This window comes from Saccopteryx leptura, chromosome 3 (genome assembly GCF_036850995.1).
Source record: "Saccopteryx leptura isolate mSacLep1 chromosome 3, mSacLep1_pri_phased_curated, whole genome shotgun sequence".
NCBI classification, from domain to species: domain Eukaryota; kingdom Metazoa; phylum Chordata; class Mammalia; order Chiroptera; family Emballonuridae; genus Saccopteryx; species Saccopteryx leptura.
The window spans coordinates 72,968,816-73,112,994 of NC_089505.1; the positions used below are offsets into that span (position 1 = coordinate 72,968,816).

At 43.5% G+C, this 144,179-nt stretch overlaps 2 protein-coding genes and 1 pseudogene across 2 annotated transcripts; all 3 read left to right on the forward strand.

The window, feature by feature from the left end:
• The first annotated feature begins 2,077 nt into the window (after positions 1-2,077).
• Positions 2,078-50,696, forward strand: LOC136399296 (zinc finger protein 91-like; annotated as a pseudogene).
• LOC136399291 (KRAB domain-containing protein 5-like) lies at positions 36,642-44,592 on the forward strand. Its single transcript, XM_066374342.1, has 4 exons — positions 36,642-36,828; positions 39,546-39,672; positions 40,658-40,753; positions 44,446-44,592. The coding sequence occupies exons 1-4, from the start codon at positions 36,727-36,729 to the stop codon at positions 44,460-44,462; spliced, it is 342 nt and encodes a 113-aa protein (XP_066230439.1). The 5' UTR covers positions 36,642-36,726; the 3' UTR covers positions 44,463-44,592.
• Positions 50,697-62,545: 11,849 nt separating the features above from the next.
• On the forward strand, positions 62,546-94,990 carry LOC136399243 (zinc finger protein 595-like). The gene is made up of 6 exons (XM_066374245.1): positions 62,546-62,704; positions 67,204-67,365; positions 81,692-81,818; positions 82,778-82,873; positions 89,681-89,754; positions 91,734-94,990. The coding sequence occupies exons 2-6, from the start codon at positions 67,351-67,353 to the stop codon at positions 93,333-93,335; spliced, it is 1,914 nt and encodes a 637-aa protein (XP_066230342.1). The 5' UTR covers positions 62,546-62,704; positions 67,204-67,350; the 3' UTR covers positions 93,336-94,990.
• The last annotated feature ends 49,189 nt before the right edge of the window (positions 94,991-144,179 follow it).

Consider the following 144,179-nt stretch of genomic DNA (forward strand, 5'->3'; position numbering starts at 1 on the left):
AGGGTGCATGCAGGACTCTGTCTCACTGTCTCCCCTCCTCTCACCTAAAAAAAGAAAGAGAAAAAGAAAGAAAGAGAGAAAGAAAGAAAGAAAGAAAGAAAGAAAGAAAGAAAGAAAGAAAGAAGAAAGAAAGAAAGGAAGGAAGGAAGGAAGGAAAGAAAGAAAGATAATCAGTCCCAGATGGGGTTGCCAGGTGTATCCCAGTCAGGGTGCATGCAGGACTCTGTCTCACTGTCTCCCCTCCTCTCACCTAAAAAAAGAAAGAGAAAAAGAAAGAAAGAGAGAAAGAAAGAAAGAAAGAAAGAAAGAAAGAAAGAAAGAAAGAAAGAAAGAAAGAAAGAAAGAAAGAAAGAAAGAAAGAAAGAAAGAAAGAAAGAAAGAAAGAAAGAAAGAAAGAAAGAAAGAAAGAAAGAAAGAAAGAAAGAAAGAAAGAAAGAAAGAAAGAAAGAAAGAAAGAAAGAAAGAAAGAAAGAAAGAAAGAAAGAAAGAAAGAAAGAAAGAAAAGAAAGAAAGAAAGAAAGAAAGAAAGAAAGAAAGAAAGAAAGAAAGAAAGAAAGAAAGAAATATAATCCTACAGTGTATGTTCATGAATGGTGGGCAGGGAATGGTGGGCAGGTTCTGGAGTCCAGAGTCTGAAACTGCACTGCTACAATATTGTTATTATACTCTCCCAAATGTCATGAATCAGAGTTAAAAGACAATAATGCAAGTCCAAATTATGAGACTATAGCCCCTAAATTCTATCTTCTTTGATCTCATCATGGAAGAAAAGTGTTAAAGCTTCCTTCCAACTTCAGAGCCTAAGGGTATTCAGCCTGACCAGGCGCTGGCACAGTGGATAGAGCATCGGACTGGGATGTGGAGGACCCTGGTTCGAGACCCTGAGGTCACCAGCTTAAGCGCAGGCTCATCTGGTTTGAGCAAGGCTCACCAACTTGAACCCAAGGTCGCTGGCTCGATTGAGCAAGGGGTCACTCAGTCTGCTGTAGCCCCCAGTAAAGGCACATATGAGAAATCAATCAATGAACAACGAAGAATTGATGTTTCTCATCTCCCTCCCTTCCTGTCTCTCTCTCTCTCTCTCTCTCTCACACACACACACACACACACACACAATTGTATTCAAAGGACAAATTTCTAAAGGATAAAAAAATATGAATTTCATATTACATAGGAAGCAGTATGTTTATAGTGATACATTTTGAACTGCATTAAATTTTTTCCCCTTTTTTAGTGAGAGAGACAGGCAAGGACAGACAGGAAGGGAGGAAGATGAGAAGCATAAACTCATAGTTACCGCAACTTAGTTGTTCATTGATTGTTTCTTAAACGTGCCTGGCGGTGTGGGGTCAATCAAGGATGGGTGATGTGCTCCTACAGCTGAGCCAGTGATACCTTGCTTAAGCCAGCAACCTTGGCCTTCAAGTCAGCTACCTTTGGGGTCCAGTCTGTGATCCCACCCTCAAGCGGGAAAGCTCAGGTTTCCTCCTGGGTCCTGAGCTTCCCAGGCAGAGATGCGCTATCCACTGAGCCCACCGCCTAGTCAGCCTCAGAGAACTCTTAAAAATATAATGTGTGGCCTGACCTGTGGTGGCGCAGTGGGATAAAGCAAAGATTTGGAACACTGAGGTTGCCGGTTAGAAACCACAGGCTTGCCTGGTCAAGGCACATATAGGAGTCGATGCTTCCTACTCCTGCCCCTTTGCTCGCTCTCTCCCTCTCTCCCTCTCTCTCCTCTCTGAAAATTGAATAAAGTCTTTAAAAAAAAATTTTTTTTAAATATGTAATGTGTGGCAAAGATCTTATCCAAAATACAACCCAGGGAGGGTCATCATAATATGAAGTGCTGAAAGAAATCTTTCAATTTTAGCAATAATGATATGGGTGAGTCAAACCAATAAACAAGGAAAGGCCATAACCAATGAGAGCAGGTGGAGGGGAGCCCATGCCACGCCCATGCACGCTCCCCTCTCTCTTCTGCTGTCAGTCGCAAATCGCCCTGTGTCCCGCCCATTGAGAAAGCGCTCAGGCGGCCAATCTCCAGCCGGCTGTTGAGACGATGCGCACGCGCAGCTTCTAATAGCGCCTGTGTCTGTGGAGTCGCGACGGTTAAGCAGCCATCCTGACGGTTTTCCCGGTTTAAACTCGAACCTCCCCGTTCCGGTTCCTGCACGCGGGCAACCTGAGGGTCGCTGCGGACGCCGAGAGCCCCGCTCCCGAGCCCCCAGCGGTGAGTGCGGAGTCCCGGTGAGAGGCCTCGAGCCTGCCCGCTGCGCTGCCGGGTGGGGGCTCCGCGTCGGTTTCCGGGGAAACGCTGAGACCGCCAAGCCCGTGTCCTGCCGCGGGGTTTCCTGCCTCGGTCCCGAGGGGGCAGCACCCCCCCCCCCCGCGGAGTTTAAAGTCCGGGGAGCCGGACAGTGTGCGCCCTCCTTCGGCCCGTAGAACCCGAACTGCCCCCCCCTCGTGCCTAGGGACCTGCGGACCCCCTCCTGAGACCCCACCCCATTTAATAAGAGGCCCGGGTGCAAGAACAGCACACTCTCCACGGGGCGGGGATTCGGGGCGAGAACGCGGGGTCCCCAGAAGGGCCCCCGGCCCCTCGTGGGGAGGCTGTGTGGGAGCGGCGACAGCGAAGGGGCCCCGGGGACGCGCAGAGCGGGGCTGGGAGGGGTCAGGGGACGGAGAGAGACACGGGAGGGGAGGAGAGGGCAGTGAGGGGCCATGAAGAGACCGCCACGTGGGGGTGCGGGGGGACGGGACCGCGACGGGGAGAGTGACAGTAACCGGGGAGAGGAGCGCGAGGGGAAGAAAGGGGAGAAACCCCGAGGAGGGGGAGGGGCCCGGAGAGAAGGGCGCAGGGAGGGGGCTGGTGAGCAGAAGTGGGGGCGCAGGACGGGGCACTTCAGAAGGAGGGAGTGGCTTAGAGGAGGAGAGCTGGGGGTGGCGAACAGGAACAGAAAGGGGGTTTAGGGGTGTGGGAACCCAGGGAGAAGCAGCTCTGAGTTAGCGAGCTGCAGGGAGAGGGTGGGGACAGAAAGAACTAACTGGGCAAATAGAGGGCACACAAGTATGGAGGGTGGAAAAAGACTGACATGTACGAAAATGAGACACTTCGAAAGATCATGAAGAAAGCACGTTAAAATGAAATAGAGTTTTATTTATTTATTTATTTATTTATTTATTTAATTTTTTGACAGGGTCAGAGAGAGGGACAAACAGAAAGGAAGGGAAAGAGATGAGAAGAATCAATTCTAAGTAGCAGCACCTTAATTGTTCATTCATTGCTTTCTCATATGTGCCTTGAGGAGAGGGGGTGGTGGCTACAGCAGAGGTAGTGACCCCTTCCTCAAGCCACAGACCCTGCACTCAAGCCTTTGACCTTGGGGTTTCGAACTTGGTGGGTCCCAGTCCAACGCGCTATCCACTGCGCAACCGCCTGGTCAGGCAAAGTGAAATAGGTTTAAGAGTTCCAGGAAACAGGCACAGGACAGGAATAGAGAAAAGGACAACAGTGCAGAAAACCAGAAAGAGACAGAAACAGATCCACAGACAGAAATACATTGAAGCAGGAAGCAGGAGAACCCAGACCTGGTGAATGGTGAGCTTACAGGATGTGCATGATTAATTTGAGATATTGTCTTGTGGCTTTATAATTTATTTAACAGTTGCTGAAATGTTTTACTTAAAAAGATTTTAATGAGCCTGACCAGGGGGTGGCACAGTGGATAGAGCGTTGGACTGGGACACAGAGGACCCATGTTCAAAACCCAGAGGTCACTGGCTTGACCGCAGGCTCACCAGCTTGAACATGGGGTCGCTGCCTTGAGCATGGCATCATAGACATGACCCCACCCTGTGGTCGCTAGCTTGAGCCCAAGGTCACTGGCTTGAGTAAGGGGTCACTTTCTCAGCTGGACTCCCCACCCCCACCAGGCACACATGAGAAAGCAATCAATGAACAACTAAGGTGCAGGAACTATGAGTTGATGCTTTTCATCTTTCTCCTTTCCTATCTGTTTCTCTGTCTTTTCCTCTCCCTCTCTCTCTCCCTCTTCCTCTTTCCCCTTCCCTCTTCCCCAGTCCCCCTCCCCTCTGTCCTTCTGTCTGTCTCTCTCTCTCTATTTTTTCAAGTAATAGAGATAGAAGTGGACTCGGAACAAGTTTCAGAGGCAAAAGAGGGGCCCTTGGAGCTTAGGAGAGAGACAGGCAAAAGTGAGAGCAGGGCACAGACATGCCCCAGAGAGGAGAGCTTCCTGGATGCATGAGTACGAGTGGGGAGCAGGGATGGTCAGGGGAGGTGACAGGGTGTTGTGTTGGGTTTGGGCGTTCAGGAGAGCAGCGCCCGTTCTCATTGCTGTGGGAATGTGTGGACGTCTGAAGGAGGACACACAGGTGAAGACAGGAAAATAATACAGTGTGGTCTCCCTGCAGGAGCTTATTTTTTCTGACTCTCCTCTGAGGAAGGACAAGAGGGTGGTCCTTTTATCAATGGAGAAGGCCCAAGTCTAGAGCTTCTCCCTCCTTGTCTTTTGTCTACTTGGTGAGAAAGAATTCAGGCGAGGGCAAGGTCACAGCTTTCAAGCAAAGAAAGCAGTTTGTTAAGCAAAGCTATATACTTGGAAAAAGGCACAAGAGGGCAAATTCTGGTAGCCTGAGTGTCCCTACTTTTTTTTTTTCTTTAAGTGAGAAGAGGGGAGGCCAAGAGACAGACTCCCTCGTGTTCCTAGAACTTGATCCACCAGGCAAGCCCCCTAATGGGGCGATGCTCTACCTACCTGGAATATTCTTCATTACTCGGCAACTGAGCTATATTTAGCACCTGAGACAGGCCACAGAGCCATCCTCAACACCCAGGACCAACATGGTTGAACCAGTGGAGCCATGGCTGTGGGAAGAGAAGAGAAAGAGAGAGAGAGAAGGGGGGGAGATGGTTGCTTCTCCTGTGTGCCCAGACCAGGAATCAAACCCTGCGATGCTCTACCATTGGGCCAACAGGCCAGGGCCAAGTGCCTCTACTTTTCGGGGTGTTAGACATTATACACTATTCAACTGTAAATTTTAATACTTCCCTTTCCTGATACTGGGAATAACATAGGGGTCTCAAGGCCTTTTGAACATCTGGTGATTTTCTTTGGCAGACCTTAAACTGTTGACTCTCTCCTTTAATGGGTGAGATAAACCCCCATTTATTCACCCTCCCCTTTTCCTGCCCTAATCGCTGTCTATTCTACCTAATATTTTCAGTGTTTCCAGGTCCTTCTGTCTGTGAGTAGGGTGGAAGCAGATTAACGGCTGTGTGGATGGACACGTGTGAAGGCACTGTCTCAAAATGCAGACTTGACTCCTCAACATACTGTCACCTGAGAGAACAAGCAGGACCAGGACAGAATGGCTGCTTCTCAGGTAAGCAGTGTGTCCTGGGCAGAGGCTGTGTTTGCTTTTCCTCCTAACTTCAGTGGGTTTAGTATCTGCAACCTTTCATTCCCTACTTCTGACGTTATTGCCAATGGAGGATGTTTCCATTTCCTTACTTTTTTCTTTATCTTTTGATTATTAAAATCAGCAGGTTGTATACTTCTCTCTGTCCAGAGCCTTCTGTGCATTCTCTCCTTTGTCCAGGCTCCCTGAGGACATGAACAATTCCAACCATGAATTAATGCCCTTCAACTACTGGAAACACCCCTCTGTGACAGATCAACCTGGGAGGGCACCGTGTCCACCATCCCTGTGGGGATGGTCAGAGGCTCGGGCATCAGTGACGAAGGCTTTAGGTTCATCTGGCTGCAGCGTCAGCTCTGTGGGTCAGGATTAAGGAAATGCACCTTCTCTGGGTCAGAATAGCTGAGGAAGTTCTGACAGGGAGGAGCAGAGAAAAGATAAAAAACTTGCTCACTAGATTGCTGAGAAAGACTTGCTATTTAGAAGAACTATTGGAAAATACAAAATGGGATGTGCATGTGGATTGACATTTAAAAGAAACATGTTTTTTTTATAATGTTCAAATAATTTTCTCATTTATATAGGAGGTTTTTTGGTAATGTCACACCAGTGATGACGTGTTTATACGTGTGCCTCAGTTACCTGATATTCACATGGCTGAGGATCCCAGTTCACTGCAGAGTTAATAGTTCCCCTTTGTGATTAACAAGGGTCTAGTAGGGATTTGTGAGGGATGTGGAAAACTATCCCGTATTATCTAGAAACTCCCCTCTTCTACTTAGTTTTTGTTGCTTTGAAAATGGAGACTGTACTTTTATTTCCTGGAGATTATTGACTTTTGACACAGAAGCTTTAGCCAATCAGGCCTTGTTCGTATAAATTTTCATGATACCCCAGACTCATGTTGCAGGCACACTCTCCATTATCACTGTTGGCGTGTATTTTGTTTTGTTTTGTTTTAGAGAGAGAGTTAAAGACAGGCAAGAAGGGAGAGAAATGAAAAGTATAAACTCGTTGTGTGGCACTTTACTTGTTCATTGATTGCTTTCTCATATGTGCCTTGACCAGGGGATGGAGCTCTGTGACCCCTTGCTCAAGCCAGGAATCTTGGGCTTCAAACCAGCAACCTTTGGCTCCAGGCAGCAACCATGCGGTCATGTTTATGATCCCATGCTCAATCTGGTGAGCCCGCACTCAAGCCAGCAACCTCAGGTTGTCAAACCTGGGCCTCAGCATTTAAGGTCGATACTCGATCCGCTGTGCCATCGCCTGGTTAGACACCTTCTTGCTTTTCCTTATACTTAAATCATCATAAAATTGTTTTTTGAGTTTTGATTTATTGACTTTAGAGAGATAAGAAGGGAGAGAGACAGAAATATTGATCTCTTCCTGTTATGCCCTGACTGGGAATTCAACCCAAAGCATTTGTCAATCAGGAGGATGCTCTAACCAACTATGCTAAACGACCAGGGTGAATCATTCTTCTTTGTTTTCTGTGGGGTTTTTTTTGGTAACAGAGACAAAGAGAGAAACAGAGGGACAGATAGGGACAAACAGACAGGAAGGGAGAGAGATGAGAAGCATCAATTCTTTGTTGCAGCACCTTAGTTGTTCATGGACTGCTTTCTCATATGTGCCTTGACCGGGGGACTACAGCAGAGTGAGTGACCCCTTGCTCAAGCCAGCGACCTTGGGCTCAAGCTGGTGAGGTTTGCTCAAACCAGATGAGCCCGCGCTCAAGCTGGCGACCTCAAGGTTTCAAACCTGGGTCTTCTGCGTTCCAGTTCAACCTTTATCCACTGTGCCACTGCCTGGTCAGGCTGAATCATGTTTTTAATGTATTTTAATTCGGTTAAATTTGTAAGCTATAGCTCTAATGATACACCAGAATTTTCAGAAAAAGAGAGAGAAGGAAACAATAACTGTAAGTTTTTAAATTCTTATGAGTGTTTCTTTTTCTTCTGTGTTCCTAAAACACAAAAGGTATCTTGCACAAAGAAATTCAATAGATTTACTAAATTGCAAAATAGTCTTGATTTCCTTGACACAAAGATTGTATTTTTTACCACTTTTCAATTATAACTGGTTCCTATATGTTAATATGTATGTGCATAAAACTTTAACAGTATCTGAGCTATTTATTTTTTTTTTAAGATCTTTTTGTTATTCTTCTCAGTTAAGAAACTGTTGTGAAGCCCTGGCTGGTTGGCTCAGAAGTAGAGCATTGGCCCAGAGTGTGGAGGTCCTGGGTTCAGGGCACATAGGAGAAGCGCCTAACTGCTTCTCTACCCTTCCTCCTCTTCTTTCTCTCTATTTCTCTCTTCCCCTCCCACATCAAAGGCTCCATTGGAGTAAAGTTGGCCTGGGCTCTGAGGACGACACTATGGACTCTGCCTCAGGCGCTAAAATGGCTCTGGATACTCCATTGCAATGGCACAGATGAGCAGAGCATCGCCCCCTCGAGGTTTTGCTGTGTGAATTGCGGTCAGGCACATGCAGGCGTCTTTCTGCCTACTCTCTTCTCACTTCAGAAAAATACGGAAAAAAAAAAAGAAACTTGTGAACATTCAAGAAGTTTCTTTATGGCTGTTGGTCACTATTCTTTGAAAAATTGTTCAAGTTTGGAGTAAAACTTTAGGTGTTCTCTTGACTGTATATTTCATAAAATATTCACATAACAGAGGAAGAATCTTGTTCTAAGATTACTTTTAGTAAATTTTCAAGTAAAATTGTGGTTCCTATTTTGTGAGAATGTAAATTCCATGAGGACATAGCTGGCTGTTCAGGTGGTGAGAGCGTCTCAGGACACACCAAGGTTGCAGGCTGATCCCCAGTCAGGGGACATATGAAACTCAGACGCTGAGGGGGCCGGGGCCAGTAGAACAGGATAAATGGGGATAAATGGGGAGGGGGGAAGACTTGACTGGGGATGGGGAGCACAATGCAATGTACAGATTACGTATTACACAATTGTGCACCTGAAACCTATAATTTCAGTCATCAGTGTCACTGAATAAATTTTTTTTAAAAAGAAGCAAATAAAGGAAAATCCATGCTGATAAACAAAAGTTAAAGTAAAATAAAAGATACATTTTATGATTCAAAAAGAATTGAAAATATTCATTCTTTAGAAAAATCAACTGAGCAGGCAGTGGCGCAGTGAATAAAGTGTTGAACTGGGACGCAGAGGACTCACATTCAAAATCCCGAAGTGGCCAGCTTGAGCCCAAGATTGCTGGCTTGAGCAAGGGGTCACTTACTCTGCTGTAGACCCCTGGTCAAGGCACATGAGAAAGCAATCAGCAAACAAATAAGATGCTGCAATGAAGAATTGATATTTTTCATCTCTCTCCCTTCTGTCTGTCCCTATCTGTTCCTCTCTCTGTCTCTGTAACAAAAAAGAAAAAGAAAAAAATGGTAACGGTTATTTTCCTGAAATGTAAAGTCTGTGTAATGTATCTATGGACATGTGTCATCCTAATTTCTCAGTTGTAGAATATATGTTAGAGAATATTATTGAGTCAAAATGATCTTACTGGATAATTCAGGATACTCTCCTAGGTCAAAACCGCTTCTTTTTTATTTTATATCAGAGGAGGCTAGGTTGTGAGATAGACTCCCGCATGCGTCCCACCAGCATCTAACAGGCAATCCCTTTCTGGGGCCAATGCTCAAATTAGCTGAGTTTTTCTTAGCCCCTGAGTCTGATGTGGTTTAATCCAGCCATCCTCAGCACCCAGGTCGATGCTTGAACCAAATCGAACAAGTGGTTGCAGGAGGGGAAGAAGGAGAGAAGGGGCCGATGGAGGGGAAGAGAAGCAGATGGTTGCTTCTTGTGTGCTCTGACTGGGAATCCAGCCCAGGATGTTCGTACACTGAGCCAATGTTCTATCCACTGAGCCTCTGGCCAGGGCTGAAAACCACTTTACACTTTTCATATTGGGTGACTTTTTGAAGTCTTCTTGTGGCTTCTGGTGAATGTGCTTTGTTGTGGTTGTTTTTTCCAGGGACGATTGACCTTCAGGGATGTGGCCGTGGATTTATCTCAGGAGGAGTGGGAATGCCTGGACCCAGCTCAGCGGAAACTGTACGTGGATGTGATGTTGGAGAACTACAGGAACCTGGTCTCCCTGGGTGAGGATGACTTCCTTCCTGACTTTATTCTATATCTGCAGGTTTCATTTTATTTCCTTTAACATTTTGGGGGCTTCTGATTTGGATGGCAGACTTAGAGATTCTCGTTCTCAGGGATCAAACTGGGGGTCTACTGGAGTATAAGAAAGTTTCTTATTTACATGGAATAGGAAGTCAGTGTCTCAAAGTTCACAAGTTGTGTAGAATAATAAAGGTGGTATCAAAAAATTGTATTTTGGAAAAAATTTCTTGTATTAGTGAAAGAGAGAGGCAGGGACGGACAGACAGGGAGGGAGATAGAGATGAGAAGCATCAACTGTTTGTTGCAGCAGCTTAGTTTTTCATTGATTGCTTTCTCATGTGCCTTGACTGGGGAGCGCCAGCCCAGCCAGTGACCCCTCACACAAGCCAGTGACCTTGGGGTCATGTCTATGATTCCATGCTGTTTTCAGCAACCCCGCTCTCAACTGGAAGAGCCCGCACTCAAGCTGGTTACCTTGCGATTTTGAACCTTGGTCCTCAGCTTCCCAGGCCAACGCTCTATCCACTGTTCCACATGCCTAGTCAGGCAAAAATAATAAATTTTTTTAGAGATTTCATTTATTGCTCTTTAGTGAGGACAGAGAGTGCGAGTAATGAAGGCAAGGAGGGAGAGAAGAAAGGAGGAAAAGAAAAGAAAAAGAAATGAAGGAAGAAAGGATAGAAAAGAAAGAAAGGTAGGTAGGTGGTGGGCTGAGGGGGAGAGCGAGAAGCATGGACTCGTAGTCGCTTCTCATATGTGCCGTGACCAGGCCGCCCAGGGTTTCAACCTGGAGATCTCAGCCTTCCATGTCAACATTTTATCCATTGTGCCACCACTGGTCAGGCCGAGGAATCATTTCTAAAATATTATCATATCCTACAATGTCTCCTTAACCTGGCACTGACTGGATTAGAAGTTGGGCAATCTCTGTCAAAACTCATGTTCTTTTTTCTAATAAACAGGTCTTTCTGTCTCTAAGCCAGTCCTGGTCATGTTTTTGGAGCAAATGAAGGAGCGCTGGGATGTGACGGGAAGAAAGACACTACCCTTCCAGCCAGGTAGGTGTGATGAGGAGACAGATGACACAGGCGAGAGATCTAAAGGTCAGGGAGGAGGCCAGACCTTACAGTGTGGTTGGGAAGCTGCTGCAGTGGAAAGGGCTGTGAGAGGCCCAGATGTATCCCTGTTGTCATAGAGGGACACTGGTCTCCAACACGTCCCGTGCTCCTGTGACCTCTCGGGACTCTGCTTTTGGTCCAGTGACCTCTGTCATCACATTAGCAGTGGGGGCAGGGTCCTCCCCTTGGACTGTGAGGGCCGCCTTGGTCTGACTCCTCTTCCATTGCTTTGGAGACCTGGGAATATTTGTACATGTCGTTGAGGAATGGTATTTTAAACTTTTTTTTTTTTTTTTTTTTTTTTTTGCATTTTTCTGAAGCTGGAAACAGGGAGAGATAGTCAGACAGACTCCCGCATGCGCCAGACCGGGATCCACCCGGCACGCCCACCATGGGGTGACGCTCTGCCCACCAGGGGGCGATGCTCTGCCCATCCTGGGCATTGCCATGTTGCGACCAGAGCCACTCTAGTGCCTGGGGCAGAGGCCACAGAGCCATCCCCAGCGCCCGGGCCATCTTTGCTCCAATGGAGCCTTGGCTGCGGGAGGGGAAGAGAGAGACAGAGAGGAAGGCGCGGCGGAGGGGTGGAGAAGCAAATGGGCGCTTCTCCTGTGTGCCCTGGCCGGGAATCGAACCCGGGTCCTCCGCACGCTAGGCCGACGTAAACTTTTTTTTTTAAGTGTTGGTTTTATCTCATGTAATCAGTTATGAAAGAAATTAGTTTAGATTCTAGAATTTGTTGCAGAAATCCTCAGAAAAGTAGAGACAGGTGTCATGTTTTTTTGGTTTATAATTTCTAATCCTGTGAATATTTGCAACATGACCCTACCATGTCTAGACTAATTTTTTCACATCACAAAGCACTTCCCCAAAGTGAGAAACTCTTAATTTTCTGTTTTATTTCAAAATGTACTTTTAGCCCTGGTTGGTTGGCTCAGCGGTAGAGCGTAGGCCCTACGTGTGGAATTCCCGTATTCAACTCCAGCCAGCGTACACAGGAGAAGTGCCCATCTGCTTCTCCACCCCTCCCCCTCTCCTTTCTCTCTGTCTCTCTCTTCCCTTCCCGCAGCCAAGTCTCCATTGGAGCAGAGTTGGCCCAGGCACTGAAGATGGCTCCATGGCCTCGCCTCAGGTGCTAGAATCACTCTGGTAGCAACGGAGCTATGCCCTAGATGGGCAGAGAATCGCCCCCTAGTTGGCTTGCTGGGTGGTTCTCTGTCAGGTGCATGTGGTCTTCTGTCTCTCTGCCCTCCCGCTTCTCACTTCAGAAAAATACTTAAAAAAAAAAATGTTCGCCTGACCAGGTGGTGGCACAGTGGATAGAGAGTTGGACTGGGACACAGAGGACCCAGGTTTGAGACCCCGAGGTCACCAGCTTGAGTGCAGACTCATCTGGTTTGAGCAAGGCTCACCAGCTTGAGCCCAAATTCACTGGCTTGAGCAAGGGGTCACTCAGTCTGCTGTAGCCCCCCAGTCAAGGTACATATGAGTAAGCAATGAATGAACAACTAAGGTGCCACAATGAAAAACTGATGCTTCTCATCTCTCCCTTTCTGTCTGTCTGTCCCTATCTGTCCCTCTCTTTGATTCTCTGTCTCTGTCAGAAAAATAAAAAAATAAAATGTTTTTTGCTTTGTATGAAATAAATTTCTATTTTGAATTCCACAATTCGTCTATGTTAGAATAGTTTAATATTTCCAACTATCTCATAGGATCCTTCAATAAGTTACTGCCATCAGCGAACTTAGAATATTCTGCAACTGATACAAAAGTGTTCGCTGTTACCTACTTTTATCATCACTGTCATTCTGTAATTCTCTCTTGTTCAGTCCAGAGCTGTCTGGGCCTTGGGCCTGTCCTATGTTTTCACTTTCTTTTTGGATTTTTGTCATTTGTGCTTTTAGATTCACAAGTGCTGATATCACATGGAATGTTCTCCTTTGGTAAGAAGTAGGTTGCAGAATTATTAGGCACTTCTCATGTAGGAAAATGTTTTGTTTGTTTTTGTCTTAAGTAAGAAGTATGGAGGTAGAGAGACTGACTACCACGTGTGTTATGGGACAGTGCTATCCCATCTGGCTGTTGCTCCATTCCTTGGCAACCAAGCTATTTTTGTGCCTGAAGTGAGGCCATGGAGCCATCTTCATCACCTGGAGCCAACATGCTCCAGCTGAGCCATGGCTGTGGGGGGAAGTGAGAGATAGAGAAGAACCATTGATCTGGTTGGATGTCTCTTAGTTTCCTGGACTTTTTTATATCTTTCCTTCACCAAGTTAGAAAAGTTTTCTTTTTATTTCCTCCCCCTTTTTTTTCCTTTTTCACAGAGTCAGAGAGAGGGACAGATAGGGACTGACAGAGAGGAAGGGGGAGATATGAGAAGCATCAATTCTTTGTTGTGGCACCTTAGTTGTTCAGTGATTGCTTTCTCATATGTGCTTTGACCAGGGGGTCTACAGCAGAGTGAGTGACCCCTTCCTCAAGCCAGCGACCTTGGGCTCAAGCCAGCAACCATGTGTCATGTCCATGATCCCACGCTCAAGCCAGTGACCCCATGCTCAAGCTGGTTAGCCGGCGCTCAAGTCAAATGAGTCCACGATCAAGTCGATGATCTCAGGGCTTCAAAACTAGGTCCTTCATATCCTAGTCTGATACTATCTATGGTGCCACCGCCTGGTCAGGCTCCATCATTATTTTCTTAAACCTCTTTTCAAGTTTCCGGTTTTCTCTTCTTATTTTAATGCCCCAGGATGTTAATGATTTTTCACTTGAATGTATCCTAAAATCACCTTACACTATTCTCATGTTTTTGGATTCTTTTTTCTGTTTTGATTTTGTGTTTGTTTTATATATATATATTTCAAATCACTGATTTGAGTCTTTGCTTCATCTAATCTATAGATTTCTTGTACATTCTTCACTTTGGTACTATATCCTTCATTTCTGACCGGTCCTTTTTTATACTGCAGAGGTTTTCACAAAGTTCATTGAGCATCATCATCACTGGTGTTTTAAGTCAACATCTAGTAGATTTCTTGTCTGTTTTGTTGAGTTCTTTGCCTGGAGTTTAGTTCTGTTCTTTCATCTGGGACTTGTTTCTTTATCTCCTAGTTCGGGCAGCCTCCCAGTGCTTGTTTGTGTGTATTAGGAGGAGTGGCTCTGTGTCCCAGGCTTGACAGAGTGGCCTAATGTAGTAGGTGTTCTGTCGGGCCCAGTTGCACACTCTCCCAATCACACAGGATGGGCTCTTGTGCTTTGCCCCTGGTGTGATCTCTGTGCACCTTCCACTTGTATTTGAGCCCTGCTTGCTGATAGCACATCAATGGGGAGGATGTACCTTGAGGCTGTTGATCTGAAAGGACTGGCTACGAACACCAACCACTGTGGAAAGTTGCCTGTGCAAGAGCCCACCCCACAGAACAGGAGTGATTTCAGCAGGACTGTAGTGCCACTGAGTCAGCCTTATGGAGGTGGTTTATGGTGGGGCTCTGATGTGGCTTGAAGCAATTCCACTGGGTGTGCTGGCTCTGGGGCTCCCGGGAGGTGCAGGCCAAGATCAATCGCCACCTGTGTTTTGCTGGGGGCACCCCGTTGTGTGAGCCATGATCTGCATACTGTGTCCCACTGATAATCTTGGAAGAGTTGTCTTTTCCATGACAAGGTTTTTCTTTTTTTTATGCTCTTACGGTAGTTGTTGTATGGTACTAATGATATTTTCATTATAATATGTCCTCCTGTTGACCTTTTTACATATGTCTTACTTAAAAGTCAGTGATCTGCTTGAATTTGTATTTCTTTCTTTGTCCAAATGTTGAATTTTAAACTATTAATATTTAGTTATTTATTTGTTTGATTGTTTTTCATTGAGAGCAGAGGGGAGATAGTGAGACAGACTCCCGCATACACCCAGATTGGGATCCGCCTGGCCAGCTCCATCTGGGGCTGATGCTCAGACCAGTCAACCTACTGGCTGCGAGAGGGGAAGAGAAAAAGGAGGGGGAAGGGGAGAAGTAGATGGTTGTTTCTCCTGTGTGCCCTGACTGGGAATTGAACCCAGGATGTCTATTCACTGGGCTGCTGCTCTATCTACTGAGCCACTGGCTAGAGTCAGGAAAAATAATTTGAACAAGATTATCTTATTTCAGTTTGGTTTGCTTAATAGACTATTTTCGTCTGTTGTATATAATTAGTGAATAGTCTTGTTCAGTCTCTCTACTGAGCCTCTGTATTTAGATTCTTTGCTGCTTATTGTTATATTTGGGATATTGAGGTTCTTAATTTTTATGTAGCCATCTTTTTTTTTTTTAATTTCTTCATGTAGTCTTTCTATATTTGGTAGCCGTGAGGTTCCCCATCCCTATTTATAATTGTTATCACTTTCTTTTTAATTCACGTTTTAATCTTATATGGTTCCCCTCTTTTTTGTGACTTTTTGACCCTTCCTTTGTATTTGGTATTATTATAACCACTTGTGCCCTTTCTGGTTACCTTTTATATGGAATACCTTTTCCCATACTTTTAGTTACATCCTATGGCAGGGGTCCCCAAACTACGGCCCGCTGGCCACATGCGGCCCCCTGAGGCCATTTATCCGGCCCTCGCTGCACTTCCGGAAGGGGCACCTCTTTCATTGGTAGTCAGTGAGAGGAGCATAGTTCCCATTGAAATACTGGTCAATTTGTTGATTTAAATTTACTTGTTCTTTATTTTAAATATTGTATTTGTTCCCGTTTTGTTTTTTACTTTAAAATAAGATATGTGCAGTGTGCATAGGGATTTTTTTATAGTCTGGCCCTCCAACGGTCTGAGGGACAGTGAACTGGCCCCCGTGTAAAAAGTTTGGGGACCCCTGTCCTATGGTGTCCTCACTTATAAACTAAAACTTGTAGACAGAAGGTAACTAAAGTTTTCTATAATCTGTTTAGCCATGACTTGTTCTACTTGAGAAGTATCATCTGTTTACATTTAAAGTAATTGCTAGAAGGGATGAGCTATGATAACTATTTAAGAAGGACTTTCTGCATGACCAGGTGGTAGAGCAGCAGCTAAAGCATTGACCTGGGAAGCTGAGGACCTAGGTTTGAAGCCCTGAAGTTGCCAGCTTGAGTGCAGGCTCACCATTGAGTGTGGGGTCACTGGTTTTAGAGTAGGAGTATGGAGATGAGCCCACAGGTCGCTGGCTTGAGCAACGGGTCACTGGCTTGTCTGTAGCCCTCCAGTCAAGGCACATATGAGAAAGCAATCAGTGAACAACTAAGGAGTTGCCACAAAGAATTGATGCTTCTCACCTCTCTCCCTTCCTGTCTGTCGCTATTTGTTCATCTTTCTGTCTCTTTCTCTCTGTCTGTGTCTCTCTTGCTAAAATAAATAAATAAATAAATAAATAATAATAATAATATTGAATTTAGTGAGAGAGTAAAGGAAATAGAGAGACGGGAACATCAATCTGTTTCTTTATGTTCCCTGACTGGGAATCGAACCCGCATCCTCTGCACTTCAGGAAGACACTAACCAAGTGAGCTATGCAGCTCGGGGAAAATATGTTCTCTCTTTTTAGCAGCTATGGAAATATCTTTTACTTCATGTCTGTCTTTAATACTCCAATCTCCTTGGTGTTTGAACAGTCACTTTTTTTTTTATTGAGACAGAAAAAGAGACAAAGATAGGAACAGATAGGGACAGACAGACAGGAAGGGAGACAGATGAGAAACATCAATTCTTCATTGTAGCTATTTAGTTGTTTTTGATTGCTTTCTCATATGTTCCTTGACCAAGGGGCTACAGCAGAGCAAGTGACCCCTTACTCAAGCCAGCAACCTTGGGCTCAAGCCAGTGACCTTGGGCTTCAAGCCAACAACATTTGGGCTCAAGAACAGCGACTATAGGGTCATGTGCCCAAGCTCAAGCTGGCGACCTTGGGCTTTCTAACTTGGGTTCTCTGCGTCCCAGTCCAATGCTCTATCCACTGTGCCACCGCCTGGTCAGGCTGAACAGTCACCTTTTTTAAAAATCCGCCACCACAGTGCATTCATGGTGTACTGTCATTGTTTTCATGCTCTGTGTCCCACAGAAGAGAAACCAGTCCCTCAGGCAGTGGCAATAACATCAGATCATCACTGCACTTATTTATGTCTCTCCAGAATAGATGTGGGAATTGGGACTTTTCTCACAGTATTGCCATGCTGTGTCAGGGAGAGGGAGCAGCTATTGGGAGCAAATATTATATAAGCCTCTTCAATTTTTTTTGTTTTGATGTGACTCTTTTACTGAGGCTGCTATGTTCTAATTGGCTTCTAGAAACATCAATAAAAGCAGTTGTGTTAGCAATTGTTTGTAAATTCACTTCTCCATTAGGGGTGAAGTTTTGATGATTCCTATTGTACCATGTTGCTGAAGTCCTGTACTCAGTACTAATTTTATAAATTAGAATTTAAGACACATTTACCTGAGTGTAGTGAGTGATAATTTATTTGGTATCTTTCAGCTGTGTCTTCTAAAGGGACCCAAGATTTGTTGCCAAATCCAGCCATAGAGGATTCATTGCACAAGATGCTACTGGTAAGATATGGAAGATGTGGCCCAAAAATGAATACTTAATAAAAGATTGGGAGTGTTAGTTGGAGTGTGAGGGCAGATGTTATGAACATAACTGAAGTGGGGCAGTTACTTATAATAATTTGTTTCCAAAAGAAATCAAAGATATAAATTATTGACCTTGGCTGGTGGCACAGTAGATGGAGGATTGGCCTGTTGTATGGATGTCCAGGTTGATTCCTGGTCAAGGTACACAAAAGAAGTGACCATCTGCTTCTCTCCTCTTTCTCCCTCCTCCCTCCCTCTCCCCCTTACCTCCCTCTTCCCTCGTGCAGCCAATTCCTCAATTTGGTCTGAGCATTGCCCAATTGCTGAGGATAGCTCGGTTGGTCTGAGCATTAGAGTCAAACCTAAAAACAAATCAGTTGTTTGAGCAGTGGCCCCAGATAGGGCTTGCCAGTTGGACCCCCATTGGGGCGCATGCAGGAGTCTGTCACTATCTCCCCTCCTCTCACTTAAAAAGAAAGCTATAAAATATCTTGGAAGAACTACCTCTTAAATACATTATGTTTGGAAAATAGTGTCTTTCTAAACACAGACTCAAAGTAATTTATTTAACCATGCCTATTCTCTGAAAGAAAATTGGCAAAATCGGAAAAGTTATCTAGTTGGTGCTATAAATACTCATTTGAACCACTTAAAATATAGTACAGTATTGGGTGAAACAATGAGTCAAACATTTCAGAAACGAAGAGATTAAAAATGCAAACGGAAATTCTAAAGTGTATCATTTGGAGAATCTTCTAACCAAGGATTCATTATGCTTTACCTAGAAATAATTTCTCCTTGGTTCAAAGTCTACAACTTAATAAACTTGAGGTGGTTTTTATATAAATATCATGGTTCATTAGGTTTCATAGAATTGTTCATTGGGGGAAATTTTACATGTTTAATGCAGTGAGAGCCTTCACTAACAGCCTTTTTATTTTCAATGATTGCCAGAATACGTGTAATGGAGACAGAAGTAATCAATTTAATGAATCTTGGAACAAATTTTACGAATGGTCAAATCCTAATAAATATTCAATAACTGAGTTGTCAGAGAACCATCATAAAAGTGAGAAAGTTTTTGATCAAACCTCAAATCTCAACACACATCAGAATTGTTATATTGTACAGAAGACAAACCAATATAGTGAATGTAACAAATCTTTGTGCCAATATTTCAATATTAGTCAACATAATATTAATACTGGAGAAGAGGTTTACAAATGCAATCATTGTGGGAAATTCTTTAGTCATTCCTTATGTTTAAATAAACATAAGAAAATACATACTGTAGACAAGTGTTACAAATGTAAAGAATGTGACAAAACTTTTAATTTTCAATCACAACTTACTGTCCATGAGAGAATTCATACTGGAGAAAAGACATTCAAATCTGAAAAACGTGAGAAAGCCTTTATTCTGTGTTCAAAACTTGTTCAACATGAGAGAATTTATACTGAAGAGAAGCCTTACACCTGTGATGTATGTGGAAAAGCCTTTAGTCGGAGGATGAGACTTACTGAACATAAGAGAATTCATACTGGAGAGAAGCCATACACATGTCAAATATGTGGCAGAGCCTTTAGTCGACGGATGAGACTTACTGAACATGAGAGAATTCATACTGGAGAGAAGCCTTACACATGTGAAATATGTGGCAAAGCCTTTCATCGACGGATAAGTCTTACTGACCATGAGAGAATTCATACTGGAGAGAAGCCTTACAAATGTGAAACATGTAGCAAAGCTTTTAATAAGCGGTCAATACTTACTCAACATATGAGAATTCATACCTCAGAAAAGCCTTACAAATGTGAAATATGTGGCAAGGCCTTTACTCATCATTCAGGTCTTATTCAACATGTAAAAATTCATACAGGCGAGAAGCCGTACAAATGTGAAATATGTAGCAAAGCCTTTACTCAACGTTCACTTATTACTCAACATTTGAGAATTCATACCAGAGAAAAGCCTTACAAATGTGAAATATGTGGCAAAGCTTTTAAACGGCGTTCATATGTTACTAACCATGAGAGAGTTCATGCCATGGACAAGCCTTACAAATGTAAAATATGTGGCAAATCCTTTAATTGGCGTTCATATCTTACTAACCATGAGAACATTCATACTGGCGAGAAGCCTTACAAATGTGAAATATGTAGCAAAGCCTTTCACCGGCAGGGAAGACTTACTGAACATGTCAGAATTCATACTGGCGAGAAGCCTTACAAATGTGGAATGTGTGTCAAAGCCTTTAATAAGCGGTCAATACTTACTCAACATATGAGAATTCATAATACAGAAAAACCTTACAAATGTGAAATATGTGGCAAAGCCTTTAAACGGCCTTCACATGTTACTAAACATGAGAGAATTCATACTGGCGAGAAGCCTTACAAGTGTGAAATATGTGGCAAAGCCTTCACTCATCGTTCAGGTTTTACTCAACATATGAGAATTCATACTGGAGAGAAGCCTTACAAATGTGAAATATGTGGCAAAGCCTTTAATCGGCGTTCATATGTTACTAAACATGAAAGAACTCATACCAGGAAGAAAAAGCCTTACAAATGTGAAATATGTGGCAAAATTTTTAATCGGCGTTCACGTGTTATTAAACATGAGAGAATTCATACCAAAGAGAAACCTTACAAATTTAAATGATGGAAAACTTTTATTCAGCAGTCACAATTTCATCAACACATGAAAATTCTTACCAGACAGAAACTTTAAAAATGAAGAGTATAGGGCCTGTGGTGGCGCAGTGGGTAAAGTGTCGACCTGGAAATGCTGAGGTCGCTGGTTTGAAACCCTGGGCTTGCCTGGTCAAGGCACATAAGGGAGTTGATGCTTCCAGCTCTTCCCCCCTTCTCTCTCTCTATCTCTCCTCTCTCTCTCTCTCTCTCCCTCTCCTCTCTAAAATGAATAAAAAAAAAAAATGAGGAGTATAGGAAGCAATTTAGCTGGAACTACAGCCTAACTCTATATCAGAAAATACAACCGGAGAGAAAGTCCACGCTTATAATATACAGTGGTACCTTGACACAGGGACACTTGAAATCACGAGCATTTTGAGAGACGAGCACTTGGATTTTTTGCTTTAAGTCACAGGCAGATACTTGAATCATGAGCTCCTGCCACCTTCCATTAGATGGCCTGCCAAACATTTTGAAAGGGAGAAAGAAACAAACTTCCATGGAAAGGTTTTTGTTGAAACGGCCTCTGAGTGAAAGTGAGGAAAGTGTGGCAAAAAAGCCAAAAGTGAAGAAAATGATGATGATTAAGCAAAGTAAAAAATAGCAATTAAGTTTAGCAATAAAGTTACACATTATACGTAGTATGTAAGTTAAATTTTGCAATTAAGTGTAGCACTAAGTATGTAAAGAGTAAGTTATGTTAAGCAATAGTGCACGAAGTGAAAACCACCTCTGCCAGTCTCCTTCCCCTCCGCCAGCATCTTTGCCTGAACTTGAAGGTAAATACACCTCATAAACCAGTTTATTTCTTTACATTCTCTCTTATTGTGTGTGTGTGTGTGTGTGTGTGTATATGTATATGTATATATTTGTTATTTATAAAATCATTTTCTTATTTAAAAGCATATAAAAATTCATGTGGTTTTGGGGGTTTGGAATGGATTAATTGCATTTCCATTCATTTAAATGGGGAAATTCTTTTTTTTTTTTTTTTTTCCATTTTTCCGAAGCTGGAAACGGGGAGGCAGTCAGACAGACTCCTGCATACGCCCAACCGGGATCCACCCGGCACGCCCACCATGGGGCTATGCTTTGCCCATCCGGGGCGTCGCTCTGTTGCATCCAGAGCCATTCTAGCGCCTGAGGCAGAGGCCACAGAGCCATCCTCAGCGCCCGGGCCATCTTTGCTTCCATGGAGCCTCGGCTGCGGGAGGGGAAGAGAGAGACAGAGAGGAAGGAGGGGGGAGGGGTGGAGAAGCAAATGGGTGCCTCTCCTGTGTGCCCTGACCAGGAATCGAACCCGGGACTCCTGCACGCCAGGCCGACACTCTACCGCTGAGCCAACTGGCCAGGGCGGGAAATTCAATTTGACACACAAGCAAATGGAGTCATGAGCTTGGCCATGAAACAAATTAAACTCGTGTGTCAAGGTACCACTGTATGTTGAAAGACCTTACTTCAAAGTACACACTTCAGAAGCTAACTCAGAGTTCATACTGTCCGGAGACCATAAAGATGTAAAAAAGAAAACAATAAAAAACAAGGACCAGGCCTGTGGTGCCTTAGTGGATAGAGCATCAACCTGGAACATACGTTGCTAGTTAGAAACCTCTGTCTTGCCCGGTCAAGGCACATATGACAAGCAATCAGTGAACAACTAAAGGGCAGCAACTAAGAGCTAATACTTCTCATTTCCCCATTACCACCATTTCCTCTCACTGTAAAATCAGTAAATCTTTAAAAATAAAATATGAGGGAATGTATTGAATTAAAATCAAATCTTATATATCACGGAATATCAGTCAGTGCCTGTTTTCATATGTTACTCTAAATCAGAATATTTATTATCGGGAGTAACCAAAAAGTTTCAAAACTTAGTTAACGTTCAAGTATGCTTCAGTATATCAAGGGTTAGATCTTGGATATGTAAAATTACTTATCAATTTTGTTATGTCGACAGTATTTGATACATTGTGACAAAATATATAAATGTGATTCTACTCTCAGATCACTTGAAGCTATTTTTTCCCTTTTGTGTATGCAGAATTACAGGTTTTTGTCTCAGAGGTCTGTGAATTCTTTCTATTTGGTGGGTTTCACTCATATCTCTTTGTCATGAAGATCAAGGTCATGGTAATGTTCCATGTCTGAAAAAAACCTAAATGAGATGTTCCTCATTCACTAGAAACGATTTACATCATCACCATGGAAGAAGTTTTCACAGCACCAATATTGCATTAGTGTCAGATGGAAGAACATAAAAAAAGAAGCACATTGTCTGACCTGCAGTTGTGCACTGGATAAAGCACTGACCTGGAACGTTGAGGTTACTGGTTCAACACCCTGGCTTGTCTGGGCAAGGCACAATGGAAACACAACTACTAAAAGTTGATGCTTCCCACTACTTTTTCATTCTCTCACTCTCTCCTCTCTCTAAACTCAATAAATAATATTCAAAAAGTGACACGCCTGACCAGGCAGTGGCGCAGTGGATAGAGCATTGGACTGGGATGCAGAAGGACCCAGGTTTGAGACCCCGAGGTCACCAGCTTGAGTGCGGGCTCATCTGGTTTAAGCAAGGCTCACCAGCTTGATCCCAAGGTCACTGGCTCCAGCAAGGGGTTGCTCGGTCTGCTGAAGGCCCGTGGTCAAGGCACGTGAGAAAGCAATCAATGAACAACTAAGGTGTTGCAATGCGCAATGAAAAACTAATGATTGATGCTTCTCATCTCTCTCCGTTCCTGTCTGTCCCTGTCTATCCCTCTCTCTGACTCACTCTCTGCCTCTGTAAAAAATAAATAAATAAAAATTTTAAAAAAGTGACACATGAGCAGTGAATTTTAAATCTTACCAGTTGCTCTTGAATGAAAATAAGATGGCAGTTGGTTTAATTATTGAAATGAGGAGGCAGGAAGACAAACTCCTGCCTCAGGCGGTGGCACAGTGGATAGAGCATCGGACTGGGATGCGGAAAGACCCAGGTTCGAGACCCCGAGGTGGCCAGTTTGAGCGCAGGCTTATCTGGTTTGAGCAAAATGCTCACCAGCATGGACCCAGGGTCGCTGGTTCAAGCAAGGGGTCACTCGGTATGCTGAAGGCCCACGGTCAAGGCACGTGTGGGAAAGCAGTCAATGAACAGCTAAGGTGTTAGCGAAAAACTGATGATTGATGCTTCTCATCTCTCTCTGTTCCTGTCTGTCCCTATCTATCCCTCTCTCTGACTCTGTCTCTTTAAAAAAAAAGAGACAAATTCCTGCATGCATCCAACTGGAATCCACTTGGCATGCCCTTTAGGGGGTGATACTCTCCCCATCTGGGGCATTGCTTCGTTTCAACCATAGCCATTTTAGCACCTGAGGCAGAAGCCATGGAGCCATCCTCAGTGCCTGGGCCAACTTTGCTCCAGTAGAGCCTTGGCTGCAGGAGGGGAAGAGAGATGGAGAGAAAGGAGGGGGAAGGGTGGAGAAGCAGATGGGTGCTTCTCCTTTGTGTGCTGGCTGGGAATTGAACCTGGGACTTCCACACACTGGGCTGATGCTCTACTGCTGAGCAAACTGGTCAGGGCCAGTAGTTTTTTGTTTTTTTCCTTTTTTTCTTTGTATTTTTCCGAAGTTAGAAGCGGGAGGCAGTCAGACAGACTCCCGCATTCACTCAACCAGGATCCACCCAACATGCCCACCAGGGGGGTGATGCTCTCCTCTTCTGGGGCGTTGCTTCGTTGCAACCAGAGCCATTCTACTGCCTGAGAGGGTATGGAGCCATCCTCAGCACCCAGGCCAACTTTGCTCCAATGGAGCCCTGGCTGTGGAAGGGGAAGAGAGAGAAAGGAGAGGAGGAAGGATGGAGAAGCAGATGGGTGCTTCTCCTGTGTGCCCTGGCTGGGAATCGAACCCAGGACTTCCACACTCCAGGCCGACACTCTACCGCTGAGACAACCAGCCAGGCCTGTTTTGTTTTTGTTTTTTTTCAATTCTCATGTATCTTCATAGGAGCCATGGAGAGTGTGATGAATATTAGTAGATGTGGCTTAAATAAAAATATCTTTAGAGATACACCAGAAAATGTATAAACAACTCATCCCTAAGTTCATGATATTGTACATGTATGTTTAGTAAATGATTTCCCTCTGTTCTGAAAACCAAGAAAGCACAGCTCTCAGATCATTACATGAGAAAATCAGGAATGCATGTCAAATTTTTGTCTTGTGTATTTTGACACATGGTCACATACTGTTTTTGTCATTCTTTATATAGGCTGTGTTTGATGTTTGAAGTTAGTGTTGTTTTTGTTAATAAAGCTAAACGAGTTTGAATGTCTTCACTATCCCACCTTATTCAAGGTCGTTGTTAACAGTACACTGCTTGCTAACGCGTAGGAATCACTTCATTGGCAGTCCATTGTCCAGTGGCCATTAACCTTAAATTAAATAGAAATATTTCCCCATACATTTTATATTTTTATTGTACCTACTTAAGCATTATGATGGTTACAACAGGAGTATTTTTTTTTAGAATCCAGCTAAATTACTTCATAATATTGCTGACTTGGCATTTATTTTTGACACTTTCTTCTTTCACAACTGTTCGCACAAGACAAAGCTCAAAGAGGTACAAGGAAATGTAAGTTGCAGACATGACTGCAGCAGCCCTGTGAGCAGTCTTTCTTGAACCTCAGGACTTTTACTGTGTGTAGCCCACAGAAGAGGTCTCTACATGGTTTATTGAAACCTTGCTCATTTTGATTTGCTTTGAACATTCCACAGTTAGCTCAAGAACTTCATAAAGGCACATGTTCTGGGTCCTCCTGTTGTCTATGTGTACTGGCTTGGTCTCCCCTGGTATCCCGGCCTGGAGTGAGCTGTATTTTGTCAAGGGTTTGTGAGGAATACACTTTTCTATTTCATTTCCCCTTGTAATCTTTAGTGTAACTGCTGTTCACCATCCAATAATATCATAGGCTCTGCTTAACCGTTGAGTAAATATAACTAGGAAGCCACAGTTTTGGAATTCTAAATCACTAATTGACTCTATATATTATTTTTCACCTCTATTTTTGAGACTATAACCAAAGATTAATAACATGGATTGCTACACAGTAACTGCAGTGTGCACATGAAGTAACGTAAAGATGTAGTGTAGGAATAAGAGGACTAATGAGGAAGAAGTGTGTGTATTGTGTGTACGTGTATCCTGAGAAGGAAAAGCAAATGGTGGGTCCATATATGTAATTTACAGGTATGCGATGATTGACTAATAAACTGAAGGATCTTACAGTTCATAATATGAATCATTTTCTCTCTCCATTACAATTTATTTTTTCCAGATCTCTTGACTTGGATGTAGAATCAAACATTTCAGTTTCTTGTTTACTTCCTTGTGTCTCATGTAAAACCTATCGTAGGTTTTCCCTTATGTGTAGGTTATGAAATAGTTTTTATAAGTCCTATGCAGGAAAATGAAGAGTGGTTCATTGAATAAATCCATTGAAATTAGCAGTACTCAAACATCAACTTGAAGCCTGACCTGTGGTGGTGCAGTGTTTGAAGCTTTGAACTGGAATGCTGAGGTTGCTGGTTCGAATCCCTGTGCTTGCCCAGTCAGGGCACATATGGGAAACAAGTACTACAAGTTGATGCTTCCACTTGCCCCCTCTCCTTTCTCTCTCCTCTAAAATGAATAAATAAAATCTTTAAAAAATCAACTTGAAAATGGAAATAATTGCACAGAGATCACAATACATTGCAGTTTATTTGGTATGTTTCATTTCATGTCTCTAGTAAAGAGAAACACTATTAGATGAACATTTCTTTTGGTATTGTCACTCTTTAGAAGTTATTTTCTTCTCTGCCAATTTGTTCAGCTAAAAACTTGATGGTGTCCTAAGTCTTTGTGTTTTGACTTCTACACAAAGTAAAACCACAGAGTTGTCTGTGTGATAGACCCTCCATGATTCAGAAGCAAATTCCCATCACAGTAATGTGGTAACAGGTAGGAGGTGGAGTACATCCAGGGTGGGTCAGTCAGAGAAAGGTAAATCCATGTGATTTCAGGTACATGTGCAATCTGAAGAAAAAAATAAAATTGAAACATACAGAGAGGGGACAGGTGGTTGCTTGAGGGGAGGGTGCTGGGGGAACGGAAGAAAAGTGAAGGTACTAAGAAGTACAACTAGTATTAACAGAACAGTTGGAAGGAATGGAAGAGTGTATAGGCCCAGTAATATTGTACAAGAACTGCACGGTGGGCACTGCAGGTAATCTAAGGCATCACTTTGTAAAATATATGATTGTCTAACTACTGTGCAGAACACCTAAAATCATAAGAAAATAATATTAAAAGTAAACCAATTTAGCCCTGGCCGGTTGGCTCAGAGGTAGAGCATCGGCCTGGCGTGCGGGGGACCCAGGTTCGATTCCCGGCCAGGGCACATGGGAGAAGCGCCCATTTGCTTCTCCACCCCCCACCCCTCCCTCCTTCCTCTCTGTCTCTCTCTTCCCCTCCCACAACCGAGGCTCCATTGGAGCAAGGATGGCCCAGGCGCTGGGGATGGCTCCTTGGCCTCTGCCCCAGGTGCTAGAGTGGCTCTGGTCGCGGCAGAGCGTTGCCCCTGGTGGGCATGCCGGGTGGATCCCGGTCAGGCGCATGTGGGAGTCTGTCTGACTGTCTCTCCCCATTTCCAGCTTCAGAAAAATACAAAAAAAAAAAAAAAAAAAAAAAAAAAAAAGGTAAACCAATTTAAAGTGAAATAAAGCCCGACCAGTGGTCATACAGTGGGTAAAGTATCAACCTGGAACACTGAGGTCACTGCTTGGAAACCCAGGGCTTGCATGGTCAAGGCACACACAGGAAGCAACTACTGTGAGTTGATGCTTTTTTCTTCTCACCCCTTCTCTCTTTCTCTATCTCCCCTTCTCTAAGAAAAATCAATATATAAAATCTTTTTTTAAAAAAAGTAAAAAACTTTTTGAGAAAAAATATTTACAATAAAAAATTTGCATGAACTCTGCATATGGAGAGAGGGCACCTGTTCCCAGTTTACACTACTTACTGAACTCAGGCAAGTTAAACTTGTTTATTTCATTTCCTCTGTACCATTTTTCTATTTGTATTCTCAGCTTCACAGATGTCACAGCCATTCTTTGAAGTGCTGTGGCCACAGCCAGTCACTGCTGTCCCCCTCCTCCATCAGCCCCACAAGCCCTTGTATCTTCTGATCAGTAGTTAGGAATTTTTCTAATATCATACAATGACAAATCAATTTGGTGGTTATTTCACATATTTTTTCAAACTATGCAGCACTCAGTATGTTTTACTGCTAAAATGTCTACTTTTGAATGCGAATACTTAACAAATAACAATGACATCTCTGAGTTTGTAAATTGCAATGATCTTCCTGGCTCTGATATTGATTAGAGTTCTAAAAAATTTCTCAGTGTTATCTCATTACCTTCTTTACTGAAGTAGAACCAGGACAAGTTTTACAGGTTTCATTCTCAGTCATATTACTGTTGGTCACCTCTACAGAGGACTGACATTGTGACAGCTTTGGTCAAAAAATTATTTTGGATGCAAACATTTCCTATATTCACAGCATGGCCAGAGGTATGTCCACTGGCAATATTTGTCCTTCAGTGTTTTCTCAGCTGTCACCATAAGTCCCAGGAGCACCAGGTGAGCAGAGATGAAAATGAAAGCCCCACAGTTTGTTACTTCTCCAGTGTCCTGTGTTGGGTCTGTATAGGACGGTAAGTATTGGGTCGTGTGCATGCGCCTGCCCAAAGGAACACAACAACCATCACATGAACTCCAGGTATTGAATGCTTTTCTACTCTTAATTCTTCACACAGCTATAGGCCACTATATGAAGCATTGATTTCTACATACATTTACTGATGTTTTGTGTCCAGGACTCATTATGTGTATTTGTGTCTCAATGATTTTATTTTGTTTTTTGTTGTTTATTTTAATGTTTATTTTATTAATTTTTAGAGAGAGGAAAGGAGAGTGCAGGAGAGAATCAAGAACATCTGTTTCTGTATGTGCCCTGACTGGGTATTGAACCACTGACCTCTGTGCTTCAGGACCGTCCTGTAACCAACCGAGCTGTCTGGCCAGGTCTGGTTTTGTTTTGTTACAGGTCAAAGTACAGGTGTTAGAACATTCATAGGAATAAAATCTTAGTGAGATGGGAGTTTCATTTCCTAGAGTACCCTGATGAGGAACAATGAGGAGGTGTAGCAATGCAAATAATACATAAAACTACAATTTTGTTTCATGAGGTCATAAGAAAGCAGATGAAACATACATTGTCCCTAGGTTAAGAGATATTCCCATCTTACCCAGTTTTTGTTCGTTTGTTGTAAGAGATCTAATGTGATTTTTTGAAAGGCCATCAACAAACTGAAGTGATTATTAGTAAGAGTGGTAGTTTTTACATTTGTATTTTCTTGACCTACATAAAAATAAAGCATGGCCCCCATGATAATTGGCTGGAGCCCCAAGATTGCTGGCTAGAAGCCCAAGGTGGCTAGCATGAGCAAGGGATCACTCGCTCTGCTGTAGCCCACCAGTCAAGGCACATATGAGAAATCAATGAGCAACAAAGGTGCCACAACGAATAATTGATGCTCCTCATCTCTCTCCTTTCCTGTCTGTCTCTATCTGTCCCTCTCTGACTCTGTCTCTCGCTTGAAAAAAAAAAAGAAAAGAAAAAGAAAAACTACATGTTCAGGAAACAAATGCATGGAGTGATTTGTTAAAAGAATTGGATTAAACTTCTGTTACATCAGGGTCAACCATGGAGATTAAAAATCAGAATTAATACTCCAAGGGTAATAAAGTTAAGAAATTATTCCTTAATTTTCACACCTAAAAATTAGTGATAGTGGCAAAAGCTAATTTTGCATTAAAAATGTGAAAGTTTGGATTCATTGTTTACTGATAAACATTTAAATTATACTCATTGGAGAAAACCTACAAATATAATGAATTTGGAAAATTTTTCTGCAGGTGTTAGGTATAAGCTAAAAGCTGTTTCTAGCATCTGCCAGTTTCAGTTAAGATTGTGAAAATAACTGACCCTAACAAAATCAAAAGCTTAGCCCCAAGCTCATTTCAGCCAAATTGTAAAAATCACTAGACATGAATTGTGATAGTTTCTGTAAATTCTAATCGCAGGAAGGAACCTTCCATCCCCGAGGGCACAAAGAAACAGTGAAACCAAGAGCATCGGTGAGAACGTGGGCCAGAAAGAAGGATGGACAAGCCTAATGGGATGCCAGCAACCTGCCCCTTCCAAACCATTCCCCTGTATATCCTCTCCCCTACCTTTTCTCAGGGGGTTTGTGGTCCTTAAGACACAACCTCCTGCCTGACCAGGCGGTGGCGCAGAGAATAGAGCGTCGGACCAGGATGCCGAGGACCCAGGTTTGAGACCCCGAGGTCGCCAGCTTAAGCGCGGGCTCATCTGGTTTGAGCAAAAGCACACTAGCTTGGACCCAAGGTCGCTGGCTCGAGCAAGGGGTTACTCAGTCTGCTGAAGGCCCGCGGTCAAGGCACATATGAGAGGGCAATCAATGAACAACTAAGGTGTTGCAATGAAAAACTGATGATTGATGCTTCTCGTCTCTCTTCATTCCTGTCTGTCTGTCCCTGTCTATCCCTCTCTCTGACTCTCTCTCTGTCTCTGTAAAAATAAAAAATAAAAAAATAATTAAAAAAGACAACCTCCCACAGCTCAGACAACCTCAAATAAAATATTTTTCTTGATTAATTTCAACCCCCTACAACTTCTTTCCAGCCCTAGCAACAGGATGAATCTTCACTGAACACCAGAAATTTGCACTGGTGCAAATATTAAAACATAATTAGTTGTACAATGTATTTGCTGAGAAACATAAAATGTCAGTAAAGACATGTTTTAGGCCCTGGCCGGTTGGCTCAGCGGTAGAGCGTCGGCCTAGCGTGCGGAGGACCTGGGTTCGATTCCCGGCCAGGGCACACAGGAGAAGCGCCCATTTGCTTCTCCACCCCTCCGCCGCGCTTTCCTCTCTGTCTCTCTCTTCCCCTCCCGCAGCCAAGGCTCCATTGGAGCAAAGATGGCCCGGGTGCTGGGGATGGCTCTGTGGCCTCTGCCTCAGGCGCTAGAGTGGCTCTGGTCGCAACATGGCGACGCCCAGGATGGGCAGAGCATCGCCCCCTGGTGGGCAGAGCTTCGCCCCATGGTGGGCGTGCCGGGTGGATCCTGGTCGGGCGCATGCGGGAGTCTGTCTGACTGTCTCTCCCTGTTTCCAGCTTCAGGAAAAAAAAAAAAAAAAAAAAAAGGACATGTTTTAGAGAAATATTAAAAGTAGAATTGTATGTGGCAAAGATCTAGTTGAATACGTGGCAGGTTATCATAAATTTAACATAGGACAAAAATCGTTTAACTTTTAGGAATAATGACATGGTTAAGTCAAACCAATGAGTAAAGGAAAGTGGCCCTGGCCCTTTGGCTCAGTGATAGATTATCCTCCAGCATGTGGATGTTCCTGGTTGATTCCGGTTCAAGGTACACAGTAGAGAGGCCCATCTGCTTCTCCAACCCTCCCCCCACCTCGTCTCCTTCCACAGTCCTGGCTCCACTGATTTTAGCGAGTTGGCCAGCAGGCACTGAAGATGGCTCCAAGGATCCCCAGGCTCAGGCTTTCAATATGGCTCAGTTGCCGAGCAACAGCTATAGATGACAAAAGTATAGCTTTATAGGGGCTTTGCCGGATATCGAGTCAGGCCCAAGCAGGAGATCCTATGTCTGTCTAACCTCCTCTCACATGGAGAAGAAGAGGAAAAAGAGGAAGAGATAAGATACAATCAATAACAGCAAGTTGAGCCTGACCTGTGGTGGCGCAGTGGATACAGCGGCGACCTGGAAATGCTGAGGTCGCCGGTTCGAAACCCTGGGCTTGCCTGGTCAAGGCACATATGGGAGTTGATGCTTCCAGCTCCTCCCCTCTTCTCTCTCTGTCTCTCCTCTCTCTCTCTCTTTCTCTGTCTCTCCCTCTCCTCTCTTAAAAAAAAAATAATAATAATAACAGCGAGTTGTAGGTGGATCAGGTTCCGCTCCTGCACCCGCCCCTCTCCATTTGGCTGGCTGGGCACAAACCGCCTTTAGTCACGCCCCGCCCATTGCAGAAACGCTTGCGAGCCCGCCCAGTTTTTTGAGGCAGTGCGCACGCGCGCTTTCTTCCACACGAAGCGGCTGTGGAGTCGTGAGGGTCTTGTTGGGTCCGGTAACGTTCTTCCCGGTTTAAATCCGCTCCTCCCCGTCCCCATTCCTGCACGTGGGGAGCCTGAGGGTCGCTGCGGACGCCGAGAGCCCCGCTCCCGAGCCCCCAGCGGTGAGTGCGGAGTCCCGGTGAGAGGCCCCGAGCCTGCCCGCTTCGCTGCCGGGTGGGGGCTCCGCGTCGGTTTCCGGGAAAACTCTGAGGCCGCCCCGCCCCGTGTCCCCCCTCCGTTGGGTGTGGAACCCCCCCCTGCCTCGCCCCTGAGGGGGCACCCCCCCGCGCGCTTTTTAAAGTCCGGGGAGACGGACAGTGTGCACCCCTCCCCACGCCCGGCCTCTCCGCCCGTAGAGCCCGGACTGCCCGCCCCTCCCCCCGGCCTGGGGACCTGCGGACCCCCTCCTGAGACCCCACCCCATTTAATACGAGGCCCGGGCCCAGGAAGAGCACACTCACCATGGGGCGGGGATTCAGAGCGAGAACGCGGGGTCCCAGAAGAGCCCCCGGCCCCGCGCGGGGAGGCTGTGTGGGAGCGGCGACAGCGAAGGGGCCCCGGGGACGCGCAGAGCGGGGCTGGGAGGGGTCAGGGGACGGAGAGAGACAGGGGAGGGGAGGAGAGGGCAGTGAGGGGCCATGAAGAGACGGCAACGTGGGGGTGCGGGGGGGACCGCGACGGGGAGAGTGACAGTAACCGGGGAGAGGAGCGCGAGGGGAAGAAAGGGGAGAAACCCGAGGAGAGGGAGGGGCCCGGAGAGAAGGGCGCAGGGAGGGGGCTGGGGAGCAGAAGTGGGGGCGCAGGACGGGGCACTTCAGAAGGAGGGAGTGGCTCAGAGGAGGAGAGCTGGGGGGCGAGTAGGGACATAAAGGGGGTTTAGGGATGAGGGAGCGGAGGGAGAAACAGCTCTTAGTCAGCCTGTGGGGGGGTTAGGGGGGGAACAAGAAGGACAAACGGGCAGCAGGGGACGCATGACGGGTGGAGAAAGTCGCGGACATGCGTGGAGATGGGAGCGCTCAAAAAGATCAGGGACAACGAGCACGTTCAGGTGAAATAGGTTTCAGGAGTTTCAGGGAACAGGTGTAGGGCAGAAATAGAGAAAAAGGGAGAAAGAGCAGGGGAGGGAAGGGAAACACAGGAAAGGACGACGGTGCAGAGAAGCAGGGAAGAGTCAGAAACAAATCCACAGACACAAATAGGTAGAAGCAGGAAGAAGGGGAACTCGGACCTGCTGAATGGTGAGCCCATGGGGTGTGCATGATTAAGTTGAGATATTGGCTTGTGGCTTTATAATCTATTTAACAGTTGCTGAAATGTTTTACTTAAAAAGATTTGAATGAGAATTACAAATTTTCAGTTTATACAGCTTGTAAATTTTATGATCACTTGCTTCCAGTTGAAGCCCTTGTTCACTCAGAGGGATGAGACTTCTCATGGGTCTCTTCTCGGTTCCTGAGATGGCAGAAGGGAGGGGGCCAAGGCCAAAAAATGACTGAGTCTATCAGCACATGAATTTTTTATTTCTTTTTTATTTAAGTTGAATGTATTGGGGTTACATTCGTTGGGGAAATTATGTAAGTTTTAGCTTTTTCAACGAATATTAAAAGCATTGAGTGTTCTTTGTTTCTGTCCATTGGGTTTACATTTTTATTCTATAGCTCACATTTAATTCATTTTAAGAAAACTTTATGAGATGAATCTTCATCTGCTGAAGATCTGATTTTCTGTAAATAGTCATTAATTTCTGAAATAAGCATTGGTGATATTTCATATCAAATTTTTAACATACTTTCCTAAATATGAGTCTCAACTTTTTAAACTTTGACTGTAGAAGTTATTACATTAAAAATGATTCGAAATTGTTTTTCTATTAAATATATACCTAGCGATCTGAGGGTGCTGTGCCTGATCCCCGTCAGCCAGTGCTGCTGAAAACAGCTCTGGGGAAGCAGTGCAGGCAGCACATGGACCTAGATAAAGATGCCGTATCCTGGGCCCCACTGCAGACCTGCAGAGCCACAGCTTAGAGTGGAGCCCTCGTCCCCAAGGGATCTGCATGCTTATTAAAGCTGAACTGTCCCCACCTGTTTCCAGTTAGGTCACTTCAGGAGTTTTAAGAAAGGATATGACCTGAGCCCACCCCGACAGAGTTGGAAAGCTGTTCTGGGTGGAGCGCCATGGTTGTTTTATTTATTGAGATGCTCCAGGTGATTCCATGGTGAGCCCAGAGATTAGCAGGATGGTTCCTGGATACATTTGTTTGCTTTTCGCTAGTTTTTAAAAATGAGGGCAGGGGAGAGGAGAAGTACTGTAGTTCCATTTAGTTGTGTACCTATAGTTTGACCTATGGTGCACTGAGTTGGTCTTTGATCCACTGGGCCATCAGCATCAAAATATTTGTTTTAGCCTGACCAGATAGTGGCGCAGTGGATAGAGCATCAACCTGGGAGGCTGAGGACCCAGATTCAAAACCTCGAAGTCGCAGGCTAGGGTGTGGGTTCATCCAGCTTGAGTGCAGGGTTGCTTGTTTGAGCCTGGGATCACAGACATGACCCTATAATCTCTAGCTTGAGCCCAAAGGTTACTGGCTTGAAGCTTAACGTCCCTGGCTTGAGCCCAAGTTTGCTGGCTTGAGCAAGGGATCACTTTCTCAGCTGTAGCCTCATGGTCAAGCCAGATATGAAAAAGCAATCAGTGAACAACGAAGATGTGACAACTATGAGCTAATGCTTCTCATCTCTCACCTTTCCTGTGTCTGTCTGTTTCTCCTCTCCGTTCCTCTCCCTCTCTCCCCCTCTCTCCCCCTCTCTCCCCCTCTCTCCCCCTCTCCCCCTCTCCCCCTCTCCCCCCCTCTCCCCCCCTCTCCCCCGCTCCCGCTCTCCTCCTCTCCCACTTTCCCGCTATCCCTCTTCCCTCTGTCTCTCTGTCTCTTGCTCAAACAAGAAAAATTTTTTTAAAAGTCACATATGTAGAAGAAATGGACTTGAAACAAGTTTCAGAGGCAAAAGAGGGGCCTTGGAGCTTAGGAGAGAGACAGGCAAAGGTGAGTGGAGGGGGGGAGCACAGACATGCTCCAGAGAGGAGAGCGCCAGGGATGCATTAGTGAGAGTGGGGAGCAGGGATGGTCAGGGGAGGTGACAGAGTGTTGTGTTGGGTTTGAGCGTTCAGGAGAGCAGCGCCCTTCTCATTGCTGTGGGAATGTGTGGATGTTTGTGGGAGGAGAGCACATGAAGACAGGAAAGAAAATACAGTGTGGTCTCCCTGCAGGAGCTTATTTTTTTCTGACTCTCCTCTGAGGAAGGACAGGAGGGTGGTCCTTTTATCAATGGAGAAGGCTCAAGTCTAAAGGAGCTTCTCCCTCCTTGTCTTTTGTCTACTTGGTGAGAAAGAATTCAGGCGAGGGCAAGGACACAGCTTTCAAGCAAAGAAAGCAGTTTGTTAAGCAAAGCTATATACTTGGAAAAAGGCACAAGAGGGCAAATTCAGGTAGCCTGAGTGTCCCTACTGTTTTGGTTTTTTTTTTTGAATTGAGAAGAGGGGAGGTCAGACTCCCTCATGTGCGTAGAACTTGATCCACCAGGCAAGCCCCCTAATGGGGCGATGCTCTACCTACCTGGAATATTCTTCATTACTCGGCAACTGAGCTATATTTAGCACCTGAGACAGGTCACAGAGCCATCCTGGACCAACGTGGTTGAACCAGTGGAGCCATGGCTGTGGGAAGAGAAGAGAAAGAGAGAGAGAGAAGGGGGGGGAGATGGTTGCTTCTCCTGTGTGCCCAGACCAGGAATCAAACCCTGCGATGCTCTACCATTGGGTCAACAGGCCAGGGCCAAGTGCCTCTACTTTTCGGGGTGTTAGACATTATACACTATTCAACTGTAAATTTTAATACTTCCCTTTCCTGATACTGGGAATAACATAGGGGGTCTCAAGGCCTTTTGAACATCTGGTGATTTTCTTTGGCAGACCTTAAACTGTTGACTCTCTCCTTTAATGGGTGAGATAAACCCCCATTTATTCACCCTCCCCTTTTCCTGCCCTAATCACTGTCTATTCTATCTAACATTTTCAGTGTTTCCAGGTCCTTCTGTCTGTGAGTAGGGTGGAAGCAGATTAACGGCTGTGTGGATGGACACCTGTGTAGGCACTGTCTCAAAATGCAGACTTGACTCCTCAACATACTGTCACCTGAGAGAACAAGCAGGACCAGGACAGAATGGCTGCTTCTCAGGTAAGCGATGTGTCCTGGGCTGAGGCTGTGTTTGCTTTTCCTCCTAACTTCAGTGAATTTAGTATCTGCAACCTTTCATTCCCTACTTCTGACGTTATTGCCAATGGAGGATGTTTCCATTTCCTTACTTTTTTCTTTATCTTTTGATTATTAAAATCAGCAGGTTGTATACTTCTCTCTGTCCAGAGCCTTCTGTGCATTCTCTCCTTTGTCCAGGCTCCCTGAGGACATGAACAATTCCAACCATGAATTAATGCCCTTCAACTACTGGAAACACCCCTCTGTGACAGATCAACCTGGGAGGGCACCGTGTCCACCATCCCTGTGGGGATGGTCAGAGGCTCGAGCATCAGTGACGAAGGGAGTGTAGGCTCTAGGTTCACGTGGCTGCAGCGTCAGGTCTGTGGGTCAGGATTAAGGAAATGCACCTTCTCTGGGTCAGAATAGCTGAGGAAGTTCTGACAGGGAGGAGCAGAGAAAAGATAAAAAACTTGCTCACTAGATTGCTGAGAAAGACTTGCTATTTAGAAGAACTATTGGAAAATACAAAGTGGGATGTGCATGTGGATTGACATTTAAAAGAAACATGTTTTTTTTATAATGTTCAAATAATTTTCTCATTTACTTATTTATTTATTTATTTTTTAATTTTCTCATTTATATGGGAGGTTTTTTTGGTAATGTCACAGCAGTGATGACGTGTTTATACGTGTGCCTCACTCACCTGACACTCACATGGCTGAGGATCCCAGTTCACTGCAGAGTTAATAGTTCCCCTTTGTGATTAACAAGGGTCTAGTAGGGATTTGTGAGGGATGTGGAAAACTATCCCGTATTATCTGGAAACTCCCCTCTTCTACTTAGTTTTTGTTGCTTTGAAAATGGAGACTGTACTTTTATTTCCTGGAGATTATTGACTTTTGACACAGAAGCTTTAGCCAATCAGGCCTTGTTCGTATAAATTTTCATGATACCCCAGACTCATGTTGCAGGCACACTCTCCATTATCACTGTTGGCGTGTATTTTGTTTTGTTTTGTTTTAGAGAGAGAGTTAAAGACAGGCAGGAAGGGAGAGAAATGAAAAGTATAAACTCGTTGTGTGGCACTTTACTTGTTCATTGATTGCTTTCTCATATGTGCCTTGACCAGGGGATGGAGCTCTGTGACCCCTTGCTCAAGCCAGGAATCTTGGGCTTCAAACCAGCAACCTTTGGCTCCAGGCAGCAACCATGCGGTCATGTTTATGATCCCATGCTCAATCTGGTGAGCCCGCACTCAAGCCAGCAACCGCAGGGTGTCAAACCTGGGCCTCAGCATTTAAGGTCGATACTCGATCCGCTGTGCCATCGCCTGGTTAGACACCTTCTTGCTTTTACTGACACCTCAATAATCATAAAGTTGTTTTTTGAGTTTTGATTTATTGACTTTAGAGAGATAAGAAGGGAGAGAGATAGAAATATTGATTTCTTCCTGTTATGCCCTGACTGGGAATTCAACCCAAAGCATTTGTCAATCAGGAGGATGCTCTAACCAACTATGCTAAACGACCAGGGTGAATCATTCTTCTTTGTTTTCTGTGGGGGTTTTTTTGGTAACAGAGACAAAGAGAGAAACAGAGGGACAGATAGGGACAAACAGACAGGAAGGGAGAGAGATGAGAAGCATCAATTCTTTGTTGCAGCACCTTAGTTGTTCATGGACTGCTTTCTCATATGTGCCTTGACCGGGGGACTACAGCAGAGTGAGTGACCCCTTGCTCAAGCCAGTGACCTTGGGCTCAAGCTGGTGAGCTGTGATCAAACCAGATGAGCCCGCGCTCAAGCTGGCGACCTCAGGGTTTCAAACCTCTATCCACTGTGCCACTGCCTGGTCAGGCTGAATCATATTTTTAATGTATTTTAATTCAGTTAAATTTGTAAGCTATAGCTCTAATGATACACCAAAATTTTCAGAAAAAGAAAAAAAAATTTTTTTTCAGCAAAAGAGAGAGTAGGAAACAATAGCTGGTTTTTTTATTCTTATGAGTGTTTCTGTTTCTTCTCTGTTCCTAAAACACAAAAGGTATCTTCCACAAAGAAATTCAATAGATTTACAAAATTGCAAAATAGTCTTGATTTCATTGACACGAAGATTGTATTTTTTACCACTTTTCAGTTATACCTGGTTCCCATATGTTAATATGTATGTGCATTAACAGTATCTGAGCTATTTATTTTTTCCTTAAGATCTTTTTGTTATTCTTCTCAGTTAAGAAACTGTTGTGGCCCTGGCCGGTTGGCTCAGCGGTAGAGCGTCGGCCTAGCGTGCGGAGGACCCGGGTTCGATTCCCGGCCAGGGCACACAGGAGAAGCGCCCATTTGCTTCTCCACCCCTCCGCCGCGCTTTCCTCTCTGTCTCTCTCTTCCCCTCCCGCAGCCAAGGCTCCATTGGAGCAAAAATGGCCCGGGCGCTGGGGATGGCTCTGTGGCCCCTGCCTCAGGCGCTAGAGTGGCTCTGGTCGCAACATGGCATCGCCCCCTGGTGGGCAGAGCGTGGCCCCTGGTGGGCGTGCCGGGTGGATCCCGGTCGGGCGCATGCGGGAGTCTGTCTGACTGTCTCTCCCTGTTTCCAGCTTCAGAAAAATGCAAAAAAAAAAAAAAAAGAAAAGAAACTGTTGTGAAGCCCTGGCTGGTTGGCTCAGAAGTAGATCATCGGCCCAGGGTGTGGAGGACCTGGGTTCAATTCCTGGTCAGAGCACACATGAGAGTTGCCCATCTGCTTCTCCACCCTTCCCCCTCTCATTTCTCTCTATTTCTCTCTTCCTCACCCACATCCAAAGCTCCGTTGGAGTAAAGTTGACCAGGGCACTGAGGACCACTCCATGGACTCTGCCTCAGGTGCTAGAATACTCCAGAGCCATGGCTCTGGATACTCCATTGCAATGGCCCAGATGAGCAGAGCATCGCCCCCTACAGGTTTTGCCGTGTGAATTCCGATCAGGCACATGCAGGAGTCTTTCTGCCTCCTCACTTCTCACTTTAGAAAAATACAAAAAAAAAAGAAGCTTTTGAACATTCAAGACGTTTCTTTATGGTTATTGGTCACTGTTATTTGTAAAATTGTTCATCAAGTTTGGAGTAAAACTTAAGGTGTTTTCTTGACTGTATGTTTCACAAAATATTCATATAACAGAGGAATAATCTTGTTCTCAGCCTGACCAGGCAGTGGCGCAGTGAATAGAGTGTTGGACTGGGATGCAGAGGACCCATGTTTAAAATCCCGAGGTGGCCAGCTTGAGCCCAAGATTGCTGGGTTGAGCAAGGGGTCACTTAGTCTGCTGTAGACCCTTGATCAAGGCACATGAGAAAGCAATCAGTAAACAAATAAGATGCCGTAATGAAGAATTGATATTTCTCATCTCTCTCCCTTTTTTCTGTCCCTATCTGTTCCTCTCTCTGTCTCTCTCTGTCTCTGTCACAAAAAATAAAAAGAAAAAAATGGTAACGGTTATTTTCCTGAAATGTAAAGTCTGTGTAATGTATCTATGGACACGTGTCATCCTAATTTCTCAATTGTAGAATATATGTTAGAGAATATTACTGAGTCAAAATGATCTTACTGGATAATTCAGGATACTCTCCTAGGTCAAAACCGCTTCTTTTTTTATTTTATATCAGAGGAGGCTAGGTTGTGAGATAGACTCCCGCATGCGTCCCACCAGCATCTAACAGGCAATCCCTTTCTGGGGCCGATGCTCAAATTAGCTGAGTTTTTCTTAGCCCCTGAGTCTGATGTGCTTTAATCCAGCCATCCTCAGCACCCGGGTCGATGCTTGAACCAAATCGAACAAGTGGCTGCAGGAGGGGAAGAAGGAGAGAAGGGGCCGATGGAGGGGAAGAGAAGCAGATGGTTGCTTCTTGTGTGCTCTGACTGGGAATCCAGCCCAGGATGTTCGTACACTGAGCCAATGTTCTATCCACTGAGCCTCTGGCCAGGGCTGAAAACCACTTTACACTTTTCATATTGGGTGACTTTTGGATGTCTTCCTGTGGCTTCTGGTGAGTGTGCTTTGTTGTGGTTGTTTTTTCCAGGGACGATTGACCTTCAGGGATGTGGCCGTAGATTTCTCTCAGGAGGAGTGGGAATGCCTGGACCCAGCTCAGCGGAAACTGTACGTGGATGTGATGTTGGAGAACTACAGGAACCTGGTCTCCCTGGGTGAGGATGACTTCCTTCCTGACTTTATTCTATATCTGCAGGTTTCATTTTATTTTTTTTAACATTTTGGGGGCTCCTGATTTGGATGGCAGACTTAGAGATTCTCGTTCTCAGGGATCAATCTGGGGGTCTGCTGGAGTATAAGAAAGTTTCTTATTTACATGGAATAGGAAGTCAGTGTCTCAAAGTTCACAAGTTGTGTAGAATAATAAAGGTGGTATCAAAAAATTGTATTTTGGAAAAAATTTCTTGTATTAGTGAAAGAGAGAGGCAGGGACAGACAGACAGGGAGGGAGATAGAGATGAGAAGCATCAACTATTTGTTGCAGCAGCTTAGTTTTTCATTGATTGCTTTCTCATGTGCATTGACCGGGGAGCCCCAGCCCAGCCAATGACCCCTCACACAAGCCAGTGACCTTGGGGTCATGTCTATGATTCCATGCTGTTTTCAGCAACCCCGCTCTCAACTGGAAGAGCCCGCACTCAAGCTGGTTACCTTGCGATTTTGAACCTTGGTCCTCAGCTTCCCAGGCCAACGCTCTATCCACTTTTCCACATGCCTAGTCAGGCAAAAATAATAAATTTTTTTAGAGATTTCATTTATTGCTCTTTAGTGAGGACAGAGAGTGAGAGTAATGAAGGCAAGGAGGGAGGCAAGAAAGGAGGAAAAGAAAAGAAAAAAGAAATGAAGGAAGAAAGGATAGAAAAGAAAGAAAGGTAGGTAGGTGGTGGGCTGAGGGGGAGAGCGAGAAGCATGGACTCGTAGTCGCTTCTCATATGTGCCGTGACCAGGCCGCCCAGGGTTTCAACCTGGAGATCTCAGCATTCCATGTCAACATTTTATCCATTGTGCCACCACTGGTCAGGCTGAGGAATCATTTCTAAAATATTATCATATCCTACAATGTCTCCTTAACCTGGCACTGACTGGATTAGAAGTTGGGCAATCTCTGTCAAAACTCATATTCCTTTTTCTAATAAACAGGTCTTTCTGTGTCTAAGCCAGTCCTGGTCATGTTTTTGGAGCAAATGAAGGAGCGCTGGGATGTGATGGGAAGAAAGACACTACCCTTCCAGCCAGGTAGGTGGGATGAGGAGGCAGATGACACAGGTGAGAGATCTAAAGGTCACGGAGGAGGCCAGACCTTACAGTGTGGTTGGGAAGCTGCTGCAGTGGAAAGGGCTGTGAGAGGCCCAGGTGTATCCCTGTTGTCATAGAGGGACAGCTGGTCTCCAACACGTCCCGTGCTCCTGTGTCCTCTCGGGACTCTGCTTTTGCTCCAGTGACCTCCGTCATCACATTAGCAGTGGGGTCTGGGTCCTCCCCATGGACTGTGAGGGCTGCCCTGGTCTGTCTCCTCTCTCATTCCTTTGGAGACCTGGGAATATTTTACACATCACTAAGGAATGGTATTTTGAGGTGTTTTGTTGTTGTTGTTTTTGTACTTTTCTAAAGGGAGAATTAGGGAGGCATTCAGACTCTCACACATGCCCATCCAGGATCCACTCTGCATGCCCACCAGGGGGCGATGATCTGCCCATCTGGGGCATAGCGCCATTGCAACCAGGGTCATTCTAGCCTTTGACTCGGAGGACATGGAGCCGTCCTCAGGGCCCAGGCCAACCTTGATCCAATGGAGCCTTGGCTGTGGGAGGGGAATAGAGAGATAGAAGTAAAGGGTGAAGTGTGGAGAAGCATATGGGCGCTTCTCCTGTGTGTTTTGGCTGGGAATCGAGGGATTTTGGTTTTTTTAGTGTTGGGTTTTATCTTATGTAAAGGGTTTATGAAGCCCTGACCAAGTGGTTGCACAGTGCATAGAGCGTAGGACTGGCACATGGAGGACCCAGGTTTGAGACCCCAAGGTCACCAGCTTGAGTGCAGGTACATCAGGTTTGAGCAAGGCTCACCAATTTGAGCCCAAGGTCGCTGGCTTGAGCAAGGGGTCACTCAATCTGCAATAGCCCCCTGGTCAAGGCACATATGAGAAAGCAATCAATGAACAACTAAGGTGCCGACACGAAGAATTGGTGTTCTCATCTCTCTCCCTTTCTGTCCCTCACTCTGTCTCTATCACACAAAAAAAAGTTTATGATGGAAATGGTTAAAATTCTAGAATTTGTTGCATAAGTCCCAAGAGGAGTAGTGACAGTTGTCATGTTTTCTCGTCTATAATTTCTAATCCTGTGGAAGTTTCCAACAAAACCCTCCCATGTTTAGACTGATTCCATCACAGTACAATGCACTTCCCCAAAGTGAGGAATTAATATTCTGTTTCACTTCAAAATGTCCTTTTGTTTTGTGTGAAATAACAGAAATTTCTATTCTGTATTCTACAATTCATCTATGTTAGAATAGTTTGATGTTTCTGTATATCTCAGAGTCTTTCAGTAAAGTACTGCCAGTAGGCACCTTAGTGTTGTCCAGCAAGTAGGAAAGTGTCCATTGTACCTGCTTTTGTCATCACTGTCATTCTGTAATTCTCTCCTGTCCAGACCAGAGCTGCCCAGGACTGTGTCCTATGTGTTTTCACTTTCTGATTAGATCTTTGTCATAATTGTGCTTTGGTATTCACAAGTGCTGATACAATATGCTGGAATGTTCTCCTTTGTTAAGAAGTAGGTCACAGAATTATTAGGCCCTTCATATATAGGAAAATGTTTTCTTTTTCAGTTGAAATTTACTTTAGGCGAAAGCAACAGTTTAATTTCTCCTTTGCAAGATTAGTCTCTGCTCATATTTTACATCTTTTAATGGTTTCAGGTAGAAAAGGAACGGTTTTTCTCTTTTATGTGGATTACATGTTTTGTGTAAGAATAGCTGACTTTCTCATGTCATTTAAATTTTTCTTTCTTTCTTTCTTTCTTTATTTATTTATTTTTTTGTATTTTTCCAAAGTTGGAAATGGGGAGGCAGTCAGACAGACTCCCACATGCGCCTGTCCGGGATCCACCCAGCATGCCCACCAGGGGGTGATGCTCTGCCTCTCTGGGGCGTCACTCTGCCACAATCAGAGCCATTCTAGCGCCTGAGGCAGAGGCCACAGAGCCATCCTCAGCACCCAGGCCAACTTTGCTCCAATGGAGCCTCAGCTGCAGGAGGGGAAGAGAGAGACAGAGAGGTAGGAGAGGGGGAGGGGTGGAGAAGCAGATGGGTGCTTCTCCTGTGTGCCCTGGCTGGAAATCGAACCTGGGACTCCTGCATGCCAGGCCGACACTCTACCACTGAGCCAACCGGCCAGGGCTAAATGTTTCTTTACTAAAATTATATTTTAGGGCTGTTTTTTATGATTTGAATGCATTGTCCAGGAAAGTTTCCTGCCATGTAACACATGCCCTGGTCCAAAATATTTGCTGTTTAAGGGGCACACTCACAGTCAGAACTTATATAGAAGAATTTTTTTTTTAAATTTTTATTTATTCATTTTAGAGGAGAGAGAGAGAGACAGACAGACAGAGAGACAGAAGTGGGGGAGGAGCAGGAAGCATCAACTCCCATATGTGCCTTGACCAGGCAAGCCCAGGGTTTTGAACCGGCGACCTCAGCATTTCCAGGTCAACGCTTTATCCACTGCGCCACCACAGGTCAGGCTATAGAAGAATTCTTTATCAATAGTACTTGCAGGTAGTTTAGGAATTCTGGGAATGAATTTTGTGTCCTTGTTTTCAGTTTCTTTATTTTCTTTTTCAGTATTTTTCTGTATTATTTTCAGCTGTACAGGATAGTGGTTAAACCATCATATACTTTAGAAAGTCTTCAAGTGTTCCCCCTGATATTTCCAGTACCCACGTGGACCGTACATAGTTAATACAACATTATTTACTGTACTTCCTCTGCTGTACTGTATATCCCATGGCTGTTTTGTAGCTGCCAGTGTGTATTTCTCAGTGGCTTCATGGTTTCCTCTGGCCACCTTTAGTCTGTTCTCTGTACCTAAATGTCTGTTTCTGCTTTGTTTGTTCAGTTTGTATTTTTTTTTAATTTCATATAAGTGAAATCACATGTGGTATATGTATGTCTCTGCCTGACTTATTTCACTTACCAAAATACACTCTACGTGCATCCTTGTTGCACAGGATTTCTTTTTGGGTTTTTTTCTAGAAATGGAGAGAGAGAAAGGGACAGCCAGGGACAGACAGACAGAAAGGGAGAGAGGTGAGAAGCATCAGTTCCTAGTTGTGGCACCTTAGTTGTTTATTGATTGCTTCTCTGAGGGGTAATCTCTGTGCCTTGAGCGTGGGGCTTTAGTCTAGCCCGTGACCCTTTGCTCAAGCCAGCAACCTTAGCCTCAAGCCAGCAAACTTTGGCTCACACCAGTGACCATGGATCATGGCTATGATCACATGCTTAAGCTGGTGAGCTCCTTCTCAGGACAGCTGAGCCTGCACTCAAGACGACAGTATTGGTCTTTCAAACCTCATTTGTTAGCATTCGAAGCAGACACACTATTACTGTGCCATCACCTCGTCGGGCCTTACTGATATATATATTTTTTTCTTCCAAAGTTGCTCGCTTGAGCCTAAAGATCGCTGACTTAAAGCCTAAGGTTGCTGGTTTGAGCAAGGGGTCACAGGCTTGGCTGTAGCCCCCCAGTCAAGGCACACATGAGAGAGCAATTAATGAACAACTAAGGTGCCACAATAAAATATTGATGCTTCTCATCTGTTTCCCTTCCTGTCTGTCCCTGTTTGTCCCTTTTTTTGTTTGTCTGTCTCTATCTCTCTCTCACCAAAAAACCAATAAAAAAACATAAAGTACTTTCTCACTCGATCTAGGGTGGTGCAGTGGATAAAGCATTGACCTGGAGCGCTGAGGTACCGGGGTTGAGACCCTGGATTTGCCTGGTCAAGGCACACAGGATAAACACTGAATGAAGAACTGAAGTGTCTCAGCTATGAGCTGATACTTCTCAGCCCATCCTCGCTCTCTTTTCTCTCTGTAAAATGAATAAATAAAAAAAAAAAATTTATTCTACTTAGTTTTAGGAATTAAATATAATTGACTAACAGTTTGTCTACTTTTTGAAGCAATTTTGTTTTGCCTTCCCTCTCTTCCATTGTTCCATTGTGTTTCTTGGATTCTTTATTTGGGGTAAACGGGTTAGTGAGATGCTCTGATAATTTTTTTTTAACTTTTCTTATGTGTATGCTGCAGGTATTTACTTATAGTTATGTATGATCAGGGTAACTTAAAATATTGTAAAGTTTTAAATATATGTTTTAAATTCTTGGTTAAGTAATTCTTCTAATAATTTTAAGTCCAATTTTGGAAGATTTAATATGTTCCTGTGGTTGGATCCTGCTTTTCTATTTCTTGATAAATCTTCTGGTCTTTTGATGAGATTTGGGATAAGAAACAGCCACCATTCTATGCTTTATAAACGTGAAATGTGCTTTATACAGGAGAACACAAATACCAGTCACATGTGCTAGAAATCCTTAGGACTGACAGAACAGTTTGGGATGTGTATGATCTGATTGTTGTGTGTAATTTCCCAGTTTAAAATGTTCTCCTTTTTATTTTATTTATTTTAAGTGAGAGGGGGAGGTAGAGACAGACTCCTGCCAACTTACTCTAATTGAGCTATAGCTGCAGGAGGGGAGGAGGAGAGAGAGCAGGAAGGGTGGAGAAGCAGATGAGTGCTTCTCCTGTGTGCCCTGACCAGGAATCGAACCTGGGGTTTTCACATGCTGGGCGCACACTTTACCACTGAGCCAGTTCTTCAGGGCAAAGTGTTCTCTCTTTATTAAAGAAAGATTAAAAAAAGAAAATACTGAATTTAGTGAGAGGGTGAGGGAGACAGACAGAGATGTGAATCCGTTTCTCTATGTACCCTGACCGGGAATCAAACCGGTAACCTCTGCACTTCAGGAAGACACTAACCAACTGAGCTATCCAGCCAGGGCTAAAAGTGTTCTCTCTTCTTTAGTGGTTGTGGAACTATCCTTTACCTCATGTCTCTAATACTGCAGTCTCCTTGGTGTTTAACAGTCAACTTTATAAAAAATCAGCCACCACAATGTACTCATGGTATACTGTCAATTGTTTCAGTGTTCTGTGTGTCCCACAAACGACAAACCAGTCCCTCAGGCAGTGGCAACAGTACCAGATCATTGGACACACACTGTACTTATCTATGTCTCTCCAGCATAGACGTAGGAACTGGGACTTTTCTCCCAGTATTGCCATGGTGTGTCAGGGAGAGGGAGCAGCTATTGGAGGCAGTAATAAGCATTCTAATTTTTTTGTTTTGATGTCTTTTACTGAGGCTGTTGAGTTCTAATTGACTTCTGGAACTCTCAAGAAAGGCCCGTTGTGTAATTGTTTCTAAATTCACTTCTCTGTTAAGAAGTGAAGTTTTGATGCTTCCTATTGTACCATGTTGCTGAAGTCCTGTACTTAGTACTAATTTTGTACATTTGAATTTAAGATATATTTACCTGAATGTGTGATAATTTATTTGGTATCTTTCAGCTGTGTCTTCTAAAGGGACCCAGAGTTTGTTGCCAAAGCCAGACATAGAGGATTCACTGCACAAGATGCAACTGGTAAGATATGGAAAGTGTGGTCCAAAAATGAATACTTAATGAAAGATGGGGAGTGTTAGTTGGAGTGCGAGTGACGGCAGCGTATGTTATGACAAACATAACTGAAGTGGGGCAGTTACTTATAATAATTTGTTTCCAAAAGAAATCAAAGATAGAAACCATTGACCTTGGCCAGTGGCACAGTGGATAGAGGATTGGCTTGTTGTATGGATGTCCAAGTTGGTCTGAAGGTGGTGGGTTATTGTTAAGCTGTTAAGCTGTATGGATGTCCAGGTTGATTCCTGGTCAGGGTACACCAAAGAAGTGAACATCTGCTTCTTTCCTCCCTCTCCCTCTCCTTCTTACCTTTGTCTTCCCTCATGCAGTCAATTCCTTGATTTGGTCTGAGCATCAGCCCAGTTGCTGAGGATAGCTCAATTGGTCTGAGCATTAGTCAGGCCTAAGAACAAATCAACCTGACCAGGCGGTGGCACAGTGGATAGAGCATCAGACTGGGATGCGGAAGACCCAGGTTTGAGACCCCGAGGTTGCCAGCTTGAGCGCGGGCTCATCTGGTTTGAGCAAAAGCTCACCAGCTTGGACCCAAGGTCGCTGGCTTGAGCAAGGGGTTACTCAGTCTGCTGAAGGCCCGTGGTCAAGGCACATATGAGAAAGCAACCAATGAACAACTAAGGTGTCGCAATGAAAAACTGATGATTGATGCTTCTCATCTCTCTTCATTCCTGTCTGTCTGTCCCTATCTATCCCTCTCTCTGTCTCTGTAAAAAAAAAAAAACAAACCCCAAAAAAGAACAAATCAGTTGATGAGCAGCGGCCCCAGGCAGGACTTGCCAAGTGGATCCCCATTGGGGCACATGCAGGAGTCTGTGTCACCATCTCCCCTCCTCCCACTTAAAAAGAAAGATATAAAACATCTTGGAATAACTACCTCTTTATACATTATTTTTGGAGAATAGTGTCTTTCTAAACACAGACTCAAAACAATTTATTTAACCATGCCTGTTCTCTGAAAAAAAATTGGCAAAAGCTGAAAAGTTATCTAGTTGGTGCTATAAATAGTCATGTGAACCACTTAAAATATAGTACAGTATTGGATGAAACAATGAGTCAAACATTTCTGAAACGGGGAGATTAAAAATGCAAACGGAAATTCCAAAGTGTATCATTTAGAGAATCTCTTAAACAGATTTATTATTCTTTTACCTAGAAATTATTTCTCCTAGATTCAAAGTCTATAATCTAATAAACTTGAGATGGTTTCTTTATAACTATCATGGTTCATTAGGTTTCATGGAATTGTTCATTGGGGGAAATTTTACATGTTTAATGAAGTGAGAGCCCTCACTAATGGCCTTTTTATTTTCAATGATTGCCAGAATACGTGTAACGGAGACAGAAATAATCGATTTAATGAATCTTGGAACAAATTTTACGAATGGTCAAATCCTAATAAACATTCAAGAACTAAGTTGTCAGAGAACCATCATAAAAGTAAGAAAGTTTTTGATCAAACTTCAAATCTTGATACACATCACAATAATTATATTGTAGAGAAGACAAACCAAAATAGTGAATGTAACAAATCTTTGAGCGAATATTTTAATATTAGTCAACATGAGAATATTGATACTGCGGAAGAAGCTTACAAATGCAATCATTGTGGGAAATTCTTTAGTCATTTATCCAGTTTAAAGAAACATAAGAAAATCCATACAGCAGATAAGCGGTACCAATGTAAAGAATGTGACAAAACTTTTCATTTCCATTCACAACTTATTGTCCATGAGAGAATTCATTCTGACGAGAAGCCTTACACATGTGAAATATGTGGTAGATCTTATCGATGGCGAATAAGTCTTACTGAACATGAGATAATTCATACTGGAGAGAAGCCTTACACATGTGTAATATGTGGCAAAGCCTTTAATAAGCGGTCAAACCTTACTGAACATGAAAGAATTCATACTGGAGAGAAGCCTTACACGTGTGATATATGTGGCAGATCCTATCATTGGCGGATAAGTCTTACTGAACATGTTAGAATTCATAGTGAAGAAAAGTCTTACACATGTGAAATATGTGGCAAAGCCTTTAATAAACGGTCAATATGTACTCAGCATATGAGAATTCATACCACAGAAAAGCCGTTCAAATGTGAAATATGTGGCAGAGCCTTTTCTAGGCGGATAAGTCTTACTGAACACAAGAGAATTCATACTGGAGAGAAGCCTTACACGTGTGAAATATGTGGCAAAGCCTTTAATAAGCGATCAATACTTACTCAACATACAAGAATTCATACCACAGAAAAGCCTTACAAATGTAAAGTATGTTTCAGAGTCTTTCATCAGCAGATAAATCTTACTGAACATGAGAAAATTCATATTGGAGAAAAGCCTTTGAAATGTGATGTATGTGGCAAAGCCTTTCACCGGCAGGGAAGACTTACTGAACATGTGAGACTTCATACTGGCGAGAAGCCTTACAAATGTGGGATGTGTGTCAAAGCCTTTCATAAGCAGTCAATACTTACGCAACATATGAGAATTCATACCAGTGAGAAGCCTTACAAATGTGAAATGTGTGGCAAAGCCTTTCATCGGCAGGGACGACTTACTGAACATGTCAGAATTCATACTGGCGAGAAACCTTACAAATGTGAAATATGTGGGAAAGCTTTCCATCGTCAGGGAAAACTTACTCAACATACGACAATTCATAGCATCGAGAAGCCTTACAAATGTGAAATATGTGGCAAAGCCTTTAATCGGCGTTCACATCTTACTAAACACGAAAGAATTCATACAGAAGAGAAGTCTTACAAATGTGAAATATGTGGCAAAGTTTTTAATCGGCGTTCATGTATTACAAAACATGAGAGAATTCATACCGGCGAGAAGCCTTACACTTGTGAAATTTGTGGCAAAGCCTATCATTGGCGGTTAAGTCTTACTGAACATGTGAGAATTCATACTGGAGAGAAGCCTTACACCTGTGAAATATGTGGCAAGGCCTTTCATAAGCGGTCAGTACTTAATCAACATATGAAAATTCATACCAGCGAGAGGCCTTACAAATGTGAAGTATGTGGCAAAGCCTTTAATCGGCGTTCACATGTTACTAACCATGAGAGAATTCATAGTTGAGGGAAGCCTTACACATGTGAAATATGTGCCAAAGCTTTTAATAAGTGGTCAGTATTTACTCAACATTTGAGAGTTCATACCATCGAGAAGCCGGACAAATGTGAAATACAGTGGTCCCTTGTCTATCGGGGGAGTTAGGTTCCAGAAACCCTAGCCCCGTGATAGGTAAAAATCCGTGAAGTAGAAATGTTATATTTATTTTGTTATTTATATGTATTTTAAGGCTATATAAACCCAACCCATGCTTTTACAAACCCTTCCCACACTGTAATAAACACTTCCTATGCTCTTACACACTTTTTACACTCTTAAACTTACGTAATTTTAACAATATATAAAACTCTATATGGGTACTCACCCATGAATATATATATTTTATTTCAATATAATATTCTTTTAATATGTTTTAATTAATTTTTTTAATATTTTTATATTTTCAGTTGTTTAGGCTAAAAATGCTTATTTTACCACAAAAATAATTAAAATAATAAATATATGAAAATACCTATGTACCGCAAAATCCCACGATATAATGAAAAATCTGTGATAAAAAGTTAGATATAATTTAAAAATCTGCAATACCACTAGTGAGACCAGGAAAAGTGAACCGTGATATGGTGAAGGATGAATGTATATGGCAATATATTTAATTGGCTTTCATCTGTTAGATGAAAGTCGACTAAATTCATACCAGGGAGAAGCATTACAAATCTAAGCAATGTTGCAAAACTTTTATTGAGCATTCACAACTTCAACACATGAGAATTTATGCTAGATAACAACCTTAAAAATGAAGAATGTAGGAAGCCATATAGCTGGAACTACAGCCTCACTCTGTGTCAGACAATGCTACTAGGGAGAAATTCCATGTTTGTAATATATGGTGAAAGACCTTAGTTCAAAACACACATTTCCGGAGCCATATACGAATCTATGCTCCCTAGGGACCATGAAGATGTAAAAAAAAAAAAAAGAGGGCCAGGCCTGTGGTGCCGCAGTGGATAGAGCATCATCCTGGAACACTGAGATTGTTGGTTGGAAACCCTTGTCTTCCCTGGTCAAGGCGCATATGACAAGCAATCAATGAACAACTAAAGTGAAGTTACTAAGTGCTAATACTTCTCATTCCTCCACTATCACCATCTCATCTCTCTGTAAAATCAATAAATAAAATCTTTCAAGAAATATGTGGGAATTAGCCCTGGCCTATTGGCTCAGTGAAAGAGCATCGGCCCAGCATGTGGAAGTCCTGGGTTCGATTCCCAGGCAGGGCACACAGGAGAAGCGCCCATCTGCCCTTCTTCCTCTCCTTCCTTGCACACACACACTCTCTCTCTCTCTCTCTCTCTCTCTCTCTCTCTCTCCCTCTCCCTCTCCCTCTCCCTCTCCCTCTCCCTCTCCCCCTCTCCCTCTCCCTCTCCCACAGCGAAGGCTCCATTGGAGCAAAGTTGGCTCAGGGGCTGAGGACAGTGACATGGCCTCTGCCTCAGGCACTAGACTGGCTCTGGCCACAAGGAGCAACAGCCCAGATGGGCAGAGCATCGCCCCCTGTTGGGTATGCCGGGTGGATCCTGGTCGGGTGCATGCGGGACTGACTGCCTCCCTGCTTCTAACTGCAGAAAGGTACCAAAGAAAAAAATGTGGGAAGATAATGAATTAAAATCAAATCTGATATATCACTGAAAGTCAGTGCCAGTTTTCACATGTTACTCTAAATCAGAGTATTTATTATACGAAAAAGTTAAAGTGGTTGGCTCAGCGGTAGAACGTCGGCCTAGCGTGCAGAGGACCCGGGTTCGATTTCCGGCCAGGGCACACAGGAGAAGCGCCCATTTGCTTCTCCACCCCTCTGCCGCGCCTTCCTCTCTGTCTCTCTCTTCCCCTCCCGCAGCCAAGGCTCCATTGGAGCAAAGATGGCCCGGGTGCTGGGGATGGCTCTGTGGCCTCTGCCCCAGGCGCTAGAGTGGCTCTGGTCGCAACATGGCGACGCCCAGGATGGGCAGAGCATCGCCCCCTGGTGGGCAGAGCGTCGCCCCTGGTGGGTGTGCCGGGTGGATCCCGGTCGGGTGCATGCGGGAGTCTGTCTGACTGTCTCTCCCTGTTTCCAGCTTCAGAAAAATGCAAAAAGAAAAAAAAAAAAAAAAAAAGTTAACTTTTGAGTATATGAAGGATTGGATTTTGGGATATGTAAAATTACCAGTTTTTTTGTTATGGTGACAGTATTTGAAATATTGTGACTAAATATATAATATTAACCCTTTGAGTAGTACAAACGTTCATGTACGTCCTCATGCCTCCTACTATCCAGAGTACGATTGTAACAAAAAATTTTTATTTTAAAAATGTGTAAGGCCACATTAAAAAAAAGCAAATGTACTTGTTTCCATAAATTGGCTGTCAAGCAAACATTATTTTAAGTTAATAAAAGTGTAACTGGAACTAATTTCATTTTTGAAAAAGAAAGCTCACTCCCGGGTATCAGCGAGCATGAAAAATCTCAGTACTCAAAGGGTTAATGTGATTCTACTCTTAGATTCCTTGATACTGTAGTTTTATTCCATGTGTGTATGCAAAGTCATGTGTTTTTGCCTCAGAGGTCTGTGAACTCTTTCTATTAGGTGGGTTTCACTCAGATTTCCTTCTCATGAAGATTGAGGTTGTGGTAATGTTCTGTATCTGCAAAAAGCCTAAGTGGAGATTTTGTTCCTGGTTCGCTAGAACCTATGAACATCATCATGAAGAAGGTGTTCACATGATGAAGGTGTTCACATAATGCATTACTGGCATTAATGTAAGATGGAGGAACATTAACAAATTGAAAACACATTGTCTGACCTCGGGTCACTGGATCAAAACACGGGGCTTGCCCAGTCAAGACACATTTGAAAAGTAACTGCTGCAAGTTCATGCTTTCCATTGGGCTTGCCTCCACTCCTCCCCTCCCCACTCTTCCTCCAAAATCCATAAATAATGTCGAAAAGATACATGAGCACTGAATTTTAAATATTATCAGTTGCTCTTTAAAATAAGGTGGCAGTTTTTTCTTTAATTCTGATGTACTTCATCATAAACATGGAGAGTGTGATGAATATTAGTAGATATGACTTAAATAAAAATATCTTTAGAGATACACCAGAAAATGTATAAACAACTCATCCCTAAGTTCATGATATTGTACATGTATGTTTAGTAAATGATTTCCCTCTGTTCTGAAAACCAAGAAAGCACAGCTCTCAGATCATTACATGAGAAAATCAGGAATGCATGTCAAATGTTTGTCATGTGTATTTTGACAAATGGTCACACACTATTTTTGTCATTCTTTATATAGGCTGTGTTTGATGTTTGGAGTTAGTGTTTTTGTTAATAAAGCTGAATGAGTTTGAATGACTTCACTATCCAACCTTATTCAAGGTCGTTGTTAACAGTACACTGCTTGCTAACGTGTAGGAATCACTTCATTGGCATTCCATTGTCCAGTGGCCATTAACCTTAAATTAAATAGAAATATTTCCCCATGCTTTTTATATTTTTATTGTACCTACTTAAGCATTATGATGGTTACAATAAAGAGAATATGAGTATTTTTTTAGAATCCAGCTAAATTACTTCATAATATTGCTGACTTGGCATTTATTTTTGACACTTTCTTCTTTCACAACTGTTCACACAAGACAAAGCTCAAAGAGGTACAAGGAAATGTAAGTTGCAGACATGACTGCAGCAGTCCTGTGAGCAGTCTTTCTTGAACTTCAGGACTTTTACTGTGTGTAGCCCACAGAAGAGGTCTCTACATGATTTATTGAAACCTTGCTCATTTTGATTTGCTTTGAACATTCCACAGTTAGCTCAAGAACTTCATAAAGGCACATGTTCTGGGTCCTCCTGTTGTCTATGTGTACTGGCTTGGTCTCCCCTGGTATCCCGGCCTGGAGTGAGCTGTATTTTGTCAAGGGTTTGTGAGGAATACACTTTTCTATTTCATTTCTCCTTGTAATCTTTAGTGTAACTGCTGTTCACCATCCAATATCATAGGCTCTGCTTAACAATTGGAGTAATGAGGTTTTTTTTCATGCTCGCTGACCTCAGGGAGTGAGTTTTTTTTTCAAAAAATGAAATTAGTTCCAGTTACTATGGATGGTCAGGCACGAGCATGCACATGAACATTTGTACTACTCAAAGTGTTAACAGATACTATGTTAACAATTCAAATAAATATAACTAGGAAGCCTCGGTTCTGGAAGTCTAAATCACTAGAATATTTGACCCTATATATTATTTTTCACCTTTTTTTTTTTTTTTGTCAGAGACAGAGAGGGACAGATAGGGGTAGACAGACAGGAAGGGAGAGAGATGAGAAACACCAATTCTTCATTGTGGTTCCTTAGTTGTCCATTGCTTGCTTTCTCATATGTGCCTTGACCGGGGGGCTATAGCAGACTGAATAACCCCTTGCTTGAGCCAGTGACCTTGAGCTCAAACCAAATGAGCCCATGCTCAAGCTGGTGACCTTGGGGTCTCGAACCCAGGTCCTCTGCGTCCCAGTCCGACGCTTGATCCACTGTGCCACCGCCTGGTCAGGTTTTCACCTCTATTTTTGAGATTATATAACCAAAGATTAATAACATGGATTGCAGTAACATGGATTGCAATAACATGGATTAATAACAGTAACTGCAGTGTGCACATGAAGTAACGTAAAGATGTAGTGTAGGAATAAGAGGACTAATGAGGAAGAAGTGTGTGTATTGTGTGTACGTGTATCCTGAGAAGGAAAAGCAAATGGTGGGTCCATATATGTAATTTACAGGTATGTGATGATTGACTAATAAACTGAAGATCTTACAGTTCATAATATGAATCATTTTCTCTCTCCATTACAATTTATTTTTTCCAGATCTCTTGACTCTTGGATGTAGAATCAAACATTTCAGTTTCTTGTTTACTTCCTTGTATCTCATGTAAAACCTATCGTAGGTTTTCCTTGTTTGTAGGTTATGAAATAGTTTTTGTAAGTCCTATCCAGGAGATTTAAGAGTGGGTAATTGAATAAATTCATTGAAATTAGTGGTATTCAAAAATCAACTTGAAGCCTGACCTGTGGTGGTACAGTGGATGAAGCGTTGAACTGAGATGCTGAGGTTTCAGTTTGAAACCCCGGGCCTGCCCAGTCAGAGCATATATAGGAAACACGTACTACAAGTTGATGCACTTGCCCCTCTCCTTTCTCCTCTAAAATCAACATATAGCCCTGGCCGGTTGGCTCAGCAGTAGAGCGTTGGCCTAGCGTGCGGAGGACCCGGGTTCAATTCCCGGCCAGGGCACACAGGAGAAGCGCTCATTTGCTTCTCCACCCCTCCGCCGCACTTTCCTCTCTGTCTCTCCCTTCCCCTCCCGCAGCCAAGGTTCCATTGGAGCAAAGATGGCCCGGGCGCTGGGGATGGCTCTGTGGCCTCTGCCTCAGGCGCTAGAGTGGCTCTGGTCGCAACATGGCGACGCCCAGGATGGGCAGAGCATCGCCCCCTGCTGGGCAGAGCTTCGCCCCTGGTGGGCGTGCCGGGTGGATCCCGGTCGGGCGCATGCGGGAGTCTGTCTGACTGTCTCTCCCTGTTTCCAGCTTAAGAAAAATGAAGAAAAAAAAAACAAACAAAAAAAAACAAATAAAATCAACATATAAAATCTTTTTTAAAAATCAACTTGAAAATGGAAATAATTGCACAGAGACCACAATACATTGCAGTTTGTTTGGTGTATTCCATTTCATGTCTCTAGTAAGGAAAAACACTTTTTTACTGAAGTAGAACCAGGACAAGTTTTACAGGTTTCATTCTCAGTCATATTACTGTTGGTCACCTCTACAGAGGACTGACATTGTCACAGCTTTGGTCAAAAAATTATTTTGGATGCAAACATTTCCTATATTCACAGCATGGCCAGAGGTATGTCCACTGGCAATACTTGTCTTTCAGTGTTTTCTTAGCTGTCACCCTAAGTCCCAGGGACTCCAGGTGGGCATAGATGAAAATAAAAGCCCCACAATTTGTTACTTCTCCAGTGTCCTGTGTTGGGTCTGTACAGGACGGTAAGTATCAGGTCCTAAGTACACGCCCGCCTGAAGGAACAGGACAGCCATCACGTGAACTAGAGGTATTGAATGCTCTTCTACTCTAATTCTTGACACAGCTCTAGGCCACTACTGTATATGCAACATTCATGTCTACATACATCTACTGGTGTTTTGTGACTTGGACAAATTACCTGGATTTGTGTCTGAATGATTATGTGGGTTTTTTTTAATGTTTATTAATTTTTAGAGAGAGGTCAGGAGAGAGCAAAAGAGAGACAAGAACATCTGTTCCTGTATGTGGCCTGACCAGGTATCGAACCATTGACTTCTGTGCTTCAGGACCATCCTCTAACCAACCGAGATGTCTGGCCAGGTCTTGTTTTGGTTTTTCACAGGTCGAAGTACAGGTGTTAGAACATTCATAGGAATAAAATCTTAGTTAGCCTGACCAGGCGGTGCTGCAGTGGGTACAGCGTCGGACTGGGATGCCGAGGACCCAGGTTCGAGAACCCGAGGTCACCAGCTGCAGCGCAGGCTCATCTGGTTTGAGCAAAAGCTCACCAGCTTGGACCCAAGGTCGCTGGCTTGAGCAAGGGGATACTCGATCTGCTGAAGGCCCACGGTCAAGGCACATATGAGAAAGCAATCAATGAACAACTAAGGTGTTGCAACACGTAATCAAAAACTAATGATTGATGCTTCTCATCTCTTTGTTCCTGTCTGTCTGTCGCTTTCTATCCCTTTCTCTGACTCTTTCTCTGTCTCTGTAAACAAACAAACAAAAATCTTAGTTAGATGGGAGTTTCATTTCCTAGGGTACCCTGATGAGGAACACTTGAGTAGATGTAGCATTGCAAATAATACACTACTATTTTGTTTCATGTGTCATAAGAAAGCAGATGAAACACACTGTTGTGAGGTTGATATTTCCATCTTATCCAGTTTTTTTTCTTTGTTGTATGAGCTCTAATTTGACTTTTAGAAAGGCCATCAACAAACGGAAGTGATTATTAGTAAGAGCAGTACTTTTTACATTTGTATTTTCTTGACCTACATAAAAAGAAAGCATGATCCCATGGTCATTGGCTTGAGCCCAAAATCACTTGAGCTAGAAGCCCAAGATCACTGGCTTAGCTGGAGTCCCCTGGTTAATGTATATATGAGAAAGCATTCAATGAACAACTGAGATGCCACAACAAAGAATTGATGCTACTCATCTCTCTCCTTTCTTGTCTGTCTCTATCTGTCCCTCTCTCTGTTTCTCTTGCTTGAAAAAAAAAACAAACTGCATGTTCAGGAAACAAAAGCATGGAATGATTTGATAAAAGAACTGGATTAAGCTGTTATAGCAATGTCAACCATGGAGATTAAAAATCAGAATTAATATTATGAGGATAATAACGTTAAGAAATTGTTCCTTAATTTTCACACCTAGAAAGAATTATTGGGCCTGACCGGGCGGTGGCGCAGTGGATAGAGCATCGGACTGGGATGCGGAAGACCCAGGTTTGAGACCCCGAGGTCTCCAGCTTGGGCGTGGGCTCATCTGGTTTGAGCAAAGCTCACCAGCTTGGACCCAAGGTCGCTGGCTCGAGCAAGGGGTTACCTAGCCTGCTGTAGCCCCCTGGTCAAGGCACATATGAGAAAGCAATCAATGAACAATTAAGGTGTCGTAATGAAAAACGAATGATTGATGCTTCTCATTTCTCTCCATTCCTGCCTGTCTGTCCCTCTCTCTGACTCTCTTTCTGTCTCTGTAAAAAAAAAAAAAAAATTATTGGTAGTGTTAAAAGCAAATTTTGCATTAAAAATGTGAATGTTTGGATTCCTTGTTTATTGATAAACATTTCTGTTATAATCATTAAAGAAAACCTACAAATATCATATAAGAATTTGGAAAAACTTTTGGCAGTTGTTAGGCATAAGCTAAAAGCTGGTTCCAGCAGCTGCCAATTAAAATTATGAAAATGACCGTAACAAAATCAAATGCTTAACCCAAGCCTGTTTCAGTCAAATATAAAAATTAACTAGACACAAATCATGATAGTTTCTGGAAGTTCTATTCACAGAGTAGGAGGAAGCTTCCATCCCTGAGGGGAACTGTGAAACCAAGAGCATCAGTGAGGAGTCGGCCAGAAGGATGGACAAGCCTAACAGGATGCCAGCAACCTGCTCCTTCCAAGCCGTTCCCCTGTATATCCTCTCCCCTACCTTTTCTCGGGGGTTGTGGTGCTTAAGACATAACCTCCCACCGGCTCAGACAAACCTCAAATACATATTCCTTTTGATCAATTTTAACCCCCTGCAACTTCTTTCCTGCCCTAGTAACAGGATGAATCTTCACTGAGCATCAGAAGTTTACACTGGCGGAGATATTAAAATGTAATTAGTTGGACAATGTATTTACTGGGAGTGAAATATAAAATGTCAGGCACGTTTTAGAGAAATCTGAAAAATATAACGTGTAGCAAAGATCTTATCTAATTGAATTCTTGGAGGGTCATCAGAAATTTAACATAGGAAAAAAAATCATTTAACTTTTAAGAATAAAGAAGTAGTTAAGTCAAACCAATTAATAAAGAAAAATGGCCCTGGCCGATTGGCTCAGTGATAGAATGTCGGCCAGTGTGTGGATGTCCCTGGTTTGATTCTGGTTCAGGGCATACCAGTAGAGAGGACCATCTGCTTCTACATCCTTCCCCCCACTTCTTCCCCTTCCACAGCTCTGGCTCCACTGATTCTAGCGAGTTGGCCGCCAGGCACTGAAGATGGCTCCAAGGAGCCTCAGACTCAGTTTCTCAGTATAGCTGAGTTGCAGAGCAACAGCCATCGATAGATAAAGCATAGCCTTATAGTAAGGTGACCAATTGTCCTTCGTTAGGGAGGACAGTCTTTCTTTTGTAAGTTCTGTCCTCCCTCGAAAAGTGTCCTCTTACACGTCCTCCTTTTTGATATTGGAACACTTATCTGTAAATGTCCATACCCAATCGATGCAGAGTCAATCCATTGCGTGTATGGCTCTCATGGAATTACATTTTACATGACGATTCGTCAAGGATCAGTACAGTGCAGTGAGACATGATTATGAGATGCAGGCGCTCTGCACGGGAGACCTTGAGAGAGAGAGCGATATACTGAGCATGCAAATGACTTTGTGTACTTACTGAATCATGACATGGTACGTACAACATTGTAAACTCACGATTATTTCTCAGTGAATATTCAATCATAGGTAAGCACAATTCAAGTTTTATTAATTCATTATTGAAAAATTTCCAAATGCATATATTTTTATTTACAAGTATTTTCCTAAAATTCGAGTTTTAAAGTGGAAATCTAACCTCAATATCTGTTAATAACACATTTTGATTAAATAATTGCATAAAACATGTTTTTTAATTAGAAAATGATAAATACACCCAAATATCACTCCAAATCAGTGGTTTTCTTTGATATTTAGTTTTGTTAATTTAGCTTTCAGAAAATTTGCCATGATGATGAAACGTTTTCAGTTCCTAATGTGCTTGCATCGTTCGTGTAGCTCTATTTTATTTTTAATCTTAAATTTCATTTAAGGGATGGAAAAAACAAAAAAGAGAATGCCATTTCAACGATAAGTTGAAAAAGGAATTTCCATTCCTCAAAGAAAGATACCATTGTTCTGCAATTTTTGCAGCGACAATTTTGTATTGCAGTTGGGGACAGAGCAGCGATAATGAAACACTTGACCACCAACAAACATAAGCAATCATTAGATGCATCAGCTTCAGGTTGTAAAGTAATAAGTTTTTTTAAAACTTCAAGTTATTCTGAAGACGAAATATGGTTGGCTGAAATGGAAGGAACATTTGCATTTCATACCGTAATTCACAGAGTTTTCGTAGTGTGGATTATACATCTAAATCAGTGGTTCTCAACCTGTGGGTCGCGACCCCGGCGGGGGTCAAACGACCAAAACACAGGGGTCGCGACCCACAGGTTGAGAACCGCTGATCTAAATTGTTGAAAAAGTTTCACAACGCAAAATCTTCATGTGCCAGGACAAAATGCCAGGCTATTTTGAAATCAGTATTTAAAAATTACTGTGACAAAATACTTATAGAGGACTTGTAAACTGCAACATTTGTAACAATTTTATCTCATGCATTGAATCATAATGAAATTAAATTGTATCCAATAATAGTAAGATATTTTAATGTTACCAAGGGCATTCAAGTAAAAGTTTTAAATTTAGAATCCATTGAGGGTGAAACTTCTGAAATTCTGTCAAACCAGCTATACAGAGTAATAAATGAAAACAATTTGAAATTCATTTGTTGCACTGAAGCAGGGGTCGGGAACCTATGTCTCACGAGCTAGATGTGCCTCTTTTAATGGCTGCATCTGGCTCGCAGACAAATCTTTAATAAAAAAATAATAATGTTAAAAATATAAAACATTCCGCCCTGGCCGGTTGGCTCAACGGTAGAGCGTCGGCCTAGCGTGCGGAGGACCCCGGTTTGATTCTCGGCCAGGGCACATAGGAGAAGCGCCCATTTGCTTCTCCACCCCTCCGCCGCGCTTTCCTCTCTGTCTCTCTCTTCCCCTCCCGCAGCCAAGGCTCCATTGGAGCAAAGATGGCCCGGGCGCTGGGGATGGCTCTGTGGCCTCTGCCTCAGGCGCTAGAGTGGCTCTGGTCACAATATGGCGACGCCCAGGATGGGCAGAGCATCGCCCCCTGGTGGGCAGAGCGTAGCCCCTGGTGGGCGTGCCGGGTGGATCCCGGTCGGGCGCATGCGGGAGTCTGTCTGACTGTCTCTCCCTGTTTCCAGCTTCAGAAAAATGAAGAAAAAAAAAAAATATATATATATATATAAAAACATTCCCATGTATTACAATCCATTCATTTCCTACCGCTCACGTTCATGGTTGCGGGTGGCTGGAGCCAATCACAGCTGTCCTCCGGGACAACACCAAATTTTTATTGGATAATGCTTAACGTAGATGGGTCGTTGTATGGCTCTCATGGAATTACATTTTAAAATATGTGGCATTCATGGCTCTCAGCCAAAAAAGTTCCTAACCTCTGCACTAACGGCTGATAATACAAATACAAATTTTGGTGGGCAAAGATGCAAAGGGGTGAATAATGTGTATGTAAAATCACAAGAGTTACTCCAAAAGAAAATACTAGGAATAGGTTGTAATGCACATATTTTGTCAAATGCAATAAACACAAGGTCATGTGCTATGCCAATTGATGTAGAAGTAATAACAAATTTATTTGCATTTAGTCATTTTACTGTTCATGTTGCTACTTTAAAACAATTTTGTGAAGAAGCAAATGTTGAATACAAAAAACTTTTAGGATATTCAAAAGTTAGATGACCTGTTCTAACACCTGCTTCAGAGCATGTTCTACAATTATTTGAGACTCTCCATTCATATTTTTTAAGTTTAGACAAATGTCCTAAAATCCTGGAATTGTTTTTCAATAATAAAATATCTGAGATGTTAATATATTTGTACATAATAAAGCATCTATTTTTCACAAAACAATTCAAAAGATTGAAGGTGAACACATTTCAGCTTCGGAAGTTAGTCTTATTTTCAATTACTTTATCCTTCAATATAAATCTCATTTTGAAGAAAAATTTCTTCCTTTAATTATAAAAAGAAAATTGTGAGACTTAGAGGAATCAAATCCAGGCATAACAAAAGTTTACCTAAGAAGTGCAGAATTTTTATCAGAAATGTTTTCAGTATATCAAAGAATGTTCTGAAACAAACATCACGGAAATAACAGTTTTCAATGGTGTTTTTAGACTTCATCACAAGTATATTGGACAGATATTGAATCTTGTCTTGAGTTTTTATCTAAAGAAATGCCAGACATCAAAATAGACAGTTGTATCTTTGCAGAAATTAGAAGACTAAATGTATATTTAAATTCTGAAGAATTTTTAAAAATCTGAAAAATTAATACAATGGGAAAATGAACATGTTGAAATTGATAAAAGATGGGTGGAAATATTCAACCACTTCAAAAATGAACATATTCCATGTGAAAATTTATTTATTCTTGTTCAATTTACATTGTGCTGCCTTGGAACTAATGCAGCAGTTGAGTTTTTTCAATTGCTAATGATTTTTGGACAAGTGAGAAATCTAGAATTCACCTTTTATTATTATTATTATTTTTTACAGAGACAGAGAGAGAGTCAGAGAGAGGGATAGATAGGGACAGACAGACAGGAATGGAGAGAGATGAGAAGCATCAATCATCAGTTTTTCATTGCGACACCTTAGTTGTTCATTGATGGCTTTCTCATATGTGCCTTGACCGCGGGCCTTCAGCAGACCGAGTAACCCCTTGCTCAAGCCAGCGACCTTGGGTCCAAGCTGGTGAGCTTTTGCTCAAACCAGATGAGCCCATGCTCAAGCTGGCCACCTCAGGGTCTTGAACCTGGGTCTTCCGCATCCCAGTCCGATGCTCTATCCACTGCGCCACCACCTGGTCAGGCAACAAGTGAGAAATCTAGATTGAATGTTGATACTCTAGCAGCAGCACTTGCAGTAAGATTCAATATGAAGGATATTTCTTGTTCAAATATTTTCAATGTATTGTTATAAGATGGTACATTGACAAAAAATATTCAATGGCAAAGTACTCATCTAGATAATATTTTCTTACAATTATTAAAAATTAAGCATGTAAGCATAATTACAATATAAAATATTACAAATGTTTTTATTATGCATTTATTGTATTATAGTGTATTGTCGTGCAATGAATAAAATGTCCCTTTTACTTACGATATTGTTTTCAATTTATTTTTGTCCTTTGTAAAAAAGTTGGTCACCTTATTTATAGGTGGTCTAGCCAGGTATCCAGTCAGAAGCATACAGAAGACCCTCTTCTCAGTCTCCTCTCCTCTCACTTGGAAAAGGGAAAAAAAAAGAAAAGCTACAACCAATGACAGCGAGGTGGAGGCGGGTGGGATCCCATTCCTGCATCCGCCCCTCCATTCGGTGGTCTGGGCAAAAACCTGGCCACTACTCACGCCCCGCCCATTGCGAAAGCGCTCAGACGTGAGAGCCCGCCCAGCTTTTGAGGCAATGCGCAAGCGCAGCTTCTTCCGGATCTTGAAGCGGTTTTGGAGTGTCTGAGATCGCCAGGGATTTGGAAACGGGCTTCCCGGTTTAAACCTGACCCTCCCCGGCCCCATTCCTGCACGCGAGGAGCCTGAGGGTCGCTGCGGACGCCGAGAGCCCCGCTCCCGAGCCCCCGGCGGTGAGTGCGGAGTCCCAGTGAGGCCCCGAGCCTGCCCGCTTCGCTGCCGGGTGGGGGCTCCGCGTCGGTTTCCGGGGAAACTCTGAGGCCGCCCCGCCCGTGCCCCCCCCTCCGTTGGGCGTGGGACCCCCCTGCTGTGGAGTTTCCTGCCTCGGTCACGAGGGGGCGGGCCCCCACCCCGGCCTGGGGACCTGCGGACCCCCACCTGAGGCCCAACCCGTTTAATAAGAGGCCCGGGTCCAGGAAGAGCACACTCTCCACGGGGCGGGGATTCGGGCGAGAACGCGGGGTCCCCAGAAGAGCCCCCGGCCCCGCGCGGGGAGGGCTGTGGGAGCGGCGACAGCGAAGGGGCCCCGGGGACGCGCAGAGCGGGGCTGGGAGGGGTCGGGACGGAGAGAGACACGGGAGGGGAGGAGAGGTCAGTGAGGGGCCATGAAGAGACGGCCACGTGGGGGTGCGGGGAGACGGGACCGCGACGGGGAGAGTGACAGTAACCGGGGAGAGGAGCGCGAGGGGAAGAAAGGGGAGAAACCCCGAGGAGAGGGAGGGGCCCGGAGAGAAGGGCGCAGGGAGGGGGCTGGGGAGCAGAAGTGGGGGCGCAGGACCGGGCCGTTCAGAAGGAGGGAGTGGCTCAGAGGAGGAGAGCTGGGGGGGGGGGCGAGTAGGGACAGAAAAGGGGTTTAGGGATGAGGGAGCCGAGGGAGAAACAGCTCAGAGTCAGCCTGGGGGGCAGGGGGACGACAAGGACAAACGGGCAGCAGGAGACACAGGCGTGCTGGGTGGAGAATGACGCGGACTTGCGTGGAGATAGGAGCACTCAAAGATCAGGGGCAACGAGCACGTTCAGGTGAAATACGTTTCTCGAGTTTCACGAAGCACCTGTAGGGACAAGAAGAAAACGGGAGAAAGAGCTGGGGAGGGGGGAGGGGAACCCAGGAAAGGACGATGGTGCAGAGAAGCAGGGAAGACGCAGAAACTGATTTACAGAAGTACTTAGAAGCAGGAAGAAAGGGGACCCCGACTTGCTGAATGATGAGCCCATGGGGTGTGCATGATTAAGTGGTGATACACGGGTTTATGGCTTTATAATCTATTTAACAGTTGCTGAAATGCTTTATTTAAAAAGATTTGAATGAGAAGTACAAATTCTCAGTTTATAGGGCTTGTGAATTTTATGATCACTTGCTTCCAGTTGAAGCCCTTGTTCACTCAGAGGGATGAGACTTCTCATGGGTCTCTTCTCGGCTCCTGAGATGGCAGAAGGGAGGGGGCCAAGGCCAAAAAATGACTGAGTCTGTCAGCACATGAATCTTTTTATTTCTTTTTTATTTAAGTTGAATGTATTGGGGTGACATTGGTTGGTAAAATTAAGTAAGTTTTAGCTTTTTCAGGGAATATTAAAAGCATTGGATATTGTTTCTGTCCAGTGCGTTTATATTTTTATTCTACAACTCACATTTAATTCATTTTAAGAAAACTTTGAGATGAATCTTCATCTGCTGAAGATCTGATTTTCTGCATAGTCATTAACTTCTGAAATACACATTGGTAATATCTCATAACAAGCTTTTAACATTCTTTTATAAATATGAGATAATCTCAACATTTTAAGTTTTGTTACTTTTTAAATTGTTATTAATTTTCAATTTTTTGTGTTTTCATGGATTCAAGTGTCCCACTGAATATAACTCACTCCCCCCTCCCCTATGTCCCTTTTTATACCCCCTTTGCCCCCTCCCCCTAACTTCCTCCTCCCATCCCTGTAGGATTTTCTGTCCCATTATCTATATCTCTATGTTATATATTTATAGTTTTACTAATCCCTTTACCTTCTCTTATCCCATCACGTCTTCCCTCTGACTGCTGTCCTTCTGGTCCCTGTGACCCCGTTTTTGCCTCTCTTCCATTCCTCAGTCCACTTTGTTCATCAACTTTTTCAGTTTTGAGCATAGAAGTCATTACATTAAAAATGATTCGAAATTGTTTTCCTTTTAAATATATACCTAGCGATCTGAGGGTGCTGGGTCTGGTACCTGTCAGCCACTGCTCCTGAAATCAGCTCTGAGGGAGCAATGCAGGCACCACAGGGACGGAGCTAAAGATGCCATATCCTGGGCCCCACTGCAGACCTGCAGAACCATAGCTTAGGCAGGGGTCTCAAACTCGCGGCCCGCCCACCAATTTTGTGCGGCCTGCAGACTGGCCCGCAGACTAATCCACGAAGTTTGATTAGTCTGCGAGTTGCACAAAATTGGTGGGCGGGCCGCGAGTTTGAGACCCCTGGCTTAGAGTGGAGCCCTCATTCCGAAGAGATCTGCATGCTTATTAAAACTGAACTGTCCCCACCTGTTTCCAGTTAGGTCACTTCAGGAGTTTTAAGAAAGGTATGACCTGAGCCCACCCCGACAGAGTTGGAAAGCTGTTCTGGGTGGAGCGCCATGGTTGTTTTATTTAATGAAATTTCCCAGTGATTCTATGGTGAGCCCAGAGATTAGCAGGACAGTTCCTGGATGCATTTGTTTGCTTTTTGCTATTTTTTAAAATTGGGGACAAGAGAGAGGAAAATTTAGTTCCATTTATTTGTGTACCTATAGTTTGACCTATGGTGCACTGAGTTGGTCTTTGATCCACTCAGCCACTGGACCAGCAGCATCAAAATATTTGTTTTAGCCTGACCAGATGGTGGCGCAGTGGATAGAGCATCGACCTGGGAGGTTGAGGACCCAGATTCAAAACCCTGAATTCTGGCCTGACCTGTGGTGGCACAGTGGATAAAGCATCGACCTGGAATGCTGAGGTCGCCAGTTCGAAACCCTGGGCTTGCCTGGTCAAGGCACATATGGGAGTTGATGCTTCCTGCTCCTCTCCCCCTTCTCTCTCTCTCTCTCTCTCTCTTTCTCCCCTCTCCTCTAAAATGAATAAATAAAATCTTAAAAAAAAAAAATTTTTTAAACCCTGAAGTCGCTGGCTGGGGTGTGGGTTCATTCATCCAGCTTGAGCGCAGGGTTGCTTTGCCTGGGATCACAGACATGACCCTATAATCGCTAGCTTGAGCCCAAAGTTTACTGACTTGAAGCTTAAGGTTGCTGGCTTGAGCTCAAGTTTGCTTGCTTGAGCAAGGTGTCACTTTCTCAGCTGGAGCCTCATGGTCAGGCCAGATATGAGAAAGCAATCGTTTAACAACTAAGGTGTGGCAACTATGAGCTGATGCTTCTCATCTTCACCTTTCCTATCTGTCTCTCCTTCTCCTATCTCCCTCTCCTCCTCTTTACTTCTCCCCTCTCCCCTCCCACTTCTCTCTCTCTCTCGCTCTCTCTCTTGCTCTCTCTCTCACTCAAACAAACAAATTCTTTTAGAAGTCACATAGGTAGAAGAAGTGGACTTGGAACAAGTTTCAGAGATAAAAGAGGGGCCCTCAGAGCTTAGGAGACAGATAGGCAAAGGGATGTGGCAGGGCACAAACATGCCCCAGAGAGGAGAGCGCCCAGGATGCATTAGTGAGAGTGGGGAGCAGGGATGGTCAGGGGAGGTGACAGGGTGTTGTGTTGGGTTTGGGCGTTCAGGAGAGCAGTGCTGTTCTCATTGCTGTGGGAATGTGTGGACGTCTGAGGGAGGAGAGCACATGAGACAGGAAAGAAAATACAGTGTGGTCTCCCTGTAGGAGCTTTTTTTTTTTTTTCAAATCTTCCATGAGGATGGACAGGAGGGTAGTCTTTATCAATGGAAAAGGCTCAAGTCTAAAGAGGCTTCTCCCTACTTGATTCTTGTCTACCTCATGAGAAAGAATTCAAGCGAGGGCCGGGGCATAGTATGCAAGCAAAGAAAGCAGTGTATTAAGCAAAGCTATACACTTGGCAAAAGGCACATGAGGGCAAACTTAGCTAGCCTGAGTGTTCCTACTTTTTTTTAAATTAAATGAGAAGAGGGGAGGCCAAGAGACAAACTCCCTCCTGTGCCTAAACCTGGATCCACCAGACAAGCCCCCTATGGTGCAATACTCTAGCTACCTGGGATATTCTTTTGTTACTTGGCAACTGAGCTATTTTTAGCACCTGGGTCAGGCCAAAGAGCCATCCTCAGCACCCAGGTCCAACATGGTTGAACCGGTGGGGCTATGGCTGTAGGAAGGGAAGAGAAAAAGAGAGACAGAAGGGAGGAGGGGGTGTGGTGGAGAAGCAGATGGTTGCTTCTCCTGTGTGCCTAGACCGGGAATCGAACCCTGCCAATGCTCTTCCATTGGTCCAATAGGCCAGGGCCAAGTGCCCCTACCATTTGGGGGTGTTAGAGATTATATGCTTTTCACCTGTGAATTTTAATGCTTCCCTTTCCTGATACTGGGAATAACATATGGGGTCTCAATACCTTTTGAACATCTGGTGATTTTGTTTTGGCAGACCTTAAACTGCTGACTCCCTCTTTTAATGGGTGAGATAAACTCCCATTTATCACCTTCTCCTTTTCCTGTCCTAATAACTGCCTATTCTACCTAACATTTTTAGTGTTTCCAGGTCCTTCTGTCTGTGAGTGTGGCTGAAGCGGATAGAGGGGCTGTGTGGACACCTGCAGCGGCACATTCTCAAAATGCAGATTTGACTCCTCAACATACTGTTGCCTGAGAGAACAAGCAGGAGCAGGACCAGGACAGAATGGCTGCTTCTCAGGTAAGCAGTGTGTCCTGGGCAGAGGCTGTGTTTGCTTTTCCTCCGAACTTCATGAATTAAGGACCTGAAACCTCTACTTCTGGTGTTCTTGCTAATGGAAGATGTTTGATGTTCCCATTTTCTTACTTTTTTCTTTTTCTTTTCATTATTAAGGTCAGCAGCTTGTATATTTCTTTTATATCCTAGAGCCTTCTGTGCATTCTCTTTATTCAGGCTCCCTAAGGGCATGAACAATTCCTGCCTGGAATTAATGACCTTCAACTACTGGAAACATCCCCTCTGTGATGGATCAACCTGGAAGGGCACTGTGTCCACCATCCCTGTGGGGATGGTCAGAGGCTCGGGCATCAGTGAAGAAGGGAGTGTAGGCTTTAGGTTCATCTGGCTGCAGCGTCAGCTCTGTGGGTCAGGATTAAGGAAATGCACTTTCTGTGCGTCAGAAAATCTGAGGAAGTTCTGACAGAGAAGAGCAGCTAAAAGAGCTTACTAGATTGCTGAGAAAGACTTGCTATTCAAAGAAACAATTGGAGAAAACAATGTGGGGTGTACATGTGGATTGACATTTACAAAAAACTTATGTTTTTTGTGATAATTTTCAAATATTTCCTCATTTATGTGTGGTTTTTTGGTAATGTCACAGCAGTGATGACATGTTTATTCATGTGCCTCAGTCACCTGACACTCAGATGGCTGAGGAGCCCAGTTCACTGGAGAGTTAATAGTTCCCCTTTGTGATTAACAAGGGTCTAGTAGGGATCTGTGAGGGGTGTGCAAAACCATCCTGTGTCATCTGGAAGCTCCCCTCTTCTCCTTGGTTTTTGTTGCTTTTAAAGTGGACACTCTGTTTTTATTTTTTGGAGAACATTGGCTTTTTTTTTTTTTTTTTTTTTTTTTTTGTATTTTTCTGAAGCTGGAAACGGGGAGGCAATCAGACAGACTCCCGCATGCGCCCGACCGGGATCCACCCGGCACGCCCACCAGGGGACGATACTCTGCCCATCGGGGCGTCACTCTGTTGCGACCAGAGCTACTCTAGCGCCTGGGGCAGAGGCCAAGGAGCCATCCCCAGCGCCTGGGCCATCTTTTGCTCCAGTGGAGCCTCGGCTGTGGGAGGGGAAGAGAGAGACAGAGAGGAAGGAGAGGGGGAGGGGTGGAGAAGCAGATGGGCGCCTCTCCTGTGTGCCCTGGCCGTGAATCGAACCCAGGACTTCCGCACGCCAGGCCGATGCTCTACCACTGAGCCAACCGGCCAGGGCCAACATTGGCTTTTGACGCAGAAGATTTAACCAACCAGACGTTGTTCGTATAAATTTTCATGATACCCCAAACTCATGTTGCAGGCTCACTCTCCATTATCACTGTTGGCATGTATTTTTGAGTTTTTTTTTTAGAGAGAGAGTTAAAGACAGGAAGAAAGAGAAAAGAGAAGTATAAATTCGTTGTGTGGTACTTTACTTGTTAATTGATTGCTTTCTCATATGTGCCTTGACCAGGGAATGGAGCTCTGTGACCCCTTGCTCAAGCCAGGAATCTTGGGCTTCAAACCAGCAACCTTTGGCTCCAGGCAGCAACCATGCAGTCATGTTTATGATCCCATGCTCAATCTGGTGAGCCCGCACTCAAGCCAGCAACCGCAGGGTGTCAAACTTGGGCCTCAGCATTTAAGGTCGATACTCGATCCGCTGTGCCATTTCCTGGTTAGGCACCTTCTTGCTTTTCCTGACACTTCAATAATCATATAGTTTTTTTGGGTTTTTTTGTTTGTTTGTTTTTTCAGAGACAGAGTCAGAGAGAGGGATAGACAGGGACAGACTGTTGTTGTGAGTCGGGGGCGCAGAGAGAGAGATCAGCAGACAGAATCATCAAGGACTAGCAAAGGACCACCGCTCGCTCAGGCAAATGGCCCCTAGTTTGCGCTGTGTCCTAATTTTATTCACAAGACTTCAAAAAGCTTGTTTACTGAGAAATTGGCATAACATCAAGTATAACTTTTACGTAAAGATACATGGAGTGCACCTGCAAGATAGCTTAGTAACAACATAATATCAGAAGGCATTAATTGCTATTGCTTCTATGGATCCCATAACATTCCTCTCCTTATCTGAAGGGATAACCTTGGAAGGTACAGAAATCTTATGAGAATGTTTTACTGAGAAAAGCCCAGCAACTGCCTTCAGTCACACAAACCTGTTTCAGTGACCTGCCTTCAAGTCACAAAACAATTCTCGTGGCAAAACGTTCTTTTCTTGTTGGCTGTGTTCCCATCCAAGGCCACGCAATAGGTTATTCCACTACATTTCCCCCTTTTTGTTTATGCGGAATGTTATGAAGCACCACAGAAAACACAGCCTTCTGTCATTCATCCCTTACTTTTCTTGCTTTGATTTGTCGACAGACTATATATAAAAGAAAATATAGAATTAATATTATTATAAAAAGTCTTACAGTGGATTCCAAAAATCCTTTAATATATTCAATAGGATTTAATTGTGATAAATTATTCATTAATCCCGTCAATATAGGTTGACATGTTAGAATTTCTAATTTTCTTTGAAAAGCTTCATGAATATGTCTTTGTAATTTAATGATTTCTTCAGTTACATTATCATGATTTAACAAATGCTTTTTTAACATTTTCCTAATGGAAATAAGTATGATTTTAAGAAATAGGGGTAACACAAAAAGTAGTTACATTCTAATCACATCTTAGCTTAATTTGTCTTTGCAGGCTAACAATTTGATCTCTTAACACAATCATAGTCTGTTCTAAATCATTAACTTTAGTATTAATGTTACTATTTATACGTTATTGAGAAGTCCACAGTTGTTCAGAATCTTCATGCCATTTTTGCACAAAGTGCACAGTCTGTATACTTTGATGTAATGTAACTCCAGATACAGCAGCCGCGGTGGTTACAGCTATTAGTCCCATAATAATGGTGATGATTAGTCCAACTAGTCTCTTGGTTCACTTCAAGGACTTAAGATGTTGTAACAGCATCATGGAAAGGGAACCCTGCCACATCCGATGCATCTGAACTGGGATCCAGACTCCTGTTCAGGTTCTTAAAATGTTAAGACTTTGACTATTTTATTAAAAAGAATAGAAGAGTTAATACATGTATAAAAAGCACACTTATTGCAAGTTATTGAATAATTTTCAGCTGTCTATTTGGTTTCACCTATAACAAATATATAAAGCAATCTAACACAAGCAGATATGAAATGTGTTTCATTCTTCTTAAAGATTAACATAACATGATTAGAAGGATAATTTCTCCAGATTTTTCCTTTCTACACTGACATATGTTTAAGTGCCATGGCTACTTTCCACAAATGATATTGTATAGGACCAAATTTTATATGAGGTGACATCCCTCCTCTATGCCATATGATAGTATGATTACTTTGACCACCAGCTATAAAGAAACCATTGTTATTATGCCACCTTATATCAGCACCCTGCCCTTTAACTTGGGCAGAGCTATGGGGGCTTTAATCTATAACGTTTTATGTACAGATGTATTACTTTTAAATCTATATCCTTGTAACAAACGGTTTTTTTTTTCATCTCCTTTACTGTTATCTTTGACAATAGAGAGCCAAGCTTGAGCTTCTATGTTTAAACAATGTGGCTCATGTCCTATACATATAGGTAATTCCTCAACTCCTGTTGTATGATTTTCTAATTTTACGCATTCTTTCGAAGGTGCTAAGGGACCTCTATCACGAAAAGGTCCTAGAAGCCAATTAGAGTCATTAACAAAAATAGGAAAGGCACTATTTTCCTAATGAATAGCTCTACTTAATGGAGGATTAGGAGCATATGCCTAATAACTAAAATTTTCAGCTCTACTTACTGGAATTGTTACCAAAGCAATCATTGCTAAAAACAGGTTAGCATTTTTTTTTTCTAGTAGCTTGTAGCATATTTTTACCATTAAAGATCAGCTTTTTAAGTTAAACCTAACTTGGTATTTTAGCCTTTTCAATACCAAGCAGCAACACCTTTATGATTCTTCTTTTGAAATTCATTTCTTCCATCTCAGCAGTGGGCAGATATGGAAAGAATCTATTGTTCTTATTCATGTTGTTAGTTTAATTCTGCGAGCAGGACTCCAAAGGACTTCACCGGATTCTGCGATGACACAAGCAAACCCTCTTCCCCAACGTTGCACTACACTAGGAACCTATTGATTCAACTCACTTTTATAATGCATAGGTTGATTAATCTGAGAACTGTTACTTTTTGTCTAATGTCTGCAGCAGTCAAATTATTTTCTCCTGTATTTAAGAAATTTAAAGTAAATAAAACTTTGTGTAACATAATTCTAGGTGATAATCTCCTTTCTTCTCCCCCTTTTTGTTTAAGTAACATATTTTTCAGAGTGCAATTACTACATTCAATAATTGCTTGTTCTTGTGGATTATATGGAATTCTAGTAGTATGTTTAATATTCTAAAATGCTAAGAATTGTTGAGATTTAGTAGCTGTATAGACAGGATTATTGTCAATTTTAATTGCTTTAGGAATGCCTATAACATTAAAAACTTCAATAAGATGTTGAATGACATAATTAGCCTTTTCTTTAGGCAAAGGTGTGGCCTATTGAAAGGAAGAATAAATTTTTTTTTTTTTTTTTTTTTTTTTTTTTCATTTTTCTGAAGCTGGAAACGGGGAGAGACAGTCAGACAGACTCCCGCATGCGCCCGACCGGGATCCACCCGGCACGCCCACCAGGGGCGACGCTCTGCCCACCAGGGGGGATGCTCTGCCCATCCTGGGCGTCGCCATATTGCGACCAGAGCCACTCTAGCGCGTGAGGCAGAGGCCACAGAGCCATCCCCAGCGCCCGGGCCATCTTTGCTCCAATGGAGCCTTGGCTGCGGGAGGGGAAGAGAGAGACAGAGAGGAAAGCGCGGCGGAGGGGTGGAGAAGCAAATGGGCACTTCTCCTGTGTGCCCTGGCCGGGAATCGAACCCGGGTCCTCCGCACACTAGGCCGACGCTCTACCGCTGAGCCAACCGGCCAGGGCAGGAAGAATAAATATTAATAAAACCGTACATAAGATAGTTTTTTTTTAAAGAAGAAATATGAGTAATATTTATTTGTTATAGGTTATTACTGTGTTGTCCTCTAGGATTCATTTTTCTTGATAATAAAGGAGTATTTATAATACTATACTGAGGACAGTTTCTAACAATATTTCAAGCTTTTTGCCAGGTTATTTTAAATTTTTCATAAAATCTTTTATTTGTATGAGTCTTTGTATAAAACTTAGTAGCTATTTTTATTGATCTAATGAGTAATTAATCAACTTCATTATCTGTAGTAGACATAGGTCCTGGTAAAGCTGTATGAGAACAAATGTGAGTTATATAGATAGACAAATTTCATTCCTACAATAAAAGTTGTAACTCTTGAAACAATTTGTGTAATCTAGAACTATTATTTGAAATATAAACAGTTTCTATAAGTTTAATTGTATGTTCTACATAATTGTGAATCGGTAACAATGTTAATAGGACAGGATGTTTGAATTTTGTCTTTAACTACAATCAAACTACACTGATTTAAGGTTTCAGAAGCATTTTTAAGGATGACTGAAAGTTCAGCATTATTTTTATAAGCTATTAATATGTCATTTATATAATGGATTATTAAAGATTGAGGATATTTTTAACATTTTTTCTAAAGGTTGATTTACATAATGTTGATACAGTGATTATTCAACATTGCTTATTTAAGTAATATAAACTTAGTAAGAATAGTTAGTTATGCTTATTGTTATAGACACAACAGCTAGCATTGCTAGAAACAGAGTCAATGATGTTTTTTGAAGTCTTAGTCTTAATTAAAAAATGTTTTGTCTCCTAGGTAAGTTTATTTAATTGTCAAATTTCCCTTTTTTCTATTTCCAACTTATGCCGAGGCTTTAATTTTCTGGAAGGTATCTACTAGTCCCGTATCTGTGGAAATAAGAGCAAATCCTCACCCCTACATTTTGTCTACATTGCTGTTGTAAATTAGAAAACTGTCTATTTAAAAAGTTCATCTTGTGTAATATTAATAAGAGGGTTAGCATTAGCATTTTGATTAGCTTGAATACAAGCTTGATTTTCCTAAGTTATAAATTGTAACTCTTTCACTTTTGAAAGAACAGTCCAAGCTAACATTTCTAAATTTTTTGAAATAAAACATTCGGAGTCTGTGAAGGAGGATAGCAGTTCCTGCGTATAAAGACAATTAGTTTTATACTGGGAGTAAGCCGTTTTTTTTTTTGTTTGTTTGTTTTTGTATTTTTCTTAAGTTGGAAACGGAGAGGCAGTTAGACAGACTCCCGCATGCACCCGACCAGGATCCACCTGGCATGCCCACCAGGGGGCAATGCTCTGCCCATCTGGGGCATCGCTCTGCCGCAATCAGAACCATTCTAGCACCTGAGGCAGAGGCCACTGAGCCATCCTCAGCGCCCAGGCCAACTTTGCTCCAATGGAGCCTCGGCTGCGGGAGGGGAAGAGAGAGACAGAGAGGAAGGAGAGGGGGAGGGGTGGAGAAGCAGATGGGCGCTTCTCCTGTGTGCCCTGGCCGGGAATCGAACCCGGGACTCCTGCACGCCAGGCCGACGCTCTACCACTGAGCCAACCGGCCAGGGCTAAGCAAGCCGTTTTTAACTCTTTAAGAGCTTTGACAGAAATTTAGTCATAGTGAGTATAAAAAACGCCTTGTCAGAAAGTTTAGACTGTAATTTAAAAAGTTGCTCTTTTTTTTTAAATTTTACTTATTCATTTTAGAGAGGGGAGAGAGAGAGACAGAGAGAGAGGAGAGAGAGAGACAGAGAGAGAGAGACAGAAGGGGGGAGGAGCTGGAAGCATCAACTCCCATATGTGCCTTGACCAGGCAAGCCCAGGGTTTCAAACTGGTGACCTCAGCATTTTCAGGTCGACGCTTTATCCACTGCGCCACCACAGGTCAGGCAAAAGTTGCTTTTTTAATTATTTATAAGGTAAGTGTTTATCAGAGGCCAAATGACTCTTGTTATTTTCCTATTATAAAAGAAATTTTAGAGCTTTGTTAAGGACTTTTCCTAAGCCATGCAGCTTAGTGACTACTGCCTAAGTGGGCTAAAAAGAAAACTAATGTTGCTTAGTAATAAGAGATGTATTAGCTTCTATATCTAAAAGTCTTTTGTATTGTTAAGTCTATTATAGGGCATCAGAGGAACTAAATTCCCGCTTTCCTCAGTGCCTCCTTTTTCAGGATGTTGCCTTATAAGCAGCCAACTGTCTGAAGCAGCTTGAGATAAATTCTTAAAATGACTTAATTTTGTTTAATTCCTTAGTTTTACAAATTTGAGCATATTTTACACACAAGACAATTTTCAACACAGAAACACAAGTATAACATATAACTTTAATCCTGATACTTGAATTTTTATTTGATTTCAAACTTTGAATATACCTTACAATGTATTAACTAAATCAGCAAGACTTAAGGATCCATCTTCTATTCCAATTAAATTTAAATGAGCGCTCCTTATAATTTCTCATTTTAAAGCAAAAAAATATATGGATGAAACTATTTTTTCAATATAAAAGCTGGCATTTTAAATTTTTATATATAAACACAATTCAGGCCTTAAAAATCACATTTTAGACAACATCAAACAAAAACTAAACACAAATTAGAATCAGACAAACCAGACTAGACAAACCAAAGAGAAACCCGGGATTTCAGAGCACAGTCAGACTAGAAAGATGCCTGCCTGATTTTAATCAGGGCATTTTCTGACAGGGACTGAGGATGGATGAGGCTAAACAAAATTTCCCCAAGAAAATTCTCTTGGCAGCTGCTGGGATATTTTCTATAGTCAGATCCAACACATGTCCCCTGCCTCAGTTTCCAGGCAAAGAATAAGAAAGAAACAAAATGATAGTTCAGAGGACTGTAGCTAAAACCAAAGAAAATTAGTATTTATTTATTTTATTATTACAAAGACTAGAGAATTCTAAGGACTTCATGATTCTTCTATATGTCCTAATTCTAATTGAATTTGTACCAACTTATGTAAAGCTGCAAGCTTTTCTTGCTTTTCTTCCTTGTCTCCATCTCCAGTGATTTGCATCCAGGCTTTAAGACAAGGGATCTAATCTGAGCTGTAACAGCATCGGTATAATCAGTTTGTTGTTCCACAGCTGCATAAGCACCAACACCGATGAGCATTTCAAAAGTAGCTCCAGGGGGATTATTTCTGGCATTCATGCGAGATATTCGAAAAGCCTCCTCTCTCCACCAAGATTTGAATTGTAAATATTGTCCTGGTTCCAAAACCATACTAGCAAGTAAATCCCATTCCAAAGGAATGATTAAATGATTATTACAATAGGAAGAGATGAGACCTTGAACATATGAGGGCTGAGGTCCATACGTAGCAACAGATTGTTTGACTAGCTTTAAGAAAGTAAATTCAAATTGGTCAAATTGGATATTATGCCCTCCCCCAGGATTGAAGCATTAAGAGGAAAAGGCTGTCAAATAATTGGAAAACTAGATGCAGAAAAATTACTAGAATTAGATTCTAGCCTGACCTGTGGTGGCGCAGTGGATAAGGCGTCGACCTGGAAACACTGAGGTTGCCGGTTCAAAACCCTGGCTTACCTGGTCAAGGCACATATGGGAGTTGATGCTTCCTGCTCCTCCCCCTTTCCTCTCTCTTTCTCTCTCTCTCCCCCCCTAAAATGAATAAATAAATAAATAAATAAAAATAGATTCTAAATCATCATGACGCATAAGCACCTGTTGCATTTCAGAGATTTCAGGGAATTGAAAAATCCTTTCCCTGCCAGTACCAATTAATTTTTGACCTTGAATTGGAGGATCCGTAGGCTCACATATATCTTGCTTTTGAACAGGATAAGCAGTATACTGATTTCCATTCTCCTGTTCTAGTGTAAATTGTAGTTTACTTAATAAATGTTTTAGACAGGCAACATCATCCATAGGGGCTCCCTCATTTTTTAACAAAGAGGGATGAAAGCCTGTGGATGGCTGAATTTCATTAACATTATCAGTAACTTCAGAAGCAGAGACAGTATTGTCCAAGTCATTATTCTGTTCATTCTGTGCTGAATCAAATTCTTCAGGCTCATTAAAAATAAGCTCACTCAAGTCTTTAACAGAATCACCATCTGATTGCAAAGGTCCAAGGGCTGTAGCAATAAGATTATAAGCAGCCCGCATTTCAGCATCAAGTGGATCTCCATGCTGATGAGCCAGCGTAAAGATTTTCCTACTTGTTGCCAAACATTCAAATTCAAATGATTACAATGTTCAGGAGTATACCAATAACAGTGTTTCTGAATAGCATTTAAAAGACGTAACAAAACCTTGTCTTTTATCTGAGTCCCAGACCCTTTTAAAAGGGATTTCAAAACCTGTACATAATTGTCACGTAATGAATGGGAATTTCCCATGACTTTGCTAGTTACCCGAAAGTATCGCGTATACAGCGTGTCCAACTTACCCTTTCGGGGGTTCCTTCTGTTCCCAACCTCTTCTTAAGGCCCCACATTGGGCGCCAAATGTTGTTGTGAGTCGGAGGCGCAGAGAGAGAGAGAGATCAGCAGATGGAAGCATCAAGGACTAGCAAAGGACCACTGCTCGCTCAGGCAAATGGCCCCTAGTTCGCGCTGTGTCCTAATTTTATTCACAAGACTTCAAAAAGCTTGTTTACTGAGAAATTGGCATAACATCAAGTGTAACTTTTACTTAAAGATACATGGAGTGCACCTGCAAGATAGCTTAGTAACATAATATCAGAAGGCATTAATTGCTATTGCTTCTATGGATCCCATAACATTCCTCTCCTTATCTGAAGGGATAACCTTGGAAGGTACAGAAATCTTATGAGAATGTTTTACTGAGAAAAGCCCAGCAACTGTCTTCAGTCACATAGACCTGTTTCAGTGACCTGCCTTCAAGTCACAAAACAGTTCTCTTGGCAAAACATTCTTTTCTTGTTGGCTGTGTTCCCATTCAAGGCCATGCAATGGATTATTCCACCACAACAGACGAACAGGAATGGAGAGATGAGAAACATCAATCATTAGTTTTTCGTTGTGCATTACAACACCTTAATGGTTCATTGATTGCTTTCTTATATGTGCCTTGACTATGGGCCTTCAGCAGACCAAGTAACCCCTTTCTGAAGCCAGCGACCTTGGGCTCAAGCTGGTGAGCTTTTTTTGCTCAAACCAGATGAGCCCTCGCTCAAGCTGGCAACCTCGGGGTCTCGAACCTGGGTCTTCCGCATCCCAGTCCGACACTTTATCCACTGCTTCACTGCCCGGTCAGGCTGTTTTTGGGTTTTGATTTGTTGACTTTAGAGAGACCAGAGGGAGAAAGATAGAAATGTTGATCTATTCCTGTTATGCCCTGACTGGGGATTCAAGCCAAACCCTTTGTCAATCATGAGGCTGCTCTAACCAACCTTGCTAACCAGCCAGGGTCAATGATAGTTTGTTTGTTTTTTTAAGACAGAGACAGAGAGGGAGGGACAGATAGGGACAGACACACAGGAAGGGAGAGAGATGAGAAGCATCTATTCTTTGTTGCAACATCTTGTTGTTCACTGATTGCTTTCTCATATGTGAGTTTTCCGGGGTGCTATGGCACAGCCAGCAACCTTGGGCATCAAGCCAGTGATCTTTAGACTCAAGTCAGTACCCATGGGATCATGTTTATGATCCCACGCTCAAGCCAGCAACCTCACACTCAAGCTGGCGACCTTGGGATTTCGAACCTGGGTCGTCTGTGTCCTGGTCCAACACTCTCTCCACTGGACCATTGCCTGGTCATACTGGATCATATTTTTAATGTATTTTAATTCAGTTAAGTTTCTAAGCTATAGCTGTTCACTAATGATAACAGAATTTTCAGAAAAAAAGAGAGTAGGAAAAAATATCTAAGTTTTTTTCATTCTTATGAGTGTTTCTGTTCCATCTGTTTTTCTAAAACACAAAAGGTATCTTCCACACAGAAATTTAATAGATTTACAAAATTGCAAAATAGTCTTTGATTTCACTGACATGAATATTTTTTCTCACTTTTCGATTGTATCTGGTTCCTATATATTAATGTGTATGTGCATAAAACGTTAACATTATTTGAGTTTGCTTTTTTTTTTCTTAAGATCTTTTTATTATTCTTCTCAGTTAAGAAACTGTGTGAAGCCCTTGACAGTTGGCTCAGTAGTAAAGCATTGGCCTGGCATGTGGATATTCGGGTTCGATTCCTGGTCAGGACACACAGGAGAAGCACCCATCTGCTTCTCCACCCTTCCTCCTCTCCTTTCCCTTTATCTCTCTCTTCCCCTCCCACAGCAAAGATTCCATTGAAGCATGTGGGCCCGAGTGCTGAGGATGGGTCCATGGCCTCTGCCTCAGGCACTAGAATTGCTCCAGTTCCAATGGAGCAATGCCCGAGACGGGCAAAGCATTGCTCCCTGGTGGGAAGGAAAGAAGGGAGGGAAGGAGGGAGGGAGGGAGGGAGGGAGGATGGATGGATGGAAGGAAGGAAGGAAGGAAGGAAGGAAGGAAGGAAGGAAGGAAGGAAGGAAGGAAACTGTTGCAAACGTTCAAGAAGTTTCTTTATGGTTATTGGTCACTCTTTGAAAATTTGCCAATCAAGCTTGGAGTAAAAAGTTACTGTATATTTCACAAAATATTCACATAGCAGAGGAAGAATCTTGTTCTAAGATTACTTTTATAATAGTAAATTTTCAAGTAAAATTGTGGTTCCTGTGGTTCCTATTTTGTGAGAATGTAAATTCCATGAGGACATAGCTGGCTGTTCAGGTGGTGAGAGCGTCTCAGGACACACCAAGGTTGCAGGCTGATCCCCAGTCAGAGGACATATGAAACTCAGATGTTGAGGGGGCCGGGGCCGGTAGAACAGGATAAACGGGGATAAATGGGGAGGGGAGAAGACTTGACTGGGGATGGGGAGCACAATACAATGTACAGATTACGTATTACACAATTGTGCACCTGAAGCCTATAATTTCAGTCATCAGTGTCACTGAATAAATTTAAAAAAAATTTTTATTTTATTTTATTTATTCATTTTAGAGAGAAAGACAGAGAGAGAGGAAAGAGAGACAGGGGGGAGGAGCTGGAAGCATCAACTCCCATATGCGCCTTGACCAGGCAAGCCCAGGGTTTCAAACCGGCAACCTCAGCATTTCCAGGTTGACGCTTTATCCACTGTGCCACCACAGGTCAGGCTGAATAAATTTTTTTAAAAAGAAGCAAATAAAGTAAAATCAAAGCTAATAAACAAAAGTTAAAGTAAAATAAAAGATATTGATACATTTTATGATTAAAAAGAGAATTGAAAACATCCATTCTTTAGAAAGATGGAAGTGACCAGTATTAGATATATATGTAACCAAGCAGAGGAGTAAAGTACATGACTTTGTATCCCAGGAAAAGAAATCAGACAACGAATGCATAAATTGTTTTTTCTTGTTTGTTTGTTTCTTTTTTTTAAGAGAAGAGCGTGGTGGGCAGAGCTGGAAGCATCAGCTAACTTTTCATGTACCATGACCAGGCAAACCTAGCCTTTTTCTACCATGCCACGACAGGTCAGGCTGAATGCATAAATTTTGGGAACAGCAAATCAGTGTTACTTTCTCTCTTCCTCTTTTTTTGTCCCTCTAAAGATCAGTAAATATTTTTAAATCCCATAAACTTCCTTCAGTTCAAAGTCATGTACAAATTTTTCCCTGTGATTTCTATTTCTGTGCTATTTTCTTTAAGTGAGAAGCAGGGAGGCAGACAGACTCCCGCATGCGGCCAATTGGGATCCACCCACATGCCCACTAGGGGCGATTTCCTGCCCTTCTGGGGCATTACTCCATTGCAACTGGAGCCATTCTAGTGTCTGAGATGGAGGCCATGGAGCCATCCTCAGCATCCGGGTGAACTTTGCTCCAATGGAGCCACGGCTGCAGGAGGGGAAGAGAGAGAGAGAGAGAGAAAGGGGGAGGGGTGGAGAGGCAGATGGGCGCTTCTTCCGTGTGCCCTAGCCGGGAATTGAAGCCGTAACTTCCACACGCTGAGACAATGCTTTACCACTGATCCAACTGGCCAGAGGTTATTTCTGTGCTATTTGAAACTATGGCATGTGACCTAGAAACATTGGTGGTGCTGATAAAATGCTAGCTAACATGGTGAACACGTGGCTCACAGGCCCCATCTGAGAATTCCCTATGGGAATGTGCATTATTACAAAACTGCTGTTTGTTATTGCCCACGTTAAAATTGAAGAAGTACTTATAGTTCCAACCCATCATGACTTTTCTAACTGAGAAATGACCACAACTGATCATGAATGATACAATACAACCTTGACAAATCGATGTACTTATGTCGATGCCTTTATGTTAAAGTTATTGCCTGACCAGGCAGTGGCACAGTGGATAGAGCGTCAGACTGGGACGCAGAGGATGCAGGTTCGGAATCCGAGGTTGCTGGCTTGAAGCCCAAGGTCACTGGCTTGAGCAAGGGGTCTCTCGCTCTGCTGTACCTTCCCCTACCCCGGTCCAGGCACATATAAAAGAGCAATCAATGAACAACTAAGGTGCTGCAACGAAGAATGGGTGCTTCTCTCTCTCCCTGTCTGTCTGTTCCTATCTATTCCTCTCTCTGTCTCTCTGTCTGTGTCACACACACAAAAAAAACATTAAGGGTTATTTTCCTGAAACATCGTCTGTAATGCATCTATTGACACGTAACATCTTAATTTTTCAGTTGTACAAGATACGTTAGAAAATGTTATTGGGTCAAAGTAATCTTACTGGATAATTCAGGATACTCTCCTAGGTCAAAACCACTTCTTTTTTTATTTTATATCAGAGGAGGCTAGGTTGTGAGATAGACTCCCGCATGCATCCCACCAGCATCTAACAGGCAATCCCTTTCTGGGGCTGATGCTTAAATCAGCTGAGTTTTTTTTTAGCCCCTGAGTCTGATGCGCTTTAATCCAGCCATCCTCAGCACCCGGGTCGATGCTTGAACCAAATCGAACAAGTGGCTGCAGGAGGGGAAGAAGGAGAGAAGGGGCCGATGGAGGGGAAGAGAAGCAGATGGTTGCTTCTTGTGCGCCCTGACTAGGAATCCAGCCCAGGATGTTCGTACACTGAGCCAATGTTCTATCCACTGAGCCTCTGGCCAGGGCTGAAAACCACTTTACACTTTTCATATTGGGTGACTTTTTGAAGTCTTTCTGTGGCTTTTGGTGAATGTGCTTTGTTGTTTTTTCCAGGGACGATTGACCTTCAGGGATGTGGCCGTGGATTTATCTCAGGAGGAGTGGGAATGCCTGGACCCAGCTCAGCGGAAACTGTACGTGGATGTGATGTTGGAGAACTACAGGAACCTGGTCTCCCTGGGTGAGGATGACTTCCTCCTGAGTTTATTGTACATCTGCAGGTTTCTTTTATTTTTCTTTAACATTTTTTGGGGGCTTCTGCTTTGGATGGTAGACTTAGAGATTCTCATTTGCAAGGATCAAACTGGGGGTCTGCTGGGCTATAAAAACGTTCCTTATGTTTGTTGATTAGGACGTTAATGTTTCAAAAGTTCACAGGTTGTGTAGAATAATAAAAGTGGTATCAAAAAATAGTATTTTGGAAAAAAATATTTTGTATTAGTGACAGAGAGAGGAACAGATAGGGACAGACAGACAGGAAGGAGAGAGATGAGAACCATCAATTCTTCGTTGGAGCACCTTAGTTGTTCACTGATTGCATTCTGTACCTTGACTGAAGTGCGCCAGCGAAGCCAGTGACTCCTTGCTCAAGCCAGCGACCTTGGGGTCATGTCTATTATTCCATGCTGTTTCCAGCAACACCATTCTCAACCGGAAGAGCCCGTGCTCAAGCTGGCTACCTTGGGATTTCGAACCTGGGTCCTCAGTATCCCAGGCCAACGCCTAGTCAGGCAAAAATAAAGGTTTTTTGAAAGATTTCATTTATTGTTCTTTAGTGAGGAGAGAGAGAGTGAGAAAGGAAGGAAAGAAGGAAGAGAGGATGAGAAGGATGAAGGGAGGGAAAGAAAAGAAAACAAATGAAGGAGGAAAAGAAAGGTAGATATGTGGTGCGCTGAGGGGGAGAGCGAGAAGCATGGACTCGTAGTCGCTTCTCATATGTGCCGTGACCAGGCAGCCCAGGGTTTCCACCTGGCGATCTCAGCATTCCATGTCAACATTTTATCCATTGTACCACCACCCGTCAGGCTGAGAAATCATTTCTAAAATATCATATCCTACAATGTCTCTTTACCCGGCACTGACTGGATTAGAAGTTGGGCAATCTCTGTCAAAACTCATGTTCCTTTTTCTAATAAACAGGGCTTTCTGTCTCTAAGCCAGTCCTGGTCATGTTTTTGGAGCAAATGAAGGAGCGCTGGGATGTGACGGGAAGAAAGACACTACCCTTCCAGCCAGGTAGGTGGGATGAGGAGGCAGGTGGCACAGGCGAGAGATCTAAAGGTCACGGAGGAGGCCAGACCTTACAGTGTGGTTGGGAAGCTGCTGCAGTGGAAAGGGCTGTGAGAGGCCCAGGTGTATCCCTGTTGTCATAGAGGGACAGCTGGTCTCCAACACGTCCCGTGCTCCTGCGTCCTCTCGGGACTCTGCTTTTGCTCCAGTGACCTCTGTCATCACATTAGCAGTGGGGGCGGGGTCCTCCCCATGGACTGTGAGGGCCGCTGTGGTCTGACTCCTCTTCCATTGCTTTGGAGATCTGGGAATATCTTTACCCATCGCTGACGAATTATATTTTGAAAGTTGTTTTTTATAGTGTTGCATTTTATCTCATGTAAAGAGTTTATGAAGGCCTGACCAGCGATGGCGCAGTGGATATAGTGTCAAACTGGGACACGTAGGACCCAGGTTCAAAACCTAAGGTCGCCAGCTTGAGCGTGGGCTCATCTTGTTTGAGCAAGGCTCACCAGCTTGAGCCCAAAGTCGCTGGCTTGAGCAAGGGGTTACTCGGTCTGCTGTAGCCCCACGGTCAAGGCACATATGAGGAAGCAATCAGTGAACAACTAAGGAGACGCAACAAAAAACTGCTGATGATTGCCTGATTGTGGTGTCACAGTGGATAAAGCGTCGACCTGGAATGCTGAGGTCGCCGGTTCAAAATCCTGGGATTACCTGGTCAAGGCACATATGGGAGTTGTTGCTTCCTGCTCCTCCCCTCTTCTCTCTCCCTCTTTCTCTCCTTCTCTCCTCTCTAAAATGAATAAATAAAGTCTTAAAAAAAAAAAAGAAAAACTGATGATTGATGCTTCTCCTCTCTCTCCCTTCCTGTCTGTCCCTGTCTGTGCCTCTCTCTTTCTCTCTCTGTCACACACAAAAAGTTTATGAAGAAAATGGTTGAGATTCTAGAATTTGTTGCATAAGTCCCAAGAACAGGAGTGACAGGTGTCATGTTTTCTGGTTTATAATTTCTAACCCTTTGGAAGTTTCCAACAACACCCTCCCATGTTTTGACTGATTCCATCACAGTGAACCTCCCCAAAGTGAGAAAATAATACTGTTTCATTTCAAAATGTTCTTTTCCTTTTTTTTTTTTTTTTTCGTTTTTTTTGTTTGTTTTTTTACAGAGACAGAGAGAGAGTCAGAGAGAGGGACAGATGGGGACAGACAGGAACGGAGAAAGATGAGAAGCATCAATCAGTTTTTTGTTGCAACACCTTAGTTGTTCATTGATTGCTTTCTCATATGTGCCTTGACCGTGGGCCTTCAGCAGACTGAGTAACCCCTTGCTGGAGCCAGCAACCTTGGGTCCAAGCTGGTGAGCTTTGCTCAAGCCAGATGAGCCTGCTCTCAAGCTGGCAACCTCGGGGTCTTGAACCTGGATCCTCTGTATCCCAGTTCGACGCTCTATCCACTGCGCCACCACCTGGTCAGGCTGTTCTTTTCCTTTGTATTAAATAAAATGTTCTGTGTATTCTGCAATTCATATGTTAGAATAGTTTAATGTTTCTGTGTATCTCATAGAGTCCTTCAGTAAGGTACTGCCATAGCTGAGCTCAGAGTGTTGCCCAGCAGGTAGGAAAGTGTCCACTGTTACCTGCTTTCCTCATCACTGTCATTCTGTAATTCTCTCCTGTCCAGACCAGAGCTGCCCGGGACTATCCTGTGTGTTTTCATTTCTCATTAGGTCTTTGTCATAGTTGTGCTTTGGTATTCACAAGTCCTGATACAATGTGCTGGAATGTTCTCCTTTGTTAAGAAGTGGGTCGCAGAATTATTAAGCCCTTCATATGTAGGAAAATGTTTTGTTTTTCAGTTGTTTACTTTAGGCGAAAGCAGCAGTTTAATTTGTCCTTTGCTTTCTCAGAATGTTCCTTTATCGTGGTGTATTTAAACTGAAATGTTCAGTTTAAAGATTAGTCTCTCTCCACATCGTACAACTTTTTAATGGTTTCAGTTAGAAAAGAAAGGGTTTTTCTCTGTTACATGGATTACATGTTTTGTGTAAGAATAGCTGACTTTCTCATGTCATTTAAATGTTTCTTTATTAAAATATTTTAGGGCTGTTTTTCATGATTTGAATGCAATTTCCAGGAAAGTTTCCTGCCATATAATTCACGCCCTGGTGCAAAATATTCGCTGCTTAAGGGGCACGCTCAGAGTCAGAACTTACATAAAAAGATTCTTTATCAATAGTACTTGCAGGTAGTTTAGGAATTCTGGGAATAAATTTTGTGTCCTTGTTTTCAGTTTCTTTATTTTCTTTTTCAGTATTTTTCTGTATTATTTTCAGCTGTACAGGATAGTGGTTAAACCATCATATACTTTAGAAAGTCTTCAAGTGTTCCCCCTGATATCTCCAGTACCCACGTGGACCGTACATAGTTAATACAACATTATTTACTGTACTTCCTCTGCTGTACTGTATATCCCATGGCTGTTTTGTAGCTGCCAGTGTGTATTTCTCAGTGGCTTCATGGTTTCCTCTGGCCACCTTTAGTCTGTTCTCTGTACCTAAGTGTCTGTTTCTGCTTTGTTTGTTCAGTTTGTATTTTCTTTAGATTTCATATAAGTGAAATCACATGTGGTATATGTATGTCTCTGCCTGACTTATTTCACTTACCAGAATACACTCTACGTGCATCCCTGTTGCAAAGGGTAAGATTTTGTTCCTTTTTGTGGCCATTTTTTACTCATATTGTTTTTTGGTTTTTTTGTTTGTTTGTTTGTTTGTTTTTGGAAATGGACAGCCAGGTACAGGCAGACAGAGGGAGAGAGGTGAGAAGCATAAATTTCTAATTGTGGCACTTTAGTTGTTCATTGATTGCTTTCTCTGGGGGGTAATCTCTGTACCTTGTCTAGGGGGCTTTAGTTTAGCCAGTGACTCTGCTCAAGCCAGCAACCTTTGGCTGAAGCCAGTGACCATGGGTCATGGCTATGATCACATACTTAAGCTGATGAACTTGTTCTCAGGCCAGCTGAGCCTGCACTCAAGACTACAGCATTAGGCTTTCAAACCTCATTCAACAGCATTTGAGGCAGACGCTCTATCCACTGCCCCATCATCTCGTCAGGCATTACTCATATGTTTGATTTTTTTTTATTCCATGATTGCTAGCTTGACCTCAAAAGTTGCTGGCTTAAATTTACGGTTACAGGCTTGAGCGACGGGTCACAGGATCGGCTGGAGCCCTTCCAGCCAAGGCACATATGAGAAGGCAATCAATAAACAACTGAGGTGCCACAACAAAGAATTGATGCTTCTCGTTTTCCTGTCTGTCTGTCCCTATTTGTCCCTTTTTCTGTTTGTCTTTGTCTCTATCTCTGTCTCTCTCTCTTGCTAAAAAAAAAAAAAAAAAAAAAAAGTGGCTTTCTCACCTGATCTGTGGTGGTGCAGTGGATAAAGCGTTACCTGGAGTGCGGAGGTTTCGGGTTTGATTCCTGGGTTTGCCTGGTCAAGGCACACAGGATAAACACTGAATGAAGAACTGAAGTGTCTCAGCTATGAGCTGATACTTCTCAGCCCATCCTCGCTCTCTTTTCTCTCTGTAAAATGAATAAAATTTTTTTAAACAACAATTATTTTTTCTACTTAGTTTTAGGAATTAAATATAATTGGCTAACAGTTTGTCTACCTTTTGAAGCTATTTTGTTTTGTCTTCCCTCTCTTCTATTGTTCCATTGTGTTTCTTAGATTCTTTTGGGGGGAAACAGTTAGTGAGATGCTCTGGGGTTTTTTTGAACTTTTTTAATGTGTCTGCTGGAGGTATTTTGTTATAGTTACGTACGATCAGGGTACCTTAAAATATTGTAAATTTTTAAATATATGTTTTAAATTCTTGGTCAAGTATTTTCTGATTCTTCTAATAATTTCAGGGCAATTTTGGAAGATTTAATATGTTCCTGTGGTTGGATCCTGCTTTTCTATTTCTTGATAAATCTTCTAGTCTTTTGATGAGATTTGGGATAAGAAACAGCCACCATTCCATGCTTTTTTTTTTTTTTTTTACAGGGACAGAGAGAGAGTCAGATAGAGGGATAGATAGGGACAGACAGACAGGAACGGAGAGAGATGAGAAGCATCAATCATCAGTTTTTCGTTGCGACATCGTAGTTGTTCATTGATTGCTTTCTCCTATGTGCCATGACCGCGGGCCTTCAGCAGACCGAGTAACCCCCCGCTCGCCCCAGTGACTTTGGGTCCATGCTAGTGAGCTTTTTTTTTGCTCAAGCCAGCTGAGCCCGCACTCAATCTGGCAACCCCGGGGTCTTGAACCTGGGTTCTTCCGCATCCCAGTCCGACGCTCTATCCACTGTGCCACCGCCTGGTCAGGCCCATTCCATGTTTTATAAATGTGAAATGTGCTTTATACAGAACACAAATACCAGTCATGTGTGCTAGAAATCCTTAGGACTAACAGAACAGTTTGGGATGTGTATGATCTGATTGTTGTGTGGAATTTCCCAGTTTAAAATGTTCTCCTTTTTATTTTATTTATTTTCCTTTAAGTAATAGAAGGGATGGCAGAGACAGACTCCTGCATGCTCCTCAACTAGAATTCACCCAGTAAACCCACTGAGGGTGATGCTCTGCCTGTCTGGGGTACTTGCTCCATTCAAACTGGAGCAATTGTTTTTTGTTTTTTGGGTTTTTTTTAGCACCTGTGCCGGAAGCCATGGACTCATCCTCAGCACCCGGGGTGAACTTACCCTAATTGAGCTATAGCTGCAGGAGGGGAAGAGGAGAGAGAGCAGGAAGGGTGGAGAAGCAGATGGGCGCTTCTCCTGTGCGCCCTGACTAGGAATCGAACCTGGGGTTTTCACATGCCGGGCGCACGCTCTACCACTTGAGCCAATTCTCCAGGGCAAAATGTTCTCTCGGGCGCTCGCTCTACCACTGAGCCAATTCTCCAGGGCAAAATGTTCTCTCTTTTTTAAAGAAAGGTTAAAAAAAAATACTGAATTTAGTGAGAGGATGAGGGAGAAACTGAGATGTGAATCCGTTTCTGTATGTACCCTGACCGGGAATCGAACTGGTAACCTCTGCACTTCTGGAAGACACTAACCCACTGAGCTATCCAGCCAGGGCTAAAAGTGTTCTCTCTTCTTTAGTGGTTGTGGAACTATACTTTACCTCATGTCTCTAATACTGCAGTCTCCTTGGTGTTTGAATAGTCACCTTTATAAAAAAATCAGGCCCTGGCCGGTTGGCTCAGTGGTAGAGTGTCGGCGTGGTGTGCGGGAATGCCGGGTTTGATTCCTGGCCAGGGCACACAGGAGTAGCGCCCATCTGCTTCTCCACCCCTCACCCTCTTCTTCCTCTCTGTCTCTCTCCCGCAGCCAAGGCTCCATTGGAGCAAAGTTGGCCTGGGCGCTGAGGATGGCTCTGTGGCCTCTGCCTCAGGCGCTAGAATGGCTCTGGTCGCAACAGAGCAACGCCCCAGATGGGCAGAGCATTGCCCCCTGGTGTGCATGCAGGATGGATCCAGGTCGGGCACATGCGGGAGTCTGTCTGACTGCCTCCCCGTTTCCAACTTCAGAAAAATACAAAAAAAAAAAAAAATCAGCCACCACAATGTGGTATACTGTCATTGTTTCAGTGTTCTGTGTGTCCCACAAACGACAAACCAGTCCCTCAGGCAGTGGCAACAGTACCAGATCATTGGACACACACTGTACTTATCTATGTCTCTCCAGCATAGACGTAGGAATTGGGACTTTTCTCCCAGTATTGCCATGGTGTGTCAGGGAGAGGAAGCAGCTATTAGGGGCAATAATAAGCATCCTAATTTTTTTGTTTTGATGTGAGTCTTTTTTTTTTTTTGTATTTTTCTGAAGCTGGAAATAGGGAGAGACAGTCAGACAGACTCCCGTGCGCCTGACCGGGATCCACCCGGCACGCCCACCAGGGGCGACGCTCTGCCCACCAGGGGGCGATGCTCTGCCCCTCCAGGGTGTCGCTCTGCCACAACCAGAGCCACTCCAGCGCCTGGGGCAGAGGCCAAGGAGCCATCCCCAGCACCCGGGCCATCTTTGCTCCAATGGAGCCTTGGCTGCAGGAGGGGAAGAGAGAGACAGAGAGGAAGGGGGGGGGTGGAGAAGCAAATGGGCGCTTCTCCTATGTGCCCTGGCCAGGAATCGAACCCGGGTCCCCTGCACGCCAGGCCGACGCTCTACCGCTGAGCCAACCGGCCAGGGAGATGTGAGTCTTTTATTGAGGCTGCTGAGTTCTAGTTGACTTCTGGAACTCTCAAAAAAGGCCCATTGTGGCCAGACCCGGCGGTGGCGCAGTGAATAGAGCATCGGACTGGGATACAGAAGACCCAGGTTCAAGACCCCGAGGTCACCAGCTTGAGCGCAGGTTCATCTGGTTTGAGCAAAAGCTCACCAGCTTGGACACAAGTTCGCTGGCTCCAGCAAGGGGTTACTCAAGGTCTGCTGTAGCCCCACAGTCAAGGCACATATGAGAAAGCAATCAATGAACAACTAAGGTGTTGCAAAGAAAACTGATGATTGATGCTTCTCATCTCTCTTCATTCCTGCCTATCTATTCCTCTCTCTGACTCCCTCTCTGCCTCTGGCAAATAAATAAATAAAAAGGGCTGTTGTATAATTGTTTCTAAATTTAATTCTTTGTTAAGGAGTGAAGTTTTGATGCTTCCTATTGTATTATGTTGCTTAAGTCCTGTACTCAGTACTAATTTTGTACATTAGATTTTAAGATACATTTACCTGAATGTAATGTGTGATAATTTATTTGGTATCTTTCAGCTGTGTTTTCTGAAGGCACCCAGGATTTGTTGCCAAAGCCAGACATAGAGGATTCATTGTACAAAATACAACTGGTAAGATATGGAAGGTGTGGCCCAAAAATGAATACTTAGTGAAAGATTGGGAATGTTAGTTGGAGGGTGAGGGCAGATGTTATGACAAACATAACCAAAGTGGAGCCATTACTTAAAATTGTTTCCAGAACAAATCAAAGATATAAATCATTGACTTTGGCCAGTGGCACAGTGGATAGAGGATTGGCCTGTCATATGGACTTCTGGTTGATTCCTGGTCAGGGCACACAAGAGAAGCGACCATCTGCTTCTGTCATCCTCCCTCTCCCCCTTTCTTTCCTCTTCCCCTCCTGCAGCCAGTGACTCAGTTTTGTTTGAGCGGATGTCCAGGTACTGAGGATAGCTTGGTTAGCATAACCATTAGAGTCAGGCCCTAAATGCAGCTTGGTTGTTTGAGCATTGGCCCCAGACAGGGCTTGCCCTGTGGATCGTGATTGGGTTACATGCAATTCTCTATCTTCCCTCCTATCACTTAAAAAAAAAAAGTTACAAAACATCTTTGGAAAAATTACCTGTTAAATACATTATGTTTGGAGAACAGAACAGTGTCTTTCTAAACAGATTGAAAACAACTTTTTTTTTATTCATTTTTTTTTTAGAGAGGAGAGAGAATGGGAGAGAGAGAGGAGAGAGAGACAGAGAGAGAGAAGGTGGGGAGGAGCTGGAAGCATCAACTCCCATATGTGCCTTGACCAGGCAAGCCCAGGGTTTCGAACCAGCAACCTCAGCATTTCCAGGTCGACGCTTTATCCACTGTGCCACCACAGGTCAGGCTGAAAACAATTTTTTTTTTCTTTTTTTCTGAAGCTGGAAACGGGGAGAGACAGTCAGACACAGACTCCCGCATGCGCCCGAACGAGATCCACCCCGGCACGCCCACCAGGGGGCAATGCTCTGCCCTTCCGGGGCTTCGCTCTGTTGCGACCAGAGCCACTCTAGCGCCTGGGGCAGAGGCCAAGGAGCCATCCCCAGCACCCAGGCCATCCTTGCTCCAATGGAGCCTCAGCTGCGGGAGGGGAAGAGAGAGACAGAGAGAAAGGAGAGGGGGAGGGGTGGAGAAGCAGATGGGCGCTTCTCCTGTGTGCCCTGGCCGGGAATCGAACCCAGGACCCCTGCACGCCAGGCCGACGCTCTACCACTGAGCCAATTGGCCAGGGCCTGAAAACAATTTTTTTGACCATGCCTATTTTCCAAAATAAAATTGGCAAAATCTGAAAACTTATCTTGTCAATGCTACAAATAAATACTCATTTGAACCATTTAAAATGTAGTATTGGTGGCCTGACTAGACGGTAGCGCAGTGGATAGAGCATCAGCCTGGGACACAGAGGACCCAGGTTTGAAACCCTGAGGTCACCAGCTTGAGGATGGGCTCATCTCGTTTGAGCAACAAGGCTCACCAGCTTGAGCCCAAGGTTGCTGTCTTGAGCAAGGGGTCACACGGTCTGCTGTAGTCCCTTGGTCAAGACACACATGAGAAAGCAATCAATGAACAACTAAGGTGTCACAATGAAGAACGATGCTTCTCATGTCTTTCCCTCATTGTCTGTCTTTCTCTGTATCTGTCACCAAAAAAAGGAAATTATATATATATTATATATATATAGAGAGAGAGAGAGAGAGATACAGTATATTACATATATATATATATAGAGAGAGAGAGAGGGAGAGGGATAAAGGGAGAGAGAGAGATAAAACAGGTGAATCAATGAATGAAACATTTCTGGATCTCAGAAATTACAAATGGAAATACAGATTGTAAAGGATATTATTTGGAGAATGTCTTATCAGGGATTCTTTATGCTTTTACCTAGAAATAATTTCTCCTAGATCCAAAGTTTATAATTTGATAAAATTGATATTGTTTTTGTACAAATATGGTTTATTAAGAATCATGGAATTGTTCATTTGGGGGAAATTTTACATGTAATGAAGTAAGAGCCCTCACTAACAGCCTTTTTATTTTCAATGATTGCCAGAATACATGTAATGGAGACAGAAGTAATCGATTTAATGAATCTTGGAACAAATTTTACCAATGGTCAAATCCTAATAAATATTCAAGAACTATGTTGTCAGAGAACCATCATAAAAGTAAGGAAGTTTTTGATCAAACCTCAAATCTCAGTATACATCAGAATAGTCGTATTGTAGAGAAGACAAACCAAAATAGTGAATGTAACAAATCTTTGAGCAAATATTTTAATATTAGTCAACATGAGAATATTGATACTGGGGAAGAAGCTCACAAGTGCAATCATTGTGGAAAATTCTTTAGTCATTTATCCAGTTTAAAGAAACATAACAAAATCCATACGGCAGACAAGCGGTACCAATGTAAAGAATGTGACAAAACTTTTTATTTCCATTCACAACTTACTGAACATGAGAGAATTCATACTGGAGAGAAGCCTTACACATGTGAAATATGTGGAAAAGCCTATCGTTTGCGGGTAAGTCTTACTGAACATGTTAGAATTCATACTGGAGAGAAGCCTTACACATGTGAAATATGTGGAAAAGCCTTTAAGAAGCGGTCAGACCTTACTGAACATGAGAGAATTCATTCTGACGAGAAACCTTACTCATGTGAAATATGTGGCAGAGCCTATCGTTGGCGGATAAGTCTTATTGAACATGTTAGAATTCATACTGGAGAGAAGCCTTACACATGTGAAATATGTGGAAAAGCCTTTAATAAGCGGTCAAACCTTACTGAACATGAGAGTATTCATACTGGAGTGAAGCCTTACACATGTGAAATATGTGGCAGATCCTATCACTGGCGGATAAGTCTTACTGCACATGTTAGGATTCATACTGAAGAGAAGTCTTACACATGTGAAATATGTGGCAGAGCCTTTAATAACCAGTCAAGACGTACTCAACATATGAGAATTCATACCACAGAAAAGCCTTACAAATGTGAAATTTGTGGTACAGCGTTTTCTAGGCGGATAAGTCTTACTGAACATAACAGAATTCATACTGGTGAGAAGCCTTACACATGTGAAATATGTGGCAAAGCCTTTAATAAGCGATCAGTACTTACTCAACATACACGAATTCATACTACAGAAAAGCCTTACAAATGTGAAATATGTGGTACAGCATTTTCTAGGCGGATAAGTCTTACTGAACATGAGATAATTCATACTGGAGAGAAGCCTTACACATGTGAAATATGTGGAAAAGCCTTTTATAGGCGGTCAAACCTTACTGAACATGAGAGAATTCATATTGGAGAGAAGCCTTTTAAATGTGAAATATGTGGCAAAGCCTTTGTTCGTCAGGGAAGACTTACTGAACATGTGAGAATTCATACTGGCGAGAAGCCTTACAAATGTGGAATATGTGTCAAAGCTTTTCATCAGCGGTCAGTACTTACTCAACATATGAGAAGTCATAGCAGCGAGAAGCCTTTCAAATGTGAAATATGTGGCAAAGCCTTTGTTCGGCAGGGAAGTCTTACTGAACATGTGAGAATTCATACCGGTGAGAAGCCTTACAAATGTGAAGTATGTGGCAAAGCCTTTAATCGGCGTTCACAGGTTACTGACCACGAAAGAATTCATACTTGAGAGAAGCCTTCACATGTGAAATAGATGGCAAAGCCTTTAATAAGCGGTCAATATTTACTCAACATACGACAATTCATACCATCGATAAGCCTTACAAATGTGAAATACAGTGGTCCCTCATCTGTCACAGCAGTTAGATTCCAGAACCCCCCGCGATAGGTGAAAATCCATGAAATAGTGACCTTATATTTATGTTATTGTATATATTTTAGGACTTTATAAAACCCCGCACACACTGTTATAACGCTTTCCAACACTATTACCTTTCCTACCATCTTATAAACACTTCCTATGCTCTTAAACACTTGTACCACTTTTTTTTTTTGTATTTTTGTATTTTTCTGAAGTGAAAAGAGAGGAGGCAGAGAGACAAACTCCCGCATGCACCAGACCAGGATCCACCCGGCATGCCCACTAGGGGGCAATGCTCAGCCCATCTGGAGCATAGCTCCTTTGCAACTGGAGACATTCCAGCGCCTGAGGCGGAGACCATGGAGCCGTCCTCAGCGCCTGGGCCAACTTTGCTCCATTGGAGCTTTGGCTGCGGGAGGTGAAGAGAGATAGAAAGGAGAGAGGGGGAAGGGTGGAGAATCAGATGGGCGCTGGGGGCCAGTAATCGAACTTGGAACTTCCACACGTCAGGCCAGCACTCTACCACTGAGCCAACCAGCCAGGACCCACTTTTTACACTCTTCAACCTGCGTAATTTTAACAACATATAAAGTTCTATATGGATACTCAACAATGACTATACTATATGTATTTTATTTTGATTTAATATTCTTTTAATATGTTTTAATTAATATTTCATATATTTTTATATTTTCAATTTTTTATGTTAGAAAATGCTTTATTGCAAAAATAATTAAAATAATAAATATATAAAATCCTTATATACTGCAAAATCCCGTGATATAGTGAAAAGTCTGTGATACTATGTTAGATGTATACAATTTAAAAATCCATGATGCAGTGGAACCATGAGAAGTGAACCGTGATATGGCGAAGGATGAATGTATATGGCTAAGTTTTTAATCGGCTTTCATCCGTTACTGGACTTAAAAAGAATTCATACCATGTAGAAGCATTACAAATCTAAGCAATGTTGCAAAACTTTTATTGAGCATTCACAACTTCATCAACACATGAGAATTTATACCAGACAGAAACCTTAAAAATGAAGAATGTAGGAAGCCATATAGCTGGAACTACAGCCTCACTCTGTGTCAGACAATGCTACTAGGGAGAAATTCCATGTTTGTAATATATGGTGAAAGACCTTAGTTCAAAACACACATTTCCAGAGCCAATTCAGAATCTATGCTCCCTAGGGTCCATGAAGACATGTTAAAAAAAAGGGGGGGCAGGCCGATGGTGCCTCAGTGGATAGAGCATCATCCTGGAACACTGAGATTGCTGGTTAGAAATCCTTGTCTTGCCTGGTCAAGGCACATATGACAAGCAATCAATGAACAACTAAAGTGAAGTTACTAAATGCTGATACTTATCATTCCTCCACTATCACCATCTCATCTCTCTGTAAAATCAATAAATAAAATTAAAAAAAATATATGTGGGGCCCTGGCCAGTTGGCTCAGTGGTAGAACGTCAACCCATTGTGTGAAAGACGCAGGTTCATTTCCCTTTCAGGGCACACAGGAGAGCCAAACCTCTGCATGTCCCTTCCCTCCCCCGCCCCCTCCTCCTCTGTCTCTTTTTTCCTCTCCTGCAGCCGTGGCTCAATTGATTCAACCATGTTGGCCCTGGATGCTGAAGATCTCTCCATAGATCTTGGTTGCAGCATTGTTCCAAGATGGGCAGAGCATTGGCCTGAGACGTGGATCCCTGGGTGGATGCCAGTTGGAGCAGGTGTAGTCTGTGTATCTCCCCTCCTCTTTCTTAAAAATGTAATTTATTTGAGCAACACCGGTTTAAAGTGGGTTTTTTTTTCCAGAAAACTCTGAGGATGTACATTGAGTGGTTTACTTTACATTAAATAGAATGGAGCCATAGAAAGCCAGGGATTTAAGCTTTTTTTTTTATTTTTTATTTTTTATTCATTTTAGAGAAGAGAGAGAAAGGGAGAGAGACAGAGAAGGTGGGGAGGAGCTTGAAGCATCAACTCCCATATGTGCCTTGACCAGGCAAGCCCAGGGTTTCGAACTGGCGACCTCAGCATTTCCAGATCGACGCTTTATCCACTGTGCCACCACAGGTCAGGCAAGGATTTAAGCTTTTTTGTGAGAGATGGGGAGAGATAGATTTGAGGGAAGAGAGATAAGCATCAACTCATAGTTGAGGCACCTTAGTTTATTGATGGCTTTCTCATATGTACCTTGACTAGGGTACTCTAGCTAAGCCAGTGACCTTGGGCTCAAGCCAGTGACCATGGGGTCATGTCTATGATCCCACAATCAAGTTGCTGATCCTGCTCTCAAGCCAGATGAGCCCGTGCTCCAGCTGGCAACCTCATGGTTTCAAACCTGGGTCCTCAGTGTCCCAGGCAAATGCTTTATCCATTGCGTCATTTCCTGATAAGGGTGGGAGTTAAGCTTTTATGGAAAGACGGAACTTGAAGGAACCCGTTGCATGGATCCAAGAATGTGAAGGCCCATTCTCTGCACCAAATGCCCTGACCCACCTCTTAGGTAGCTGTGTCCAGCTCTGGCCTCACTTTGGGAGCTGCCCACACTGAAGACAGTAGAGACCAAAAGTATGGTTGGCTGATGCTTTTACCTCTCTAAGACGGTGTTCACCATTTCCAAAATGTTAAAGTGGGTAAATGGGAGCAAACCTATTTGTTAGGGTGCCTTTGTACCTTTCTCGTTAAAACTTGTGCTTTAAGAGTCATCCCGGCCCTGGATGGTTAGCTCAGTAGAGAAAACGACAGCCTGCCATATGGATTTCCTGAGTTCAATTCCTAGTCAAGGCACACATGAGAAGGTAACATCTACTTCTCTCCGTCTTCCCCTCCCACACCCAGTGCCTCAGTTGGTTCGAGCATAGGCCCTGGGCACTGAGGATAACTTGGTTGGTCCAAATGTCTGTTCAGGCACTGAGGATAGCTCAGTTGATTCAAGTGTCTGCCCCAGACACAGGTTGCTGGGTGGATCCCGGTTGCAGCACATGTGGGAGTCTGTCTATCTCCCCCACTATCACTTAAAAAAAAAGTTAGCAGTGTGTTTTCAATTCCTGAAGACCCAGGAGTGGGTCAAGGTCCAAAACAGTAAGTATACATATACAATGGGAAGTAAGTTACCGCAACCGAGTTAATGCACATGTCCATCACCTTTAATGATTAGGACATTTTTCTGTTGTGTCTGTGGACAACTTTTTCAATCTGCTTTTAAATTTTTTCAACGATTAGCAGTGGTTGATAGCTAAGTGGATAGACAGTTGACCCAGCATATGGACATCCCAGGTTCAATTTCTTGTCAGGGCCAACAAAAGGCGGCCATCTGCTTTCCCAGTCCCTCTGCCTATTCTCTTTTTTTTTTTTTTTTCTTTTTTGTGACAGAGACAGAGAGAACAAAGAGGGACAGATAGGGACAAACAGACAGGAAGGGAGAGAGATGAGAAGCATCCATTCATTGCGGCACCTTAGTTCATTGATTGCTTTCTCATATGTGCCTTGACCGGAGGCTACAACAGACTGAGTGACCCCTTGCTTGAGCCAGTGACCTTTGGCTGAAACTGGTGAGCTTTACTCAAACCAGATGAGCCCGTACTCTAGCCGGTGACCTTGAGGTCCCAAACCTGGGTCCTCCGCATCCCAGTTTGACACTATCCAGTGTGCCACCACCTGGTCAGGCTGCCCATTTTCTCTTTACTCCTTTCTCACAGCCAGTGACTTGATTGGTGTGAGCACTGGCCCCAGATGCTGAGGATTCATTCCTTGGTTGATTCAATCATTGACCCCAGACGGGGGTTACTGGGTTGATACCAGTCGGGGCACATGCAGGAGTCTTTCTCTCACTTCCTCTGACTTAAAAATTTCCTCAACTATAGGATCCACTACTGTTATCTAAATTCACCATGCAGTAAATTAGAATTCCACACTTCTCATCCTATGTAACTGAAACTTGGTACCGTTTGAGCAACATATCCCATTTTTCACCAGCCCAGGCCCTAGCAGCCACCATTCTCTGTTTGGGTTATATGAGTTCGACTTTTTTAGATTTCGCCATTAAATAAGATCATACGGTATTTGCCTTGACTTTCCTGGCTTATTTAATTTCGCATAATATCTTCCAGATTAATCCATGTTGTTACGAATTATAGTATCTAAGACTAAATTTTGCATACACGGGTCTGTTAATATCAGTATACTTTCATTCTAATCATGAGGGAAACTATAGAGATATATTGATTTATACTAATATTTTCTAGAATTATAAAATTTGAAATCTGATAACACCAAATTGCACTGTGATTGTGGTAGAATTAGAATTATATATTGCAGATGGGAGTGGGAAAGTGTTTAGAAATTACTTGTAAAATTAAGCATTTTTCTACCTGATGCCAAAGTAAATAACTACAAACACACCAATGCTCTAACACTACCTTCTCTAGCCTTCTTTAGACTTTATAGTGCCAGCAAAGAATATAATCTTCCTAGTCAGTGACTGGTCATTTGCACTGGGAACCAACATTGTTTTGGTTGAGATAAGACTGTTGGTGTGAGGCTCAGGTGTGCTGGGTCTGCATGCTCTGGAGGAGTGCTGTAGAAAACGGGTCCAGAGGCAGCAACATTAGGACTGACAAGGACTCCTCAGAGATGCCAGTTCAGGGGTCCCACTCAAAACCTGCGTGACTGGGCATGTGGATGTATTCATTCCCTCTTTGTTCTTAACTGAATGAAATTCAAATATAAGTCAGCCACGTTAGGCTCTGGCCAGTTGGCTCAGTGGTAGAACATTAGCCTGGCGTGTGGAAATCCTGGGTTGCATTCCCAGCCAGGGCTCACAAGGGAAGGGTCCATATGCTTCTCTACCCTTCCCTCTCTCCTTCCTCTCTATCTCTCTCACATTAAACTACTATTTAATTGCATGTAGTATATTTGTAATGTTCAAATATCACAGTTCTAAAATATTTTTATGACTCTCAAAACCCATTAAGCAGTTGCTTACAATTAGCCCCATTATCTGCCTTCCCCGGAACCACGGAAACCATATCTCTAAAAAGATTAGTGTTTTTATCTCTGCAGATTTACCTGTTCTGGATGTTGTATGCATGTGCACATGTGAAACCTAAATTTTCTGTCTGGCTTTTTCTCACAATCCAGATATATACAAATATTTATTGCTATAATTTGTTTTTAACTGAGTAACATTCAAATATAAAATCTGCCATGCTAAATTACAATTTAATTGCATTTAATATATTTTTAATGTACAGATATGAAATTTAGTTCTAAAATATTTTTGGTGCAAAAAACAGTTTTTTGTTTTGAGGGGTTTTTTTTCTGGTATTTTTCTGAAGTTGGAAACGGGGAGGCAGTCAGACAGACTCCCGCATGTACCCGACCAGGATCCACCCAGCACGCCCACCAGGGGGCGATGCTCTGCCCATCTGGGGCATCGCTCTGTTGCAACTAGAGCCACTCTAGCGCCTGAGGCAGAGGCCACAGAGCCATTCTCAGTGCCCCGTCCAACTTTGCTCCAATGGAGCCTTGGCTGCTGGAGGGGAAGAGAGAGACAGAGAGGAAGAAGAGGGGGAGGGGTGGAGAAGCAGATGGGCGCTTCTCCTGTGTGCCCTGGCCGGGGATCAAACCCGGGACTCCTGCACGCTAGGCCAATGCTCTACCATTGAGCCAACTGGCCAGGGCAAAAAACAGTTTTATAAACCTATTAAGTAGTTCAGTTCCTTACCATTCTCTTCCACCCCTCCCCTTCTGTAAACCATATGTCTAAAAAGATATGCTTTCTATTTCTTCTGGTCTACCTATTCTGGACATTGAATGCACATGGAATTGTATGAAATCTGACATTTTCTGCCTGACCAGGCGGTGGCGCAGCGTATAGAGCATCAGATTGGGATGCAGAGGACCCAGGTTCGAGACCCCGAGGTTGCCAGCTTGAGCGCGGGCTCATCTGGTTTGAGCAAAAGCCCACCAGCTTGAACCCAAGGTTGCTGGCTCCAGCAAGGGGTTACTCGGTCTGCTGAAGGCCCGTGGTCAAGGCATATATGAGAAAGCAATCAATGAACAACTAAGGTCTCACAACGTGCAATGAAAAACTAATGATTGATGCTTCTCATCTCTCTCCATTCCAGTCTGTCCCTGTAAAAAAAAAAACCTGACATTTTCTGTCTATTTATTTATTTATTTTACATACAACCATCTTTTTAGTTATCTCATGGAGTAGTATGTATCAGTATGACCTTTGTAAATGTCTAACAATACTCCATTGTACAACATTGTACATCACGTGTTATTCATCTGTTGGTGGACATTTGCATAGTGTGTGGCTCTTGGCTTATGTAAATAGTGCTGCAGTAACCTCTGTGTACAAGAATATATTTGAATACCTGTGTCCAATTTTTTCAGTCTTATCTGTAGGAGTGGCATTACTAGATAATGCAGTTTAATTTTTTAAGGCTCTGCCACACTGTTTTCCACAGGAGCTATACCATTGTACCAGCCGTGTACCAGAATTCTCATTTCTCCATGTCTTTATGCACTTACTCATATTTTTTCTTCACTAGAGTTTCTTTAGTGAGATTCAAATATATCTCATTGTTATTTTCATTTTGCAGTGCTTTAATGACTAATATTTTGAACATCTTCATGGGATTTTTTTGCCATATGTACATCTTCTATGAAGAATATTGTATTGAAGTACTTTTGATTATTTTAATTTTTTTAATTTCAAGTGACATTATTTTATATCACTATCAGCTGTACACACTACTGGTTATATATTTCTAGAATTTATGGAGTGATCCTGCCAATAATTCTAGTACACACCTGGAATGGTTCATATTTATACAATAATATTGTCTGCATTCCCTAAGCTGCAATTTACATGCCTGTGAGTTTTCTAACTACCCATTTGTACTTTTTATTGTTTTCAGAAATTAAAAATTAAGTTGTTTTACTGTCACAGATCTTTTTTCTTTTTTTTTTTTTTTTACAGGGACAGAGAGAGAGAGTCAGAGAGGGATAGATAGGGACAGACAGATGGGAACGGAGAGAGATGAGAAGCATCAATCATCAGTTTTTCGTTGTGACACCTTAGTTGTTCATTGATTGCTTTCTCATATGTGCTTGACCGCGGGTCTTCAGCAGACTGAGTAACCCCTTGCTCAAGCCAGCAACCTTGGGTCCAAGCTGGTGAGCTCTTTGCTGAAGCCAGATGAGCCTGCGCTCAAGCTGGCGACCTCGGGGTCTCGAACCTGGGTCCTCCACATCCCAGTCTGATGCTCTATATGCTGCGCCACCGCCTGGTCAGGCACTGTCACAGATCTTCACACCAGGTCATATTTTATTTCGGTGAATGTTATTATATCCTTGCCTGGAAGCACCAAGAAAGATGGCCCTGCATCTCTTAAACGCATTACATCAGGATGCTAGTAAGATATCACACTTGCTGTTTATATTAGTGATAAACCTGATGAAGCAAATAACAATATACATAAAATATGTACTTAGAACGAGTTAGGTACATCAAAAAGGAAATAATTATTACCATTTCTTAGACATGCTCACAGGTAAATGAAGATATAAGAATTCATTTTTTAAAGATAATTTTTAAATGAATTGACTGAGTTTAGAGAGACCAATGAAAGTAGAGACAGTGAGAGAGGGAAGCATTCATTTGTTTTTCTACTTAGTTGTGCGCTGTATTTGGTTGCTTCTTGTATGTGCCCTGACTGGGAATCAAACCCTCACTTCTGGGTGACTCTAACTTGCTGAGATAACTGGCCAGGGCTAAGACTTCATTTTGACAACACCACCCAATAGACGGTATCTTTATTTATTTATTTATTTTATTTATTTATTTTTTTTTTAACAGAGGCAGAGATAGACAGGGACAGACAGACAGGAATGAAGAGAGATGAGAAGCATCAATCATCAGTTTCTCGTTGCGCGTTGCGACTTCTTAGTTGTTCATTGATTGCTTTCTCACATGTGCCTTGACCGTGGGCCTTCAGCAGACTGAGTAACCCCCTGCTGGAGCCAGCGACCTTGGGTCCAAGCTAGTGAGCTCTTTGCTCAAGCCAGATGAGCCCGCGCTCAAGCTGGCGACCTCGGGGTCTCGAACCTGGGTCTTTCCGCATCCCAGTCCGACGCTCTATCCACTGCGCCACCACCTGGTCAGGCGACGGTATCTTTATTAATGCATGCAAAAAAAATTTTAATTCTAGCCCTGGCTGGTTGGCTCAGTGGTAGAGCGTCGGCCTGGCGTGCAGGGGTCCCGGGTTCGATTCCCAGCCAGGGCACACAGGAGAAGCGCCCATCTGCTTCTCCACCCCTCCCCCTCTCCTTCCTCTCTGTCTCTCTCTTCGCCTCCCACAGCAAGGCTCCATTGGAGCAAAGATGGCCCGGGCGCTGTGGATGGCTCTTTGGCCTCTGCCCCAGGCGCTAGAGTGGCTCTGGTCGCGACAGAGCGGAGCCACGGAGGGGCAGAGCGTCGCCCCCTGGTGGGCATGCCCAGTGGATCCCAGTCGGGCGCATGCGGGAGTCTGTCTGACTGTCTCTCCTCGTTTCCAGCTTCAGAAAAATACAAAAAAAAATTTTTTTTAATTCTATTTACTGATGTTTAGAGAGAATGGGTGGAGAGAAAGAGGGAAAGAAAGGAGGGAGACCTGGAAAGCATCTCGGAGTAGTTGCTTCTTGTGTGGGCCTTGACCAGGCAAGCCCAGGGTTTCAAACCAGCAACCTCAGCGTTCCAGGTTGACACTCTTTTAAATTTTTTTTTTTTTTTTTTTTTTTTTTTTTTGCGTGTGTGACAGAGAGGAACAGATAGAGACAGACGAGAAGCATCAATTCTTTGTTGCAGCACCTTAGCTGTTCATTGACTGCTTTCTCCTATGTGCCTTGACTGGGGGCTCCAGCAGAGCAAGTGACCCCTTGCTGAAGCCAGCGACCTTAGGGTTTTGAACCTGGGTCCCCTGCATTCCAGGCCGTTCCTCTATCCACTGTGCCACCACAGGTCAGGCTTCATGCATGCAAATTTTTTGGCACCCTTAGGTTTTAAACAGATTTTTAAAAAGATTTTATTCATCTATTTTAGAGACAGGAGAGAGACAGAGGAGGAGGAGGAGGAGGAGCAGGAAGTATCAACTCCTATCATATGTGCCTTGACCAGGCAAGTCCAGGGTTTTGAATCTGCAACTTCAGCATTCTAGGTTGACGTTTTATCCACTGCGCCACCACAGGTCAGGCTTAAATGGATTTTAATGCCGACTTTTACTTTAATTCCTTACCCTTTTACCCCGCCCTCCATCAGTTCCCATCTACAAACCATCTGTTTCACTCAGAGAACAACTTCTTAAAACGACAAGTTTGCGGTTTCAAGTCCTGGTGAGGTACATATAGGAAGCTACTGGTGAATGCTCAACTAAGTGGGAAAAGAAATGAATGCTTTCTCTCTCTCCCCTCCTCTTCTCTCTAAAATGAATCCATATGTCTGACCTGTGATGGCACAGTGGAATTGGTAGGTTGTCAACATGAAATGCTGAGGTTACTGGTTCAAAATCCCAGACTTGACCAGGCAAGGCACACACAACAAACAACTGCATCTCCCTCCTACCTTCTCTCTCTCCTCTCTCTAAAATTAATAAAAATTTAAAAAAAAATAAAATACATAATTTTTTAAAAAATATTTATTTTTTACAGAGACAGTCAGAGAGAGGGATAGACAGAGACAGACAGGAACGAAGAGAGATGAGAAGCATCAATCATTAGTTTTTCATTGCGCGTTGCAACACCTTAGTTGTCATTGATTGCTTTCTCATATGTGCCTTGACCGCGGGCCTTCAGCAGACTGAGTAACCCCTTGCTGGAGCCAGCGACCTTGGGTTCAAGCTGGTGGGCTTTCCTCAAACCAGATGAGCCTGCACTCAAGTTGGTGACCTCGGGGTCTCGAACCCGGGTCCTCTGCATCCCAGTCCAACGCTCTATCCACTGCGCCACCGCCTGGTCAGGCCATATAATTTAAAAATAAAAAAGCAGCCTGACCTGTGGTGGCACAGTGGATAAAGCGTCAACCTGGAAATGCTAAGGTTGTGGGTTCAAAACCCTGGGCTTGCCTGGGCAAGGCACATATGAGAGTTGATGCTTCTTGCTCCTCCCCTTTCTCTCTCTCATGAATAAATTAAAAAATAAAAATAAAAACCATCAATTTGTTCTCTGTATGTGTTTGTTTTTTCTATTTATTTTGTTTCTTAGATTCCTCCTTAATCGAGATCACTTGCTATTTGTTTTTCTGTGTTGGATTTATTTCAATTAGCACAATTCTCTCTTGTCTATTGATGTTGTAAGTGGTAACTTTTTCTTTGGCTAAGTAGTCTGTTGTACCTACATACCAAATCTTTTTTATCCAGTCATCTATCAGTGGGCACTTATACTTTCCATATCATGATTACTACAGATAGTAGTGCAAAGAACATAGTGTCCATATATCCCAATTAATATTTTGGGTTTTTAATAATACTTAGAAAGGGAATTGCTGGATTAGGAAGTTGTATTTTTAATTTTTATTTATTTATTTTTGTATTTTTCTGAAGTTAGAAGTGACAGACTCCCATATGCGCCCAACTGACCGGGATCTACCTGGCATGCCCACCAGGGGGTGATGCTCTTCCCATCTGGGGCGTTGCTCTGTTGCAACCGAAGCCATTCTAGCACCTGAGGCAGAGGCCACAGAGACATCCTCAGTGCCCGGGTCAACTTTGCTCCAATGGAGCCTTGGCTGTGGGAGGGGAAGAGAAAGAGAGGAAGGAGAGGGGGAAGGATGGAGAAGCAGATGGGTGCTTCTGTGTGCCCTGACTGGAAATTGAACCCAGGACTTCCACACGCCAGGCTCAAGCTCTACCACTGAGACAACTAACTGGCCGCGGCCCTATTTTTAACTTTTTTGAGGAATCTCCATTCTGTTTAAAGGTTGTATATAAATCTCTTGGTGGGTAGAATGTTCTTACAAAGGCAAGACTCAGTTTTCCTCCTTTTGTGAAGGGAGACATCCAGTTCATCTCTACTGAGGTTTCTTCCCTGTGTCCCCTTCACTGTCACATGGCTACCACACTCACACAGACTGAGTTTTCTGCCACTTCTGGTCACCAAATGTGCTGGGTTGTTTTCCCTTCCAAGCCATCCTATGGGACCAGTGGTGGGACTCAAATAATTTAACAACTGGTTCTCTGCCCTAATGACCATTTTAAATATAAAAATATAAACCGAAAGGTAGGTTATGATTTCAAGCATTTAATACATAAATAAGAATATAAACGAGGTACATAAAACTAGATAATGTTATAAGAGCTTTAAAATATTCATGAAAAATAGTAAATAATATCTGACAAAAAAACAAAACTGTGATTTGAGATATTTCCATATTGCTTCTTGATTTGCATCCTCACTTGCAATTTTTTTCACCTGTGGATGATATGAACATTATTACTATGGGCACTTAGAATACGCTGTTGCACAGATGAACTTTTAAAAATAAGGACTGTAAATTTGTGATTTCCACATTGACGTGCTGCCCAGGCACTCACCTTAGAGAACCCTGATTACAAGTGTCATTTTAACAACTGGTTCACTGAACTCAACAAAAAATTAGGTATTGGTTTTACCAAACCGGTGAGAACTGGCTGAATCCCACCACTGTCTGGGACACCAGCTGGCTGTCACAGAGGTTACAGCAGTTTTGACATTCTTGAACAGGAAACAGCATCAGAGCCCACTGGTTAAGGACTTGGTCCACAGGCTGCCCATTCTGCCTACAGCAGATGTCACTCAATCCTGTGCCTGGTAGTATTATTAGAAACTTCTAGGTACTTATTTTACCTATTGTGTCTGTTATTCAGAGAGGGCCATGGGAATCTCTGAACCTCGGGGTGCATTTGTCTTTTCCTCATTGGAACCCTGTCAATGTCTTTCAGGGGAGTCAGAGTTCAGCTGCTAGGGGCACAGTTCACAATAGTCATGTCCTTGGCATGAAATATTCCTGTATTATTATGGAATATATTTTGTATTTCTGGACTAAGCATTGGTTCTCTGGTCTTTTTTTTTTTTTTTTTTTTTGTATTTTTTTCTGAAGCTGGAAACGGGGAGAGACAGTCAGACAGACTCCCGCATGTGCCCGACCAGGATCCACCTGGCACGCCCACCAGGGGCGATGCTCTGCCCACCAGGGGGCGATGCTCTGCCTCTCTGGGGCGTCGCTCTGCCGCGACCAGAGCCACTCTAGCGCCTGGGGCAGAGGCCAAGGAGCCATCCCCAGCGCCCGGGCCATCTTTGCTCCAATGGAGCCTTGGCTGCGGGAGGGGAAGAGAGAGAGAGGAAGGAGGGGGGGTGGAGAAGCAAATGGGCGCGTCTCCTATGTGCCCTTGCCGGGAATCAAACCCGGGTCCCCCACATGCCAGGCCGACGCTCTACCGCTGAGCCAACTGGCCAGGGCCTCTCTGGTCTATTTTAATCTTAATATAGCTACAGTGCTTTGAATAGTGTAGATATGGTTTATTTTTCTTCCAACATTCATTTTTTGTCCTTTTTTAAAAATTTGTATCACCAATACATCGTTTTAAAGATTTTACTTATTGATTTTAGAGAGCAGAGACAAAAGAGGCAAAAGGAAGCACCAACTCATAGTAGTTGCTTCTTGTTTGTGCCTCAACCAGCTAAGGCTTGAGTTTTGAACCGACAACTTCCACATTCCAGGTCGATGCTCTATCCCCTGCGCCACCGCAGGTCTGTCACCAATGCATTTTAATGATATAATTTAATTATGTAGTTTCCTAAGAGTGATAATATTTTTAACATTACAGCCACGAGTAGTACTTGAATGCTTTATCCTGATGGCCACCAAGAATCATGGTTTCCGGTCCACATTTTCATTTCCTGTGGTTTTTTTTGTAATGCATTTTTATCATATTTTTACTTTTTAAAAACTTCCATCCCCCAAATTACTCACCTTGGCCACATTAAGCTACTTCATCACATGTGTGTCTCTTTATATTTTGTTTTCTTTATTATATGTAGTCCTGTTGACCCCTTTATATTAAAGTGAAGCCTTTGTCTATCAGGCCTTCAAAGCCCTTGCAGATGTTGTATTTGAAGCATTGTCTTTACAGTAATAATTTTAAAAATTATTTATTTATTGCCTGACCTGTGGTGGCGCAGTGGATAAAGCCTCGCTCGACCTGGAAATGCTGAGGTTGCCGGTTCAAAACCCTGGGCTTGCCCGGTCAAGGCACATATGGGAGTTGAAGCTTCCTGCTCCTCCCCCTTCTCTCCCTCTCTCTCTCTCTCTCTCCTCTAAAATGAATAAATAAATAAAAATTTAAAAAAAAATATTTATTTATTATTTATTCACCTATCTTTTTAAGTGAGAGGAGGGAAGACAGAGAGACAGACTCTTGCATGTGCCCGGATCGGGATCCACCCAGCAACCCCATCTGGGGCCAATGCTCTGTCCATCTGGAGCCATGCTCGCAACTGAGCTAATTTTGGCGCCTGCGGCAGGGAGGCTCCACTGAGCCATCTTCAGTGCCCTGGGTCAATGCAATGAGCGACGGCAGTGGGAGAGGATGAGAGAGTGTCGTGGTTCAGCCACGACGAGTCTATTACAGGGTCCTCGAATGGGAAAAGGTATGGAATTATTATTATTATTTTTTTTTTGAAAAGGTATGGAATTAAATAAATGATAGAGAATTAAAGATATATACATAGGCCCTGGCCGGTTGGCTCAGCGGTAGAGCATCGGCCTGGCATGCGGGGGACCCGGGTTCGATTCCCGGCCAGGGCACATAAGGAGAGGCGCCCATTTGCTTCTCCACCCCCACCCCCCTCCTTCCTCTCTGTCTTTCTCTTCTCCTCCCGCAGCCAAGGCTCCATTGGAGCGGGGATGGCCCGGGTGCTGGGGATGGCTCCTTGGCCTCTGCCCTGGGCGCTAGAGTGGCTCTGGTCGCGGCAGAGCGACGCCCCGGAGGGGCAGAGCGTCGCCCCCTGGTGGGCAGAGCATCGCCCCTGGTGGGCGTGCCGGGTGGATCCCGGTCGGGCGCATGCGGGAGTCTGTCTGACTGTCTCTCCCCGTTTCCAGCTTCAGAAAAATACAAAAATAAATAAATAAATAAATAAATAAAAATAAAAGATATATACATAAAGATGGGTTCAGGAGGAGCATACAGTGAACAGTTACTACTGTTCCTAAGCCAATTCCATGGCGGCCCCCAGAAGTGCATCCGTCTTTATTCAGGGAAAAAAACGTAGTCCATTAGCAATTCAATTGTTTCCAAGATAACTCAAAGACAACCTCCACCATACCATTTTGATCTAACTTTACACCAATAAGAAACTAGCTTCCGCTTCACCATGCAGTGGCGCAATGGATAGAGCGTCAGACTGGGATGCGGAGGACCCAGGTTTGAGACCCAGAGGTCGCCAGCTTGAGCGCGGGCTCATCTGACTTGAGCAAAAAGCTCATGTGGTTGGACCCAGGGTCTCTGGCTCGAGCAAGGGGTTGCTAGATCTGCTGAAGGCCCGTGTTCAAGGCACATATGAGAAAGCAATCAATGAACAACTAAGGTGTCACAACGAAAAACTGATGACTGATGCTTCTCATCTCTCTCTGTCTTTGTCTATCCCTCTCTGACTCTTTCTCTGTACTTGTAAAAAAAAACCCAAAAAAAACTAGCTTCCAGCCTCTTCTGGAGAACATGAGTGGGACAAGTGAGAATCAGGTATAGCTCTTTGTTAACTGGGCAGGTGAGGTGGGGGGTTGGGCCCAGCACCTCTGTTCCCTTGATGTCCAGATTGTAAAAACACCCTGTTTATATTTTGGTCCCAACAGATCCCCCTTTTGTATTTATTAAAACTTCAATTCGTGTGTTGTGATTCATACTCATCTGAATTCCCATGTTCTGATTTGGAGGCAGACTGGAAAAACATAAAATAAACAAAATTAAAATAGCCAATGCTAACAGATACTATAACAAGTGTCCTAATACAATGAAGTGATTAAAGCCTATTAGATTATCAAGCAAAGTCTTAACTAATACAACAGGAGCTAAAATAAAATTCTTACAGTCTAAAATGTCCTTAACATGTTAATGTACTTTCACCAAGTCCATGTTGACACTATCATCGCTTCATATTATTTGTAAATGTAACCCAACCCCACTTCAGTCTGAGAACTGTCCTAAGGAGCAAGAGTCACACACATTCAGGAAAAGTCCACAAGGCACTGGAGTTGTGGTCACATTTCCACACTTTGCTAGAGTCTAAGTCCTAATGACCACTGCTTCTAGCTGGTAACAATTCAGGTAGACTGGAAAAGCTGTCTGCAAGCACGTATGGCAACAGAGCTTCTGTTTTGTTTAAACTGGAGAGGTGAACCTAGGGTGCCATTCCCTGGAGCTCTGCAACCATGGTGTGGTGAAGAGAACGTTGGGATACACTATGCTGGGTGGCAGAGGTAAATTTGTCTAAATTAGGAGCAAGTCCCAGCCTAAAATAGGCATGGGGCATTGAGGCAAGAGGAATAAAGGAAATGCCATATATTAAACAAAGCAGCAGAAAATAAGACTATCAACACCCACAACACAGATCTTCGAGGGATGAATAAAAACCTGAATATTCAGGCAAGGCATAGTAAGTGGCCCTTTTGTCTATAAGAAATGAGATCAGTTTACCTGCAACTTGGAAGAAATATCCTAGGCTCGTCCACAGCGACGTGAGATGGGTCCATCACCCTGGGCACCTTTAGTCTTCAGTGGCAAGTCCCAGCAGGCTAGGCAAGGTTAGGTCACAGGTGCCCGTAGCAAGGCTGGAAGAGACTGAACCCTCCCTTAAAGGAGTGAGAGGACAGCTGACCTTCCAGTGTCCCTTTTTCCCACAGCAAAGGCATGTCCCTGCTGGGGGCAGAGAAGCCTGGCAGGCTTTAGCTCAATGACCTTCCTTTCCACTCTTGAAGCAGGGCCCTGATGGAGTACTATGAAGCCCCTTCGGGGCATTGGAGCCTTTATGGGCCTATGCCAAGAGCTGGTATTTTGCCTGATCTCTTTTTGGGCTCTGTCTGCCTTTTCTTTCTTTCTTTTTTTTTTTTTTTTAAACTATTTTTTATTTATTTATTCATTTTAGAGAGGAGAGGGAGAGACAGAAGAGAGACAGAAAAGGAGAAGGGGGGAGGAGCTGGAAGCATCAACTCCCATATGTGCCTTGACCAGGCAAGCCCAGGGTTTCGAACCGGCAACCTCAGCATTTCTAGGTCGACGCTTTATCCACCGCGCCACCATAGGTCAGGCTCTGTCTGCCTTTTCTGTTCCTCTCTTGATCATTATAGACCTTAAAAGCCATGCTCAGGGCCTGACCTGTGGTGGCGCAGTGGATAAAGCGTCAACCTGGAAACGCTGAGGTTGCCGGTTCAAAACCCTGGGCTTGCCTGGTCAAGGCACATATGGGAGTTGATGCTTCCTGCTCCTCCCCCCTTCTCTCTCTCTCTCTCTCTCTCTCTCTCACCACTCTCTCTCCCCTCTCTATAATGAATAAATAAAAAAATCTTAAAAAAAAAAAAAGCCATGCTCAGAAGATCTCGTTGAGGGGTTTGAGGGTCCCCCTCCGCCTATATAAACTTTTTCCGTATATCTGGAGCTGAGTGGAAAAAGACAAAACAGTGTTATCAGCTGGATCAAATAAAAGAGGATAGAAGTTTGCAGGAGAAACAAAAAGAAGTATGGCATCTCCTGTACGATTCCAGAGTCTCTCAGCTGTTGAATAACTCTGTACATCAGCATTCAAAAGAAAATTTTTTTAAGTAAAAAGCATGATAAAATAGATTTGCAGGAGTTCCAGGATATGACTCCCCCTTTTTTATATTACTTATAATTGACCTTTAAGCATTTGTTGAGCATACTTTATAATACCTTGACTTCAAAATTGTAAGAAATACTTGTCTTTACATTAACTTCTAACAAAATATAGTAAATGCATTTTCAAGTAACATTCCCATATTTATTAAAACATTTCTACCCTATTAACAGGCAAATTAAAGAGCACATTAAAGCTGGAAAATTCTAGTGTGGCTTTCATTATTTTCCTATATTATTAATCTACACCTTTGTTAGGTAAATCTACTCTGCTTCAACCTCTGCAGCTGCAGCAAGTAGCCTGAAGTTTGAAGCAGTTTAGCCAATTAACAAGTCTTTAGAATCCACATTCCAGTCTATTTCAATTTAAATGAGCGTGCTATACTTGTTCCAATTAAAATTAAAAATTTATAGGGATATCATTTTATTTTTTCAATATTAAAGCCAGCATTTCCAATTTTTTGCATGCAAGAACTTAAAAAATCACATTTAGACAACATTAAACAAAGACCAAACACAAACAAAAATCATACAAGGTAGACAAATCCGACAAATTAGAAACCCAGTATTTTAGAGTTTAGTGGCCAGCTTGATCTTTATGCAGGGCTATTTTGATAGGGACATAAAGGATAGAAACTAAACAGAACTATTTCTGGTAAAGTTTCAAGAACGGCCATTTCTGAGATTCTGTTTAGCCAAATCCAAACACGCGTTCCCTTCACCCTCTTTTCAGGCATAGAACAGGAAAGAAATAAAATGAGTTTAGAGAAAGAGAACAACAGGAAGAAGTTGTAATTTTCCCAAACTCTTAAGTCTTTTTATTTACTAAAGAAAATCAGATAATAACACAACTTTAAAAAGCATCTCAGCCTTCTAATCATTCATAAATTCTAATAGCTGCTACGACCCGCAGCCGAAATCCCTCCATTTCAACTCCCGCCGAAAAGTAGGTTTAGCTTATCTGGGAGGGGAATACTTTCCTGCTCGTCTCCTGATGGGGCTCCTGGGCAGAGCGGCGACCCACCCGCACAAAGGTCAGCCTGCCATAGAGCCGCCACCGCAGCCACCAGGGTTTGGGGCCCGGGCCTTGGAGGCGCTTTCTCTGCTGCTGCACCGCGAGCTCCTGGGAGCCACACATTCCAGCAAAGGAGGCTGCACTGCGCACCTGGCCTGCGCTGCCCGTGGGACACGTCCCGTCCGCTCCCCACGTGCACCCGCAGGACACGGTTTTGTCGCCGCCCACGCATGTGGCTGCCGGCGTGTCCAAGAAGGGACCATGGCCAGGCCGCACTGGCGGCCGCTCAGACTCAAGGCGGTGGCTGCCACGGCTTTTCCCGACTATGCTCCTGGAAACTTGGCGGTGTCTGGAGCCTTGTATTTGGGGCGCACCTTCCCCGCTAAACACCTTTTGTATGCGGATTCCGAGCACCAGCCGGAGCTCTCTCCCACCCCATTTGTGTCTTTTTCACCTCGCTGACCTGGAAGCCACCGCTTCTGCCTCCGCCGTCGCCTGCTTGCTTCACCTGGGAGGCACAGGGCAGGGCAAGCCGCGAGGCCAGCGCGAACCCTAGTCTGCAGGCGGCCTTGTCCCTGTCGCTTTTCCAGCTCATGGCTCATCGCCCCTGCCTGGGGAGGCCAGCCTTCCGCTCTTTGAAACCGAGATTTCCAAGGGCCTGAGACAAAGACTTTGGGAGCAGAGGGCTGCAGACCCGCAAAGTTTAAAATGGCCATAGCCGTGATATTCCCATCTCCTGAGTTACTCTCAGACAACAAACGCATACATTTACATTCCTCTGTTTCTACCTCATTCTGATCAAACAACTTATTCTCAAATAAAAACATTTGTACAAAAAGAAAAAGGTCCCTCACTTTTGAACCTAGTACACCCATAGTTATTTACTCCCAAATTATTACTATACTCTCCCCCCACACTGTACTTAAAAGCTTCACTCTCTAAAAGCTTTATACTTACTTCCTATGCTCACTTCTGGGGGAGTTCCATTACCTCTCCGCTTTCCCTTTCTTGATGGCCACACGTATGGGCGCCAATTGTCGTGGTTCAGCCACAACGAGTCTATTACGGGGTCCTCGAATGGGAAAAGGTATGGAATTAAATAAATGATAGAGAATTAAAGATATATACATAAAGATGGGTTCGGGAGGACCTCATGGTGAACAGTCACAACTGTTCCTAAGCTGATGCACTGGCGGCCCCCAGAAGTGCATCTGGCTTTATTCAGGGAAAAAAAACGTAGTCCATTAGCAAATCAATTATTTCCAAGACAACTCAAAGACAACGCACACCATACCATTTTGATCTAACTTTACACCAATAAGAAACTAGCTTCTAGCCTCCTGGAGAGCATGGGTGGGAGAACAGAGAATCAGGTATAACTCTTTGTTAACTAGGCAGGCAAGGTTGGGGGTTAGGCCCAGCACCTCTGTCCCCTAGATATCCAGATTGCAAAAATACCCTGTTTATATTTCAGTCCCCCACAAGAGAGAGAGAGAGAGAGAGAGAAGAGGAGGGAGAGGGGTGAAGAAGCAGATGGTCACTTCTCCTGAGTGCCCTGAGCAGGAATTGAACCTGTACATCCACACACTAGGCCTATACTCTACCACTGAGACAACTGGCCAGGGCTTAAAACTTTATTGATTTCAGCAAGAGAGGAAGAGAGAGAGACAGGAACATTAAGCTGTTCCTGCATGTGCCCTGACTGGGGACTGAACTGCAACCTCTGTGTTTCAGTACAGTATTCCAACCAATTGTACCATCGTGGTGCAGAGGACCTGGGTTCGAGACCCCGAGGTCACCAGCTTGAGCGCGGGCTCATCTGGTTTGAGCAAAGCTCACCAGCTTGAGCCCAAGGTCACTGGCTTGAGCAAGGGGTTACTCAGTCTGCTGAAAGGCCCACGGTCAAGGCACATATGAGAAAGCAATCAATGAACAACTAAAGCAGTGTTTCCCAACCTTTTTTGTGCCATGCCCCACCTTAACCTTTCTAAAATTTTTATGTCCCCCCCCATGTAACATACATAATTTTTAACATTAAAAAATTGATTTGTTCACTTAATAAACATAAATGATAGGTTCTAGGAAGAAATCACTATGAAATTGTTAACAAAACACAGTAAGTAAAATTTCAAAACATATAATGAAAAACAAATTTAAATTCCAAATAATTTTAATACAGATTTTTCTATATTAATTTATTATTTTAATTTAGTGTGATCCTTGCGCTTGCTGCTTGCTGCACAGAGATTTTATATTAGGTTCCAATTTGGTTAGCTTTAGTCTCAAGTCTCCACGTTGTGTTATATCCAGCCGATTTTTTTTTTTTACCAGTAAATCATTTACAGCACTAAATCCACATTCAGCTAAAAATGAAGATGGAAACAGTAGTAATAGTTTTCTTGCACATTTGGTTGAATTTGGGTATTTGATTTCTGTTTCCTCACAAAGCCATGCCATCGCTCCTTTGATATTAAATAAAGCTTTAACTGAGTCATCATTTTGCAATTCTGTGAGTTCTTCTTGATACTGCATATTTGATATATCAGACAAATCCACTAACATTGGCTGCATCATCCATGTTGGGAAATCAATTTGTTTTAAATCAGAAAATCTTTCTTTTAAATCAGCCAATAGAATATTCAAATGATTGACAATAACAAGTAAAGCGGTATCAGTTACTTCACATTTTTGGAGCCAATGAAACTGTTTAAAGTTTTTGTTGTTAATATGTTTCTGACATAACTCAATATTGGTAATGAAACCAAATATGTTTGCTTTTGCATCGACAAGAGTTTTATTTGCTCCTTGAAGTTGCTTATTTAATATATTTAGTTTTTCAAAGATATCGGCTAAATAACTCACAAATGCTTTACCATCTATTGTTAACAGATACTTCATTTCAGGTTTGTTGCTTAAAAAATCACTAAGAGTATCAAACAGTTCCATAAATCTTTTCAAACAGTTTCCTTTAGATAGCCATCTTACTTCAGTATGAAGTAAAAGTCTCACATGGTCTTCATTTTGTTCTTCACAAAATAGCTTGAAAAGACGCTCACATTTGGCACTAGCTTTAATAGCATTAACACACTTTATTACTGTATGTAATACTTCATTCAGAACAGGCGAGATGTTTTTAGCTACCAAGTTTTCCCTATGAATAACACAATGCACAAGAATCATTTCTGATTCTTTCATCAATTTTAAGCAGCCATTTTTCTTGCCCATCATATTGGGAGCACCATCTGCAGCACAAGATGTTATATTTTTCATTGGTATATCATTGACATCTAAGTAGTTTTTTAGCTTATTATATATATCTTTGGAGGTAGTGGTGCTTTCTAATCTTTTACAGAACAATATTTCTTCAGCAAAATGTCCTTTATCAATATATCTTACGTAAGTTATCAATACTGCCTCACTGTCTCTCAAAGTTGATTCATCCATTTGCAAGGAGAATTTTCTTGTTTTCAGCTTTTCAATAAGTTGTTTTTCAATATCCTCACTCATTTCGTCTATTCTTCTGCTAACAGAATTGTTACTGAGTGGCATAGCTTTCACATCTTTGTCATCTTTTTCAAGAACCGTTTTAAGAAATGCTGATATTGATGGTTTTATTAAATTCTCTCCTATAGTGTGATTTTCTTCAGTTTTAGTGATGAATAAAGAAATTTGATAACTAGCCTCAAGAACACGATTATTAGTTGAAGTATGAGCAGTAAATAGAGACTTTAATGTTGTTCTTTTTTCAAAATTTTTCTTTAAAATTTTAAAGTAACTCAAATCTGAATTAATATGAGCACTATGTTTTGCCTTCAAATACGCCTCAAGACGACCTCGTCTCATTGATTCGTTGGTCAAGCATTGCTGGCATAAAAGACAAAAAGGAATCTGCTCATCGTGAACAGCGGATATGAACCCAAATTTTAAATATTCCTCCGAATATTGACGAGTTTTTTTCTTGCTTGCACCACTCATTTTACTATGGGCTATAAGAAATAAAAATAAGATCAGTTAAAAACTAATATTAAAATATGTGTTAAAATATATTCAATGTGACATAGAGTAAACGTATACTAAAAATTCATATTTATTTAAATGTATATAACACATTTACTACACTACCACCGCAAATCAAAAGGTATCTATATTTTTTCCACTTGACAAAATTTTCTGGAAAGTTATGCTTCTAAAATTAAAATTGTCGTGCATGCACTATTATAGCCCCAATAATATTTATAAAATATTAGTGCTTTCTAGCCCCGATGCAAGAAGTACTTAATAAAGAGTTTAATATTGATAAAAATAAAATCAAATACTTACCAATTATATCTATACAATATATATATGTATACTTATTAAATCAACGAGCTTTTATAACAGTTTTGACTGACACTTATTTCAAATTAACACCAACTGAATGATGTGAAACACTACAGAAGTTGTGATGGGCCAATTAGGTGAGAATAACTGAGTTGTTTAGCGAGTTTTTAAAACGTCCAGGGTTCCCCTCGGCAGACGGCACGCTCCGCAGTGAACCCAGGACGAAGTTTACTTGACTACGCCAATCACCCAGTTGATATTTTGATCTTGTCAAACGAAATTATACTTAATAATTATTTACCGCAATTATTTAAGAATTGCATATTTTGTTAAATTTGGCACCGATATCTAGCATTGCATTTAAATGGCCTGGGGCGAAAGAGTTAAAGTCGTGTCGAGTCCATTTTCAAGTTGCCCCCCTTAACTATTGAATTGCCCCCCTGTGGGGCGTGGGCCCCACGTTGGGAAACACTGAACTAAAGAGTCACAACGAAAAACTAATGATTGATGCTTCTCATCTCTCTCCTTTCCTGTCTGTCTGTCCCTGTATATCCCTCTCTCTGACTCTCTCTCTGTCTCTGAAATAAATAAACAAACAAACAATATTAAAAAAAGATTTTGTTTATCCATTTTTTTTTTTTTTTACAGGGACAGAGAGGGAGTCAGAGAGAGGAATAGATAGGGACAGACAGGAATGGAGAGAGATGAGAAGCATCAATCATTAGTTTTTTGTTGCGACACCTTAGTTGTTCATTGATTGCTTTCTCATATGTGCCTTGACTGCAGGCCTTCAGCAGAGCTAGTGACCCCTTGCTTGAGCCAGCAACCTTGGGCCCAAGCTGGTGAGCTTTTTTTTTTTTTTTGCTAGAGCCAGATCAGCCCATGCTCAAGCTGGCGACCCTGGGGTCTCGAACCTGGGTCCTCCGCATCCTAGTTCGACGTTCTATCCACTGCACTACCGCCTGGTCAGGCTCATCCATTTTTTTATAGAGGAGAAAGAAAGAGAGAGAGAGAGAGAGAGAGAGAGAGAGAAGGGGGGAGGAGCAGGAAGCATCAAGTTCCATATGTGCCTTAACCAGGCAATCCCATGGTCTTGAACTGGCGGCCTCAGTGTTCTAGGTCAACTCTTTATCCACTGCGCCACCACAGGTCAGGCAGACCAATTTTTATATAATGTCTTCCCACCCCTATGTTTGTATTTTTAAAAATTCCCTAGTGTTAATCTGATTGTTTTATATGTGTTTGGAAATAGTCCTTTTGTGATACAGAGTATAATTCACACTAATTTTTGTTTTTTTCTTTTATGTGTGTGTGTGTGTGTGACAGAGAGACAGAGAGAGGGACAGATAGGGACAGATAGACAGGAAGGGAGACAAATGAGAAGCATCAATGGTTTGTTGTGGCTCCTTCATCTCCTTTGTTGTTCATTGATTGCTTTCTCATACATGCCTTAACCAGGGGGCTACAGCAGAGCAAGTGACCCTTTGCTCAAGCCAGCGACATTGGGCTTCAAGCCATCGACCTCTGGGCTCAAGCCAGTGACCATGGGGTCATGTCTATGATCCCACACTCAAGCCAGTGTCTCCACACTCAAGCTGGTGACCTTGGGGTTTTGAACCTACATCCTCCGTGTCCCAGTATGACGCTGTATCCACTGTGCCACCGCCTAGTCAGGCTAGTTCTTGTGTTTTTCAAATTTTTGGAGTCCACAATAATTTTGATGTGTTTAATAGTCTAATAATTTGCATCTGTTATATAATGACATTACAGGGAGACATATGTCAGAACTTTTCTTCTTGTAGAAATGTTCATTTCACTCCCTTGTCAATATTTCAAGCCATAAAGAGGGAGAAAAAGAGAGAAGCATCAACTCATTGCTCTGCTTACTTGTGCATTAATTGCTTCTCATACATGCCTTGACTGATTAAACAGATGACCTCAGACAAAAGCCAATGACCCTGGGGTTGAGCTGGTGACTCCAGGCCTAAGCCAGTGATCCCAGTAGCCAGCCTGCAACCTTGGAATCAAGCTGGCAAACTCAGCACTTTGGGTCTATGCTCTATCCACTTTTTCAGAACCAGTCAGGGAGAAAAATGGACTTTTCTTTTCTTTTTTTAATTGAGAGGAAGGGAGGTAGACAAGCAGACTGCTGGATGTATCCCAGCTGGGATCTACTGAGCAAGTCCCCATTAGATGATGTCTGCCCATTTCTGCCATTGCTCCATTGCTCAGCAACTAAGCTTTTTTTAGTGCCTGGGAGGCCATGGAGCCAACCTTAGCACCCGGAGTCAACGCATTCAAACCATCCAACCATGGCTACAGATAGGGGAGAGAGAGAGAGAAAGGGAAGGAGGAGGGGAGGAGTGGAGAAGCAGATAGTCACTTCTCCTGTGTGCCCTGACCAGGAATCAAACCCAGGACATCCACACACCAGGCCAATGCTCTACCACTGAGCCAATTGAGCAGTGCAATAGGAAAATGGACTCTTGACTTTAATCTATAATTGCCTGTTCCCCAACTGTTTTATTTATTTATTTATTTTCCAACTGTTTTAAAATTGATGAAAATTTCCACCAGCCATGTAATTATTTGCTTGTGAACATGGTTGTGCACATTGAAATGACTTTCATCCTAACATGACTGGCTGCAATATTATATAAAAATAAATGATTTCCATAAGCTACCTTCCAAATATTCTGAAAACTATTCCCAATGTTGTATTAAAAAAACAAACAATCATGCCTGACCTGTGGAGGCGCAGTGGATAGAGCATCAACCTGGAATGCTGAGGTCACCGGTTCGAAACCCTGGGCTTGCCTGGTCAAGGCACATATGGGAGTTGATGCTTCCTGCTCCTCCCCCTTCTCTCTCTCTCTTTCCTCTCTCTCTCTCTCTTTCTCGCCTCTCTCCTCTCTAATAAAAATGAATAAATAAAAAATTAAAAACAAACAAACAAACAAACAATCATGTAGCACTGGCCATTTAGCTCAGTTGGTTAAAGCATTGTCCCTGTGTGCCAAGTTTGTGGGTTCCAATGCCACTTGGGGAACATAAAAAAGTCAACCAATGAATACATAAGTGAAATAAGGAATTGATGTGTCACTCTTTCTCACTCTCCCTCCTCCTTCTTCTTCTTCTTCTTTCTCCTTCTTCTTCTTCTTCTTCTTCTTCTTCTTCTTCTTCTTCTTCTTCTTTTTCTTTTTTTACAGAGACAGAGAGAGGGATAGATAGGAACAGACAGACAGGAACGAAATGGAGGGAGATGAGAAGCATCAATCATCAGTTTTTCCTTGTGATACCTTAGTTGTTCATTGATTGCTTTCTCATATGTGCCTTGACCGTGGGGCTACAGCAGACCAAGTAAACCCTTGCTTGAGCCAGCGACCTTGGGTCCAAGCTGGTGAGCTTTGCTCAAACCAGATGAGCCCGCGCTCAAGCTGGCGACCTCGGGGTCTCAAACCTGGGTCCTCCACAACCCAGTCCAACGTTCTATCTACTGCGCCACCGCCTGGTCAGGCCTCTCTCTCTTCTTTATCTAAAATTAATCAAAGGAAAATATACAGCCTAACTGAGCAGTGGTGCAGTGGCTAGGGCATTGGCCTGGGACACAGAGGACCCAGGTTCAAAACCTCGAAGTCACTGGCTTATGCATTGGCTCACCAGCTTGAGCTCGGGGGGTCACTGGCTTGAGTGTGGGATCAGAAATAGGACCCCAGGATCACTGGCTTGAGCCCAAGGTTGCGGGCTTAAGCATGGGATCACTGGCTCGGGTCAAGCCTCCCAGGCAAGGCACTTATGAGAAAGCAATCAATGAACAACTAAGGTGCCGCAATGAAGAATTGATGTTCCTCATCTCTCTCCCTTCCTGTCTGTCTGTCTCTATCTGTCCCTGTCTCTCTTTGTCTCACTTAAAAAAAAAAAAAAAAAAAAAAAAAGAGGCCCTGGCCAGTTGGTTCAGTGGTAGAGCATCAGCCCGATGTATGGATATACAGGTTCAATTCCTAGTCAGCACACAGGAGAAGTGCCCATATGCTTCTCCACCCCTCCCCCTCTGGCTTCTCTCTTTCCCTCTCATCCTCTCCCACAGCCCTGGCTGTATTGGAGTAAGTCAGCTCAGGGCACTGAGGATGGCTCCATGGTCTCTACTTCAGGCACTAAGAAGAGCTTGGTTGCTAAGCAAAAGAACAACACACCCCCCCCCCCAGATGGGCAGAGCATCACTTCCTATTGGGCTTGCCTTATGCGCAAGTCTGTCTCTCTGCCTACCCCACTCTCACTGAGTAAAAAGAAAAAGAAGAAAAAGAAAAGGAAAAAAATACATGTTCAGGAAAGAAATGCATGGAATGATTCGATAAAACAATTGGATTAAGTTTCTGTTACATCAGGGTCAACCATAGAGATTAAAAATGAGAATTAATATTATAAGGGTAATAATAAGAAATTCTTCCTTAATTTTCACATGTGGATAGAATTATTTATAGTGTCAAAAGCAAATTTTCCAATAAAAATGGGAAAGTTTGTTTCATTGTTCACTGATGATCAAGTATTCCAATTATACTCAGAGAAAACCTAAAATATAATGAGTTTGGGAAAACTTTCGGCATCTGTTAAGTATAAGCTAAAAGCTGTTTCCAGCAGCTGCCAGTTTCAGTTAAGATTGAAAATAACTAATCCTAACAAAATCATAAAAGCCAGCCCCAAGAGAGTGGAGATATTAAAGTATAATTAGTTGGACAATGTATTTACTGGGAGGAAACATAAAATGTCAGTAAAGATACGTCTTAGAGAAATCTTGAAAATATGTGTGTGGCAAAGATCTTATCTAATTGAATACTTGGAGGGTCATCATAAATTTAATATTGGAAAAAATCATTTAATTTTTAGGAATAATGACATGGTTAATTCAGACCAAGGAATAAAGAAAAGTGGCCCTGGCAAATTTACTCAGTGATAGAGCGTAGGCTGGCATGTGGATGTCCCTGGTTTGATTTCCAGTCAGGGCACAAAGCAGAAACGACCATCTGCTTCTCTCCACCTGCCAGGTCTCCCACAGCCATGGTTCCATTGGTTCCTGCGAGTTGGTCCCCAGACACTAAGGAAGGCTCTGAGGAGCCTCAGGCTCAGACGCTAAAAATAGTTTGGTTGCCCAGCAACATCTCTACATGGTCAGCACATAGCCCTGTAGGGGGTTGGCTGGGTATCCAGCCAGGCGCATGCAGAAGGCTCTCTCTCTCTCTCTCTCTCTGCTCTCACTTGGAAAAGAAGAAAAAAAAGGGAGAGGAGAGAGAGAGAGAGAGAGAGAGAGAGAGAGAGAGGGAGGGAGAGAGGGAGGGAGAGAGAGAGAGAGAGAGAGAGAGAGAGAGAGAGAGAGAGAGAGAGAGAGAGAGAGAGGAGAGAGAGAGAGAGAGAGAGAGAAGCTACAACCAATGAGAGTAATGTGGAGGTGGGCCCACACCCGCAGCTCTGCATTTCGCTGTCTGCTGGCTGGGCACAAACCTGGCCTCTAGTCATGCCCCGCCCAGTGCGGAAGCGCTTGCGAGCCCGCCCCGACCCAGCTTTTGAGACAGTGCGCACGCGCAACTTCTTACTGGCGTTAAACCCGCTGTGGACTTGTGAGTGTCTGGGGGTCCGGTGACTGTCTTCCCGGTAAACCCGCTTCTCCCCGTCCCCATTCCTGCACGCGGGAGCCTGAGGGTCGCTGCGGACGCCGAGAGCCCCGCTCCCGAGCCCCCGGCGGTGAGTGCGGAGTCCCGGTGAGAGGCCCCGAGCCTGCCCGCTTCGTTGCCGAGTGGGGGCTCCGCGTCGGTTTCCGGGGAAACTCTGAGGCTGCCCCGCCCGTGTCCCCTCGCCGTCGGGCGTGGGACCCCCCTGCCGCGGGGTTTCCTGCTTCGGTCCCGAGGGGGCAGTCCGCCCCCCCCCCCCCCGCGCTGTTTAAAGTCCCGGGAGACGGACGCGAGCGCTGGAGACGGACAGTGTGCGTCCCTACCCCGCCCGGTCTCTCTCGGCCCCTAGAACCCGGACTGCGCCCCCCCCCCCCCCCGGCCTGGAGACCTGCGGACCCCCTCCTGAGACCCCACCCCATTTAATAAGAGGCCCGGGTCCAGGAAGAGCCCTTTTTTTTTCTTAAGTATTTATTTTTTAAGTGAGAGGAGGGGAGATAGACTCCTGCATGCGCCCCACTGTGATCCACCCGGCAACCTCCCCCCACCCCCCACTCTGAGCAGATGCTTGAATCAACCCAGTTATTTTTAGCGCCTGAGGTGGAGGCGCTGGGACCAATCCAACCACTGGCTGCGAGAGGAGAAGAGAGAGAAGGGGGAGAGGGAGGGGGAGAGGAGCAGATGGTCGTTTCTTATGTGTGCCCTGACCTGGATGGAGCTTGATATTTGCAGGCGGGGCGATGCTCTAGCCACTGAGCAAACTGGCCAGGGTCTGCAAGATCACACTTTCCACGGGGTGGGGATTCGGGGCGAGAACGCGGGGTCCCCAGAAGAACTCCCGGCCCCGCTTGGGGAGCGCTGTGTGGGAGCGGCGAAAGCGAAGGGGCCCCGGGGACGCGCAGAGCGGGGCTGGGAGGGGTCAGGGGACCCAGAGAGACACGGGAGGGGCCATAAAGAGACGACAACGTGGGGGTGCGGGGGGGGGGACGGGACCGCGACGGGAGAGTGACAGTAACCGGGGAGAGAAGCGCGAGGGGAAGAAAGGGGAGAGGGAGGGGCCCCGAGAGAAGGGCGCAGGGAGGGGGGGGCTGGTGAGCAGAAGTGGGGGCGCAGGATGGGGCACTTCAGAAGGAGGGAGTGGCTCAGAGGAGGAGAGCTGGGGGGGCAAGTAGGGACTAAAAGGGGGGTTTAGGGATGAGAGAGCCGAGGGAGAAACAGCTCTGAGAGTCAGCCTGTGGGGGGGGGCGGGGGGGCAGGGCAGGAAAGACTGACAGGGGCAGTAGGAGACACGGGTGGGGGGGGCGAGAAAGATGCGGACATACTTGGAGATGGGAGAACTCACAAAGATTACAGAGCTAAGAAGAACTGAAGATGAAATAGTTTAAAGAGTTTCACGAAGCAGGTGTAGGGACAGGAATAGAGAAAAGGGAAGAAAGAGCAGGGGAGGGGGAGAGGAAACACGAGAAAGGACAACGGTGCAGAGAAGCTGGGAAGAGACAGAAACAGATCCATAGACAGAAATACGTATAAGCAGAATAAAGGAAACCCTGATCTGATGCGGTGTGAGCCCATGGGGAGTGCATGATTAAGTTGTGATACATGGGCTTGTGGCTTTATAATCTGTTTAATAGTAGTTGCTGAATTATTTTTGTTAAAACGGTTGAGCCCTGGCCGGTTGGCTCAGAGGTAGAGCTTCGGCCTGGCATGTGTCCTGCGTTTCTATTCCCGGCCAAGGCTCACAGGGGAAGCGACCATCTGCTTCTCCACCCCTCCTCCTCTCCTCTCTCTCTCTCCGCTGTCTTTTTCCTCTCTCTGTTCTCCTCCCACAGCCATGACTCCATTGGTTCCAGCCAGTTGGCCCCGGGGCGCTGAATAGTGCTGAGGACGGCTCTATGGAGCCTCCTCGTCAGGCACTAAAAAAAAAAAAAAAAAAAAAGCTTGGTTGCTCAGCAACCATAGCAGGGGAGAAAAACAGCAGATGGGCAGAGCATCCCCCCCTAGGGGGCTTCGTGTGTGGATTGCTGTATTGGCAATGCACGCAGGAGTCTCTCTCTGTCTCCCCTCCTCTCGTTTAAATAAATAAATAAATAGATAGATAGATAGATAGATAGATAAACAAGTAAATAAATTAAAAGGATTTGAAAGAGAATAACCAATCTCAAGGTTCTAAGGCTTTTGAATGTTAAAATTATTTGTTTTCAGTTGCGGCCGGAGGGTTGAGACTTGTTCAGTCATGAGTCTTTTTCTGGGATGGCCAGAGGTGGAGGATCTGGGACTAGAAATGACTGAGTCGGTCAACACGTGATGCTTTTTCTTTCTGTTTTTAATTTGAAATTGAATTTATTGGGATGAACTTGGTTAATAAATTTATGTCAAAAAAATAAATTTATGTCAGTTTTAGCTTTTCCAAGGAATATTAAAAGTATTGGGGTTTCTTTGTTTCTGTCCACACTGATTTGCTTTATTCATTAAACGTCTCACATTTACTTCATTTTTAAAAAACACTTTGAGGTCAATTTCGTCTGTTTAATATTTCCTTTTCTGTACGTAGTTATTAACTTCTGAAGTAAGCATTGGTGATATCTTATGAGCTCTTCACATTCGTTTCTAAATATGAGGTAGTTTCAACTTTTTGAAACTTTGACCATAGAAATTACTACAATAAAAAAGATTCCACATCATTTTCCTTTTATATATTGTGTCTAGAACCAAGAAACTTGGTTCTTACAGACCCCATCTGTTCATTATGTAACCTGATGCACATACTTTCACACTAACATTTTTTTCCATGTTTTCAGCCTCAAAACCTGTGTTTATCATTTTTTGGTTTTAAAATAATTCCTGTAATTTTCTGGAAAAGAAGGAGGAATTCTTCCCAGGGAGCCGCCCTAGAGGTTCTAGTCCCAAGCTCTCTCAGTACTCAAAGATCTGAGGATGCTGGTTCTGAGAACCTGTCAGCCATGCTGCTGCAAACAGCTCTGGGGGAGCAATGCAGGCATCCCAGGGACGGAGATAAAGATGCCGTATCCTGGGCCCCACTGCAGACCTGCAGAACCACAGCTTAGAGTGGAGCCCTCATCCCCAAGGGATCTGCATGCTTATTAAAGCTGAACTGTCCCCACCTGTTTCCAATTAGATCACTTCAGGAGTTTTTTTGTTTTGTTTTTTTAGAGAGAGACAGGGACAGACAGGAATGGAAAGAGATGAAAAGCATCAGTTCTTTGTTGCGGAGCCTTAGTTGTTCATTGATGGCTTTTTCATATGTGCCTTGAAGTGGGGGAGGGGTTTTACAGCAGACCGATGACCCCTTGCTGAAGCCAGCTACCTTGGACTCAAGCCAGTGACCTTTGGGCTCAAGGCAGCAACCATGGCTATGATCCTATGCTCAAAGCCAGTGACCCTGCGCTCAAGCTGGTGACCTCAAGGTTTTGAGCCTGGGTCCTCAGCCTCCCAGACCGACGCTCTATCCACTGCCTGGTCAGGCTAGGCGTTTTAAGGAAGGACATTACCTGGCCACTTCCCCTCAGAGATGGAGAGCTGCTCTTGGTGGATATCCTTGTTTTACTGAAATGCTCCAGGTGATTCTGTGGTGAGCCTGGGGATTAACTGGAAGGTTCCTGGATGCATTTGTTTTCCTTTGTTTTTTGTGGGAGGAGGGGTGGGGTGGGGAGAACTTAGTTCCATTTAGTTGTGAACTCATTGGTTGACCTGTGGCCCACTGGGTTGGTGTTTTATCCACTCATTCCAGGGCCATGAAAGACATTTTTTTAAAGTCACAGAGGTATAGCCTAATCAGGTGGTGGCACAGTGGGATAGAGTGTCTACATAGGACACTGAGGACCCAGGTTCAAAACCCTGAGGTCACCTGACCGGGCAGTGGCACAGTGGATAGAGCGTCAGACTGGGATGCAGAAGACCCAGGTTCAAGACGCTGAGGTCGCCAGCTTGAGTGCAGGCTCATCTGGTTTGAGCAAAAGCTCACCAGCTTGGATCCAAAGTCGCTGGCTTGAGCAAGGGGTTATGGGTCGGCTGAAGGCCCACGGTCAAGGCACATATGAGAAAGCAATCAAAGAACAACTAAGGTGTCAAAACGAAAAACTGTTGATTGATGCTTCTCATCTCTCTCCGTTCCTGTCTGTCTGTCCCTGTCTATCCCGCTCTCTGACTCTCACTCTGTCTCTATAAAAAAAAACCCCTGAGGTCGCCAGCTTGAGCGTGGGATCATAGACATGAGCCATGGTCACTGGGTTAACCCTGAACATCGCTGGCTTGAAGGCCAAGGTCACTTGCTTGCTCCCAAGGTCATTGACTCACCTGGAACCACCTTGGTCAAGGCACTTATGAAGAAGCATTCAATGGACAATTAAAGTGCCACAACTAAGAATTGATGCTGCTCATCTCTCCCTTCTTATCTATCTGTCCTTTTATGTTTCTCACTTTCTCCCTATCTCTCTCTTTCTAAGAAAAAGAAAACCAAAAAAACTTTATTTCGAAGTCACAGAGGTAAAAGAAGTGGATTCAGGGAACAAGTTTCAAAGACAATAGAGGGGCCTTGGATCTTAGGAGAGACAGGCAAAGGTGAGTAGGGGGCACAGACATGTTCCAGAGAGGGGAGCGCCCGGGATGCATTAGTGAGAGTGGGGAGCAGGGATGGTCAGGGGAGGTGACAGGGTTGTGTTGGGTTTGGGCGTTCAGGAGAGCAGTGCTGTTCTCATTGCTGTGAGAATGTGTGGACGTCTGAGGGGGGACAGACAGGTGAAGACAGGAAAATAATGCAGTGTGGTCTCCCTGTAGGCGCTCATTTTTCCTGACACTCCAGGAAGGAATGACAGGAGGGTGGTGTTTTTATAAATGGGAAGGCCCAAGTCCATGAGGACTCTTCCCTTCTTGATTCTTGTCACCGTTGGGAGGGACAGGGCACAGGGTTCAAGCATAACAAGCAGTTTGTTTATTTATTTATTTAATTAATTCTTTTCCAAGTGAGGAGAGGAGATAGACTCCCACACATGCTCTAACCAGGATCCACCCGGCAAACCCTGCCAGGGGCCAATTCTCTGCCCGTCTGGAGCCATGCTTACAAGTGAGCTATTTTTAACACCTGATGCAAAGGCTCCACAGAGCCATCCTCAGTGTCTGGTACCGATGCACTTCAACCAGTCAACCCATGACTGTGGGAGGAGAAGGGAGAGAGAGAAGCAGGGCTGGAAAGGCAGTCATCACTTCTGTGTGCCCAGACTGGGAATCAAATCCAGAACATCCAAACGCTGGCCCTACTCTACCACTGAGCCACCCAGCCAGGTTCAGGAAGCAGTTTCTTTCTTTTTTTTTTTTTTGGGGACAGAAAGAGAGTCAGAGAGAGGGATAGACAGGGACAGACCGACAGGAATGGAGAGAGATGAGAAGCATCAATCATCAGTTTTTCTTTGCGAGACCTTAGTTGTTCATTGATTGCTTTCTCATATGTGCCTTGGCTGCAGGCCTTCAGCAGACTGAGTAACCCCTTGCTCAAGCCAGCAACCTTGGGTTCAAGCTGGTGAGCTTTTGCTCAAACCACATGAGCCCGCACTCAAGCTGGCGACCTCAGGGTCTTGAACCTGAGGCCTCTGCATCCCAGTCTGATGCTCTATCCACTGCGCCGCCTGGTCAGGCAGGAAGCAGTTTCTTAAGCAAAGCAATACACTTGGCAAAAGGCACAAGCAGGCAAATGCAGCTATGAGTGGCCCTACTTTTGGGGGTGTTATAGATTATATGCTTTTCAGCTGTAAATGTCAAGGCTCCCCTTCCCTGACACTAGGACTGATATACAGGGTTTCAAGGCCATGTGAACACCTGGTGATTTTGTTTGACCTTAAACCGCTGACTCCCTCCTTTAGTGGGTGAGATAAACCCCCATTTATTCATCCTCCCATTTTCCTGCCTGATCAATGTCTATTCTACTTAATATTTTCAGCATTTCTAGGTACTTCTGCCGTGAGTAGGGTGGAAGCAGATGAAGTGGCTGTGTGGACACCTGTGGAGGCACATTCTCCAAATGCAGACTTGACTCCTCAACATACTGTCCCCTGAGAGAACAAGCAGGAGCTGGACCAGGACAGAATGGCTGCTTCTCAGGTAAGCGATGTGCCCTGGGCAGAGGCTGTGTTTGCTTTTCCTCCTAACTTCAATGGATTTAGGACCCGTGATCTTGAATTCTCTACTTTTTTTATTTTAACTTTTATTTAGAGAGACAGACAGGAAAGAGAGAGATGAGAAGCATCAGTTCTTCATTGCAGCAAATTAGCTCATTGCTTGCTTTCTTATATGTACATTAACCAGGGGGCTCCAGCCAAGCCAGTGACCCCTTTCTCAAGCCAGTGACCTTGGGCTTCAGGCTAGCGACCTTGGGATTTCAAACCTGGGTCCTTGTCCCAAGCCGATGGTCTGGTCCACTGTGCAACTGCCTGGTCAGGCTTAAGGTTTATTCTTTTTTTTTTTTTAATTTTTTTAAAAGACTTTATTTATTCATTATAGAGAGGGGAGAGAGAGAGAGAGAGAGAGAGAGAAGGGGGGAGGAACAGGAAGCATCAACTCCCGTATGTGCCTTGACCAGGCAAGCCCAGGGTTTTGAACCGGAAACCTCAGCGTTTCCAGGTTGACACTTTATCCACTGCGCCACCACAGGTCAGGCTTAAGGTTTATTCTTTATTGTAAATTTTAGAAAATATTCCCATGACAGAGAAAGAATCTTGTTCTAAGATTACTTACAGTAAATTTTTTTTTTGTATTTTCTGAAGTGAGAAGCAGAGGGCAGAGACAGACTCTCACATGCGTCCAACTGGGATCCACCCAGCATGCCCACTAGGGGGTGGTGCTCTGCCCATCTGGGGCGTTGCTTTGTTGCATCTGGAGCCATTCTAGCACCTGAGGCGAAGGCCATGGAGCCGTCCTCAGTGCCTAGGCCAACTTTGCTCCAATGGAGCTTTGGCTGTGGGCAGGGGTGGGGGCAAGGGGAGATATAGAGAGAAAAGAGAGGGGGAAGGGTGGAGAAGCAGATGGGTGCTTCTTCTGTGTGCCCTGGCCAGGAATCAAACCTGGGACTTCCACACACCGTGCCGATGCTCTACCACTGAGCCAACCGGCCAGGGCCTATAGTAAATTTTAAAATAGGATTGTGGTTCCCATGTTTCCTGTTCCATGAGAAATGTCCATAGGTCCCTGGCTGGGTGTTCAGTTAGTTAGAGCATCTTAAGATATGCCAAGGGTTGCAGGTTTGATCTCCCATCAGAGCACATATAACAGTCAAACGGGGGGAGGGGCAGGTAAAAAAGGGTGATGGAAGGTGAACACATAGTACTATTTACAGATGATTGTACACCTGAAACGTGTATACTTTCCATAACCAATGTCACCTGAATAAATTCAATGAAAAAGAAGTTAAAAAAAAAAGCTAATATAAAAAACTCAAATTAAAAGATACACTTTGTCATAAAAAAGAATTGAAAACACTTTATTCTTTAGAAAAATGCAAATAACAAGGTATTAACACATGTGTAAACAAGCAAATGAGTAAAATACAGGCCTGTGGATCCTGGGGAAAAGATCGTTCAATGAATGCATAAGTTTGGGAATAGCAAATCTATGTTTCTCTGAATCTTTCTGTCTCTCTAAAAATGAGTAAGTAAAAATTTTACAAATTTCATAAGCCTTTGTTTAAAGTCATGTGCAAAGTGTTCCCTGTGATTTCTATTTCTGAACTATTGCAGAGTATGTATAGCATGTGGTCCGGAGACATTGGTGTCCCAGATAGATGGGAGCGTGATAAACATGTGGAAACACTGGCCCCGTTTCAGAACTTCTGAATGGGACTCTTCATTTTTCCAGAACCGAGTTCATTGTTGTGCATGTTAAAATTGAAGTTCTTAATCTTCCAATTCAACATGGCCTCTTTACCTGAGCTATAAACACACCTGACCATGAGTGATAAACTCCAACCCTGACAGATCCATATGCTTGTGTTAATGCCTTCATTTGAAAATTTCATTTTTGTGAGAAGTAAAATCTGTGTGATGCATTTTTGGATATCTGTCATCCCCTTATCACAGTGACAGACAATACCTTAGAGACTGTTACAGGGTCCAAATGATCTTACTGGATAATTCAGGAGTGTCTCCTGGGTCACAGCCACTTCTAAAACTTTTTATTTTGGGTGATATGAATTTTGTCCGTGGCCCTTGGTAAACGTTTTTTTTTTTTTTTTTTTGTATTTTTCTGAGGTTGGAAACGAGAGGCAGTCAGACAGACTCCTGCATGCACCTGACCGGGATCCACCCAGCACGCCCACCAGGGGGCAATGCTCTGCCCATCTGGGGCATCACTCTGTTGCAACCAGAGCCATTCCAGCGCCTGAGGCAGAGGCCACAGAGCCATCCTCAGTGCCCGGTCCAACTTTGCTTCAGTGGAGCCTTGGCTGTAGGAGGGAAAGAGAGAGACAGAGAGGAAGGAAAGGGGGAGGGGTGGAGAAGCAGATGGGTGCTTCTCCTGTGTGCCTTGGCCGGGAATCGAACCTGGGAGTCCTGCACGCCAGGCCGACGCTCTACCACTGAGCCAACCAGCCAGGGCCTAAACATGGTTTTTTGTTGTTGATGTTTCCAGGGATTGACCTTCAGGGATGTGGCCATAGAGTTCTCTCAGGAGGAGTGGGAATGCCTGGACCCAGCTCAGCGGAAACTGTACGTGGATGTGATGTTGGAGAACTACGGGAACCTGGTCTCCCTGGGTGAGGATGACTTCCTTCCTGAGTTTATTCTCCATCTGTCGGGTTTTTTGTTATTTTTAAAGATTTTAATTTATTCATTTTTAGAGAAAGAGAAAGAAGGGAGGGAGGAGCAGGAAGCATCAACTCTCATATGTGCCTTGACCAGGCAAGCCTGGGGTTTTGAACCTGTGGCCTCAGCATTCCAGGTCGATGCTTTATCCACTGCACCACAGGTCCTGTGGGGCTTTATTTACTTCATTAGAAGAACTTTTTCTGGGAGTTTCTGCTTCAAATTGTAGATTTTCAGATTCTTGCTCTCAAGGAACCAACTGGGCTTTGCTGCCAGAGAAAAGACAGATTTCATGATGTACTTTTAAATAGGAAGTCACGTCTAAAAAGTTTACATGTTGTATAGAATAAATGAGGTGCTATCAGAAACAGCATTTTGGAAAATTACTCTAAAATATTGTACTATTCTACCGTGTCTACACCTGAGCACAAACAGTTTGGGAAATTGGAAAATCTCTATCAAAACTTATATTTTACTTTTTTCTCCCTAATAAACAGGTCTTTCTGTTTCTAAACCAATCCTGGTCATCTATTTGGAGCAAATGAAGGAGCGCTGGGATGTGACCGGAAAAAAGACAATGTCTTGCCAGCCAGGTAGGTGGGATGAGGAGGCAGATGACACAGGTGAGAGATCTAAAGGTCAGGGAGGAGGCCAGACCTTACAGTGTGGTTGGGAAGCTGCTGCAGTGGAAAGGGCTGTGAGAGGCCCAGGTGTATCCCTGTTGTCATAGAGGGACAGCTGGTCTCCAACACGTCCCGTGCTCCTGCGTCCTCTCGGGACTCTGCTTTTGTTCCAAAGTGACCTCCGTTATCACATTAGCAGTGGGGACGGGGTCCTCCCCTTGGACTGTGAGGGTCACCATGGTCTGGTTCCTAAATTGCTTTGGAGACTTGGGACAATCTACACGTTGTATATTAAGCCTTTTTAATTTTTTTAGTTTTGTTTTAGTGTCATGTAAAGAGTGTATGAAGGAGATGATGGAAATCCTGGAATTTACTGCAGAAATCCTGGGCACATGGGTGATGGGTGTCATGTTTTCTGGTTTATAATTTCTAATCCTGTGGAGGTTTCAAACAAGTCCCTACAGACTCAATGATTTCATCACTGCACAGTGCACATCCCCAAAGTGAGAAAAATCTAACTAATGATTTTTTTTACTTCATAATGTCCTTTTACTTCATATGAAATAACAGAGATTTCTAATTTATATTCCACAATTTCTCTGTCAAAATAGTTTAATGTCTCTATGTATCTCATTAGAGCTCTTTAATAATTTATTGCCGTAGGCGACCTCAGAGTGTTGCCCAGCAGGTAGGAAAGTGTCCACTGTACCTGCTTTCGTCATCACTGTCATTCTGTAATCTCTCCTGTCCAGTCGAGAGCTGCCCGGGACTGTCCTGTGTGTTTTCACTTTCTCATTAGGTCTTTGTCATAGTTTTCCTTGGGATTCACAGGTGCTGATACAACGTGCTGGAATGTGGGAAGAAGTGGGTTACAGAATTAATAAGCACTTCCTCTCCAGGAAAATGTCTTGTTTTTGAATTGATGTTTACTTCAGCCTTGGCCGGATAGCTTTGTTGGTTGGAGCGTCTCTGTAGAACGTGGAGGTTGCCAGTTCGATTCCCAGTTGAGGGCATATTCAGGGGCAGCTTGATGTTCCTGTCTCTGTCTCCCTGCCTCTCTCTCTCTCAAAAAAAAAAAAATTTACTTCACGCTAAAGCAATGATTAGGTTTTTCCTTATTTTAGGATTTTATTTTTTGATTTCAGAGGACAGAGGGATAGAAAGGTGGGGGGCGGGGAGGAACGGGAAGCATAAACTCTTCGCAGTTGCTTCTGTTGTGTGCCTTGACCTGACAAGACCGGTTTGTATCCCGCAGCCCCAGAATTCCAGGTCGAGGCTTCAGCCACTGCGCCAGCACAGGTGCGGCAGGGTTTTTTCTGTGAGGGTGGTTACAGCCTGCACAGTTGGTGTAAGAAGAGCTGAAATATAGTAAATCTGAAAACATTCCTCATGTTATTTAAATGTTTTCTCATTAAAATTATACTTGCCTGGCCTGTGGTGGGTCTGTGGATAGAGCAGCAACCTGGAATGCTGAGGTCGCTGGTTCAAAATCCCCAGCTTGTCCGTCAAGGCACACAGGAGAGCAACCAGTGAACAGCTGAGGTGAAGCAACTACAAGTTGATGCTTCTCACTTTCTCTCTCTCTCTCTTTCTCTCTCTTGTCTCAAAAAATAACTAAATAAAATCTTTAAAAAGAAAAAAAATTGTTCTTTAGGTCTGTATTTGAATGCATTTTCTTTGAAAATTTCTTGCTGTGTAGTGCATGTCCTTCTACAGAATGTTTGCTGTTTTGGGGGCCCGCTCACACTTAGAATTTATGGTTATTTACAAGGTTTGCTTTCAATACTACTTGTATATGACATTTAGCATTCTGGGGGTAAATTTTCTGTTCCTGTTTTCCATTTTCTTTGCTTTTTTTTCCATATTATTTTGTGTTTCCGCTGTACAGCATAATGATTATACCATCATATACTTTACAAAGTCTCTTTTAAATACTTTATTGATTTTACAGAGACAGGAGAGAAAGGGAAGCATGGAATGGGAAGTAACAATTCATAGTTGCTTCATGTTAGTTGTTCATTTCTTGCTTGCTGTATGTGCCTTGACCAGGGAAGCCCAGGGTTTCGAACTGGCAACCTTGGCATTCCAGGCCGAAGGTTTTTTTTGTTTTGTTTTGTTTTTTGTATTTTTCTGAAGCTGGAAACAGGGAGAGACAGTCAGACAGACTCCCGCATGCGCCTGACTGGGATCCACCCGGCACGCCCACCAGGGGCGATGCTCTGCCCCTCCGGGGCATCACTCTGCCACTTGACCAGAGCCACTCTAGCGCCTGGGGCAGAGGCCAAGGAGCCATCCCCAGCACCCGGGCCATCTCCGCTCCAATGGAGCCTTGGCTGCGGGAGGGGAAGAGAGAGACAGAGAGGAAGGAGGGGGGGGGTGGAGAAGCAGATGGGCGCTTCTCCTATGTGCCCTGGCCGGGAATCGAACCTGGGTCCCCCGCACGCCAGGCTGACGCTCTACCGCTGAGCCAACCGGCCAGGGCCCAGGCTGAAGGTTTATCCACTGCACCACCACAGGCCAGGCACAAAGTCTTTTTTTTATATATGCTTACATTCATTTTAGAGAGAGGAAAGAAGAGAGAGAGAGACAGACAGGATCATTGATACGTTCCTGTATGTGCCCTGACCAGGGTCCAACCGGCAGCCTCTCTGCTTCTGGACGATGTTCCGACCGACAGAGCTCTTCGACCAGAGCTACTTTATAAAGTCTTAAAAGAGCCCCCCGTGATATTTGCAGTACAGAACTGGTACCATACACAGTTAATACAGGATTATTTACTTTATTTCTTAGGCTGTACTTGACATCCCATGACTATAGTACATGCCAGTGTGTATTTCTCCGTGGCTTCACCTTTACCGGCCAGTCCTTCAGCCCCTCCCTCTGGCCACCATTAGTCTGTTCTCTGTGCCTGTGAGTGTGTTTCCGTTTGGTGGTTGGTTTGTATTTTTCTTTTGATGCCACATGTAAGTGAGATCAAATGGGATCAAATGGTCTGTGTTTTTCTCTGACCATTTCACTTAATAGAACACACTCTAGGTGCATGCTTGTGACAAATGATAAAATTTAGTTCTTTTTAATGGTCATTTATTCACATTCTTTTTGTGTGTGTGTGAGAGACAGAGGGACAGACAGACATGAAGGGAGAGATGAGAAGCATTAATTCTTCGTTGCAGCTGTTCATTGATTGCTTTCTCATATGTACCTTGACTGGGGGGGGGGGTACAGCAGAGCAAGTGACCCTTTGCTCAAGTCAGCGACCATGGGGTCATGTCTGTGATCCCACGCTCAAGCTGGATGAGCCCATGCTCAAGTGGCGACCTCGGGGTTTTGAACCTGAGTCCTCCGTGTCCCAGTTTGACGCTCTATCCACTGCACCACTGCCTGGTCAAGCTATTACTCACATTCTTCATTTTTTTTTTTTTCTTTTTAAAGGAGACCCTATTAAATTTCTTGCAGTACTGATTTGGTGATAGTTAATTTCTTTAGCTTCTTTTCATATGGGAAACTTAGCTGTTTTCTGATTCTAAACGATTTGCTGGGTAAAGTAATCTTGGTTGTAGTTCTTTCCTTTTCATTACATTGACAATATCATTGACAATCCCTTCTGGCCTGTAAAGTTTCTGTTGAAAAATCAGATGGCAGTTTTATGAAATTTTTTTGTAGGTAAGTTACTCTTTTTCTCTCTCTCTGTACTTGATGGATTTTAGAAAAGAGAGGAAGGGATAGAGAGAATAGAAGGAGAGGAGGGAGAGTAAGAGACAAGATAGCATTCATTCATTGTTCCACATACTGGTGTATTCATTGGTCACTGCTCCTTTGTTTTTGTTTTTTTTCTTTTATTTTTTTACAGAGACAGAGAGAGTCAGAGAGAGGGATAGACAGGGACAGACAGACAGGAACGGAGAAATGAGAAGCATCAATCATTAGTTTTTCGTTGCGCATTACAACACCTTGGTTGTTCATTGATTGCTTTCTCATATGTGCCTTGACCGCGGGCCTTCAGCAGACCGAGTGACCCCTTGCTGGAGCCAGTGACCTTGGGTCCAAGCTGGTGAGCTTGTGCTCAAACCAGATGAGCCTGTGCTTAAGCTGGCGACCTCGGGGTCTCGAACCTGGGTCCTCGGCATCCCAGGCCGTCGCTCTACCCACTGTGCCACCGCCTGGTCAGGCAGTCGCTGCTCCTTTGTTCACTGACTGGGGATCCATCTGCGACCTTGGTGTTTTCAGTTGGCCAGGGCTGAACTATACACTTTTGCTGCATTTAAGATTCTCTCTTTGTCTTTAACCTTTGCTACTTTAATTAATTATGTTTATTGGTGTGGGCCTCTATCGGTTGATCTGGTTTGGGAGTCTCTGAGCTTCCTGGGCTTTTTTGTATATTTCCTTCACCACGTCAGGGAAGTTTTCCATTATTAAACTGTTTTCAGTTTTTGGCTTTCTGTTCTTTTGGTGCTTTAGGATTTGAATGATTTTTCACTTGAAATTGTCCTACAGGCTCCTTTCTCTATTCTAATGTTTATGGATTCTTGTTCTTTTTGCTGTCCTGATCGGGTGTTTTTTGCTTGTTTATATTCTACATCACTGATTACAATCTTGGCTTCATCTGCTCTAGATATCTTATAAATTATTCATTTCGGTTACTGTATGCTTTTTTTGTTGTTTGTTTTTTGTTTTTTGTTACAGAGAGAGGGATAGATAGGGACAAACACAGGAACAGAGAGAGATGAGAAGCATCAATCAACAGTTTTTTGTTGCGACACCTTAGTTCATTGATTGCTTGCTCATATGTGCCGTGACCATGGGCCTTTAGCCGAACAAGTAACTCCTTGCTCAAGCCAGCGACCCTGGGTCCTCTGCATCCCAGTCTGACGCTCTATCCGCTGCACCACCGCCTGGTCAGGCTCTTTTTTTTTTTTTTAAGTGAGAGGAGGGGAGACAGTGGGACAGACTCCTACATGGGCTGCAACAGGGATCCACCGAGCAACCCATTTTGGGATGATGCTCAAATCAAATGAGCTATTTTTAGCACCTGAGGCCAGATGAGCTCTGACCAACTAAGCTACCAGCACCTGGTGCCAACACTTGAACCAGTTGAGCCACTGGCTCTGCGAAGAGAGGGAAGAGAGAAGCAGATGGTCGCTTCTCTTGTGTGCCCTAATCAGGAATTGAACCCGGGGCGTCCATATACCAGTCTGATGTTTTATCGACTGAGTCACCTGGCCAGGGTCATATCTTTCATTTCTGACTGCTGCTTTTTTATGCTGTGAGATTCTCACTAAGTTCATTGAGCATCCTTATAGCTAAGTGTTTTGAACTCTGCATTAGTAGTTGCTTTTGTCCATTTTTTTTATATCCTTTTTATTATTTTATAAATTTATTTAGAAAATTAACAAGGTGACACTAATCAATAAGAATACATAGGTTTCAGGTAAACATTTCTATAGCATTGGAACTGATTATGTTGTATACCCATCACCTAAAGTCAAATCATTGTCCGTCACCTTATATTTGTCCCTTTTTATTCCCTTACCCCCACACCCTGTCCTGTCCCTCTCCCCCATGTCATTTTCTTTAGTGTTTTTTTTTTTCTGGAGTTTTGTTCTGTTCTTTCATTTGGGACTTGTTTCTTTCTCTCCTGTAGACATCCTCCCTGTGTTTGTTTCTGTGTATTAGGAAAATGACTCTGTCTCTCAGGCTTGACAGAGTGGCCTAATGTAGTAGGTGTTCTGTGGGGTCCAGTGGCAGTCTCCCCAGTCACCCAGGATGGGCACTCGTGCTGTGCCCCTTGTGTGGTCACTGTATACCCTCTTGTAGTTGGACCATACTTGCTGTTGGCACATCAATGGGGAGGATGTACCTTCACGCCATTGAGCTGGAAGCACTGACTAGCTGTCACCCCTGAGCCCTGTGGCATTCACCAGTGAAGGCGCCCACCCCACAGAGCAGGGATGAGGACAGCAGTGCTCTGGTGCCCGCTGAGTCAGCCCCTTGAGTGTGTGGCTTGTAGAGGGGTTGGTGGTGGTGCTTTGAGGTGCTTTCATGCTGTCCACTGGAGGAGCTGCTCTGGGGGTTTCCATTTTATGCTCTTACTATAGTTGATGTCTGGTACTCATGATATATATATTTTTTCCAGAGACAGAGAGAGAGAGTCAGACAGAGGGATAGACAAGGACAAACAGACAGGAACGGAGAGATGAGAAGCATCAGTCATTAGTTTTTCATTACGCGTTGCAACACCTTAGTTGTTCATTGATTGCTTTCTCATATGTGCCTTGACCGCGGGCCTTCAGCAGACCGAGTAACCCCTTGCTCGAGCCAGCGACCTTGGGCTCAAGCTAGTGAGCTTTTGCTCAAACCAGATGAGCCCACGCTCAAGCTGGCGACCTCGGGGTCTCAAACCTGGGTCCTTCCGCATCCCAGTCCGACGCTCTATCCACTGCACCACTGGATGGTCAGGCTACTCATGATATTTTGATTATAATATGTCCTTCTGTTGACATTTTTGTATTCATGTTACTTAAAATTTAGTGATCTGCCTGACCAGGCAGTGTCGCAGTGGATAGAGCATTGGACTGGGATGCGGAAGGACCCAGGTTCGATACCCCGAGGTCACCAGCTTGAGCGCGGGCTCATCTGGCTTGAGCAAAAAAAAAAAAGCCCACCAGCTTGGACCCAACCAAGGTCGCTGGCTCGAGCAAGGAGTTACTCAGTCTGCTGAAGGCCCGTAGTCAAGGCGCATATGAGAAAACAATCAATGAACAACTAAGGTGTTGCAATGAAAAACTAATGATTGATGCTTCTCATCTCTCTCCATTCCTGTCTGTCTGTCCCTATCTATCCCTCTCTCTGACTCTCTCTCTGTCCCTGTAAAAAAAAGAAAAAAAAATTTAGTGATCTGCTTGAATTTGTCTCTATGTCCATATTTTGGAATTTTAAACTTTTAATTTTTTATATAAGCTATTTTTTTATTAATCTGGTTTTATGCTGTCCAGTTAATGTACAAGGTGGTCAGTTTAATGGTGTCCCATGTGTCCTTTAGGCTGTCTTTAGTTTTCCACATTTTTCTTGGATTCCCTGTATTGAAATTTTACCTGAAGTATACAGGTTTATGTATTCTTTATTCAGTTTGGTCACATCTTCTGTTGATGATGCTACTGTATTCTGTACTCTAGTATTGTGATTTTCAGCTTCCTATTATTGTTTAGTCTATTTTATACTTCCTTTGTTCATGCATTCACATTTTGGTCATGCACAGTTTTCCTGATATTATGTAGTTGTCAATTTTGTCTACTTTTCTATTTTAAGATGAATGTTTTTAATTTTTTTTCAGGTGATTAATGTGTTTTTAGTAACGTAATGCCACAATCTGGAGATTTGTTTTGTTCTTCAGATTGTTCTGTTTTCCTGATTCTCTGTATATCCTCATGTTGAGTCAAGGTTTGGAATTGTCAGCCACCAGGCTTTATGAACTTGCTTTTTCTAAGAGGAAACTAATAATAACCAGCTGTGGGAGAAATCCTAATTTCTGTTATAATTTTATGTATAAATTGAGGATTGGCCTTGCCGTGTTGCTCAGTTGGGTAGAGCAGTCCTGTCACCCCAGGTTATGGGTTTGTTCTCTGCTCGGGGCACATACAAGAAGCAGCTAAAGGATGCATAACTAAGTGGAACAACTAATCTTTGTTTTTCTCTCTCACATTCTGTCCCCCTACCTCGCTCTAAAATCAATAAGTAAAAACTAAAAAATACTTTTGTGTACATCTGTTCCTTCAAATCATTTCTGTGTTTTTCTTAGAACCTGTGGTATCTTTCTGTCCATGAGACTTGTCTTTACTACGGCAGTCTCCGGTGTTGGAACCGTTATACACCTTCTGATCTCAGTACCCATTACAATGCATCCACCCTGTGCTGCCGTGTGAGCGCTGTGTCAGGCTAAACAGCAAGATCACTGAACACACATTCCCTCATTTCATCATCTCCTGAGAAGAACCTGGGAGTTGGGTGTTTTCTTTTTTTTTTTTTTTTTTTTGAGACAGAGAGAGAGAGAGAGAGTCAGAGAGAGGGATAGACAGGGACAGACAGACAGGAACGGAGAGATGAGAAGCATCAATCATTAGTTTTTCATTGCGTGTTGCAACACCTTAGTTGTTCATTGATTGCTTTCTCATATGTGCCTTGACCATGGGCCTTCAGCAGATCGAGTAACCCCTTGCTCGAGCCAGCGACCTTGGGCTCAAGCTGGTGAGCTTTTGCTCAAACCAGATGAGCCCATGCTCAAGCTGGCGACCTCGGGTTCTCGAACCTGGGTCTTCCGCATCCCAGTCCAATGCTCTATCCACTGCACCACCGTCTGGTCAGGCATCATTTGGGTGTTTTCTTATACGACAAGGGGGGGTGTCCTTGGGGTTATGACAGTATTGACATATGATGTTTCAAGTTTATGGTGCTCACTCCCATAAAAACTTAAAAAAATTGAGACGTGAGTGTTTTGGCTTGCGCCGTTAGTGTCATACTTATGGACTACATGGGCAAACTAGTTTGGTTGCACGCGGTGGAAAAACACCCAGTAACATGTGTATGAGTGAGGGAGTTGGCTTCCCCAGGATGCTTACCCATGCCATTTTGGACTGCTAAAAGCACAAGTGTTCCGTTTGTGTTCGGCTAGGGTGTGTTTCGACATACCAAAATTCGGGTTACGTCACTGTTGTAGGAATGGAACTATGTCATAACCCGAGGACCCCCTGTAATATTGCCATTGTGTACCAGGTTATTTTAGCAAGTGTTGTTGGCATATCTCAGCATTTTTTCTTTCTTTCATATGACTCTTCTTTGTTGTTACCTTTCTTGGGCTTCCTTTGAACTCTTAACTTACTTTTCAACTCCTTAGAAATATAATTTGGTCAATTCTTTTTGTTAAGATCATTGACCTGAGTGTCTTACTGTGAAAATTACGTTATCTCTTTCAGCTTTGCCATCTAAAGACAACCAGACCTTGTTCCAAAAGCCAGGAATAGAAGATTTCTTTTCTAAAACACTACTGGTAAGCTATGGAAGGTGCGACTTTGATAATATACACTTATGAAAGCCTTTGTGTTTTGGAAAGAGTGATGAGAAGAAAGGATGTTACTATGGACAGAACTAACCTGGTGTAATTATTCATAATAATATCTTTGTTATTTAAGGTCAAAGACATTACACATTTGGGAAAACTCACTTTAAGTCAGTTTCGTTTGTAGATCAATGTATTTCTGACTGTGAAGACTGAAAAGATTTTTTTTTTTTTTTTTGTATTTTTCTGAAGCTGGAAATGGGGAGAGACAGTCAGACAGACTCCTGCATGCGCCCGACCAGGATCCACCCCGCACGCCCACCAGGGGCGATGCTCTGCCCACCAGGGGGCGATGCTCTGCCCCTCCGGGGCGTCGCTCTGCTGCGACCAGAGCCACTCTAGCGCTGGGGCAGAGGCCAAGGAGCCATCCCCAGCGCCCAGGCCATCTTTGCTCCAATGGAGCCTTGGCCGCGGGAGGGGAAGAGAGAGACAGAGAGGAAGGAGGGGGTGGGGGTGGAGAAGCAAATGGGTGCTTCTCCTATGTGCCCTGGCTGGGAATCGAACCTGGGTCCCCCACACGCCAGGCCGACTCTCTACCGCTGAGCCAACCGGCCAGGGCTGAAAAGATTTTTTTTTAAGTGAGGTGATGAGTCAGAGAGACAGACTCCTATCTACCTGGCAAGCTCCCTACTGGTAATGCTTTGCCCATCTGGGTGGTTGCTCAGCAACCAAGCTATTTTTAACACCTAAGATGGTAGCTCCAAGGAGCCATTCTGTGTCCTGGGGCCAACTCACTGAAACCAGTGGAGCTGGAGGAGAAAGAGAGAGAGAGAGAGAAACAGGGAGGGAGAAGGGGAAGGGGTGGAGAAGCATAGAGCCACTTTGTGTGCCTTAAATGGGAATTGAACTCTAGATATCCACATGCTGGCCCAAAGCTCTACCACTGAGCCGAACAGCCAGGACTTGAAAACAATTTTTTAAGCAAGAGAGAGAGGGCGGGGGGGAGATAAGAACAGACTGACAGGAAGGGAGAGAGATGAGGAGCATCAGTTCTTTGTTGCGGCACTCTCAGTTCATTGATTGCTTTATCATATGTGCCTTGATGGGGCGGGGGTGTCTCCAGCCGAGACAGTGCCACCTTGCTCAAGCCAGCAACCATGGGATCATGTTTATGGTCCCATGCTCAAGCCAGGAACCCCGCGCTCAAGCAGGATAAGCCAGTATTCAAGCCTGCAACGTCAAGGTTTTGAACTTAGGTTCTCCGTATCCCAGTCTGACACTCTATCCATGGTGCTACCACCTGGTCTAGCACAGCACTTTAGTTGTTTATTGATTGTTTTTCATGTGTGTTTAGAACTGGGGCCTCAAGCCAGCAACCGAAATCTTTAGCCAGCTATCTTTTGGGCTCAAGTCAGTGATGTTAGGATTGTGTTGATCTTGCGCTCAAGTCAGCAATCCAATGGTCAAGATGGTGGCCCATACTCAAGCTGATGAGCCCATACTCCACACCAGTGACCTTGGGATTTTGTATTGCAGCCTTCAGTGTCCCAGGTCACTTTTCTATCTGTTGCGTTAGCACCAGTCAGGCTGCACACATGAAGTTTAAGTGTGATCATTGTGACAGTTCCTTTAACAGGGCTTCATTGTTTCATTATTCTTCCACTGAGAAATAATGTTTTCTTTTATTCCATTGTCCACAATTTTCATAAATGTGGGAGCATTTAAAAAAAAATTTTTAAGAGTTTTATTCATTTTAGAGAGAGAGAGAGAGAGAGAAGGGGGGAGGAGCAGAAAGCATCACTGCCATATGTACCTTGACCAGGCAAGCCCAGGGTTTCGAACCGGTGACCTTGGTATTCCAGGTTGACACTTTATCCACTGCACCACCACAGATCAGGTCCGAGAGCATTTCTTATTTAACCATTATGGCTTAATAGGTATCACCGAGTAGTTATATAAGAATAAAAGTATATGTTTAATGCACTTTATCAGCTATCCTAGCCTGTGGTGGCACATTGGATAATGCATAGAACTAGAATGCTGAGGTCACCAGTTCAAAGCCTTGGGCTGCCCTGTCAAGGCATGTATGACAAGCAAGCAGTGAACAACTAAACAGCTATGTGTTGATACTCCTTGCTGCCCCCTACTCTCTCTGTAAAATCAATTTTAAAAATCCACGTATTTGCCTGACCAGCTGGTTGTGCAATGGCTAGAGCATCAACCTGGGACTCTGAGGACCCAGGTTTGAAATCTCAAGGTCACCGGCCTGAGCACAGGCTCATGTGGCTTGAGGGTGAAGTTGCCGGCTTAAGAATGGGATCATAGACATAATCCCATGGTTGCTGGCTTGAGGCCAAGCTCGGTGGGTCTGCTGTAGCCCCCCTCCCTGTCAAGGCACATAAGAGAAAGCAACCAGCAAACAACTAAGGCGCCGCAAGGAAGAATTGATGCTTCTCATCTCTCTCCTTTCCTGTCTGTCTCTGTCTGTTTCTATCTCTCTATCTCTCTCTCACTAAAAAATAAATAAATAAAAACAAAACCCCACAAGTTTATCTGTCACTGAAAACCTTTCTATCTTCAATGATTAACAGAGTACAGATAATGGAGACAGAAATTATCAGTGGAAAAAACATTGGGAAAACTTTAACCAAGAGTCAAATCCAAATGAAGATCAGAGAAGTCAGCTCCCAGAGAACTATGATAAAGATGGAAAAGTTTTTGATCAAATGTTAAATTACAGTATACATCACGACATGCATATTGTGGAGAAGACCAAGAAACAAGGTAAAAGTGTCAAATCTTTTAAGTCATCTTTAAATCATACTGAACAAGAGAACGTTCACACTGGGGAGGAAGCTTACAAAAGTAATCCGCATTGGAAAACCTTTAGTCAAATATTTAATCTAACTAGACTTAAAGTCCATACTAGACAAAAACCTTACAAATGTAAAAAATGTGGTAAAACATTTAATTGGTCTTTAGGTCTTAGTCAGCATCAGATGAGTCATGCTGAAGAGAAGCCTTACAAATGTAAAACGTGTGGCAGAGAATTTAAGTGGCTTTCAAGTCTTACTGAACATGAGAGAATTCACACTGGGGAGAGACCTTATAAGTGTAGAGAATGTGGCAAAGCCTTTTATTGCTCCTCAAAACTTATTATACACCAGCTCACTCATAGTGGAGAGAAACCTTACAGATGTAAGGAGTGTGGGAAAACCTTTTCTTATCATTCATACCTGACTCAACATCAAATTACTCATTCTCAAGAGAAACCTTACAAATGTGGAAAATGTGACAAAACTTTTTATTACCGTTCGAGTCTTACGCAACATGAGAGAAGTCATAGTGAAGAAAAGCCTTACGTGTGTAAAATATGTGGCAGAACCTTTAAATGGCGTTCAGCTTTTACTGACCATGGGAATATTCATTCTGGGAAGAAACCTTACAAATGTAGAGAGTGTGGCAAAGCATTTAAGCAGTCCTCAACATTTATTTTACATCAAAGACTTCACACTGGAGAGAAACCTTATAAATGTAGAGAATGTGGCAAAGCCTTTAATAGCTCCTCAAAACTTATTCAACATCAGGTTATTCATACTGTAGATAAACCTTACAGTTGTAAGGAGTGTGGAAAGGCCTTTTCTTTACATTCAACCCTTAATCAACATCAAATGACTCATTCTGGAGAGAAGCCTTACAAATGTAGAGAATGTGACAAAACATTTTCCTGCCGTTCGAGTCTTACTCACCATGAGAGAAGTCATAGTGAAGAAAAGCCTTACATATGTAAAGCATGTGGCAAAGCGTTTAAATCACATTCATATCTTACTGAACATGAGAGAAGAGTTCATACCGGGGAGAAACCTTACCAATGCAGAGAGTGTGGGAAATGTTTTTATGCACAGAGAGAACTTTCTCATCATCTCAGAGTTCACACTGGAGAGAAGCCTTATGAATGTGGAAAATGTGGCAAAGCCTTTTCAACCTCTTCATATTGTACCGTACACGAGAGAATTCACAGTGGAGAGAGACCTTACAAATGTGGAGAATGTGGCAAAGCCTTTAAAACCTCTTCCCATTGTACTGCGCATGAGAGAATCCACACTGGAGAGAGACCTTACAAATGTGGAGTTTGTGGCAGAGCCTTTCTGCAGAACTCAAAACTTACTAAACATTACAGGATTCATACTGGAGAGAAGCCTTATGAATGTAGTATATGTGCCAAAGCCTTCAGATGTTCTTCAAACCTTACTGAACATCAGAAAACTCATACTGGAAAGAAAGCTTAGAAATGTACAGTTGATGCTACCATGTCTTTATTCTATGTGTGTGAGTTTAAAAA

Bases quoted from the DNA above. Each gene is read 5' to 3' on its own strand.
- LOC136399291 (XM_066374342.1), top strand. From the start codon at position 36,727: ATGCTCAATCTGGTGAGCCCGCACTCAAGCCAGCAACCGCAGGGTGTC. The intron at 36,829-39,545 runs GTTAGACACCTT...TGTTTTTTCCAG, and splicing joins ATCCGCTGTGCCATCGCCTG to GGACGATTGACCTTCAGGGA. The intron at 39,673-40,657 runs GTGAGGATGACT...TCTAATAAACAG, and splicing joins CAGGAACCTGGTCTCCCTGG to GTCTTTCTGTGTCTAAGCCA.
- LOC136399243 (XM_066374245.1), top strand. The intron at 81,819-82,777 runs GTGAGGATGACT...TCTAATAAACAG, and splicing joins CAGGAACCTGGTCTCCCTGG to GGCTTTCTGTCTCTAAGCCA. The intron at 89,755-91,733 runs GTAAGATATGGA...AATGATTGCCAG, and splicing joins CATTGTACAAAATACAACTG to AATACATGTAATGGAGACAG.